The sequence below is a fragment of the Ranitomeya variabilis genome, chromosome 5, assembly GCF_051348905.1.
Source record: "Ranitomeya variabilis isolate aRanVar5 chromosome 5, aRanVar5.hap1, whole genome shotgun sequence".
NCBI classification, from domain to species: domain Eukaryota; kingdom Metazoa; phylum Chordata; class Amphibia; order Anura; family Dendrobatidae; genus Ranitomeya; species Ranitomeya variabilis.
In genome coordinates, this window is record NC_135236.1 from 133,703,059 (window position 1) to 133,847,237 (window position 144,179).

A 144,179-nucleotide genomic window follows, 5' to 3' on the forward strand; every position below is an offset into this window, starting at 1 on the left:
CGAAGGAATTTTTGAAGAGGGGGACCTTGTCAAGCTTGGTAGAAGTTTGAGGTTCAGGGTTGATCTTACTTTTCGGTCACAATTTTGGAACCAAGATCCCTTAGATCTAGACCGTCCTGGACAACTGATCCACTACTGGTTGAGTCTATAGGAAATTAAAATAGTTAAGGTCTCTGACCAAGAGACCATTGCTCTAGCAACACATGCGGTGGCTAAGGAAGGGTAGAGCGCTGAACTGGAGGCCGCAAGACGGAACAAACTAGATTTGCTATCTGACAGTCCGTTGTATTTTTAATTGATGACCCATCGGGTAGAGATATTGGTAGGTATACCACAGGAGATTCTACCCGGTTAATATGCCAAGTGGCAGAATGCGCGGCTGCATGCAGGTTAGGAAAAACCATCTTTTACTATCGCCGCTCTCTTTTGACGGTGCGGAGATAAAATGATGAACCCTCAATTCAACGTCCTCTTAACAGGGAAGTGGAGAGGCATCGTCCGCCTTTTTGCATCATCTGCTAAATAGTGGAGATGCAGAGCGTGTGTTTGGATGCCAAAAGAGGGAGCCTGTGTACATCCACAGAGATAAGGTCCCTGGGTGGACAGGACTGGTTGTTCGGTGTTAGGCCTGGCTGTAGAAGAGGATACATGGGAGGCGACACTCCATGTGCTCGTCTATCGATGGTGTGGGGAGATCAGTACTCTTTAAAGGGACCCGTCGCCTTTAAGAATCAGACCAGGCATGGCATCTCACGTCTTAGGTGGGTATACGTGGAGTGGACACCCCGTGTGTTTGCATATTGGCTGATAAAGGATACCGCGCTTGCAGAGGTTACGGTCCAGTGGATTGCTTATCTGGACGCTCCCTGTCCGGGTGAATGGCAAATGCTTTGCGAGGGAGTTGTTTCCTCATGAGGGACACTGCGTGATCTAGATTAGAACCGAAGTCCTCGTCAATCTACAGAGATTGGTTGATGATATAAATAGGCAAATCCATCCTTTTCTGAAGTTCTGGGGAGTCCAGAACCAAGGCAATATCCGATCCATATTGAGAGACTTGTTCTCAGCAAATCATTGGTGAGGGATCAGGAAATGAAGCTTCCGTTTTCTAGCCGCGTGTACGTTTCTAGACGCCTGTACGTTTCTAGAAAACTTGCGGCTCCTGCTAGCTGGCGGCTCCTGCTAGCTGACGGCTCGCATGAAGGAAAGGGACCATCTATATTGGTCCTGCGAGCACTCCGAGCCACAGAGGGATTCAATCTCGTCAGAGAATCCTTGGGTTGTGGCAGTGACGAAGCCCACTCAGGGAACTAGGTACTCTGGGAAAAGCTGGGATCGGCGGTGGAGGGCTCCTGATCTCATTTAGGATGACCGGCTTCAGACTGGTCATGTGCCTTTAAGACAAGGGAATATTGGTCATGTCTCAAGACCAGGGAACACTGGTCATGTGCCCTTAAAACCAGGGAATACTGGTCACGTGCTCTTAAGACCAGGGAATACTGGTCATGTGCCCTTAAAACTAGGGAGTACTGGTCATGTGCCCTTAAAACTAGGGAGTACTGGTCATGTGCCCTTAAGACCAGGGAATATTGGTCTTAAGCCCCTAAGAAAAAGAAATTCTGGTCATGTGCCTTTAAGACTAGGGAATACTGGTCATGTGCATTTAAGACCAGGAACACTGGTCCTGTGCCTTTAAAGGGAACCTATCACCCCGTTTTTTAAAGATTAGATAAAAATAGTGTGAAATAGGGGCAGAGCTGGGCTTTACATTACTGCCTTTTTGGTGCCTTTACACCCCCGTTAGGCTGCCGAAATACCTTTGTGAAGTGTCCGTTTTGTCCTGTCACTCAAGTTGGTCAGGTCGGATGGGCGTGGTCACAGCGCTGTTTCTCCCCCAGATCAGGCTCATCATTACGTTGGTGGCGTAGCGGTGTGCGCATGTCCAAGGTCCCGAATCCTGCACAGGGGTGTGAAAACAGCAGCGATGTCCGTTATTTCATTGGTGGTCGGTGGGCGCGGCCATCTTGCTTTGGCCGCGCGTGCGCAGAAGCGGCGCTCTGCTGGCCGCGGCTTCAGGAAAATGGCCGCGGGCATCCGCGCGTGCGCAGATGGCTATCGCGGCGGCCATTTTCGTGAAGCAGAGTTTGCATCTCGGCTTCACGAAAATGGCCGCCGCGATAGCCATCTGCGCACGCGCGGATGCCCGCGGCCATTTTCCTGAAGCCGCGGCCAGCAGAGCGCCGCTTCTGCGCACGCGCGGCCAAAGCAAGATGGCCGCGCCCACCGACCACCAATGAAATAACGGACATCGCTGCTATTTTCACTCCCCTGTGCAGGATTCGGGACCTTGGACATGCGCACACCACTACGCCACCAACGTAATGATGAGCCTGATCTGGGGGAGAAACAGCGCTGTGACCACGCCCATCCGACCTGACCAACTTGAGTGACAGGACAAAACGGACACTTCACAAAGGTATTTCGGCAGCCTAACGGGGGTGTAAAGGCACCAATGTAAAGCCCAGCTCTGCCCCTATTTCACACTATTTTTATCTAATCTTTAAAAAACGGGGTGATAGGTTCCCTTTAAGACCAGGGAATATGGGTCATGTGCCTTTAAGACCAGGCAGGAGATACTGGTCGTGTTAAGTACAGGGGGAAGAGTGCAGTACTTCCTTACTTGGTTTACATCCGCTTTAACCGTGGTGGGACAGTGGGGGCAGCTCGGACGCCATAGAGAGGGGCCTCTATACATCCACGGAGTTCAGCCCCCGGGTGGACAGGACCAGTTGTCCGGCAATAGGCCTGGCTCCAGGAGAGGATACATGGAGGCGACACTCCATGTGCTCGCCTGCTGCTGGTGTGGGGAGATCGGGACCGTGAAGGAACTGTCACCCCTGAAGTGAGCTCAGGCATGGCTTCCCATGTCGCAGGAGAAGGTACGGGGAGGTATACTCGGCGTTCTCTCCTGTTGATGATTCGGGTAAGATCGGAACCTTGAAAGGATCCATCGCCCCCTTCACTCCGTTTATTAAGAAATAAAAATTTACAGAAAAGTAAAAAAATAACATAAAACCGTTGGGGTCTACCCAAGTGCCTCCTACAGACACTAAGCAAGAACTGGTTAGCGGAGAGCCAGCAGGAGGGTGTATACTGCAGGGGAGGAGCTGAGAGCCAGCAGGAGGGTGTATCCTGCAGGGGAGGAGCGAACTTTCTTTGTATCACTTAGTGTCAGCCTCCTAGTGGCAGCAGCAGCATACACCACAGGCTGTGTCCCCCGATGAGGCGAAATGTTTTTTTTAAGTATCAATAAACAAAAGAAAACAAAAATCAGTAATGTGGCTATTAATGCCTTTATTTTCCCCACATTTTAAATATATTAAGCAATTTGCCCCCCCTCCCCTCCCCCCCCAAAAAAAAATCTGTAGTTGGTCAAGACAGTGATTCAACATGAATACTTACATAAAACATTGCAAGTTAGATATGAATAGAAAAAAAGCTCCATTCATATTTTTCTCCGGCCCATATTATATCAAATGTATATTGCACTCTTTAGCCCCATCTCCAATAATGCACTAAAGGGTAAATGTGTTTTGATACAGGACGGACCATACTGAATAATTTTGTGTTTTTGCTTTGATGGTCAGGCTTTTTTTTTTTGTCTGGGGCACGTGGTATTTGGCTACCTTATGGTAACTACTAGGGATGAGCGAATGCATGGACAGCCTGTGTATGGTGACTGTCACACAGCCGCCACACATGCAGCTGCGGCGCCGAACAGCAGATGATCGGGAGCGCTGCAGTTATTCGGGACGCGCTATAGCTATTCAGAAAAAGAGTTATCCAAAAGCTATTCGCTCATCCCTAGTAACTACCAATCTTAGTATTGGCGATTGCATCTATACATATACTCTTTAATGCAGCCAGCCACTACAAAATGCTTCTTCCTGTGCTAAATTATTCTCCCAAAAGGAAAATTCTCAGCTTTCTTCCCTCTGGGAAAACTAATTTGCATATGTTTTCCCACAAAGCATTGCCAATAAGGCTCTACACAACTGGTTTGCTCAATAAGAGCCAGCACCTTTCCCTACCCCTTCCAAAAGAAAGATCACAAAAGTAATCTGTAACATTCTGCCAGTAAAAGCGCACGTAGACAGGCTGACCGTCGCCGTTATACGACCATCGATCAGCTCCATGTAAGCCTATTGTTTGATGGCCTGCTTAGACAGGGAGATCGCACTTGGCATGAACAGAGAACAATTCTTGTGTGCATAAATCATAATTCTCGGCAGCAGAGGACAATGTGCTGTTGAGAATGAATATATATTTTTAATGGTGTTGTCTGGCCTTAGGCTACACATATGCAGTCACTGACTGCAGACTAATGAATCTTCTCACTGCGCATACACTGGCGGTGGGTGCGGGTGGTCACATGACTGTAAGTATGCAATTTCTGTAATTAAATTTGCATACTTCCAGCCACATTCAGACTAGTCTTGTATTAAGAGAGACTGCACCTGTCTACTTGGCATATAACCACAAATGTATTCATATCACATTCTTGTACCCACCGCTCCCAAAGGAGAATCTTCATAGCACGCATTTTACGCGATGTGAGGACTCACAAGTCTGCAGCGAGTGTGACCTAAGGCCAGACGATTCCTTTAAGCCTGTCTAAATCAGCCTTGAAGGGATGAATGTTACTAATGTAGCAAAGCTTCTATGGACAGGTAGATTACACCATAACTACATTATTTCCATACACATCATCTGGAAATATCCATTGAGTAAATAAGGCAAAGACAACAGAACATATCTTTTACAGATAATGATTTGACAAAGTGTCTGAGGCACTGCTCTCTGGGACGACATCTGCAGGAGGGAATCTTCTTTGGTATGCTTGTAATGGCTTCACCCGATTTGTCTGCAACAGCCTTCCTAATAAAGTGACAGTCGTGTACCGCTCCCTTTGTTTAAAACGGACTTTTGTTCTTTGTTGTACAAAGCTAAGTAAAAATTGGTTAAAGTATAAAAATAATTTAGGTTATTAAAGTTTGGTATATATACAGTTGAAACCAGAAGTTTACATACACTATATAAAAAGACACATATGCACATGTGACATGAAATCAGAATAAACCTTTCCCGTTGAGGTCTATTAGGATTACCATAATTATTAATACTTGCCAAACGCCAGAATAATGAGAATGATTTAAGGCATTTTTATTTCTTACTGCTAAGTCAAATGTTTACATACATTTCATTAGTATTTGGTACCATTGCCCTTAAACTGAAGGACCCATCAGACCATGTGGGGTCATCACAACAGAGACCCTAATCACAGGACAATAAAACAATCCTTATCTAAGAATTGGCCCAATATTTATGGACATAACTGTTTATCACCCATGGTAATTCTGCTTCATGTCACCTGGTTTATCCATGGTTTTTTCCCCCTTTTGTTTTTTTTTTTTTTTCTATACCATGTTGTGCATAAATGTGATTCTTCAGAATTTGTTTTAGTCTTTGCCTGATGAAGAGACGTATGTAGTCTGGAAAGCTTGCAATTTGTTACCTTTTAATGGCTAACTGAAAAGATGGTATCAACCACTGAGGACTCTCAATTCTAAATATTTTTCTGGACTTGGGTCAGACATTTGGGATATCCTTCCACAAACTTCTCACATTAGTTGGTCAGAATTTGGGCCCATTCCTCCTGACAAAGCTAGTGAAACTGATCCAGGTTTGTAGGTCGCGCCTTGCTCGCACCGGCCTTTTCAGCTTTGCCCATAAATGTTCAATAGGATTGAGATCAGGGCTTTGTGATGGCCACTCCAAAACATTGACTTTGTTATCCTTAACCCCTTAGTGACTGAGCCAAATTTGTGAAATATGACCAGTGTCACTTTGTGGTAATAACTCTGGAACGCTTCAACAAATCCCATTGATTTTGAGAATGTTTTTTTCTTGACACATTATACTTTATGATAATGGTAAATTTAGGTCGATATGTTTTGTGTTTATTTATTAAAAAATATCAGAAATTTGAAAAAAAATGCAAAAAAAATAACAATTTTCAAACTTTTAATGATTATCCCTTTAATCCAGTCATTCCACAGCAAAACATTAATAATCTTTATTTTTATATAGCGCTAACATTCTGCAGCGCTTTATAGTTTGCACACATTATCATCGCTGTCCCCAATGGGCTATCAGTATATCTTTGGAATGTGGGAGGAAACCGGAGTACCCAGAGGAAACCCACACAAACACGGGGAGAACATACAAACTCTTTGCAGATGTTGTCCTTGGTGGGGTTTGAACCCAGGACTCCAGCGCTGCAGTGCTAACCACTGAGCCACTGTGCCACCCAAACATTTAATAAATTACATTTCCCACAGGTCTGCTTTACATCAGCACCATTTGTAAAATGTTCTTATATTTTAAATGTAGCAGTAATTTTTAATTTTTTCAAGGAAATTTACAAAGTTTATTTTTTTACGGACCTATCCATGTTTGAAGTGTTTTTTAGGGGTCCCATATATTGGGGAAACCCCCCAAATTATACCATTTTAAAAACAGCACCCCCTGACATATTGAAATCTGCAGTCAGGAAGTTTATTAACCCTTCGGGTGATTTTCAGGAATTAAAGGGAACCTGTCACCCCCAAAATCGAAGGTGAGCTAAGCCCACCAGCAACAGGCGCTTATCTAAAGCAATGATGTAGATAAGACCCCGATGTATCCTGAAAGATGGGAAAAGGAGGTTAGATTGTACTCACCTCAGAAGATGGGAGGCCCCGGACCGGACCGGACCGCCCCTAGGTGAGTATAATCTAACCTCTTTTTCTCATCTTTCAGGATACATTGAGGGCTTATCTACAGCATTACAGAATGCTGAAGATAAGCCCCTGATGCCGGTGGGCTTAGCTCACCTTCGATTTTGGGGGTGACAGGTTCCCTTTAATTCAAAGTGGCATGACAGAAATGAAAATGTGTGTTTTTACCACCTAAATGCCTCTAAATTCTGAACAAGTTACAACAGCTGTCAGACTCTGAGGCCGCTATTTGGCCGTGAATTCCCATGGCAAATATCAGTCACACAATCATGATCTGAGGGCACCAATGGGGACAAACAGGAAGCCCCCACACTGTTAACCATTTATAATGATGTAGTCACTATTGACAGCCGCATCTAAGGGGTTACACAGATTTGGACGGTGCAAACACTGATCGTGGCTGATGCAGCAAGTTGTCAGCTATAGTGTACAGCCGACAGCTGCTGGATTGTCTCCTGTATGGGCAGGCTAGTCTCTTATATCTCAGGTCAGTTAAAAGACGTATTGGCGGTCATTAAGGGGTTAAGCCACTTTGTTACCATTTTGGCAGTATGCTGCGGGTCATTGTCCATTTGGAAGACCCATTTTCACCTAAGCTGTAACTTCCTGGCTGATGTCTTGAGATGTTGCTGCAGTATTGCCACAATCTTCTGTTCTCCTGATGTCATCAATTTTGTGAAGTGCACCAGTCCCTCCTGCAGCAAAACAACCCACAACATGATACTGCTACCCCCCGTGTTTCAGGCTGTGTGCACACGTTGCGGATTTTTTTTCACTATAAAAACGCATACATTATGCATCCCATCATTTAGAATGCATTCGTTAATTTTTGTTCACATGATGCGTTTTTTTCCGCGAAAAAAACTCATTGCGGTAAAAAATGCAGCATGTTCATTAATTTTGCCGATTTTTCACGTTTTTCCCGCTATTTAATGCATTGGGAAGCTCCAGAAAAACACACGTCAAAAACGTGCAAAAAACGCGAAAAAAAACGCATGCGGATTTCCTGCAGAAAAAGTCCGGTTTTGTTCAGGAAAATTATGCAAAAAATCCTGAACGTGTGCACATAGCCTCACAGTAGGGATGGTGTTCTTAGGCTTCCAAGCTTCTCCCTATTTCCTCCAAACGTAGCGATGGTCATTATGCCCAAAAGTTAATTTTCAGTTTCATCAGACCACAGGACATGTCTCCAGAAATTAAGTGTTTTGTGTTCCTGTGTGCATTTGCAAACATTAATCTGGCTTTATGTTTCTTTTGGGGTAATGGCTTCTTCCTGGCAAAGTGGCCTTTCAGCCCATGTTGATACAGTTCTCGTTTCACTGTGAATATTGACACAATCTTACCAGCTTCCGCCATTATCTTCACAAGCTCTTTTGCTTTTGTCCTTGGATTAATATGCACATGTTGGACCAAAGCACGTTCATCTCTGAAACACAGAACCTGTCTCCTCCCTGAGCGGTATGATGGCTGAACATTCCCATATTGTTTGTACTTGCATATAATTGTTTGCGCAGAAGAACAAGGCACCTTCAGGCATCTTGAGATTGTACCCAACGATGAACCAGACTTGTGCAAGTCCACAATTCTCTTCTTGATATCTTGGCTGATTTCTTGAGACTTTCCCATGATGCTACACAAAGAAGCATTGTGTTTCAGGTGTGCATTAAAATACATCCACAGGTGTGTCTCTAACTTAGGTGTTGCCAAAGAAAAACCCACTATCACAAGCTTTCAAATACATGACATCACCATATGGGCAGTCCAGAATTGTTTAAAGGCATAGTAGTCTTAGTGTATGTAAACTTTTTACTTTGCAGTAATTAAAAAAAATGGCTAAAAACACTCATTATTCTGGCATTTGGCAAATATTAATAATTATGGTAATCCTAATAGACCTAAAAAGGGAAAAGTTTATTCTGATTTCATGTCAGATAATATGTAGGTATCTATCTATCTTTATATATTCCACTACCATCCAAAGAGATATTCAAGAGCTTTAGATACTAATGTGTTATCCTTTTTGGGGGTCTGTCTGTTCATGAATACCTGCAAGAAAAAAAAAAAAAAAAGGTTTCTGTTTTAGCAGGCTTTCTTTTTTTAGAACCATTTTTTTAATTCATTTTAGTATTATTTTGTACAGATGTCGTACACCTGGCCTTTTTGACGTTCCATAGATAAAGCAAAGGCAGAGCTGAAGCAAGCATTTAACTTCAGAGCTCTACTGATCTCAAAATACTTTCTGTAGACATTCTGATTTTCCACATTATACCCCCTCCCCACCATAAAAAAACCCATAAATGCTATTCAGGATACAGAAGTGATGTGATCAGTGATGGTGGAAAAGAGCCTAATTCCATTTCAATACAGCAAAAACAATCAAACATTGAGAAAAATATTACATATAACCCAAATACATATTCCTATCAGAAAATGACCTATTTAAATCAGGTTTCTGCACACACTCAGGCTTCAATACTAATGATGGGGTTAGAGTCTGATCATTGTTGATAATTTACATGTGTTGTTTCCTGAAACAGGAAATTAAGAGTTCTAAAATAACCTCAGTGTGAAAATTGCAAGGTTACTAATTTTTTTTAAATAAAGATTGTAATTAGTGATGAGCGAATGTGCTCGACATGGTCTAATCCGAGCACGCTTGCGTGCTATCAGAGTGTCTTCGGCGTGCTCGAAAAATATTATATTTCCCGTTTGTTAGACAATCCCTGCCTGTGTTGCAGCTGTCTAATAGCCGTGAGACATGCAGCCACGGAGACTCGAACCTATTTTTCAAACACACCGAAGACACTCGGTTCGCACCCGAGCATGTTCTGATGACACCTTATCCTATCACATTCGCTCATCACCAATTCTAAACAAAAGAGACCTACCAACAATGTAAAAAGAAACAACAACAACAAAAAACATTTAGTCACAAAAGTCTGATTTCAATAATAGGTCATTTTCTGAAGATACAGAAAAAAAGCAGCTTCCTTTCAAGATCTACTTTGTTGTTTTCAAAGGCCAAGTAATCCTCTGTGCAAGTGTATTGGGGTACACAATGTGCGGGGTCAGCATAGCTTTATCAGAAAAGAGGAAGAGAAGAGAAAGGTTAAGGCTATGTGCACACATAGCGGTTTTTACCGCGAAACCGCAGCGTTTCTGCAGCTGCGGGTCAGCAGCAGTTTCCATTGCGTTTACAGTTACATGTAAACCCTATGGAAACCGCAATCCGCTGTGCACATGCTGCGGGAAAAACCGCGCAGAAACGCAGCGGTTTACATTGCGCAGCATGTCACTTCTTTTGTGCAGAATCGCTGCGATTCTGCACACATAGGAATGCATTGAACCGCTTACTTCCCGCATGGGGCTATGCCCACGATGCGGGAAGTAAGCGGATAATGTGCAGATGGTACCCGGGGTGGAAGAGAGGAGACTCTCCTCCAGGCCCTGGGAACCATATTTGTGTAAAAAAAAAAAAAGAATTAAAATAAAAAATAATGATATACTCACCTCTCAGCGCTGCACGCAGCCGTCCGGTCTCAGGGTTGCTGTGCGAGCAGGACCTGCGATGACGTCGCAGTCACATGACTGTGACGTCACGAAGGTCCTTCTCGCACAGCATCTTTGGAACCGGACCGCCGCGTGCAGCGCCGAGGAGATCGGGACATCAGAGGGTGAGTATATAACCATTTTTTATTATTACTATTGATGCTGCATATGCAGTATCAATAGTATAGGAGTAAACCCGCAGCGGAAACCGCAAAACAAACCGTGATAAATCTGCAGGGATAACCGCAGCGGTTTTGCCCTGCAGATTTATCAAATCCGCTGCGGGAGAACCCGCAGAGGACCCCGCAAGGTGTGCACATAGCCTAAAGAAACCTTGGATGCATCAGTAAAGACTTTTCCACAATTCCATTATAATGGGATATAAGCATCCTCCACCTACTCATTGTATTGGTAAGCTGTGTGTCGCAGGAGAAAAACACTAATTCTAAGTGCTCGGAGGCAGGAAATACTATGGTGGTCCTCACTGGTAAAGTTATGCCCCTTGGCTGGGCTGGTCAGTAGGTGGAAACAGTGTACAGCACACCATCAAAGATGAAGAGCCTGGTCGGTGGAAAAAAAATACCTTGTAGGGACTAGTTGAGGCCCTGTAAGCTGCAGCAAGAGGTCTCATTCCTGATCGAGGGGAGCTTATGGATTTTACCCGAGGCGTGACGCATGAATACACTGAGGACACAGGCGCCTTCTCAGTACTTTCCATTAAACTCTGAAAGTAAGATCGCAATAGATTAATCTAAAGTCCAGACTGTTAAGAATACCAGTAATGAAATGATGATACACATTCTAGACAAACATCCCTTTATTAAAAGATTATTCCTATCTCAGCCTTTTATGGCCGAGATCAAAATAGCGGCATCCGAGCCCTGGAAGTGGAGATACAGAAAGACTACAGATGTAGAAATAAATGGCTACTGTTCAAACCAAGCACAGGCATTGGCGTCACTGCGCAGTTCACTGCACATTCCCAGCTAATGGTTCTCCACTAGTGATGAGTGAAGGACAGCTGTTCAACAGCCATAACACACGCAAGGACTGTGTCTGGTAGGCAATCCCTGCCTGTGTTGTGGCTGTGGAATAAGTGCGACACATGCAGGCGAGGGGGCTCGAACATATTGTTCAACACACCGAAGACACTAGGTTAGCACCCGAGCATGCTCACTCGTCACTATTTTTCACCTATCTCCATCCAGTACTTCACTTGTTTTATATAGATCAGGATCTATGTGTGAAAATTATTTTGAGAAGAAAACACTTCCAGTGGCTGGAGCCTAGACAGTTACTTTCATCTCAGACACAAAAGGCTGATATAGGAAAGACCCTTTAAATCTAGTGACTTATGGAATTGGGGTTATATTCAACATGTCATTCACAGCCCTCATGTGTTTACTTTGCTGCAGTTACCAAGATTGTTTCTCAGTAACCCTACAGATCAATATTTAAAGACTTAAAAAGGGTTTTCTGTGATTTTACAAAATCCTTAAATTGGGGGGCCCAACAGCAGGACAAAAGGGCATGAGAGATTGCTGGAGCACAGCGGCCGATTCCCTGCAGTAACTTACCCAGCAAGTCTATATGTGGCCATGTCTGGGGCTGCACCTCAGTCTTCTGAACTTAAAAAAGGAGTTTGTCAGGATAAAATGACTGATCAAACCAAGCACAGGTGCTCGGTGCACCCTTGGTGTGCCTAAGCAGTGCACTGTCTGACCTACTTGTTTTCCATCCATTTCCACCCTCCATTGCTGCACCTGTTTTATATAGATCTGTAGCTGTGTGTGAAAACTCGAAGAAGGACGAATACCTTATCTATACAAGGTTTTACACCGATCATAATGCAATCGCCAAATATCTTGCCATCTTTACTTAGAGCCTTCCTTGCCTGCAGCTTGGACTGGTATTGTAAGTGCATCCAGTTTCCAGCATTTGACATCTAACAAACAGAAAAAAAATATATATATATTTTGATATATCAGTTTAAGCTTATTTTTCAGACTATAAGACGCACCTGACCATAAGACGCATCTAGGTTTTAGAGGAGGAAAATAGAATACAAAATTGAAGCACAAAAATGTGGTCATGACACTGTTGTGGGGTGGCTGCTGCTGACACTGCTAGTAGTAATATCCCCCATCCTGGTATATGTCACCATCCAGGTATACAAGGCCCCATCCTCCCCACCGTGGAATACACGGCCCCTTCGTCCCCACCCTGGTATAAACGGCCCCTTCGCCCCCACCCTCGTGTACTTGCCCCTTCGTCCCCACCCTCGTGTACACGGTCCCTTCGCCCCATCCTCTTATATGCCCATGGGAGTGGAGAGCAGTAAATATTCATTCTCTTTAATAGTGGGCACACATGACTGTGCCAGCCGCAGCTGGAAGCCAGCGGCTGAAGTCAACACTGTGCCCGCTATTAACCCCCTCACACCGCAGCCCATTTTCATTTTTGCATTTGTTTTTTGCTCCTCTGCTTCCCAGAGCCATAACTTTTTATTATTTTTTCGCCAATATGGCCATGTGAGGGCTTGTTTTTTGTGAGAAGAGTTGTACTTTTGAACGACACCATTGGATTTACCATATCGTGCACTTGAAGTCGGGGAAAAAATTCCAAGTGCGGTGAAATAGCAAAAAAAAAGTGCAGTCCTACAACTGTTTTTTGTGTTTGTTTTTTTTTACCATGTTCACCAAATGCTAAAACTTACAGCACGCTGGCTCAGTGGATAGCACTGTAGCCTTGCAGCGCTGGAGTCCTGGGTTCTAATCCCACCTTGGACAACATCTGCAAGGAGTTTGTATGTTCTCCCGTGTTTGTGTGGGTTTCCTCTGGGTTCTCCGGTTTCCTCCCACATTCCAAAGACATACTGATAGGGAATTTAGATTGTGAGCCCCATCGGGGACAGCAATGATAATGTGTGCAAAACTGTAAAGCGCTGCGGAATAGGTTAGCGCTATATAAAAATAAAGATTATTATTATTACCTGCCATTATGATTCTCCAGGTCATTACAAGTTCGTAGACACTAAATGTGTGTATGTTCTTTTTTATTTAAGTAGTGAAAAAAAATTCCAAAGTTAGTTAAAAAAATAAATAAAAATACTCGTCATCGTCCGAGACCTGTAGCATCTCCATTTTTTGTTATCTGGGGCTGGGTGAAGGCTTATTTTTTGCGCACCGAGCTGACATTTTTAATTGTAACATTATAGTGTAGATACAATCTTTCGATCACCCGTTATTGCATATTAAAACAATGTTGTGGCAACCAAAAAAAACGAAAACGTATTTCTGTCATTTTGACTTTTTTTCGCTACGCCGTTTACCGATTAAGTCTTTATTTCTCATGTACAGCGCCATGGAATTAATGGTGCTATATAAATATTATTATTATTATCTTGATAGATCTGGCGATTCTGAACGCAGCAATACTAAATATGTGGAGGGGGGTATGGTTTTATTTTGAATGGGGCAAAAGGGAGGAGATTTTATATTTTTATCTTTCTCAATTTTTTTTTTTTTAAACTTTTTACTTGCTTTAACCCCTTAAGCCCCGATGGTGGTTTGCACGTTAATGACCGGGCCAATTTTTACAATTCTGACCACTGTCCCTTTATGAGGTTATAACTCTGGAACGCTTCAACGGATCTTGGTGATTCTGACTTTGTTTTCTCGTGACATATTGTACTTCATGATAGTGGTAAAATTTATTCGATATAACTTGCGTTTATTTGTGAAAAAAATGGAAATTTGGCGAAAATTTTGAAAATTTCGCAATTTTCCAACTTTGAATTTTTATGCCCTTAAATCACAGAGATATGTCACACAAAATACTTAATAAGTAACATTTCCCACATGTCTACTTTACATCAGCACAATTTTGGAACCAAAATTTTTTTTTGTTAGGGAGTTATAAGGGTTAAAGTTGACCAGCAATTCCTCATTTTTACAACACCATTTTTTTTTTAGGGACCACATCTCATTTGAAGTCATTTTGAGGGGTCTATATGATAGAAAATACCCAAGTGTGACGCCATTCTAAAAACTGCACCCCTCAAGGTGCTCAAAACCACATTCAAGAAGTTTATTAACCCTTCAGGTGTTTCACATGAATTTTTGGAATGTTTAAATAAAAATGAACATTTAACTTTTATTTTTTTTTCACAAAAAATTTATTTCAGCTCCAATTTGTCTTATTTTACCAAGGGTAACAGCAGAAAATGGACCCCAAAAGTTGTTGTACAATTTGTCCTGAGTACGCTGATACCCCATATGTGGGGGTAAACCACTGTTTGGGCGCATGGCAGAGCTCGGAAGGAAAGGAGCGCCATTTTACTTTTCAATGCAAAATTGACTGGAATTGAGATGGGACGCCATGTTGCGTTTGGAGAGCCCCTGATGTGCCTAAACATTGAAACCCCCCACAAGTGACACCATTTTGGAAAGTAGACCCCTTAAGAAACTTATATATAGATGTGTGGTGAGCACTTTGACCCAACAAGTGCTTCACAGAAATTTATAATGCAGAGCCGTAAAAATAAAAAATCATTTTTTCACAAAAATGATCTTTTCGCCCCCAATTTTTTATTTTCCCAAGGGTAAGAGAAGAAATTGGACCCCAAGAGTTGTTGTGCAATTTGTCCTGAGTACGCTGATACCCCATATGTGGGGGTAAACGACTGTTTGGGCGCATGGCAGAGCTCGGAAGGGAAGGAGCGCCGATTGACTTTTCAATGTAAAATTGACTGGAATTGAGATGGGACACCATGTCGCGTTTGGAGAGCCCCTGATGTGCCCAAACATTAAAACCCCCCAAAAGTGACACCATTTTGGAAAGTAGACCCCCTAAGGAACTTATCTAGATGTGTTTTGAGAGCTTTGAACCCCCAAGTGTTTCACTACAGTTTATAACGTAGAGCCGTGAAAATAATTTTTTTTTTTTTTTTCACAAAAATGATTTTTTAGCCCCCAGTTTTGTATTTTCACAAGGGTAACAGGAGAAATTGGACCCCAAAAGTTGTTGTCCAATTTGTCCTGAGTACGCTGATACCCCGTATGTGGGGGGGAACCACTGTTTGGGCGCATAGCAGAGCTCGAAAGGGAAGGAGCGCCATTTGGAATGCAGACTTAGATGGATTGGTCTGCAGGCGTCACGTTGCATTTCCAGAGCCCCTGATGTACCCAAACAGTAGAAACCCCCCACAAGTGACCCCATATTGGAAACTAGACCTCCCAAGGAACTTATCTAGATGTGAGAACTTTGAACCCCCAAGTGTTTCACTACAGTTTACAACGCAGAGCCGTGAAAATAAAACATCTTTTTTTTTCCCACAAAAATGATTTTTAGCCCCCCCAAATTTTTATTTTCCAAAGGATAACAAGAGAACTTGGACCCCAAATTTGTTGTCCAATTTGTCCCGAGTACACTGATACCCCATATGTTGGGGTAAACCCCTGTTTGGGCGCACGGGAGAGCTCGGAAGGGAAGGAGCACTGTTTTACTTTTTCAACGCAGAATTGGCTGGAATTGAGATCGGACGCCATGTCGCGTTTGGAGAGCCCGATGTGCCTAAACAGTGGAAACTCCCCAATTCTACCTGAAACCCTAATCCAAACACACCCCTAACCACACCCCTAACCCTGACACACCCCTAACTCTAATCCCAACCCTAATCCCAACCGTAAATGTAATCCAAACCCTAACCCTAACTTTAGCCCCAACCCTAACTTTAGCCCCAACCCTAACCCTAGCCCTAGCGGGAAAATGGAAATAAATACATTTTTTAAATTTTTAAATTTTTCGCTAACTAAGGGGGTGATGAAGGGGGGTTTGATTTCCTTTTATAGCGTTTTTTTTAGCGGATTTTTATGATTGGCAGCCGTCACACACTGAAAGACGCTTTTTATTGCAAAAAATATTTTTTGCGTTACCACATTTTGAGAGCTATAATTTTTCCATATTTTGGTCCACAGAGTCATGTGAGGTCTTGTTTTTTGCGGGACGAGTTGACGTTTTTATTTGTAACATTTTCGGGCACGTGACATTTTTTGATCGCTTTTTATTCCGATTTTTGTGAGGCAGATTGACCAAAAACCAGCTATTCATGAATTTCTTTTGGGGGAGGCGTTTATACCGTTTGGTAAAATGGATGAGGCAGTTTTATTCTTCGGGTCAGTACGATTACAGCGATACCTCATTTATATCATTTTTTTATGTTTTGGTGCTTTTATAAAATAAAAACTTTTATAGAAAAAAATAATTATTTTTGCATCACTTTATTCTGAGGACTATAACTTTTTTATTTTTTCTTTGATGACGCTGCTCGTTTTTTGCGGGACAAGATGACCTTTTCAGCGGTACCATGGTTACTTATATCCGTCTTTTTGATCGTGTGTTATTCCACTTTTTATTTGGCGGTATGATAATAAAGCGTTGTTTTTTGCTTTTTTTTTTTTTTTTTTTTACGGTGTTCACTGAAGGGGTTAAATAGTGGGACAGTTTTATAGGTCGAGTCGCTACGGACGAGGCGATACTAAATATGTGTACTTTTATTGTTTTATTATTATTTAAAGAAATGTATTTATAGGAACAATATGTATTTTTTTTTTTTTTTTGCATTTTTTTGGGGAAGTTTCATTTATTTATTTTTTTTTACACATGTGAATTTTTTTATTTTTTTTATTTTTTTGTTTGTTACACACACTATAACATTGCCCCTGGGGGGGCATGATGTTATAGTGTAAGATCGCCGATCTGACACTTTGCTGTGCACTGTGTCAGATCGGTGATCTGACGTGCACAGCTCCTGGAGGCTTCCCGGCGCCTGCTCTGAGCAGGCGCAGTGAAGCCACCTCCCTGCAGGACCCAGATGCCGCAGCCATCTTGGATCCGGGCCTGCTGCTGGGAGGAGGAGGTAAGAGACCCTCGGAGCAACGCGATTACATCGCGTTGCTCCGGGGGTCTCAGGGAAGCACGCAGGGAGCACCCTCCCTGCGCGATGCTTCCCTATACTGCCGGCACACTGCGATCATGTTTGATCGCAGTGTGCCGGGGGTTAATGTGCCGGGGGCGGTCCGTGACCGCTCCTGGCACATAGTGCCGGATGTCAGCTGCGATAGTCAGCTGACACCCGGCCGCGATCGGCCGCGCTCCCCCCGTGAGCGGGGCCGATCGCATATGACGTACTATCCCGTCACTGGGAATTAAGTCCCAGGTCACCTTGACGGGATAGTACGTCATATGGGATTAAGGGGTTAATAGACTTCATGGGAGACTAGAAGCTGCAATCTTCTGATCGCCTCTGCTACACACAGGCGATAATCAGATCGCCTGTGTGTGGCAGAAATGCTCACTTGCTATGAGCACCGACAGATGGGTGGTGCTCATAGCAATCTGGCAATGACAACGACAGGGGTCTGCTGGAGACTTCTGGTTGTCATACCCACCCATCGGTGACTCGCGATCATGTGACATGGGCGGTTTTAGTGACACGCTTCCGGCGCAATCGCATTAAATGCCGCTGTCAGAGATCGCAATTCCACCCGCAGCTGTTAGGGGCACATGTCAGCTGTTCAAAGGGTAAGACACGACATGTGCCGTACAAGTACGGTGCATGTCGTGAAGGGGTTAAAGAAAATAAATATTCACTGCTCCACACGGCCATAGTCCCTCCCACCTCTTTGCATCAGCTTCAATGCATAGAGGTGGGAGGGACTATAGGCGTGGGGAGCAGTGAATATTCATTTTCTTTAAAAGCGGGGACAGTGTTAGCCGCAGCTGCCAACTCCTGCCTCCTGTGACCCGCTCCTCAGCCTCTGATCTACCATCTAGAGGGAATAGGTAGATATACATTATATTTAAATATTTATATTTATTACATTCGGATTATAAGATGCACCCCTCACTTTCCTCCAAAATTTTCGTGGGAAAAAAAGTGAGTCTTATGGTCTGAAAAATCCGGTAAATGGTTTAGGATTTTATCGACAAAATTACCTATGATTTAAGTCAAGTCCTAATATAGCTCATTAAATTTGGAAGCACAAGTGCTGTCTGAGTGCGGCCTAAGGCACAGGAAAACACAGATTACAGCCCAGTGTTCTCCATATATTAAAAAAATACACATTTTTCCTCTTAGATCGCAAAATATGCCCTCTAAAAGTTCTCGCCATTCTAAGCCATAGTAAGCAAAATGTTTCCCTTAAAACAGGGATTTTTGTGTACTCACCGTAAAATAATTTTCTCCGAGCCACAGGACCATGGGTGTATGCTGCTGTCGCTAGGAGGCTGAAACTAAGTGAATACAAAAAAAGATCAGCTCCTCCCCTGCAGTATACACCCACACACTGGTTCTAGCCAAACTAGTTCAGTGGCAAAGCAGGAGGAGAACATAAACATCAAATAAGCTTACAACATGTCAAATCAAAGAACAAAGCCAACCATCAGGCTAATAGGGTGGGTGCTGTGTCCCCCAGTGAATGGCTCGGAGAAAAGGATTTTCTGGTGAGTACACAAAAATCTCCGTTTCTCCTTCGCCTCACTGGGGGACACAGGACGTGAGACGTCCAAAAGCAGTACCTGGGTGGGAAACCGATGTAACAGATCAAACCTCAAGTACCAACTGTCTAGAGATGGACTACCGCAGCTTGCAATATCGTCTGCCCAAGCCCGCATCTGCAGAAGCCTGGGTGTGAATATTGTAGTGCTTTGAAAATGTATGCAGACTGGACCAAGTCACAGCCTTGCAAACTTGTAACGCCGACGTCTGGTGCTGAATGGCCTAAGATATGCCTACCGACCGAGTGGAGTGTACCTTAATCCCTGCTGGGATAGAATTGCCTCTGACACGGTAAGACTCCTGAATTGCCTAGCGAATCCACCTGGCTATTGTGGACTTTAAAGCGGCTAGTCCTTTCCTGTGACCCTCCGGGAGAACAAACAAAGCATCCGACTTACAGAAAAATGCCGTCCGAAACATGTATTTTCTGAGGGCTCTCACCAGATCCAGAGTGTGAAGGGCTCTCTCCACTCTGTGTACTGGCGCCGGGCAAAGTTAGGGCAGGACAATGGCCTTATTAAGGTGGAAGAAGAGACCACCTTGGGCAATAAGGATGGGGACGGCCTAAGAACCACCTTGTCCTGGTGGAAAATTAGGAAAGGAGCTCGACAGGACAGGGCAGCAAGCTCTGAGACCCACCTGATTGACGTCACCGCAACCAGAAAGGTGACCTTCCAGGAAAGGAAGGTCAGCGAGTCATCCTGCATTGGTTTGAAATGCGCCTCTTGCAGAACACCCAGGACCAAGTTAAGGTCCCAGGTTTCCAGCTGCATTTTATAGTGGGGAATCACATGGGAGACTCCCTGAATGAAAGTTCTCACTTGTAGATTGGAAGCAATTCTGCGCTAGAACAAAATGGATAAAGCCGAGATCTGGCCCTTGAGGGAATTAAGCGCCAGACCTGAATCCAAGCCGATCTGGAGAAATTCCAAAATGGTTGAATGAGAAAAAGGCATTCCATATGCGGTGATAAATGCGCACCGATGTAGGCTTCCGGGCACTAACCATGGTGGAAACCACCGATTGCGAGAAGCCAGCCCGGGTTAGGACCCAGGATTCAATGGCCAAGCGGTTAAACACAGGGCCCCTGAGATCTGGTGGCAAATCGGACCCTGGGAAAGAAGATCTGGTAGATCCGGCAGTCGCCAAGGCACGTCAGCGACGAGCTGCACCAACTCCGCGTACCACACCCTCTCGGGAGCAACGTAAGCGGGGGGGACACGTATAGAAGATGAAACTGACACCATGGAAGGACCAGTGTGTCCGCCCCGATGGCTTCTGGATCCCGAGACCGAGCTACAAACTCTGGCACATTGGCGTTTAATCTTGAAGCCATCAGATCCACATCTGGAGTCCCCCAAGGAAGACAAATCTGGTGGAAAACCTCCGGATGAAGAGCCCACTCCCCGGAGGAGAGACCCTGGCGGCTGAGGAAGTCTGCTGACCAGTTTTCCACGCCCGGAATGTGTACTGCTGAAATGACCGAATGGTTCTTTTCGGCCCAGCGGAGAATGTGAACTACCTACTGCCCCCAGCCGAGGAGTCTGGCGTCGGTAGTAGTGACCACCAGCCATTGAACCGGAAGAAAGGATTTCCCCTGGCTGAGGGAAGACCGCAACGTCCACCACCTGAGCGCTTGTCTGACCCACGGGGACAGATGGCACAATCGGCCGAGGGAGAACGGGTTCCTGTCCCAGGCCGCCAAAAGCGCATGCTGCAGAGGGCAAAGGTGTAGCTGGGAGAAAAGAACAGCTGCCATCGCTGCCACCATTTTCCCCAGGACAGTCATGCCCAAGCTCCCTGTTGAAGGGCTAAGACCTTGTCTCGAGGTAGAATCACCAACCCTCGGGAGGTGGTCAGGAGCATCCCTAAAAAGGATATCTGATGAGCTGGAACGGGAGAGGACTTGCTTAGATTTATAAGCCAGCCCAGACAAGAAAGAGTATCCAGAGTGATAAGCACGCACTCCGCACAGGCCTGGAAAGATGGTCCCTTGATCAGAAGGTCGATTAAGTATTGCAAAACGACCATGCCCCGAGAGTGCAGAATGGTCATGACGGCCGCCATGTCTTTCGTAAACATTCTGGGAGCGGTGGCGAGTCCGAATAGAAAGGCTGTGAACTGGAAATGCTCTTCGCCCACAGCATAGCGCAGGAACCTCTGGTAAGGGGGAAAGATCGGAATATGGAGGTATGCATCCCAGATGTCGAAGGATGCAAGGAACTCCCCCCTTCTCCATGGAGGAGATGACCGAACGGAGGGACTCCATCCTGAAGTGTCTGACCTTGACAAATTTGTTTAAGAGTTTCAGATCCAGGATGGGCTGCACTGTTCAGTCTTTCTTCAGAACCACAAATACATTCAAGTAGAACCTTTCGAACCTCTCGTTTTCTGGGACCTGAATAAGGACTGCGTCTTAGCGTAGCAAATCGATGGGTCGGTAAAAGGACTGTGCTCACACCTCTGTTTTGGGGGAACGAGAGGGGAAGAATCGTGTCGGGGGACAGGAAGAAATTCTATTCTGTATCCAGAAGACACCAGGTCCCTGACCCATTCGTCGTGAACGACGGAGAACCAAGCCTGACGAAACAGGAGTAGAGGTCCGCCTACCCTGCAGGTGCTGACCGGATGAAGCGATGAGTCATTGGGTCAAGAATCTACGGGACCTAGATCCCTTAGTTCTGGACTGTCCCTACGTGGTGAGGGTCCCGATCCGGAAGAGGCGGTCGTAGTTGACCAGCCAGGGCTGGTGCGTAAGGACCGGAAACGAGTTTGTTGCCGACGGCAAAAAGGTCATCTGGTCTTTGGCTGGGGAGGAATTAACTTTTTCCCCTGTAACATCAGAGATAAGCTGATCCAGCTTCTCTCCAAATAAACGACGGCTCTGATAAGGCAGAGAGGTTGCACGAGAGGGTTCGGGAGACGTACTATGGGTCAGTTTCCTAGCTGTCCATGAATTTTGTGCCAGAGTGCAGCCCCTGCTGGCCGACGGTTCCCTTGTAGAAGAGGAATCTTCTAAATCAGGCAGACGAATGCCCCGACCTGTGGAGGGGTCCTGGAGGAACTCAAAGGCTTTAGCCAGTGAGGCCATGGACTGCAACAGTGACGAGGCCCACTCAGGGGGACTAAATACGCTGGGTTCGGTAGCGGCGGAGGGCTCCTGAGAGCATTTGGGGGTCACAAGCTTTGCAGAGAGGATTACTCTGTCTAAGGGGGAAACGAAGACTGACAGATGGTACATGAGGAGAAAAACACTGTATGGGTTTTGGTAGCCCTCCTGGATGTCTTAGAAAATGACATGGTGTACCCCAGTATATCCTGACTCTGCTAAGTGCCCCAGTGAAGAGAAATGCCCAGGAATATACTACAGGGAAAGCCAATAGTGTCGCAGCACAGCTCTTACCCATGGTCCTGTGTGCCCAAAGCAGTCCTTTGCTAGGGACCCGGCTGGGATATGGAGGAGTCTGCAGTGCAGAGGAGCATCTGAAAGCAAAGTAATGGCTGCCGGAAGCAGGCACAGAAGCTTGCGTTGTGAAGAAGCACTAAAAGAGTGGGGGGAGCCGGCTGAACAAACAAGCGAATGGGCAGAGCTTCTGGCTTGTGGCCTAGCAAAGGCCGAAGCCGGGGAGTAAATGTCCAGCGCCGGACGGAAGGTACCTTGGCCTGGGGAAGTGCAGCGCAGTCAGGAGGCCCTCCTGCCGCACCTGACCCCGGCACTTACCGATCAGAGATCCGGAGGAACTCTGTGGGGAATCGTAGCTGCAGATTGGACGGTGCAGGGACCCTCCATCCCCTTGTTAGGGATGTGGAGAGGGATCGTCCACCTCCTTCCATCACCGCTGTTCTATCAGTGGTGATGCAGTGGTGGGCGCTCGGATGCCATCGATGCCTCTGTACATCCTAGGGGGTTAACTCCCCCAGGATGGGACAGGGCTGTTATCCGGCTCTAGCGAGCCTCGCTGCAGAAGTGGGTACATGGAGGTGACACTCCATGTTCCCGTCTTTGATGGTACGGGGAGAGTGGTGCCCTTAAGGGACCCGTCGTCCCTAGAATAGAGCGCAGGCACGGCTATAGACTGTGCAGGAGGCGGTACGTGGAAGCGACACTCCATGTTCCCGCCTGTTGGTTGTGGGAGATTGAAACCCTGAAGGGATCCGTCACCCCTATAATCCTTGAGAAAAATTGGTAAAAAGTAAAAAATAGAATAAAAAAATAAAAATTAAAATTTTTGGTCTAAATATCAGACCCATGTGCCTCCTATGGACACTAAGCATGAACTGGTTGAGCTGGAGCTAGTGTGTGGGTGTATACTGCAGAGGAGGCGCTAACTCTTGTATCAGCCTCCTAGTGGCAGCAGCATAACACGCATGGTTCTGTGTCCCCAATGAGGTGAAGGAGAAAAAAAAGTTTAACCTAGCAAAGAAGGGAAATGAAAAAGTACATTACAAATGAATTGCTAAATAATTGTAATAATCGACAATTTATAATAATGCATTGTTCCATTTATTGATTTTTTTTTTTTGCTTCATTAAAGGTGTTTTTCAGGAAAAAAATTCAAAGACAGGAAAATCATCCTTACCACATGTTTTATTATATTCCCATACTGAGCAAACTGTAGTAAGATGTAGGAAGAAGAGGCTTGAGGAAACCTATACATTAAGGGAATAAGGAGATGTAATGAAATGAAAAAAAACAAGAAAAACATTCAAGCTTTCTGCAGATGGCCATGATAATGTATGATGGCTTCCTACAAGAGTCATAATACAGTTTGCACATCTCAGTAATATAGAACCGCAGAAGTACCATATTCTCTCCCCAAAACCCAGAATGCCAACAACTCGCCCCAGCTTTGCAATATGCTTGAGGCATTGCGCATAATGTATTACATGTTTAAAGACTTTCCTAACACTTGGATGTAGATAACAGACCCGCTGCCATCTGAGTACATCATTTTTATTTATTTTTATAAGTTTCTCTGACATTCGGCTGCAGTTTACCTTCTCGCACAGGAATGTGATTAACATGCCCCTACAGAATATGCTTCTGTTGAATCTATCAACTTCATTACTACAGTGTATTGAAACTTGTAGTGATGGACAATAGATGACATCCTTAGATTCCCCAAACATATCTCACACTCATTGATTCTCTAGTCCTATAAGTTGGGAGGAAAAAAAAATACAGCATAGCTCACCCATATACCGTAACCCACGTATCATCCAGGTGGTCATTTGAGGTCAAAGCGTCACCTTGTGTGTGAAATGGGTCAAGCTGAGCAGGTGATAAGGCTTTTCTGCTCTGCATCGTGGTCGATGGACTGAATGCTCTTGAATCTGTATACATAAAGATTAATTTACTAATTAATTATAAAACCAGACTAAAATAGATAGCTATAGCCCCTTTATTAACTTGTATGAAAAACAGCTGCTGCAGATCTACCAAAGAGATCGTAAGCAAACTTGGAGATGAAAGTGGATGTAAAACCCACCCCTCTTGTTGGAAGAAGCTGCAAGGCGAAACGGCGCTCGTCGGGCGCGGGATGTGACTTTCCTTCTATACCCAGCATCATCTTCCCCGCTTTCTCAGGTAATAACCCACAGCTTATTGATCGGTTTCTTATGCCTTGTGCGGTGTTTTCCCTATGCACTAACTTTTCAGACCCTCTACCCTACTGCCACCTAGTGACCATCTCAAAATAGTCTGATATTTGCTTTTCCTTATGCAAGAAACACACACTATTTTTCACTTCAAGGCAACCTCTGATTCGATTAGGAGTATGACATTAGCTGTGTTACTAATATAGCTTTATATTCACCAATATACTCTGCTATCTATTACCCTTACCTTTTATTTGATATAGGACTGTAAATAAAAAAGGGAAGGCTTTTCTTGCCAAGAGACATTTTTTATGTCCACCCATATGCTAAGTCCATTCAAATCTTTTATAGGGATACTATACCTAATGCAGATATATTGCATATAACCACTTTAAAAAGATTTTTCTGCTACGTCACATCCTGATTGTTTTTTGTAGGTCCAATCCATTCCATCATCCTGTCTTTTAATGTTGTGTTTTTTATAAAAAAATATTGTTTCTATAAAGATCAATAATACTTTTATTCACTATTCTGTGTCACTTCGTACCTTGTTAGGTAACCATATATAAGCAAACTTGGAGATGAAAGTGGATGTAAAACCCGCCCTGCCGTGGATCCAATATTCAATAGAAGACATCTGATATGGATGCGGTTTTGTCAACGTGTTTTAGGCTGTGCGCACACGTCTGGAATTTCCGTGGCAATTCCGCAACTGTGCCGCGGGTAAAACGCATGCGGAATTGGCATGCGTTTTCCCGCTAAACACTAGCGTTTTCCAAGCGATCTGTATCATCGCTTGGAAAACTGACTGACAGGTTGGTCACACTTGTCAAACATAGTGTTTGACAAGTGTGACCAACTTTTTACTATTGATGCTGCCTATGCAGCATCAATAGTAAAAAGATCTAATGTTAAAAATAATTTAAAAAAAAATAAAATTGTGATATTCTCACCTTCCGGCGTCCCCTGCAGCCTTCCCGCTCCTCGCGATGCTCCTGTTCGCAGTCATGCCCTGCGGCAATGACCCCAGATGACGTAGCGAGACCACTACGTCATCACAGGTCATTGCCGCAAAGCATCCCAGGGAACAGAAGCATCGCGAGGGACGCCAGAAGGTGAGAATATCACGATTTTAATTCTGTTTTTTTTTTTTTCTTTCTTACAGGTATATGGTTCCCAGGGCCTGGAGGAGAGTCTCCTCTCCACCACCCTGGGTACCAACCGCAAATGATGCGCTTACTTCCCGCATGGTGGGCATAGCCCCATGCGGAAAGTAAGCGGATCAATGCATTTCTATGTGTACGGAATCCCCGCAATTCCACACAAAGAATGAACATGCTGCGTTTTTTTCCGGGAATGTGATTCCGCTGCGGAAAAAAACGCAACATGTGCATAAAAATTGCGGATTGCATTCTAATAATAGGATGCTTAATGTATGTGTTTTTTTCGCAGTTTTATTGTGTTTTTATAGCGAAAAACAGCTAAAAAAAAAATGTGAAAAATCTTAAACGTGTGCACACAGCCTTAAAGTGATACGTCTTCATCAGGACAAACTACAATAATAGGCATTATTGTGGTTTGTCCTGATGAAGAGGTATGATTGTTCTTTCCATTTGATAATGGATTTGATTGTGCTCTGGTGGATCATCAGAAATTCAGAATTTTTTTATTATTTTTGTTTATAATAACCCAACCCTGACTTGTACTGCTCAACAAATTTACCCGACTTGTTATGAGATCTCTTTGATCTTCATGATGTTTGGTTAGTGGTGCCTCTTGCTTAATGGTGTTGCAGCCTTTCAGAAAAGGTGTGTGTATGCAAGCGTGTGACAGGGGCTGCCATATGCCTCTTCCTCTCTAAACAATGTTTGTAGCAAGTTTATGGTTTTATTGTATTTTTGTGACTATTACTATGTGAATCTGCATAGTTTGATAGGCACTAATGTAATGAATTGTGATTAATGTGTAATGTTATTCATGTGTAGTGCATAGAGAAAGTCTAGGGTATATAAAGCATAGCATAGGACTTAAGGATTAAGTTAGAAAGAGGAAACATTTAGTTGGGGAAACATTATAGAAAGTTCAGTACGTAATGTTAGAAGGTAGTGACTGAAGTTAAATAGGTGAAAGGTGAAGTGTGCCCAGCAACCAACTGCTGGGGCAGACAGAGAAAAGATACAGTTGGTGATTGGTCCAGCCCAAAGTGGGAGGGGTTAGGGCAATTAAAAAGTAACAACTTCCTTGTTTAGTCAGTTAGTAAGGAAAATTTGTTGGTGATAGTTGCTAGGGCGAGTTCAAGTTGAAAAATACTGAAGCACAGCGTGGGCAAAGACGTTCCGGCGGTATGAAGTCATTCAAAGCTCCCTATGGACATTCCTGCAACATCTGGAGCCTAAAGGTACCTTCACACTAACCGACTTTGCAGCGATAACGATAGCGATCCGTGACGTTGCAGCGTCCTGGATAGCGATATCGTTGTGTTTGACACGCAGCAGCGATCAGGATCCTGCTGTGATATCGCTGGTCGTTGCTGAAAGTTCAGAACTTTATTTGGTCGTCAGATCACCGTGTATCGTTGTGTTTGACAGCAAAAGCAACGATGCCAGCGATGTTTTACAATGGTAACCAGGGTAAATATCGGGTTACTAAGCGCAGGGCCGCGCTTAGTAACCCGATGTTTACCCTGGTTACCATTGTAAAAGTAAAAAAAACAAACAGTACATACTCACCCTCTGCTGTCTGTCACACGTCCCTTGCCGTCTGCTTCCCGCACTGACTGTGAGCTCCGGCCGGCCGGAAAGTAAAAGCAGAGCACAGCGGTGACGTCGCCGCTGTGCTCTGCTTTTACTTTACGGCCGGCAATCACAGTCAGTGTGGGAAGCGGACGGCGAGGGACGTGTGACAGACAGCAGAGGGTGAGTATGTACTGTTTGTTTTTTTTACTTTTACAATGGTAACCAGGGTAAACATCGGGTTACTAAGCGCGGCCCTGCGCTTAGTAACCCGATGTTTACCCTGGTTACCCGGGGACCTCGGCATCGTTGGTCGCTGGAGAGCTGTCTGTGTGACAGCTCCCCAGCGACCACACAACGACTTACCAACGATCACGGCCAGGTCGTATCGCTGGTCGTGATCGTTGGTAAATCGTTTAGTGTGAAGGTACCTTTAGGCTCAAGTCGGGGGCTATGGAGAGCACTGACAACCCTTCCGTACAGAGGAAGATGGAATGTTGAGGATCTTGAGAATACTGCCGAACTGGATTGGAAAACCCTGGGGCCGACAAGAGGATCAAGCGTAGGGGTAATCCGGGCTGAACGTGAGAACAGAAGTGAGATGTACTGTATGTTGGAAGCACATGACACAGAGTGCTGTGCCCGATACTGAGTGTTAAAGATGGCTGTACTCGAGCTCTTCAGTAAAGACGAACTTTTAAAATGAACCGGGTGTTCCCTATTCAATGTGAGTCTCTTCCTAGGTCCGGGATCATGGAGACAGCAGAGGAACTGGGACACCATTTATTTGTGGGGTGCCAGGGTGAGGGACAACAACAACCCCTTGCCCACGACTTGCGCAGCTTACATGTGTACTGACGGATCACGTGACACTTAGTGAAAGTCCACCTGTGTGCAATCTAAGTATGTGACTTATGAAGGTAATTGCTTGCACCAGAAATTTTTAGGGGCTTCATAGCAAAAGGGGTGATAACATATGCGCATGCGAATTTTTTAGTTATTTGATCCCATAAATGTAATTTGTGCCTTTGTCTCACTTCAGCTGAGGGTATGTGCACACGTTGCGGATTCATTTGCGGATTTTTCCGCACGGATTCTGCAGAATCCGCAGGTAAAAAGACCTGCGTTTTACCTACGGATTCCCTGCGGATTTCGCCTGCGGTTTTACACCTGCGGATTCCAATTATGGAACAGGTGTAAAACGCTGCAGAATCCGCACAAAGAATTAACATGCTGCAGAAAACAACAATGTTTCCGCACAGAATTTTCCGCATGTGCACAGCGGATTTGGTTTTCCATAGGTTTACATGGTACTGTAAACTGCGAATCCGCAGCGTCAAATCCGCTGCAGATCTGCAGCAAAATCTTGAACGTGTGCACATACTTTTAGACTATTTAGTGCTAACGCATCACACACAAATCTGATCACAAAAATATTTACACACAGAATCATAGAATGGTAGAGTTGGAAGGGACACTCTTTATAGCGGATTTTCCTTCTGATAGAGACTCCTTTGGACAAAATTATAGTGGAAGCACTTGCACCCTGGCACCCAGGAATGATAAAAGTTTTTTTCGCCCATATGAAAAACCTAGTACTATTAAGACCCCTGATAGCATGCAGCGAGGCCAGCTTCCACTGATCAACTGTACTCGCGAAAGACACAAGTACTGTAGAACCATAGAATCACAGAATGTTAGAGTTGGAAGGGACCTCCTGGGTCATCTGGTCCAACCCCCTGCTCCAAGCAGGATTCACTAAATCATCCCAGACAGATGTCTGTCCAGCCTCTGTTTGAAGACTTCCATGGAAGAAGAACTCACCACCTCTCGTGGCAGCCTGTTCCACTCACTGGTCACCCTCACTGTCAAAAAGTTTTTTCTAATATCTAATCTGTGTCTCCTCCCATTCAGTTTCATCCCATTGCTTCTAGTCAGGTTGTAATGTAACAAAATAGGTAAAAATCCAAGGGAGATATATTCATTCACAAGCCACCATACATACTGGAGGAGATCTGAATAAGGGCCGAACATACAATTCCCTAATAGACCAGCAATGGGTCAGAAGCGTGGAGCTTCATGAATCCAGTAGAAGTACTCAGTACACAAAACACTTATCACTTGTGTGTTGGGACAGTATCTTACTTACAGGCATATGGAGTTGATGGGCTTGATGGCATTTCTGCATTAAAATTTGTCTGCAATTAAAAACAAATGTAAAACATTAATAGACATGCTAACATGATTTGTTCCAGAGTCACTTGAAGATGCCGCAGGCCGGAGAATACGTTCTCGGGCCTCAGAGACAATGTTTGGAGGGTAAGTATTTGTGGTATGGGCACTGCAATTTTTCACTAAGGGTACCGTCACACAGTGCCATTTTGATCGCTACGACGGTACGATTCGTGACGTTCTAGCGATATCGTTACGATATCGCAGTGTCTGACACGCAGCAGCGATCAGGGACCCTGCTGAGAATCGTACGTCGTAGCAGATCGTATGGAACTTTCTTTCGTCGCTTGATCACCCGCTGACATCGCTGGATCGTTGTGTGTGACAGCGATCCAGCGATGTGTTCGCTTGTAACCAGGGTAAACATCGGGTAACTAAGCGCAGGGCCGCGCTTAGTAACCCGATGTTTACCGTGGTTACCAGCGTAAACGTAAAAAAACCAAACAGTACATACTTACATTCCGGTGTCTGTCCTCCGGCGTCTCAGCTTCTCTGCAGTGTGAGCGCCGGCCAGCCAGAAAGCGAGCACAGCGGTGACGTCTGACGTCACCGCTCTGCTTTCCGGCCGCTGTGCTTACACAGTGCAGAGAAGCTGAGACGCCGGGGGACAGACACCGGAATGTGAGTATGTACTGTTTGGTTTTTTTACGTTTACGCTGGTAACCAGGGTAAACATCGGGTTACTAAGCGCGGCCCTGCGCTTAGTAACCCGATGTTTACCCTGGTTACCCGGGGACTTCGGCATCGCTCCAGCGCCGTGATTGCAACGTGTGACCGCAGTCTACGACGCTGGAGCGATAATCATACGATCGCTGCGACGTCACGGATCGTGCCGTCGTAGCGATCAAAATGGCACTGTGACGGTACCCTAAAGCAGCTCCACCTATAAGACTGCTAGCAAGTTATTTCCCAGGATAACATGTCTTATTTTACATACAATAAAGATACGGACATGCTTGGAAAGCTCACTTTAAAATTATATTAATTCTGATAACGGAAAAAAATCTAGTCCCTTTAAATCAAGTGTCTAAACCCACACCACACAAAAAGGAAAAGACGACTGACCAGTATCGCCAGTTAGGTCCAGAAACATTTGAACAGTGGCCAAATCTCCGTGATTGCGGCTCTACAAGACACTATTTTAATTTAAAATTAAACAAGTGAGATGCAATTCAAGAGTAGAATTTTAGGTTTAAGGGGGTTGAACAAAAAATATCCTGTGAAACCTTTAGGGGCTCAAAAGTAATTGGACAAACAAAATGTTCATTTTTAATACTTTTAGAGAATCCTTTGCAGACAATGACTGAAGTTTAGAAGCCATGGATGTCACAGAATGCAGGGTTTCCTCCTTTGTGATGATTTGCCGGCTTTTACTGCAGCTGACTTCAGTTGTTGCTTGTTTGTGGTTCTTTAGGCTTTAAGTTTTGTCTTATGTATGTGAAATGGTAATCAACGGGGTCGAGAGCTGGTGATTGACTCGGCCATTGCATATTATTTCACTTGTTTACTGCAAAAGCAACCCAGTATTTTAAGGCAATGTTTTGGCTCACTGCGCGGCTTTACTGGGGAGCACCATCCAATCGACCTTGCTGCATTTGGTTGAATCTGAGCAGAAAGTATCGCCCTGTACACGTCAGAATTTATCCGCATGCTTCTCTCTCCAGTCACATCATCAATAAACAGTAGTGACCCAGTGCCATTAGAAGCCATGCATGCCCAAGCCATCACACTGCCCCCACCATGCTATACACAGGATGTGGTGTGCTCTGGATCATGAGCCGTTCCAAGTCTTCTCTATTCTTTCTTCTTCCATCATTCTGGTAAAGGTTCATCCAGCTTCATTAGATGTTTTTTGGGCAAAGTCTAATCTGGCCTATTTTTAACCCCTTTCTGACCTCAGACGGAATAGTACATCTGAGGTCAGATCCCCTGCTTTGATGTGTGCTCCGGCGGCGAGCCTGCATCAAAGCCGGAACATGTCACCTGTTTTGTACAGCTGACATGTGCCCGCAATAGTGGCGGGTGGAATCGCGATTCACCCGCCGCTATTAACTAGTTAAATGCCGCTGTCAAATGCTGACAGCGGCATTCAACTAGCACTTCCGGCCATCTGGCCGGAAATGAGTGCATCGCTGACCCAAGTCACGTGATCGGGGGTCAGCGATGCGTCGGCATGACCAGGGCCGGCTCCAGGTTTTTGAGGGCCCCGGGCGAAAGAGTCTCATTGGGCTCCCCCTTTAACACAGCCCGCGCAGTATATAACACAGCCCGCGCAGTATATAACACAGCCCGCGCAGTATATAACACAGCCCGCGCAGTATATAACACAGCCCGCGCAGTATATAACACAGCCCGCGCAGTATATAACACAGCCCGCGCAGTATATAACACAGCCCGCGCAGTATATAACACAGCCCGCGCAGTATATAACACAGCCCGCGCAGTATATAACACAGCCCGCGCAGTATATAACACAGCCCGCGCAGTATATAACACAGCCCGCGCAGTATATAACACAGCCCGCGCAGTATATAACACAGCCCGCGCAGTATATAACACAGCCCGCGCAGTATATAACACAGCCCGCGCAGTATATAACACAGCCCGCGCAGTATATAACACAGCCCGCGCAGTATATAACACAGCCCGCGCAGTATATAACACAGCCCGCGCAGTATATAACACAGCCCGCGCAGTATATAACACAGCCCGCGCAGTATATAACACAGCCCGCGCAGTATATAACACAGCCCGCGCAGTATATAACACAGCCCGCGCAGTATATAACACAGCCCGCGCAGTATATAACACAGCCCGCGCAGTATATAACACAGCCCGCGCAGTATATAACACAGCCCGCGCAGTATATAACACAGCCCGCGCAGTATATAACACAGCCCGCGCAGTATATAACACAAACACAGCCCACGTAGTATACAGCACAGCGCACGTAGTATAGCACAGCCCCGTGATAAGGTTCACAAACTCTGAATGAAGCAATACAGCTTGGCAGGATGCACGCAGCAGGCCCAGGCAGGCAGTCAGCAGGATGCATACCATTCCCCCCCCCCCCGCAATGCGCAGCGTTGGGACCGTCATCGAAGACGAGTCACTCACTCACTGCTTCACTCGGCGCCGTCCATCGCCCTCGTTGTGGACACAGGGAGAGGGTGCACCGTCCGTGCACCTGACTGCAGCTGCTGCTCTTCTCCTGCTTGAAGCTGCCGCTGCTGGACCTGTGGCTGTGGTGGACTTGGAATGGAACTAAACAAATGCAGGAAGATCTTCTGCTGTGACTGTGTGAGGAACTCTTCTTGCCGGCTCTTAGGATGACGTGGGCGGCGACCGGAAGTGACAGGACAGATGACCCGGCGTCGCCCGGAAGTGACTCTCTGTATTGTATATCCATGGTGACCGGCCGGTGGAGGTGACTGGTGAGTATTGCAGGCAGCTGCGCAGCGCCAGCAAAACCCCAGTCGGAGCTCTGTGCTGTGCTGCCGAGGCGCCGCCGCCTGCTGGGTGCCGGCATGAGGGATTTGATTGACTGAGTCAGAGTCAGTCACACACAGCAGGGTCCAGGATATAGTTACACTACCATAAATGGGCCCCCCCGTCTCGCCAGGGCCTCGGCACTTGCCCGGGTGCTGACGTCGGCCCTGGGCATGACAACCAAAGGTCTCCTCCTTGAGACCTCTATGGTTGTTGACGCCGTATTGCTGTGAGCACCACCCTGTGGTCAGCGCTCATAGCAATGCAGGAATTCAGCTACATAGGAGCGATCTGATGATGGCTCCTATGTAGCAGAGCCGATCGAGTTGTGCCAGCTTCTAGCCTCCCATGGAGGCTATTGAAGCATGGCAAAAGTAAAAAAAAAAAATGTTTTAAAAAATATGAAAAAAATTAAAAAAAAAAAAAAAACCCTTTCGCTCCATTCAAAATCAAATAAAAAAAATCAAATATACACATATTTAGTATCGCCGCATTCAGAATCACGTGATCAATAAAAAAATTTTTTAAAAAAGTAACTTGATTGATAAAAGGTGTAGCAAGAAAAAAATTCAAAACGCCAGAATTACGTTTTTTGGTTGCTGCGACGTTGCATTAAAATGCAATAACGGGCGAGCAAAAGAACGTATCTGCACCAAAATGGCATCACTAAAAGCGTCAGCTCAGCACACCAAAAATAAGCCCTCACCCGACCCCAGATGACAAAAAATGGAGAAGCTACGGGTATCGGAAAATGGCACTTTTTTTTTTTTTTTTTTAAAGCAAAGTTTGGATTTTTTTTTTCACCACTTAGATAAAAAAGAACCTAGTCAAGTTTGGTGTCTATGAACTCGTAATCACCTGGAGAATCATAATGACAGATCAGTTTTAGCATTTAGTGAACCTAGCAAAAAAGCCAAACAAAAACCAAGTGTGGGATTGCACTTTTTTTGCAATTTCACCGTGCAATTTCACCGCACTTGGAATATTTTTCCCATTTTCTAGTACACGACATGGTAAAACCAATGATGTCGTTCAGAAGAACAACTCGTTCCGCAAAAAAAAAGCCCTCACATGGCCATATTGACAGAAAAATAAAAAAGTTATGGCTCTGGGAAGGAGGGGGAGCGAAAAACGAAAATGCAAAACCGAAAAAAGCTCCAGGGGTGAAGGGGTTAAAGACAGGCAACTACATATTAAAGACTTGTAATCCTTAAACCCTTACTCCAAAAAAGATGTGAATAACCTCAAATTAAAGCTGCCCTTTAGGCCCATATTGATCATATAATTATCTTGAATATGTCTTGTTTAAAAACTAAAATGCCTAAACTTGTGTCACGATCCAAATATTTCTGGACCTAACTGCATTACTATTCACTAAGCAGTAAATAATGAAACTCCATAATGAGTAAGAAAAAATAACAGTGAGAAAATAGGGGGAAGGAGGAAGGGGAATGAAACTAATTACATAGGATATAGGAATGCGATTACGGTATGTCCTGAAAAGTGGTCAAACTAAACACAGTAAAGTAGAAAACAATACTTTACCAGCCTTCTGGAACTCAAAGGGGTAGTGTTAAGACCTGGAAGTAAAATGTCATCGTATATGCTTCCAACAGGGGGCGCACCACTCTTCTCTTTATGAGAAGGAACCACTGGCTGAGGAGGAGAACCACCTAAAGTTGCATGAAAAAAGAATTGTTAGTTAAGGGTTTGCTCCCTATGGGTCCCACACCTGAGTCTCCCGGCACCGGCTGTGATGGCTGTATGGTCTCATTGACTAGAATAGAGCTGTGCTGCACTCTTCTAAACACTTTTCTTCTCCTTCTCTAGATCAGTATGGATATAAGAAACTAAGCTATAAAAAATTACTGGTGCTCATTTAGAACTTTTTGTGTAATAAATGTATTCTGCTGATGTACAGATATGACGGCTCATTAGCTGAAATACAAGGCATAATTTGGGGGTACACAAAAGAATTCTGGCTTTTTTTAAGCCAATAACTGTGGTTGCACTGATACTAAATATGTATTTTTCCCTTAAAGGAGTTCTCCCAAGAACCAAGTTCATTTTAATCAATAGATCTTGGATTAATACTAACTTCCACAATTGGACCTGTTTAAATAAAATGTTCCTGTGCTGAGATAATCTTATAGGTGCCACACAAAATTTTATAGCATGGGAGATGTGGAAATATTAGATTTTAGTGGTAAAAATGTAATTTTTGTATTTGCTACAAAATCTGTCAGGTGCACAAGGGTTAATAGATGAAACTAGACCCCGCAATTTCTCGTGAACACGGTGCTGCCCCATGTGCTGTAAGAAATTACTGTTCGGCCGCACGTCATGGCTGAGAAGGCAGGAGCGCCATTTGGCTTATGCAGCACAGATTTTGCTAGAATACTTTACAGGCGACATTTGCGGAGCCCTGAAGGTGCCAGAACAGCAGAAAACCCCTCAAGTGACCCCACTGTAGAAACTGCACCTCTCAATAAATTCATCTACGGCTGCAGGGACTATTTTGTAATATCCACACCATGCTTTTTTTTCAGAATTGCAAATCTGCCAGTCTAGTACCCATACATTGTGCCCACATACAGTGTAACGCCACATTGAGCCCAGCTTGTGCTCATGGCGTTGCGCACCGGTAAATTAAGTGCCTTCTCTCCATTACATTAATGCCAAACATGTGGCTGCATACTGTGGTTTAGGCACAGTGGGGCTCAGAAGGAGGGGTGCATTTAGATTTGGAGCGCAGAATTCACAGGATTTTATTTGAGGGGTGGTGAGCCATGTCACTTTTCCAGCATCATTGTTCTAGCAGTAACGTGGGAACCCCCTATAATTCCAGTAACAGATGACGGACCTGAGTGGGGGCTGGTTTTGTGCCGGATAAATAGGGTTTTTATTGATAACATTTTGGGGTACGAAATATTTTTCTATCGCTTCCAGAATAAGGCCGAATCACATTCTTGTGTTCTACTCTAAGCACTTACCTTGGGGCTTCCATGTAACTCCCACAAAAATGGGATTCAGACGAAACTCTGTTTGACGTCTGCTCCAGTGGTATCCATTTTTTTTAGGCGTGCACAGATCTGTAGTCGCCCACACTTGTGTGCTAAAAAGGCACCTAAAATGATGAGGCACCGCCAAAACAAATACCATCTGCCTCATAAGTGAGCGTTTCCGTCCAGGGTTTGGTCTGAATCGCGGTTTTGGGGAATTTACATGGAAACTACGACGTAAGAGCACAGGATAAATGTGAGCCGAGCCTTATTCCGAATTTTGGGAGGTAGAATGAACAAAGAGTACAACAAGAATAGTTCTTATTTTTATTTTAGCGTGGTTCACCATGCAGTATTAAGTGATGAGGCGGATTTATTCTTTGGGTCGGGGGCAATTACAGCGATACCAGATTTATATAGTTGGGAGTTTTTTTTAGGTTTTGCTGCCATCACGGTAAAAATGCTTTTTTTTTTTTTAATAAAAAGTGGGGGGTTTTGTCGCCATATTCTGAGAGATGTAACTTATTTTTTTGCCGAACAGAGCTGTATGAGGACTTATTTTTTGCAGAATGAGTTGAAAATTTTTTTGGGTCCATTTTGGGGTATTATTATTATTATTATTATTTATTGTTATAGCGCCATTTATTCCATGGCGCTTTACAAGTGAGGAGGGGTATACATAATAAAAACAAGTACAATAATCTTGAACAATACAAGTCATAACTGGTACAGGAGGAGTGAGGACCCTGCCCGCGAGGGCTCACAATCTACAAGGGATGGGTGAGAATACAGTAGGTGAGGATAGAGCTGATCGTGCAGCGGTTGGTTGATCGGTGGTTACTGCAGGTTGTAGGCTTGTCGGAAGAGGTGGGTCTTCAGATTCTTTTTGAAGGTTTCGATGGTGGGCGAGAGTCTGATGTGTTGTGGTAGAGGGTTCCAGAGTAGGGGTGATACGCGAGAGAAATCTTGTATACGATTGTGGGAAGAGGAGATAAGAGGGGAGTAGAGAAGCAGATCTTGTGAGGATCGGAGGTTGCGTGTAGGAAAGTACCGGGAGATGAGGTCACAGATGTAAAGGAGGAGACAGGTTGTGGATGGCTTTGTACGTCATGGTTAGGGTTTTGTACTGGAGTCTCTGGGCAATGGGGAGCCAGTGAAGGGATTGACAGAGGGGAGAGGCCGGAGAATAGCGGGGGGACAGGTGGATTAGTCGGGCAGCAGAGTTTAGAATAGATTGGAGGGGTGCGAGAGTGTTTGAGGGGAGGCCACAGAGCAGGAGGTTGCAGTAGTCAAGACGAGAGATGATGAGGGCATGGACTAGGGTTTTTGCAGATTCTTGGTTGAGGAATGAACGGATTCGTGCAATATTTTTGAGTTGAAGTCGGCAGGAAGTGGAAAGGGCTTGGATATGTGGTTTGAAGGAGAGATCAGCGTCAAGGATAACCCCGAGGCAGCGAGCTTGTGGGACTGGGGAGAGTGGGCAGCCATTTACTGTAATGGATAGGTTCGTTGGGGGGGTCACGTGAGATGGGGGAAAGATGATGAATTCTGTTTTGTCCATGTTAAGTTTCAGAAATTTAGCGGAGAAGAAGGATGAAATAGTGGACAGACATTGAGGGATTCTGGTTAGTAGGGAGGTGATATCTGGTCCAGAGATGTAGATCTGTGTGTCATCAGCATAGAGGTGATACTGAAAGCCATGAGATTCTATGAGCTGTCCCAGGCCAAAGGTGTAAATGGAGAAGAGCAGGGGCCCAAGGACTGAACCTTGTGGGACTCCGACAGAGAGGGGGCGAGGTGAGGAGGTGGTGTGTGAGTGGGAGACGCTGAATGTCCGGTCTGTTAGGTATGATGAGATCCAGGATAGGGCCAAGTCTGTGATGCCAAGGGATGAGAGGGTCTGTAATAATAGGGAATGGTCCACTGTGTCAAAGGCAGCCGACAGGTCGAGGAGGAGGAGAACAGAGTAGTGTCGCTTGCTCTTGGCGGTTAAAAGGTCAGTGGTGACCTTAGTTAGGGCAGTTTCAGTGGAATGGTGTGACCGGAAGCCAGATTGTAAGCGGTCAAAGAGGGAGCAAGAAGAGAGATGGGAGGACAGTTCAAGGTAGACGTGTTGTTCCAGTAGTTTTGAGGCATAGGGGAGACGTGATATAGGGCGATAGCTAGATACAGAGGATGGGTCAAGAGAGGGCTTTTTGAGGATAGGTGTGATGGAGGCATGTTTAAAGCTTGAGGGGAAAACACCATTTGTTAGTGATAGGTTGAAGAGATGGGTTAGGGTTGGGATGAAGATTGTGGTGAGGTTTGGGATGAGGTGGGATGGGAGCGGGTCAAGTGCACAGGTGGTGAGATGCGATCTTGAGAGTAGAGTGGCGAGTTGATCTTCTGTAATGGTGGAGTAGTTGGTTTTGGAGGTGGAGGGTAGGGAAGTTGGGAGGAAGGGCTCTGGGGCTTGTTGACCAAAACTGTCTCTGATGTTATCAATCTTCTGCTTGAAGAATGAGGCAAAGTCTTCAGCAGAGATAAGTGAGGAGGGAGGTGTTGTGAATTTGCTTTTTGCTCCCTCTAGTGGTTACTAGTTTTTTGACTCTGGTTTTTCTGTCATTCCTTTTATCCGCACCTGGGTCGTTAGTTAGGGGTGTTGCTATATTAGCTCCCTGGACCTTCAGTTCAATGCCTGGCAACGTAGTTATCAGAGCTAGTCTGCTGTGCTCTTGTCTACTGATCCTGGTTCCAGTTATATCAGCTAAGTCTGCCTTTTGCTTTTTGCTATTTGTTTTGGTTTTGTATTTTTGTCCAGCTTGTTCCAAATCTATATCCTGACCTTTGCTGGAAGCTCTAGGGGGCTGGTGTTCTCCCCCCGGACCGTTAGACGGTTCGGGGGTTCTTGAATTTCCAGTGTGGATTTTGATAGGGTTTTTGTTGACCATATAAGTTACCTTTCTTTATTCTGCTATCAGTAAGCGGGCCTCTCTGTGCTATACCTGGTTCATTTCTGTGTTTGTCATTTCCTCTTACCTCACCGTCATTATTTGTGGGGGGCTTCTATCCAGCTTTGGGGTCCCCTTCTCTGGAGGCAAGAAAGGTCTTTGTTTTCCTCTACTAGGGGTAGCTAGATTCTCCGGCTGGCGCGTGTCATCTAGAATCAACGTAGGAATGATCCCCGGCTACTTCTAGTGTTGGCGTTAGGAGTAGATATATGGTCAACCCAGTTACCACTGCCCTATGAGCTGGATTTTTGTATTCTGCAGACTTCCACGTTCCTCTGAGACCCTCGCCATTGGGGTCATAACAGTTTGCCAGGCCAGTATTAAATGTTTAATGCATTGCAGAAGAGGGATTATAAGAAAGAAGATTCTGAGTTTTTTTTTTCTCCTTCCCCTTTACCTCAGAGTGGCTATGCTTGCTGCAGACATGAATGTCCAGACCTTGATTACAAGTGTGGACCAGCTGGCTACTCGTGTGCAGGGCATACAAGACTATGTTATCAGAAATCCTAGGTCAGAACCTAAAATACCGATTCCTGAACTGTTTTCCGGAGACAGGTTTAAGTTTAGGAATTTCGTGAATAATTGTAAATTGTTTTTGTCCCTGAGACCCTGTTCATCAGGAGATTCTGCTCAGCAAGTAAAAATTGTTATTTCGTTCTTACGGGGCGACCCTCAGGATTGGGCTTTTTCGCTGGCGCCAGGAGATCCGGCATTGGCTGATCTTGATGCGTTTTTTCTGGCGCTCGGTTTACTTTATGAGGAACCCAATCTTGAGATTCAGGCAGAAAAGGCCTTGCTGGCTATGTCTCAGGGGCAGGACGAGGCTGAAGTGTATTGCCAAAAATTTCGGAAATGGTCCGTGCTGACACATTGGAACGAGTGTGCACTGGCCGCTAATTTTAGAAATGGCCTTTCTGAAGCCATTAAGAATGTTATGGTGGGTTTTCCCATTCCCACAGGTCTGAATGATACTATGGCACTGGCTATTCAAATTGACCGGCGGTTGCGGGAGCGCAAAACCGCAAATTCCCTCATGGTGTTGTCTGAACAGACACCTAATTCGGTGCAATGTGATAGAAAAACCGCAAATTCCCTCATGGTGTTGTCTGAACAGACACCTGATTTAATGCAATGTGATAGAATCCTGACTAGAAATGAGCGGAAAATTCATAGACGCCGGAATGGCTTGTGCTACTACTGTGGTGATTCTACACATGTTATCTCAGCATGCTCTAAACGTATAGCTAAGGTTGTTAGTCCTGTCACCGTTGGTAATTTGCAACCTAAATTTATTCTGTCTGTAACTTTGATTTGCTCACTGTCATCTTATCCTGTCATGGCGTTTGTAGATTCAGGTGCTGCCCTGAGTCTCATGGATCTCTCATTTGCTAAGCACTGTGGTTTTACTCTTGAACCATTAGAAAATCCTATTCCTCTTAGGGGTATTGATGCTACACCATTGGCAGCAAATAAACCGCAGTATTGGACTCAGGTTACCATGTGCATGACTCCTGAACACCGCGAGGTGATACGTTTCCTGGTTTTACATAAAATGCATGATTTGGTCGTTTTAGGGCTGCCATGGTTACAGACCCATAATCCAGTCCTGGACTGGAAGGCTATGTCAGTCTCAAGTTGGGGCTGTCGTGGTATTCATGAGGATTCCCTGCCTGTGTCTATTGCTTCTTCTACGCCTTCGGAAGTTCCGGAGTATTTGTCTGATTATCAGGATGTCTTCAGTGAGTCTGAGTCCAGTGCACTGCCTCCTCATAGGGACTGTGACTGTGCTATAGATTTGATCCCAGGCAGTAAATTTCCTAAGGGAAGACTGTTTAATCTGTCGGTACCTGAACATACCGCTATGCGTTCATATATCAAGGAGTCTCTGGAAAAAGGACATATTCGTCCGTCTTCTTCCCCTCTTGGTGCGGGATTCTTTTTTGTGGCAAAAAAGGACGGATCTTTGAGACCTTGTATTGATTATCGGCTTTTAAATAAGATCACTGTCAAATTTCAGTATCCTTTACCGCTGTTGTCTGACTTGTTTGCCCGGATTAAGGGTGCCAAGTGGTTCACCAAGATAGACCTTCGTGGTGCGTACAACCTTGTGCGCATTAAGCAAGGTGATGAATGGAAAACCGCATTCAATACGCCCGAAGGTCATTTTGAGTACTTGGTGATGCCTTTTGGGCTCTCCAATGCGCCTTCAGTTTTTCAGTCCTTTATGCATGACATTTTCCGGAAGTATCTGGATAAATTTTTGATTGTTTATCTGGATGATATTTTGGTTTTTTCTGATAATTGGGATTCGCATGTGGAGCAGGTCAGGTTGGTCTTTAAAATTTTGCGTGAAAATTCTTTGTTTGTCAAGGGCTCAAAGTGTCTCTTTGGTGTACAGAAGGTTCCCTTTTTGGGGTTCATTTTTTCCCCTTCTGCTGTGGAGATGGACCCAGTCAAGGTCCGAGCTATTCTTGATTGGACTCAGCCCTCGTCAGTTAAGAGTCTTCAGAAGTTCTTGGGCTTCGCTAACTTCTACCGTCGTTTTATCGCTAATTTTTCTAGCATTGTGAAACCTTTGACGGATATGACCAAGAAGGGCTCCGATGTAGCTAACTGGGCTCCTGCTGCCGTGGAGGCTTTCCAGGAGTTGAAACGCCGGTTTACTTCGGCGCCTGTTTTGTGCCAGCCTGACGTCTCACTTCCCTTTCAGGTTGAGGTGGATGCTTCGGAGATTGGGGCAGGGGCCGTTTTGTCGCAGAGAGGCCCTGGTTGCTCTGTTATGAAGCCTTGTGCCTTTTTCTCTAGGAAATTTTCGCCTGCCGAGCGAAATTATGATGTGGGCAATCGGGAGTTGTTGGCCATGAAATGGGCATTTGAGGAGTGGCGTCATTGGCTCGAGGGTGCTAAGCATCGTGTGGTGGTCTTGACTGATCACAAAAATCTGATGTATCTCGAGTCTGCTAAACGCCTTAATCCGAGACAGGCCCGCTGGTCATTGTTTTTCTCCCGCTTTGATTTTGTTGTCTCGTATTTACCAGGTTCAAAGAATGTGAAGGCCGATGCTCTTTCTAGGAGCTTTGTGCCTGATGCTCCTGGAGTCGCTGATCCTGTTGGTATTCTTAAAGATGGAGTTATCTTGTCAGCTATTTCTCCGGATCTGCGACGTGTGTTGCAGAGATTTCAGGCTGATAGGCCTGAGTCTTGTCCACCTGACAGACTGTTTGTCCCGGATAAGTGGACCAGCAGAGTCATTTCCGAGGTTCATTCCTCGGTGTTGGCAGGTCACCCGGGAATTTTTGGCACCAGAGATCTGGTGGCCAGGTCCTTTTGGTGGCCTTCCTTGTCAAGGGATGTGCGGTCATTTGTGCAGTCCTGTGGGACTTGTGCTCGAGCTAAGCCTTGCTGTTCTCGTGCCAGCGGTTTGCTCTTGCCCTTGCCTGTCCCGAAGAGACCTTGGACACATATCTCCATGGATTTCATTTCTGATCTTCCGCTATCTCAGGGCATGTCCGTTATCTGGGTGATATGTGATCGCTTCTCCAAGATGGTCCATTTGGTTCCTTTGCCTAAGCTGCCTTCCTCTTCCGATCTGGTTCCTGTGTTTTTCCAGAACGTGGTTCGTTTGCACGGCATCCCTGAGAATATTGTGTCAGACAGAGGATCCCAGTTCGTTTCCAGGTTCTGGCGATCCTTTTGTAGTAGGATGGGCATTGATTTGTCGTTTTCGTCTGCTTTCCATCCTCAGACTAATGGACAGACGGAGCGAACCAATCAGACTTTGGAGGCTTATTTGAGGTGTTTTGTCTCTGCTGATCAGGACGATTGGGTGACATTCTTGCCGTTGGCTGAGTTTGCCCTTAATAATCGGGCTAGTTCCGCCACCTTGGTTTCGCCTTTTTTCTGCAACTCTGGTTTCCATCCTCGCTTTTCTTCGGGTCATGTGGAGCCTTCTGACTGTCCTGGGGTGGATTCTGTGGTGGATAGGTTGCAGCAGATCTGGAATCATGTGGTGGACAACTTGAAGTTGTCACAGGAGAAGGCTCAGCGCTTTGCCAACCGCCGCCGCGGTGTGGGTCCCCGACTACGCGTTGGGGATTTGGTGTGGCTTTCTTCCCGCTTTGTTCCTATGAAGGTCTCCTCTCCCAAATTTAAACCTCGTTTTATTGGGCCTTACAAGATATTGGAAATCCTTAATCCTGTATCTTTTCGTCTGGATCTTCCTGTGTCGTTTGCTATTCACAATGTATTTCATAGGTCCTTGTTGCGGCGGTACATTGTGCCTGTAGTTCCTTCTGCTGAGCCTCCTGCTCCGGTGTTGGTTGAGGGCGAGTTGGAGTACGTGGTGGAGAAGATCTTGGATTCTCGCCTCTCCAGGCGGAGGCTTCAGTACCTGGTCAAGTGGAAGGGCTATGGTCAGGAGGATAATTCCTGGGTGGTCGCCTCTGATGTTCATGCGGCCGATTTAGTTCGTGCCTTTCATGCCGCTCATCCTGATCGCCCTGGTGGTCGTGGTGAGGGTTCGGTGACCCCTCACTAAGGGGGGGGTACTGTTGTGAATTTGCTTTTTGCTCCCTCTAGTGGTTACTAGTTTTTTGACTCTGGTTTTTCTGTCATTCCTTTTATCCGCACCTGGGTCGTTAGTTAGGGGTGTTGCTATATTAGCTCCCTGGACCTTCAGTTCAATGCCTGGCAACGTAGTTATCAGAGCTAGTCTGCTGTGCTCTTGTCTACTGATCCTGGTTCCAGTTATATCAGCTAAGTCTGCCTTTTGCTTTTTGCTATTTGTTTTGGTTTTGTATTTTTGTCCAGCTTGTTCCAAATCTATATCCTGACCTTTGCTGGAAGCTCTAGGGGGCTGGTGTTCTCCCCCCGGACCGTTAGACGGTTCGGGGGTTCTTGAATTTCCAGTGTGGATTTTGATAGGGTTTTTGTTGACCATATAAGTTACCTTTCTTTATTCTGCTATCAGTAAGCGGGCCTCTCTGTGCTATACCTGGTTCATTTCTGTGTTTGTCATTTCCTCTTACCTCACCGTCATTATTTGTGGGGGGCTTCTATCCAGCTTTGGGGTCCCCTTCTCTGGAGGCAAGAAAGGTCTTTGTTTTCCTCTACTAGGGGTAGCTAGATTCTCCGGCTGGCGCGTGTCATCTAGAATCAACGTAGGAATGATCCCCGGCTACTTCTAGTGTTGGCGTTAGGAGTAGATATATGGTCAACCCAGTTACCACTGCCCTATGAGCTGGATTTTTGTATTCTGCAGACTTCCACGTTCCTCTGAGACCCTCGCCATTGGGGTCATAACAGGAGGAGGTGCTGGGGACGGAGGAGAGAATTGAAGGTGTTGAATAACTGTTTAGGGTTGTGAGACAGGGAGGATATGAGAGATGAGAAGTAGGTTTGTTTAGCTGTGGCGAGTGCGGTCTTGAAAGTAGTGAGGGACTGTTTGAATGCGATTAAGTGGTCGTTGGAGTGGGATCTTTTCCATCTGTGCTCAGCAGCCCTGGAAGCTTGCCTCAGTTCTTTGGTCAGGCTGGTGTGCCAGGGCTGTCTGTTGATTTTGCGAGCTTTGGTATGTGTAAGTGGTACATAAAAAGCAATCCAAAAATATTATTCAGATTTTTAAGAGACAGAATGAACAAAATCCAGCAATTCAGTTATTGATTTTATTTTTTTTTGCGCCGTTGACCATGCGGTAAAAGTGATAAGACCGATTTGTTCGTCAGGTCTGTGCGATTGCAGCGATACCAGATTTATATATTTTTTGTGATTTGCTATTTTTACACACTAAAAACAATACTTTAGTAAAATGAATTTGTTTTTGCATTATCAAATTCTGAGAGTGGTAACTTTTTTATGTTTTTGCTGAATGGGCCATGTTAGGGCTTGTTTTTTGAGGGACGATTTAGCGTTTTCATTTGTACCATTATTTATTTAATTTTTTTTACATATATATATTTTTTTTTTAACTGTGGGACATGTATAATTTTTGCTTTAATCACCAGTCTTATACATTCTGTACTCTTGTACAGCAGTGTATGAGACTGTCAGTGTGTCACTGAGACTCGCTGACTCAGCCTGTGAGTCCCAGCTTATTCCTGGATCTCACAGGTCACCATACCCAGGGGTCATCACATGACCTCAGGGTACCGTGGTAATCATCGGAACCTGAGATTCTCATTGCGGAGATCCGATGATTACTAAAGGTGTCTTGTGACCCCCTTGTAACAACTTAAATACCGCGGTTGCAATTGACAGCGGTATTTAAGGGGTTAATCAGCCTTGATCAGTCATAAAACTGGTCGGGTCCGATACTGCAGGGTGTCAGCTGTCATGTACAGATGACACCCGCAGGAATTGCCGCCGCGGGGAGGCGGTATTCTTCTTCCCAATCGCCGTTTTAAAACTGCAATGAGGGAATAAGTACCCTTAACGAGCGCCATTTTAATGCGTATTGAAGGTCTTTAAAGGGTTACATTCATATCTGTCACTGCATACATTACCTCCCAATAGCGGTGATCGTGACTCCATAAATGACAATGATGGTCGTGGCTGTGGTGCTATGGGAGCAGGAAGATCACCCATTAGAAAACCAGGTAGAAATTGTGCATTGACACCTGGTTTTGGAGATGTTGGTGAACCCATTGTCATAGATTCTCCACCTGAAAAAATAAGTAAAGTATCAAAACCCAAGTGTATGCTGTATACCAATTCTCAGGAAGCAAGACATACCGTTTAGCCTCACAATAATTACAAAGTCAGTAATCTGCATTACATACAAGTTTGGAAGATTGACTTGGTAAGGCTCGTCTTATAGCCCCTTGATTATGACGAAATGTTTTTTCTTTGTCATTGCCTATTCCTACTAACTGATCATCCACCCATCAGCACCATGAGGGTTGCAATATTAATAATAAAAACCAGATAAAACTAACAACCTCGGATAACTCTGTAGCTGTGCTGTCTTCCACAATCATGTGGGTGAATATGGCAGAAGCTACTGGGGAGTGCTGGGCAGTGCTGGGGGTCATGGGACAGACAGGTCGTGGCAGGGTGTAACGGGCAGTACCGGGGGTTATGGGTCAGACAAGTCGTGGCTAGGTGTGTGGGGCAGTGCCAGGGATCATGGGTCGGACAGGTCGTGGCTGGGTGTGCTGGCAGTGGCGGGGGTCATAGGTCGGACAGGTAGTGGCTGCGTGTGCTGGGCAGTGGTCATAGGTCGGACAGGTTGTGGCTCGGTGTGCTGGGCAGTGGCGGGGGTCATAGGTCGGACAGGTTGTGGCTCGGTGTGCTGGGCAGTGGTGGGGGTCATAGGTCGGACAGGTTGTGGCTCGGTGTGCTGGGCAGTGGCGGGGGTCATAGGTCGGACAGGTTGTGGCTCGGTGTGCTGGGCAGTGGCGGGGGTCATAGGTCGGACAGGTTGTGGCTCGGTGTGCTGGGGGTCATAGGTCGGACAGGTTGTGGCTCGGTGTGCTGGGCAGTGGTGGGGGTCATAGGTCGGACAGGTTGTGGCTGGCAGTGCCGGGGGTCATAGGTCGGACAGGTTGTGGCTGGCAGTGCCGGGGGTCATAGGTCGGACAGGTTGTGGCTGGCAGTGCCGGGGGTCATAGGTCAGACAGGTTGTGGCTGGCAGTGCCGGGGGTCATAGGTCAGACAGGTTGTGGCTGGCAGTGCCGGGGGTCATGGCCACTCACACCGATACACAACCCCACGGCTCCGCTCCTGTCACCGCCCAATCTCACCAATAACGATAGTGGAAGTAAATAAAGCCACTCTATAATCCACAGTCGGCGCTGACAGCTCAGGTCACTGCACGGACCTGGCCGATGGGGGGCGTTAGCGTACAAATACAGAGCAGCCAACCAAGAGAAAACTCCACTCACCCACAGACTCCAAGAGGAAAGCCGCCATGTCTCCGGGAGCCGTACACCGCGCGCCTCACAGGGGCCGGACACTTCCGCCCAGAGCCCGGCGGGCGTCACTGCTCAGCGAGTCACAGCCGCGCCTCATCCTCACAGCGAGGTCTGCACCGCAGGGCGCGTCTACAATGGAGTTGCTCCTGTGATGGGGAAAATGTCCCAGGAAAACGCGGGGCCTCCTCCTACGGCGCAGACTAGCGGACAGCAGGGGAAAGAAATGTGGCTCAGCTCCTCCCAGTGGTGAGCCGGCCCCCGGTGTCCACACATCACAGAGCCGGCTACACGGCCCCCGGTGTCCACAACGATGCTGAAGTTGGTTTCTTATTCAGCAGTTTCTTATTCGGCTATTTTTTATTTTCTGTTTTTTTCAGGTTTTTGTATAAAAATAAACCATTCTGAGTATATAATAATATGCGGTCATGTGTCCTTTTGTGAATACACTTAAAAACAGATACAAAATTTAGAAGGCTGGCACAAAAATGGGCATCAAAGTGGGCACTGAGGTATGGTATTAAAGGTGTTAAATGGCTTTGTGCCACTAATCTGACACCTGACTTGCATACCTTGTGATGCCACACATCAAGTTCCTGTCAATCCAGCCTGGCACAAATGGGTTCTGGGCATCAGAACTGGCATCAAAGTGGGCAGAGAACCAATTTTCACACATGCGAATAAGTAACAGCTATTTTTAAGGGGTTAAATGCCTTTGTGCCACTGATCTAACACCTGATTTACATACCTACCGATGCCCCACATGAAATCCATGTCACTCCAGCCTGGCACAAATGGGTTCTGGGCATCAAAACTAGCATCAAGTGGGGCAAATCGCCCATTTTCACAGATTTGAATAAGTAACAGCAATTTTTAAGTGGTTAAATGCCTTTGTGCCACTGATCTAACACCTGATTTACATACCTACTGATGCCCCACATGAAATCCATGTCACACCAGCCTGGCACAAATGGGTTCTGGGCATCAGAACTGGCATCAAAGGGGGCAAATAGCACATTTTCACAGATTTGAATAAGTAACAGCAATTTTTAAGGGGTTAAATGCCTTTGTGCCACTGATCTGACACCTGACTTGCATACCTTGTGATGCCACACATCAAGTTCCTGTCAATCCAGCCTGGCACAAATGGGTTCTGGGCATCAGAACTGGCATCAAAGTGGGCAGAGAACCAATTTTCACACATGCGAATAAGTAACAGCAATTTTTAAGGGGTTAAATGCCTTTGTGCCACTTATTAAACACCTGATTTACATACCTACTGATGCCCCACATGAAATCCATGTCACTCCAGCCTGGCACAAATGTGTTCTGGGCATCAAAACTGGCATCAAATGGGGCAAATCGCCCATTTTCACTGATTTGAATAAGTAACAGCTATTTTTAAGGGGTTAAATGCCTTTGTGCCACTGATCTAACACCTGATTTACATACCTACTGATGCCCCACATGAAATCCAAGTCAATCCAGCCTGGCACAAATGGGTTCTGGGCATCAGAACTGGCATCAAAGGGGGCAAATAGCACATTTTCACAGATTTGAATAAGTAACAGCAATTTTTAAGGGGTTAAATGCCTTTGTGCCACTAATCTAACACCTGATTTACATACCTAGTGATGCCCCACATCAAAGTCAAATCACTTCAGCCTGGCACAAATGGGTTCTGGGCATCAAAACTGGCATCAAAGGGGGCAAATCGCCCATTTTCACAGATTTGAATAAGTAACAGCTATTTTTAAGGGGTTAAATAGCTTTGTGCCACTGATCTAACACCTGATTTACATAACTACTGATGCCCCACATGAAATCCAAGTCACTGCAGCCTGGCACAAAATCGGTTCGGGGCATCAAAACTGGCATCAAAGTGGGCAAATCACCCATTTTCACAGATTTGAATAAGTAACAGCTATTTTTAAGGGGTTAAATGCCTTTGTGCCACTAATCTAACACCTGATTTACATACCTAATGATGCCCCACATGAAATCCATGTCACTCCAGCCTGGCACAAATGGGTTCTGGGCATCAGAACTGGCATCAAAGTGTGCAAATTGCACATTTTCACAGATTTGAATAAGTATTTTTAAGGGGTTAAATGCCTTTGTGCCACTGATTTAACACCTGATTTACATATTTACTGATGCCCCACATGAAATCCATGTCACTCCAGCCTGGCACAAATGGGTTCTGGGCAACAGAACTGGCATCAAAGTGGGCAAATCGCCCATTTTCACGTATTTGAATAAGTAACAGCTATTTTTAAGGGGTTAAATGCCTTTGTGCCACTAATCTAACACCTGATTTACATACCTACTGATGCCCCACATGAAATCCATGTCACTCCAGCCTGGCACAAATGAGTTCTGGGCATCAGAACTGGCATCAAAGTGGACAAATCACCCATTTTCACGTATTTGAATAAGTAACAGCTATTTTTAAGGGGTTAAATGCCTTTGTGCCACTAATCTAACACCTGATTTACATACCTACTGATGCCCCACATGAAATCCATGTCAATCCAGCCTGGCACAAATGGGTTCTGGGCAACAGAACTGGCATCAAAGGGGGCAAATAGCACATTTTCACAGATTTGAATAAGTAACAGCAATTTTTAAGGGGTTAAATGCCTTTGTGCCACTAATCTAACACCTGATTTACATACCTAGTGATGCCCCACATCAAAGTCAAATCACTTCAGCCTGGCACAAATGGGTTCTGGGCATCACAACTGGCATCAAAGGGGGCAAATCGCCCATTTTCACAGATTTGAATAAGTAACTGATGTTTTTAAGGGGTTAAATGCCTTTGAGCCACTGATCTGACACTTAAAATACACAGAAAGTGATGCCCTGCATCAAACTCAGGTCCCTTTAGCCTGGCCCAAATGGGTTCTGGGCACCAGAACTGGCATCAAAGTGGGCAAACAGCCCATTTTCACAGATTTGAATAAGTAACTGATGTTTTTAAGGGGTTAAATGCCTTTGGGCCACTGATCTGACATTTAAAATACACAGACAGTGATGCCCTGCATCAAACCCAGGACCCTTCAGCCTGGCCCAAATGGGTTCTGGGCACCAGAACTGGCATCAAAGTGGACAAACAGCCCATTTTCACAGATTTGAATAAGTTGTGATTGTGAGTTGTGAGTTTTTACCTGAAGCGACCAGACTGAGAGTGCAAATGCACTGGGATAGATGGAAAGCTATCATAGCCTGTTGCCTGCAATGCAATGATCTGAGAATATGTGAGTGTTACCTTTTCTTCATTTAATCCTTTTATTTTTATAATTACCTTGTACATATTTGCAATTGTCTCATTTGTAACATCTTTGTAAAATATTTTATAAACACTGCCTAAAAATCATTTATGGGGTATAATATTTAATACTAGTTCGTTCTTCCTGCCCTAAACCGTACCCTGTCTCTGAAGGGAATTACGCTACTGTTTTGGGGTTGGCTCCAGACCCGTTCAATTGGAGCTGGTGGCAGCGACCGTGTGCCGGCTTTTGGGGGTCACTGTAGCGACTGCGGCTTGATAATTATTGTTCCTGCCTGAGTGGGAGTAGTTATCGCATCGCTGCAGCGCACCCAATAGCCAGTACATAGCAGGCAGCGTTTCTGGCGACTAATCACCCTAGGTGCAGTACCTAATCTGACCTGACAGTAAGGGGGGCGCCAGAGAGCTGCAAGGTTTAAGTGGAACTGTAAGCGGGATATACACAAATCCCTGCAGTTCATGGTATACTGAAGAGCAGTGGGATACCTAAAATAAGCCCCTGCTGGAAACAAGAGGTCAATAGCCTCGTGTGTGTTTTTTTTCATCACATTGTGGCAGTGGAGGGATAACTAAGATAAGCCCCCTGCACATGTGATAGCCGTCTGCTGGTCTAAAGTCACCCCAATCCGTGACATATTGTGGGCAGCGGCTAAGGGATCTTGACAATTGGTGACAGTCACGGTGTGAATCGTGACATATTCATCACATGGCTCCCCATTGCCCAGAGACTCCAGTACAAAACCCTAACCATGACGTACAAAGCCATCCACAACCTGTCTCCTCCTTACATCTGTGACCTCATCTCCCGGTATTTTCCTACACGCAACCTCCGATCCTCACAAGATCTCCTTCTCTACTCCCCTCTTATCTCCTCTTCCCACAATCGTATACAAGATTTCTCTCGCGTATCACCCCTACTCTGGAACCCTCTACCACAACACATCAGACTCTCGCCCACCATCGAAACCTTCAAAAAGAGTCTGAAGACCCACCTCTTCCGACAAGCCTACAACCTGCAGTAACCACCGATCAACCAACCGCTGCACGATCAGCTCTATCCTCACCTACTGTATTCTCACCCATCCCTTGTAGATTGTGAGCCCTCGCGGGCAGGGTCCTCACTCCGCCTGTACCAGTTATGACTTGTATTGTTTAAGATTATTGTACTTGTTTTTATTATGTATACCCCTCCTCACTTGTAAAGCGCCATGGAATAAATGGCGCTATAACAATAAATAATAATAATAATAATAATAATAAAAGTAACTGATGTTTTTAAGGGCTAAATGACTTTGGGCCACTGATGTCACTCCACCCTTACATCCCAATGGCTTTGTGGTCCATCGCCATTGGCATTATGCCACTTTTATTAGTGTTAAAATGTAGCAGCAATTTTTCATAAATAAGGAAATTTGCAAAACCTACTTTTTACAGACAAACCCTTTTTAACGGTCTTTGAAGGGTTGAGATATTTGGAAAGCGGTAGAATTATACCTTTTTAACTGCACCACCTGTCAGGAAATAGGAAGAAGTTCTGATTACTTCAATTACCTATACAGAGCTCTCAGCTGCGGTTTCCTCTGCCTGCCTGCACAAGGATGGAATTCAAAGCCTCTCTTCCTCCCTCCCCCCTGCTATATGGCTGTAATGTAAGACCAGCATGCAAGCTCCACTGAGAAATTTTCATGGCTTTGTGCTGTGAAAGCCAGTCCTCTCCCTAAACCCCTCATCCCGCCTCCCGCCTGATACTATCTATAACTGGTACAGTTACTTTCAAACCACATGGGACTCTTTTGTTCTTGAAAATTTTTGTACAAGGACACAGATCAGGGATAGGGATATAAGGGTTACATATTTTGAATGTCCACCCGAGAAATTTATAACTCACTGAAATCGGTATTATCTACACCCAAAAAAATGCAAGGCACTGATTTGTCATTAAGCGGGTCAAATATCTATGCCGTGTTTATACTTAAAAGAACCCCTATGACATGGTGAGCATCATGATCATTGTCGTTCGTCTCCGAGGTTCAGACAGCGAGTTATGTATAGAAATGGCTTGTCATAACTCGAAGAAAGGGGAGTATTCAGCCTCTGAGTGAGGTCACCACAGAGGGAGTGCCTTGGTTTTGGGCGTGGAGATAAGTGAGTTAGACATCAGTCTTCACTAGTCCTTTGTCTACGGTCCAACTGCGAGACCCATCTGTAATGCATCTTGATGTATGCTCATCCCCCACAGCACATGGTCTGCCATGAGATGAAATGACATAATGAACTGTAAGTTTTTTTTCAACTTTAATCCCATTTTAGATGTAATTATACTGTACATACGATACTTGTCTACTTTTATAATATCTTTTTATAATTCTGTTAACACTGCCTACCTTTTTGGAGTTAAATATATAAAATTACTCAAAAGAAGAAACACACTGGCGCTCCTAAGATAAATGAGATGGAAAGCTGCTGGTGCCTAGACAGCCACTGTGCTAAATCTGTCACGTAATATGGAAAACTGTAAAATGGATAAAGACACCGCGCTAACCAGCTGAAAACGTGCAATAGAATCAAAGTACCTGAAGAATGAGAAACCTGAGAATGAATACAAAAGAGCTGCTAATAGGCAGCTAACAACAATGAGGAAAGGCTCCGTCCCTCCAACAACACCGCTAGTCACAACTCCACTGTTAATAGAAATACATATAAATGAAAATAAGAATAAGCCAATACCAGACAGCCGTTGCCAGCAGTCACCGGCCGCCCAATGTCTTATTGCCTGCGGTAGGTGCAATATATATGTGAGTGTATAACGGATGGATTACAGTTAATACACTTACTATTAAGTTGCAGGTGCTAGCGTTGTGCTGGTGTAGATAGGAGCAGGGGCAGCTGCCAGCTGTGTGTCCGGAGCAGGAAGGTCCAGACGGCGATGAAGGGCGGCAGAAGCACTCACTGATTCGGGAGCGTCCTCCCTAGCTAGTGCTCTGCTTACACACGCCTGGAGCGCTGTTTAGCCGGCACACGTGGGCTGCGAGAACACCGCTAGAGCGGTGGAGTAAGGGGGCGTGTGGTAAGGGTGACGTCACCAGGATGGGAAAGGGGGAAAGAGCAGAGGACGGGTGCCGATAGGGATCACAGTGCCTACGCGTTTCGAAGGTCTCCGGACCTTCTTCGTCAGGGCTGTAGGTCCCGGCTGTCTCCTGCTCTTAATATAACCACTACTGCTCCAAAAAAATGTGTGGAAAAACCACACCCGCTAGCAGCACTGATCTGAGATACAGTTTAAGTGAATAAATAAATAAAGAAGATGAGTGTGCGCCACTAAGAGCGCTATATGTCCCTATATGTGTTAAAAAACTTTATATGTGTAAAAAACTTTATTGCATAAATTACATTAGAAAACATATTAAAAATACATTAAAAATCCATATATACTGGTGGTATCTTAAAAGACAAAAAACGTACAAAAACATTCAAAAAACCACCTTATGGTATAATGAGTATAATCCACCCCCCAAGAACAATATGCAAATGGTGGGGCAGAGAGTAGATAAAACCACAAACAACAGTCAGGGTAACAAATGGTTTAAAATAGGTTAAAATGGGTGCGTAAGGAAAAGGGAGGGAAGTTCCCCAGGAATTAAAATGGAATAAGGGGCATCTTCATTCATGAGAAGGCATATAGTTCAACCTCATGATTCAAGCCTCTAGGGGCTAGGCTGTCTAATGTGAAGATCCACTTGGATTCTGTGCGTGACATTAGTTTAATATAGTCACCCCCCCTCCAATTTTTTTGTACCCCCTGAATACCACAGAAGGTGAGTCCCCTTGTGGATCTTCCATGGTACTCCTTAAAATGTCTTGACAGAGGATGGCCTTCAAAACCTCTATCTATATTATTAAAGTGCTCCTTCAGCCTATCCATCAGTCTACGTTTGGTGCGGCCTACATATATTTTTTCGCAAGGGCACTTAATTAAATAAATGACTCCCGATGACCAGCACGATATGTCATCCTTAATTAAAAATTCCCGGGTTCCATCCGAATTATAGAATTTCAGTTGTTTAGTTTTCCTGAAATTGGTGCGCACACAACAGGAACAAGTACCACATGGTGTGAAACCTGGATTTTTTGAAAGTGTTCTTGTAATGGGACCCTTTGTAGTTGTAGGAGCTATAATATTACCAATAGTTTGAGATTTCCTAAAGATGAATCTTGTCTTGGTTGTTGTGGTAATAACTCACCTATCACTCTATCTAGTTGGAGAGTTGGCCAGTGTTTGCGTACGATTTTGGTGAAATGTTTATACCCATAGTGATATTGCGTAATGATGGGTAGTTGTTGGATTTGTTCTGGAATGCCCTCTAGGGTACTTGTATCCCTCCTTGTATTGTGTATGAGGGTGTCCCTAGAGGTTTCGTGTACCTCCTTGTTGGCTGCCTCAACCAAATCCTTCGGATAACCTTTTTCGAGGAATTGCCCTGCCAGGTGTTCTGCCTCAATTTCATAATCCTGTAGTTTAGTGCAATTTCGTCTTATTCGGGTGAATTGGCTTTTAGGAATATTGTTCAGCCAGATTGGTAGGTGACAACTATTTATGTCGATGAAACCATTGCAGTCCACCGCCTTACGGTGGCATTTGGTTAGCACCTGATTGTCCTCGATATAGATACTCAAATCTAGGAAATTAATTTCCGTTTTGCTGGTAGTTGCCGTGAATTCTAGCCCGAAGTCATTCGAATTAAGGGTAGCAATAAATGCATCCAATTTATGTTGGGGGCCATTCCAAATAAATAGTACATCATCTATAAAACGTTTCCACATAACTAACCCAGTATAAGGGCTGTCGGTGAGTTTTATGTGTAGCTCCTCCCATTTGGCTACGTACAGGTTCGCATAACTGGGAGCGAAGCGGGTGCCCATGGCCGTTCCCCATGTCTGAAGGTAGAACTGGCCATCATAGACAAAATAGTTATGTTCTAAAATGAATAAAATGCTCTCAATAATAAACCTGATCTGTGTATCCTTGTAAATGTCCAAATTTTTCAAATAGTATTCGGCCGCTTCGCATCCTTTTGAATGGCTTATCACCGTATAAAGTGACTAATATTATAGCTCCTACAACTACAAAGGGTCCCATTACAAGAACACTTTCAAAAAATCCAGGTTTCACACCATGTGGTACTTGTTCCTGTTGTGTGCGCACCAATTTCAGGAAAACTAAACAACTGAAATTCTATAATTCGGATGGAACCCGGGAATTTTTAATTAAGGATGACATATCGTGCTGGTCATCGGGAGTCATTTATTTAATTAAGTGCCCTTGCGAAAAAATATATGTAGGCCGCACCAAACGTAGACTGATGGATAGGCTGAAGGAGCACTTTAATAATATAGATAGAGGTTTTGAAGGCCATCCTCTGTCAAGACATTTTAAGGAGTACCATGGAAGATCCACAAGGGGACTCACCTTCTGTGGTATTCAGGGGGTACAAAAAAATTGGAGGGGGGGTGACTATATTAAACTAATGTCACGCACAGAATCCAAGTGGATCTTCACATTAGACAGCCTAGCCCCTAGAGGCTTGAATCATGAGGTTGAACTATATGCCTTCTCATGAATGAAGATGCCCCTTATTCCATTTTAATTCCTGGGGAACTTCCCTCCCTTTTCCTTACGCACCCATTTTAACCTATTTTAAACCATTTGTTACCCTGACTGTTGTTTGTGGTTTTATCTACTCTCTGCCCCACCATTTGCATATTGTTCTTGGGGGGTGGATTATACTCATTATACCATAAGGTGGTTTTTTGAATGTTTTTGTACGTTTTTTGTCTTTTAAGATACCACCAGTATATATGGATTTTTAATGTATTTTTAATATGTTTTCTAATGTAATTTATGCAATAAAGTTTTTTACACATATAAAGTTTTTTAACACATATAGGGACATATAGCGCTCTTAGTGGCGCACACTCATCTTCTTTATTTATTTATTCACTTAAACTGTATCTCAGATCAGTGCTGCTAGCGGGTGTGGTTTTTCCACACATTTTTTTGGAGCAGTAGTGGTTATATTAAGAGCAGGAGACAGCCGGGACCTACAGCCCTGACGAAGAAGGTCCGGAGACCTTCGAAACGCGTAGGCACTGTGATCCCTATCGGCACCCGTCCTCTGCTCTTTCCCCCTTTCCCATCCTGGTGACGTCACCCTTACCACACGCCCCCTTACTCCACCGCTCTAGCGGTGTTCTCGCAGCCCACGTGTGCCGGCTAAACAGCGCTCCAGGCGTGTGTAAGCAGAGCACTAGCTAGGGAGGACGCTCCCGAATCAGTGAGTGCTTCTGCCGCCCTTCATCGCCGTCTGGACCTTCCTGCTCCGGACACACAGCTGGCAGCTGCCCCTGCTCCTATCTACACCAGCACAACGCTAGCACCTGCAACTTAATAGTAAGTGTATTAACTCTAATCCATCCGTTATACACTCACATATATATTGCACCTACCGCAGGCAATAAGACATTGGGCGGCCGGTGACTGCTGGCAACCGCTGTCTGGTATTGGCTTATTCTTATTTATATGTATTTCTATTAACAGTGGAGTTGTGACTAGCGGTGTTGTTGGAGGGACGGAGCCGTTTCCTCATTGTTGTTAGCTGCCTATTAGCAGCTCTTTTGTATTCATTCTCAGGTTTCTCATTCTTCAGGTACTTTGATTCTATTGCACGTTTTCAGCTGGTTAGCGCGGTGTCTTTATCCATTTTACAGTTTTCCATATAAAATTACTACCTTTGTTCCTCCTTGCTCTACAACGTACTGTCCTGTCCTCTGAAGTGAATTACTTTACTAATTTGGGTTGCCTCCTGACACATTATGAGTTAAAAAATCGGAGCTGGTGGCAGCGGATATGTCCTGTGTGTTTAGGAGACTTTGTGTCAGGACTCTGAACATTTTTTACCTTTGTGCACTACTGCCCTTTTCCAAGATGGCGTCTTTGGTCTCATGTGCACTGTGTCTTCCTGCTATAAAACTCCACCCCAGCCTTCAGTCTGTGCTAGAGTTTTGCTTTGCATCCAGCTCCTGATTACTCCCTGGCCTTGCACCTGCACCTGCTCCTGTGAACCTGAGTTGGAGATCCTGCCACTCTGCTCTGAGTTCCTGCTGCATACACCAGTGTTCAGTAATCCTCCTTCATCTGCTGCTCGTGTTACTTCCATCTGCATTTGCTGGACATGTAAGCTGTTTGCTGCTCTGCAAAACCTGAGACTATTAACCAGGCCTCCCTGGTTGAGCTAAGATATGATTTGAACTGCCTAATAGCATATCTATCTGTGTCTGGACTAAGTCAAGGATCTATTCGTGTAAAGTTTCCTCAAGAATAACTGTGCTTCATAGACTTTCTGTTTGTTTGCATCTACCTCTGAGGTTTCCTATTGACTGCTAAGCTGCGTTTATTATTTGCACCAAGTGTTGTGGACTTGAGATTCTCTCTGCACCTGCTTGAATCACCGTGTGATAATATAGACTTTACCACTTATAAAACTGTGTCCTGTTGTCTTGTTCCACGCAAAGAGTCTCCTGAGTTATCCCCTATAATTATTACAGCCAGACCTCATGTAGCTGGAGTGTGTCAGCAGTTCCTGAAAGATGAAGGCATTGAAGCTATGAACTGGCCCACCCTTTTCCCGAGACCTGAATCCGATTGATCACATCTGGGACATCATGTCTCTCACCATCCACCAATGTCACGTTGCACCAGACTGTCCAGGAGTTGGCGGATGATTTAGTACAGGTCTGGGAGGAGATCCCTCAGGAGACCATCCACCACCTCATCAGGAGCATGCCCAGGTGTTGTAGGGAGTTCATACAGGCACATGGAGGCCACACAGACTACTGAGCATCATTTCCTTGTCATGAGGCATTTCCACAGAAGTTGGATCAGCCTTTAATTTGATTTTCGAGTTTGATTTAGAGCATCATTCCAAATCCAGACCTCCGTGGGACATTAGTTGTGATTTACGTAGATCATTTTTAGGTTTTATTGTTCTGAACACATTCCACTATGAAATGAATAAAGATTTACAACTGGAATATTTCATTCAGTGATATCTTGGATGTGGGATTTTAGTGATCCCTTTATTCTCTATTCTATCTATTGTAATCTAATCTGTCACTCTGTGATTAAAATGTACGCGGCTGATCATTTGCCGGCTTTTACTCTATCTCTCTATCTAGAATACATATATGTTTTAAAGAATATTTTGTTTTAAAACTTTGTATAAATGATATAGAACATTTCTCTATGTAAAATCTCATCTTAAAATCGCATTGCAGTCTGAAGCCAATCGCAAAGCATTTGGATGTAAATCGGATGATAGGTGTGAAAACTGGGATTGTACTCACAAAAAAAACGCGTGACACTCACAAGACAGTGGTATTACACTCGACAGACTCTCCAAAATCAAAATGAGACCGATTTTTAATTCACTAGTGTGTGTATAGCCTTACTGTTTATGTAAAAGTGGTGTGAGATCAGTGGCCCAAGCTCATTTAACCCCTTAAAAACATCAGTTACTTATTCAAATCTGTGAAAATGGGCTGTTTGCCCACTTTGATGCCAGTTCTGGTGCCCAGAACCCATTTGGGCCAGGCTGGCGGGACCTGGCTTTGATGCAGGGCATCACTTTCTGTGTATTTTAAGTGTCAGATCAGTGGCCCAAAGGCATTTAACCCCTTAAAAACATCAGTTACTTATTCAAATCTGTGAAAATGGGCTGTTTGTCCACTTTGATGCCAGTTCTGGTGCCCAGAACCCATTTGTGCCAGGCTGAAGTGATTTGACTTTGATGTGGGGCATCACTAGGTATGTAAATCAGGTGTTAGATTAGTGGCACAAAGGCATTTAACCCCTTAAAAATTGCTGTTACTTATTCAAATCTGTGAAAATGTACGATTTGCCCACTTTGATGCCAGTTCTGATGCCCAGAACCCATTTGTGCCAGGCTGCAGTGACATGGATTTCATGTGGGGCATCAGTAGGTATGTAAATCAGGTGTTAGATCAGTGGCACAAAGGCATTTAACCCCTCAAAAATAGCTGTTACTTATTCAAATCTGTGAAAATGGGCGATTTGACCATTTTGATGCCAGTTCTGATGCCCAGAACCCATTTGTGCCAGGCTGAAGTGATTTGACTTTGATGTGGGGCATCACTAGGTATGTAAATCAGGTGTTAGATTAGTGGCACAAAGGCATTTAACCCCTTAAAAATTGCTGTTACTTATTCAAATCTGTGAAAATGGGCGATTTGACCATTTTGATGCCAGTTTTGATGCCCAGAACCCATTTGTGCCAGGCTGGATTGACATGCATTTAATGAGGGGCATCAGTAGGTATGTAAATCAGGTGTTAAATCAGTGGCAAAAAGGCATTTAACCCCTTAAAAATAGCTGTTACTTATTCAAATCTGTGAAAATGGGCAATTTGCCCCCTATGATGCCAGTTCTGATGCCCAGAACCCATTTGTGCCAGGCTGGAGTGACATGGATTTCATGTGGGGCATCAGTAGGTATGTAAATCAGGTGTTAGATTAGTGGCACAAAGGCATTTAACCCCTTAAAAATTGCTGTTACTTATTCAAATCTGTGAAAATGTACGATTTGCCCACTTTGATGCCAGTTTTGATGCCCAGAACCCATTTGTGCCAGGCTGCAGTGACATGGATTTCATGTGGGGCATCAGTAGGTATGTAAATCAGGTGTTAGATCAGTGGCACAAAGGCATTTAACCCCTCAAAAATAGCTGTTACTTATTCAAATCTGTGAAAATGGGCGATTTGACCATTTTGATGCCAGTTCTGATGCCCAGAACCCATTTGTGCCAGGCTGAAGTGATTTGACTTTGATGTGGGGCATCACTAGGTATGTAAATCAGGTGTTAGATTAGTGGCACAAAGGCATTTAACCCCTTAAAAATTGCTGTTACTTATTCAAATCTGTGAAAATGGGCGATTTGACCATTTTGATGCCAGTTTTGATGCCCAGAACCCATTTGTGCCAGGCTGGATTGACATGCATTTAATGAGGGGCATCAGTAGGTATGTAAATCAGGTGTTAAATCAGTGGCAAAAAGGCATTTAACCCCTTAAAAATAGCTGTTACTTATTCAAATCTGTGAAAATGGGCAATTTGCCCCCTATGATGCCAGTTCTGATGCCCAGAACCCATTTGTGCCAGGCTGGAGTGACATGGATTTCATGTGGGGCATCAGTAGGTATGTAAATCAGGTGTTAGATTAGTGGCACAAAGGCATTTAACCCCTTAAAAATAGCTGTTACTTATTCAAATCTGTGAAAATGGGCAATTTGCCCCCTATGATGCCAGTTCTGATGCCCAGAACCCATTTGTGCCAGGCTGGTGTGACATGGATTTCATGTGGGGCATCAGTAGGTATGTAAATCAGGTGTTAGATCAGTGGCACAAAGCTATTTAACCCCTTAAAAATAGCTGTTACTTATTCAAATCTGTGAAAATGGGTGATTTGCCCACTTTGATGCCAGTTTTGATGCCCCGAACCGATTTGTGCCAGGCTGCAGTGACTTGGATTTCATGTGGGGCATCAGTAGGTATGTAAATCAGGTGTTAGATCAGTGGCACAAAGCTATTTAACCCCTTAAAAATAGCTGTTACTTATTCAAATCTGTGAAAATGGGCGATTTGCCCCCTTTGATGCCAGTTTTGATGCCCAGAACCCATTTGTGCCAGGCTGAAGTGATTTGACTTTGATGTGGGGCATCAGTAGGTATGTAAATCAGGTGTTAGATTAGTGGCACAAAGGCATTTAACCCCTTAAAAATTGCTGTTACTTATTGAAATCTGTGAAAATGTGCTATTTGCCCCCTTTGATGCCAGTTCTGATGCCCAGAACCCATTTGTGCCAGGCTGGATTGACTTGGATTTCATGTGGGGCATCAGTAGGTATGTAAATCAGGTGTTAGATCAGTGGCACAAAGGCATTTAACCCCTTAAAAATAGCTGTTACTTATTCAAATCAGTGAAAATGGGCGATTTGCCCCATTTGATGCCAGTTTTGATGTCCAGAACACATTTGTGCCAGGCTGGAGTGACATGGATTTCATGTGGGGCATCAGTAGGTATGTAAATCAGGTGTTTAATAAGTGGCACAAAGGCATTTAACCCCTTAAAAATAGCTGTTACTTATTCGCATGTGTGAAAATTGGTTCTCTGCCCACTTTGATGCCAGTTCTGATGCCCAGAACCCATTTGTGCCAGGCTGGATTGACAGGAACTTGATGTGTGGCATCACAAGGTATGCAAGTCAGGTGTCAGATCAGTGGCTCAAAGGCATTTAACCCCTTCAATACCATACCTCAGTGCCCACTTTGATGCCCATTTTTGTGCCAGCCTTCTAAATTTTGTATCTGTTTTTAAGTGTATTCACAAAAGGACACATGACCGCATATTATTATATACTCAGAATGGTTTATTTTTATACAAAAACCTGAAAAAAACAGAAAATAAAAAATAGCCGAATAAGAAACTGCTGAATAAGAAACCAACTTCAGCCCGAATAAGAAACTGAACGAATAAGAAACCAACTTCAGCATCGTGTGTCCACACATCACAGAGCCGGCTACACGGCCCCCGGTGTTCACACATCACAGAGCCGGCTACACGGCCCCCGGTGTTCACACATCACAGAGCCGGCTATTCGTGTCCGACAGTTCACGAACGACACATCACTAAATTTGGAGCACTTATATGTGGGGCCATTATACTGTATGGAAGGCAATGCAGGGCCCTGCGATACTGTATGGAGCACTCTGTGGCAGATGACCCTACTTTAGGTGTCTCTCTTATAGCGCTCCGTTATATCTCGGTCTCTCTCACTCGCAGTCACTCTTTCCCGCCTCCATGTCTCTCGTGGACTCGGACTCCTCCGCTCACATGAAGAGCCGCAGCCCCGGACCCGACTCGCCGGATTCCCACAGGAAAAAAACGCAGCTCTGTCACCGAGACTCCCGACGACACCGAGCCGCTACTACCGCGGAGCTCCGGCAGACCCCCCCCCGCGGCAAGACCGCCCCCCCCCCGCGGCATAGCCCCCCCCCCGCGGCAGACCCCCCCCCCCCCCCCGCGGCAGACCCCGCCCCCGCCTATGCTCTTACCCTACCTGACGGATAGGCATGCCATAGGGCTCCTGGCAGGGTAGGTTTTGGTAGGCTGTGCGGTTGTTGAGACCCACGCGTATCGACGCCTATAGCGTCTTCCTCGAGGTCGATAATATCGCACAGCCTACCAAAACACACAAAACCTACCCTGCCAGGAGCCCTATGGCATGCCTATCCGTTAGGTAGGGTAAGAGCGTAGGACTGGGATATTAGATTCCGGGGATCCGAATGGTGCTTAAAGGGAACCTGTCACCCCATTTTTTGAAGATGAGCTAAAAATAGCGTTAAATAGGGGCAGAGCTGGGCGTTACATTAGTGTCTTTGTGTGCCTTTATAACCTACCTAAGCTGCCGAAATACCTTTGTAAAGTCGCCGTTTTCTGCTGTCACGCTGGTCTGGTCCTATGGGCGTGGTGACAGCGCTGTTTCTCCCCCAGAATCCTGCTCATCATTACGTTGGTGGCGTAGTGGTGTGCGCATGTCCAACAGAGAATATCCACTGCCCAGGAGATGCAAAAGAGCGCGATCTGCGCTATTCAGCCGTTTACCGGTGGGCGCGGCCATCTTTCCTGTGGCCGTGCGTGCGCAGATGGAGCGCTCTGCTGCCCGGGGCTTCAGGAAAATGGCCGCCGCGATCTCCATCTGCGCACGCGCGGCCACAGGAAAGATGGCCGCGCCCACCGGTAAACGGCTGAATAGTGCAGATCGCGCTCTTTTTCATCTCCTGGGCAGTGGATATTCTCTGTTGGACATGCGCACACCACTACGCCACCAACGTAATGATGAGCAGGATTCTGGGGGAGAAACAGCGCTGTCACCACGCCCATAGGACCAGACCAGCGTGAGTGACAGCAGAAAACGGCGACTTTACAAAGGTATTTCGGCAGCTTAGGTAGGTTATAAAGGCACACAAAGACACTAATGTAACGCCCAGCTCTGCCCCTATTTAACGCTATTTTTTCCTCATCTTCAAAAAACGGGGTGACAGGTTCCCTTTAACACCTTTTAAGCATACCAATTTTTTTCTTGGAGCCTTTCCCATAGGGTATAGTATTGAGTGTCTGGCTGCTCACAGGAGTATTTAATCTGGGTTGAGGTTTGTGGGCTACATTACATTATATCACCTTTATATGTGATGGATATTGGTTTTGTGATGTATTTTCTATGCATATTGGCTGTACAGTGTTGTATGCTTTGTTATGGTATTTACCTGTAATTTGTATGGACCCGTTACCCCAGGTCTAATTGTGGGGTTTTTAAATGTTTTTATGTTTTTTTTGTGTGGTGTTCCCTTAATAAAGATGTTTTTGTACATTTTCTAAATTGATGTGGTGATCCCAATTTGTATGCATACGCTTTGCTCTCCTTTGTTCTTTAGCTCTGCTCATATTGTGACAGGGAACAAACCCTGCATCCTGCCCCTCCTGCCAGGTCAGTAGCCCCCTGTACAGACATATATGGGGGTGTAATAAATGTCCGCCCCGGGGGCCGCTAACAGCACCGTCTAACCATCGTCATTGTCGATAAAGTTGTCTAATGTCGTCCTGTGACCTTCGCCAATAATTCAGATGCAGGTCGTCGGCGATGTGGCGTCATGGCAACTGCTATTTTTAGTCCCTCGGTCACGTGACCCCGTCCGAAAACTCCGACCTGCGAGAATAGAAATCTCCAGATTTGACGCTTTTGGTCGCCGCACCTTTTCACAAAACTGCAATAAAAAGCCACCGAAACCTCGTCTGCAACACAGACCGGTAACCATGGCAACGTCAGAGCGCCGCGCAAAAAACAAGACGTCACGGGTGCATCGCCGGAAAAATACAATCGTAACCGGTGTCAGAAAACCACAACACGATTATTTATATATTTTTTAAATTTGGGATTTTTATTCCCACTTATTAGATAAAAATAAAAATATAAAAATTAAAAATAAAAGATTCCGACCCGGAGAATCCCATCATCGGCCCGGTGTTACCGCACAATGACCATCGGAACATAAAAAGGCAATGGCGGAGTTGTGTGTTGTTTTATTTTTTTTAAAAACACCATTTCTCCTCACTTTTATTTTTCCCCATTTTTCAGTCCATTTTGTAAAGTGACACTACAAGAAAACAAGGGCTCAAAAAACCCCTCCAATGGCGCTGCTTGGGTGAAGGGGGTGCGGGGGAGAGGACGCAGCAGGAAGGGGTTAAACTCGCGGCTCTAATGTGACGTCATTCATTGATGAGGTCGTTATGGAGGATGCGCAGCACGAACACCCGACCCGTTATGTGCAGCCACAATGTAGCGCCTCCTGTGAACACCGGGCAATTGTTCATTTTTGCTCTCTTGCTTTTTCTCCCGTTTTTTTTTTTCTCTCTAAGATTCATGTTTTTTCTTTATTTTTTAAAAATTTTCACCTCCAATTTTCTGGGTGTAAAAATGTCCTGGTAATGATAACGTGGTTCTCCTGGTTACAGTTACATATATTTATATATATTATTTATTTTAATTTAGGGCCCCCATGTCCTGGCCCCCGTGTGTACGATAGTGTTTTGTAATAGTGCACAATGCCTTTTAATATTTTCATCATGGAGTGTGCAGAGGTTGTCCAACGTTGGGGGACAATGTTTTTTTGTTTTTTTCTTCTTGTATTTTTTTTTAACCAAAAATCAGTTTTGCTACAGGATTTCAGAAGTTTTGTGCCCTTGTTGTCGTGTGTAGATTCTGGGCTGCATTCTCTATTGTTGGCTGTAGAATGAGTTAACTGAGAATCATCGGTGAGCTCGTTCAGATGGGAGAGTTTTGTCTTTTTCTGAGCTCCTTTCCCTACAGACAGCAGAAAATTGGAGTAATATTATGTACCATTTATAACTTGCTCACATATTCGAGCGGTCGCTTTGAGCAGCTGCACAGTTTTTGTTTAGTGATCAGGCAGAGCGCTTTGTGAATGCTCTGCCTGATCATAAAGAAAGTGGTAAGTCAGATTCAGCTGTAAGAGTCAAGTGTGTATATAGAAGCCTTTTGTCGCCCGGGTTATGTCCTCTGCCGGCCGTCTATGAAACAGGAGGGCCTGTACAAGCGGCCAAAGCTTTTGATGGCGGTGAAGGAGTGCGGCTTTGACAACCCCCTTCCCTGACTCCTGAAAAGGTAGTGCAGAAGGAAAGAGAAAAAGCCCCGGAGTCACAATTTTGCAGAAATGGATGCTCACTTACTGCACTGCCAGTTGCATTGCATGCAGTGGAATTTGCTAGTACCCGCTCCTAATGTGCTGTAGTCCTCCCCCCTAAAGGGTTATTCCCATCTTCATAGATGGATTCATACAAGCTTTTTTGCAATTTTCTGCTTAGTAAAATTTGCAGCAGTTCATTAGATATGAAAACTTTTTACAATTCGTTGCCTTGGAAACCGACCGTCGCTGTTGTGTACCTTGGAAACGCTGCACTGAAGCTGGCCAGGATTTAGGAGGTAACTGCATGCACCAGCGATGCTGCCCCAGCTTCTATGCACTGCACCTGTTCTGCTGTCTAGCAGCAGTGGTCGGTCACCCAGGCAACAGTTTGTAAAAAAAGAAGAGTTAATATGTCAAGAACAGCAGCAAATTGCCCTCTGCCTGATCAAGGGGAAGTGGTCGGGGGTAGGGTTGAGCGAAACGGATCGGACATTTTCAAAAATCGCCGACTTTCGGCAAAGTCGGGTTTCGTGAAACCCGACCCGATCCCAGTGTGGGATCGGCCATGCGGTCGGCGATCTTCGCGCCAAAGTCGCATTTCGTATGACGCGTTCAGTGCCATTTCTCAGCCAATGAAGGTGGACGCAGAGTGTGGGCAGCGTGATGACATAGGTCCTGGTCCCCACCATCTTAGAGAAGGGCATGACAGTGATTGGCTTGCTGTCTGCGGCGTCACAGGGGCTATAAAGGGGCGTGCACGCCAACCGCCATCTTACTTCTGCCGATCTGAGCATAGGGAGAGGTTGCTGCAGCTTCATCTGAAGAAGGGATATTGTTAGGGAGGAAATATTAACCCCCAAACCGCTTGTGCTGTAGCGATTTCCACTGTCCAACACCACCTTTTCTTTGCAGGGACAGTGGAGGCTAGATTTCTGTGCATCAGCTCTGTAGCTTATAAGGCTCCCTGATAGCTGCATTGCTGTTTGTACGCCGCTGTGCAAACCAACTGCTTTTTTAAAAGCAAAAGTCCTGTTGCTCCTTTCTGCACTGTTCTATTGTTTATTTGTCCACACTTTTGTGTGCAGCAGTCCTTTTTATTGCTGGCTGCCATACTTGTCCTGAGATCATTGTAGGGAGATTGTTATTGTAGTACAGTCCCTTTTTTTTTTTAATATATATATATATATATATATATATATATATATATATATCTTCCAGCCATTTTCTGCCACTAAAACTGTGTAGTGTAATACAGTGGGCCTGATTTTTCCAGCAGTCTCCCACACATAAAAAGGGAGATTTATATTGCCACTAAGTGCATCTGCGGCAGTTCTCTTTTTTTATATATCTGCCAGCCACTTTCAGCCACGTATACTGTTTAGTGTAATACAGTGGGCCTGTTTTTTGCAGCAGTCTCACACACATAAAAAGGGAGATTTAAATTCACAAGTTTATATACACCTTCTAACTTGTTTTACAGTACCATATAACGGTTGTTACTTTGGTTACATTTTCCCAAAAATGAGGAAGTCTGGTGGAAGAGGCCATGGGCGGTCATTGCCAGCTGGTAATGATGGTGGTGGTGGTGGTGGTGGAGCATCTGGTGGTAGTGGGAAAAGCAAAATAGCACCTAAGGCTCGAGTTGTTGAGCCAGCGTCATCGTCTGCCTACACAAGGCCTCGAAGGCCCCTTATCTTGGAGTAGGAAAACCGCTTTTACAGCCGAAGCAGCAGGAAAAAGTTTTGGCTTTCCTTGCTGACTCAGCCTTTAGCTCTTTCGCCTCCTCTTCCGAAAGTTCCAAATTTAAATGCAGCGAGTCGTCAGTGGATGCTCCCGGGCAGGAACAAGTCGCTTCCTTGTGTCCTTCACCCAAACCAAAAGTGAAGGATGCGGCAGGCGACACTACAGTTTACTCCATGGAGCTCTTTACACATACCGTGCCTGGGTTAGAAAGGGAAATAGTTCACAGCCCATTACAAGATGAATCGGACATGGAGTGCACAGATGCACAGCCACAGCTAGATTATTACTACAAAAGAGACACTAGAAGGAGTAATTACCAATAATGCAAATTTTATTAAATCTTAAATAGTACTGACATAGAATATAAATCATCTAAAGATAATCACAAAGAGTACAGAACAGGTGGTGCAACCACCTATAAACCGGTGACAGCAAAATGAGAAATGCAGCATAACGACAGGACCGAGAAAGGTCCAGATCACACCATGAAATAGCAATATACACAGGGTGCAATACCACAGGGGAGGGACCTGAATAGATCCCTAATATAGGGTGAATAATAGAAATATGAGTGAACAATAGTAGTGAGCCCTATAAGGGTTAGTCTACACTCATGTGCTGGAGCGGCTGAGAAAGTAATGCCACGACCCTATTATTGCACAAATCCCACTGGCCCAAATACTACCAATAGTGGTCCCAAAGATATGGTAAACACATGATACCTGCGGTCATGGTGGCCTGGATCTGGTCCCGTCGTAAGGAACACCTCGACGCACGTTTCACCACAACGGTGGCTTCATCAGGAGGTAAGTAAGCGTCGCCCGGGATTGCCTTTAAGTACTAAAGCGAAGGTGATTTGATTTCCAACAGCCTTGTCCGGCGCGCTGCCGCCATGATGCGACGCGCCGTGGAGGGCGGCGCTCAAGGTGCGCGTCACCATGTCACGTGGCCAGGTCAGATGACCAGACTTGCAACCATGGCAACGCGTCACCAGGATAGAGCGCTCCCCCCACCGCGCGGGGCAGCGCATGCGCGGTGCGCGCTCCGGCCGGGAAGATGAATAGAAAGGTAAAAAGAAGAAAATAAGACACACCACAGAACGGGAAGGGCTAAAGGGTGAGCGGACCAACAATGGTGATGTGCAGGTTCCCACCGGTTGGACCTACAAGGTGCGGGGATATATCATGTGCAGGCCCTAAGGCTAGAAAAAAGATATATCTAAAGGCCATAAATTACGGTCACCACGACCTATTATAAAAGGTCTAATTGATTATAGCCAGTAACACGGGATAGACCCGATATAAACAGATTGCAACTCCCAGTGGAGTAAGATGGTCACCCAAATATTGTTAGATCCATAGCAAATACATTACCAAAAAGGATCTGTACTCAAGCTGGGCCATAATATAAAGCAAATACACTACACAATACATACTCATGACGCATGCAACAATATTATATAGGCAGTAATAGAAAAGTTACAGAAAATCATCTGTCCTTATACTGGGTCAGAAACGTTCCGCTGCCATTGGTCCAAAGTCTTCTCTTGTGATGAGTCACGGGTCCATCCGATAATTCTAAACAGAAACCGCCTTGGATGCATGGATTACACCAGAGGATCCGAACAATATATAAGCCCCAATACATAGTCATGCGGTGTGACTGGAAACAGAATAAAAAACCAAGTTAAAATCAAACACACAACACAACAAATTAAAATTCGCGCCTACTAAACAAAGGATTTGAAGCTCAATGCCTCGTTAAGGCCTTTGGGGGCCACCGTATCAAGGCAAACCATCCATTTGGTTTCCCTTTTAAGGAGTTCCTTCTTATAGTTGCCCCCTCGGATGCCCAATTGTACCCTATCTATGCCCTTAACCTTGAACATTTTAGGATTGCTGTTGTGGTGGACACGGAAATGTTTGGGTATAGTTTTCAAAATGGACAGATCATGGGCCCCTGCTGCATTCCTTATATCCCTAGCGTGTTCCAAAGTCCTGACCCTGAGTTGGCGGGTGGTCATGCCGACGTATATAAGTTTACACGGGCAGAAAGCATAATACACCACCATGTCCGTAGTACAGGATATGTGATGTGTAATCCGATAAGATCTGGAGGCATCACTGTTGTCAAATGTGAAAGATCTCTCAATGTACTGACATGCAGAGCAGTCACCACACTGAAAAGACCCCCAGACCGGACCAGCACGTGCAGAGAAGTAGGACTTCTGTACCGCCACATAGTGGCTACGTGTAAGTAGGTCCCTAAGATTTCTGGACCGTCTCCACGTCACAGAGGGATAGGTAGGCAGACAGCTGTTAAGATCCTCGTCAGCTCGCAAAATGGGCCAATATTTACGTAAGATGTCCACAACATTAGTCCATCTTGAATTGAATGTGGTGATCAGTCTAACAGCTAGATTATTATGCTGTTCCATTGACTCAGCTCTCTACATTGCCCTCACAGTGTACTGAGCCAGAATCTGACCCTGATGAGACTATGGTGCCCCGTCCCAAACGCTATAGCACCTTACACGGTGACACAGAGGAAGGTGCACATGACATCGAAGAGGAGGTGATAGATGACCCAGTTGTTGACCCAAATTGGCAGCCATTGGGGGAACAGGGTGCTGCTGGCAGTAGCTCTGAAGCGGAGGAGGATGAGCTGCAGCAGGCATCAACATCGCAACAGCTTTCATCTGGTAGGCCCGTATCAGGCCAAAAACGTGTGTCAAAAACAAAACCAGTTTTAGGACAGCGTGGCCATCCGGTGAAAGTAGCACAGCGTGCAATGCCTCAAAAGGTATTTGATAGTAGGAAGAGTGCAGGGTGGCAATTTTTTAACCAAGACCCGAATGATCAGTGCAAAGTTATCTGTAAGAAATGCTCAAAGACCTTTAGCAGAGGGAAGAATCCCCTAAATTTAAATACAACGTGCATGCGTAGACATTTAACCAGCATGCACTTGCAGGCCTGGACTAACTACCAAACGTCCCGTTATGTTGGTGCACCCGCTCAGAATGAAGGTAGTCAGCAACGCTACATTGCTTCCCTCACTGTAAGCCCACCGTTTAGGACACCACTTGCAGCAAATGCGGAGGTAGGCCAAAGCAGTCAGGGAATCACCAGGTTCTTGGTAGGAAACACTGTATGTAGGCCAACATCAAGAATACCATCACCAACCCTCTCTCAATCCGCCATGTCCACCACCACCGCCGCTTGTTCCACCATATGCAGCTCTCCAGTCCAGCTCACCCTACAAGAGACTCTCATTAGGAAAAGGAAGTTCTCATCCTCACATCCGCATACACAGGGTTTGAACGCCCACATTGCTATACTAATCTCGTTAGAGATGATGCCCTACCAGTTGGTTGAAAGCGAAGCTTTCAAACCCCTGATGGCCTACGCAGTACCACGCTATGACCTACCCAGTCGACACTTCTTTGCGAGAAAAGCCATCCCAGCCCTCCACCAGCATGTCAAAGACCGCATTGTCCATGCACTCAGGCAATCAGTCAGTAGAAAGGTGCACCTCACAACAGATGCATGGACCAGTAGGCATGGCCAGGGATGTTACGTGTCCATCACGGCACACTGGGTTAATGTGGTGGATGCAGGGTCCACAGGGGACAGCCATAGTGGGACAGTTCTGCCTAGCCCACGGTCTAGGAAACAGTTGGCTGTAGGCGTTCGCCACCCCTCCTCCTCCTCCTCCTCCTCCTCCTACAGCAGAAGCAAAAGCTCGTCCACAGAGCGCAGTCGCACGACCACTCCATCCGCAGCTGCCAGTGTTGCACACGAGGTGTCCCATTATCGAACAGCTAGTGGTAAGCGTCAGCAGGCTGTGTTGGAAATGAAGTGTTTGGGCGACAACAGACACATCGTGGAAGTTCTGGCCGAGTTCTTGCAGCAAGAAACTCAGTCATGGCTGGGCAGTGTACATCTTGAGGCAGGCAAGGTAGTCAGTGATAACGGAAGGAATTTTGTGGCTGCCATAGCCCTTTCAGAACTGAAACACATTCCTTGCTTGTCTCACACCTTGAACCTGGTGGTGTAGTGCTTCCTGAAAAGTTATCCGGGGTTACCAGCCCTGCTCCTGAAGGTGCGAAGACTTTGCTCGCACATCCGCCGGTCGCCCGTACACTCCAGTCGTATGCAGAACCATCAGCGATCGTTGAAGCTTCCCGAGCACCGCCTAATAATCGACGTTGCAACAAGGTGGAACTCCACACTGCACATGCTTCAGAGGCTGTGCGAACAGAGGCGTGCTGTAATGTATTTGTGGGAGGATACACATACACGGGCAGGCAGTTGGATGGCAGACATGGAGTTGTCAGGTGTGCAGTGGTTGAAGCCTCTGTCAAGTCCTTCAATGTTTTGAGGAATGCACACGGCTGGTAAGTGCAGACGATGCCATCCTAAGCATGAGCATCCCACTAATGCGTCTGCTGATGCAAAGTTTGACGCACATTAAGGAGCAGGCGTCTGCAGCTGAGGAGGAGGGAAGCCTTGATGACAGTCAGCCATTGTCTGCTCAGGGAACTCTCCTGGACGAGGTGGCGGACGTAGAGGAGGAGAAGGAGGATGATGGGGATGAATTTTTATGGGAGGAGGAAGCTTCTCAGGCGGCAATAGAAACTGGTGGCGTTGCAAGGTCAGGTACAGGGTTTTTGCGGGAGACAAGTGATGTTGATTTGCCAGAAAGTGCTCCTCAACCCAGCACAAGCAGTGATTTGACACCTGGAACATTGGCCCACATGGCTGATTATGCCTTGCGTATCCTAAAAAGGGACCCCTGCATTATAAAAATGATGACCGATGACGATTACTGGTTGGCCTGGCTCCTGGATCCACGCTATAAAGGGAAATTGCAAATTATCATGCCACATGAGAACCTTGAGAAAATATTGGCTACCAAACAAACAACTCTTGCAGAACGTTTGGTTCAGGCATTCCTAGCACACAGCGGCGGTGATGGTTCTCACACAAGCTGCAGGGGGCAACATGGCAGAGGTGTTAGAGGTGCACAAATCAGAAGTGGCGTTGTACAGAGGGGTTTTATGACCAGGTTGTGGAGTGATTTCGCAATGACCGCAGACATGACAGGTACTGCTGCATCAATTCAAAGTGACAGGAGACAACATTTGTCCAGTATGGTTACGAACTATTTTTCCTCCCTTATCGATGTTCTCCCTCACACGTCATTCCCCTTTGATTACTGGGCATCTAAAATAGACACCTGGCCTGAATTGGCAGAATATGCATTACAGAAGCTTGCTTGCCCAGTTGCTAGTGTGCTATCAGAAAGAGTATTCAGTGCTGCTGGTTCAATACTGACCGAAAAAAGGACACGTCTGGCTAGCCAAAATGTTGATGATCTAACCTTCATTAAAATGAACCAATCATAGATTTCTAATTATTTAGCCCCACCTTCCCCTGCTGACACGTAGCTTTCCTGTAAAAAGGTCTTGCTTTTGGACTCCTCTTACTGACTGCTCCAATTCCTCCATTTGCAGCTGCTGAATGTCCACCATAGGCCATATTTACACCTCCCTAAATGGGCTGACTCCCCCCACGGGGCCGTGGTCACCACTTGGCGCAAGCACCCTTGCGAGTGCCGTTTGCCTGGACAGGTGGGTGTGCCGACTTTTGGCCGACGGCACTGGCACAGGGTCCCTCATAGTACAATGAAGTGTCTCTGGCGGTGGTGGTGCACAACCAACGTCAGACACACCGTCGTAATATGAGTGGCCCTGGGCCAGTACCGCCGCCCACGAGAGAGTGTTCCCCCCCCCAGCTCAAACAGTGCTCTACCACTTGCAAAACTTACATCTCACTGCTCCACCACTGTTTAGTCTGTGCTGTTAAATCCTTCAATGGCACTGCCAATACAAAATTGTTGAAATGATAGATGATAGTAAAAATATACAGGTGCCCTGCCCTCCATTTAGACCTGTGAATACTGTGCGCGAACTACCACTGTCTGCTACTCAGCAGAGGAACCCACCCCTGTACCTAGCTTTGCCACCTGTTTATTTAGGAACATTTTTTTTGCAGACATTTAGCCCACTTTACTATTTTGGCCAATCGACTGTGTCAGCCACTTCTTCCAGTTGTCCTCCACCGAACAAAGCAGTGCCGCCAGTTTACTCATGTTACCAGTTTAGAACAGCATAGAGCCTACTTTTTTATTTTAGGCCTAGTAAGTCTGCGCCACTCCTTGCAATCGTCCTCCGCTGACCAAACCAATGCTGCCTGTGTACGCCTGTAACCCATTTTAAACTGCATAGAGCCTACTTTTTTATTTTAGGCCTAGTAAGTCTGTCTGCACTACTCCTTGCAATCGTCCTCCGCTGACCAAACCAATGCTGCCTGTGTACCCCTGTAACCTATTTTAAACTGCATTGAGCCTACTTTTTTTATTTTAGGCCTACTACCTGTGTCTGTCTGCGCCACTCAATACAGCTGTCCTCCACTGAACAAAGCTGATCTTCAATCTTCAGGCTTTCGGCCTATATTTAGAATATGAAAATGCATTTGGCCTACTAGTTTGGTTGGGCCCTACTAACGGTGTCTGCCGCTGCTTGCTTTTCTCCTCCACTGAATAAAGATGAGCTTCAATTTCCAGCATATATCAGATATTAAACTGATATTTGGCCTACTTGTTTGGTTGGGCCTACTAACGGTGTCTGCCGCTCCTTGGTGTTCTCCTCCACTGAACAAAGCTGAGCTTCAATCTTCAGGCTTTCGGCCTATATTTAGAATATGAAAATGCATTTGGCCTACTAGTTTGGTTGGGCCCTACTAACGGTGTCTGCCGCTCCTTGCTTTTCTCCTCCACTGAACAAAGCTGAGCTTCAATCTTCAGGCTTTCGGCCTATATTTAGAATATGAAAATGCATTTGGCCTACTAGTTTGGTTGGGCCCTACTAATGGTGTCTGCCGCTCCTTGGTGTTCTCCTCCACTGAACAAAGCTGAGCTTCAATCTTCAGGCTTTCGGCCTATATTTAGAATATGAAAATGCATTTGGCCTACTAGTTTGGTTGGGCCCTACTAACGGTGTCTGCCGCTCCTTGCTTTTCTCCTCCACTGAACAAAGCAGTGCCGCCTGTTTACTCCTGTTACCAATTTTGAACTTCATTTGGCCCACTTTATTATTTGGGCCTACTAACTGTGTCTGACACTCATTACAGTTGTCCTCCACTGAACAAAGCAATGCCACCTGGTTAGTCTTGTTACCAATTTTGAACTGCATTTAGCTTAGTTACTTATTTGGGCCTACTCACTGTGTCAGCCTCTCATTACAGTTGTCCTCCACTGAACAAAGCAATGCCACCTGGTTAGTCCTGTTACCAATTTTGAACTGCATTTAGCCTAGTTACTTATTTGGGCCTACTCACTGTGTCAGCCTCTCATTACAGTTGTCCTCCACTGAACAAAGCAATGCCGCCTGGTTAGTCCTGTTACCAATTGTGAACTGCATTTAGCCTACTTTATTATTTGGGCCTATATCTGTGTTTCCTCCTCATCCTGCCCATTGTCCAGCCAGTGCTAGATGAGTCTGCTGGTACATTGACACAGACCACTACATTCCCCTTGCACTCTACACAGCCAGAATCTGACCCTGCTGAAAGTCAGGTTCCCCTTCCCGCATACTATACCACCTTACACAGGGACAAAGAGGAAGGTTCAGATGAAAGTGCAGGTTCCTTCATCAGGTGGGGGGGGCATACTCGTTGGCGACGTCACTGGCACAGGGCCCCTCATAGTACGCAAAAGTGTCTCTGCCAGTGGGAGGCGCCCCCGCTGTCAAACACACCGCCGTACTTTGAGGGGCCCTGTGCCAATGCGAACGAGTGTGCCCCCCCTGCTTGTTCAGGATCACAGCACTTGCAAAGTTGAAATACTTACCTCTCCCTGCTCCACCGCCGTGACGTAGTCCGCGTTTCCTGGGCCCACGAAAAGCTTGAACCAGCCCTACCCCCCCACAACTTTAGCCAAATGACCCCCAATTTTCAATGCCTAACTATTATTATAAGGTAAATTTAAGATTGACAAGCTTAAGTAACAAGAATGGATGTTTTTGGCATTAAAATGGGCACTGTAGGTGTTTTCCTGTCCTCCACTCACTGCCGACTTTGCTTCCCCATTGACTTGCATTAGGTTTTGTGTTTCAGTCGGATCCCCGACTTTTCGCAATAATCGGCCGATTTCACCCGACCCGACTTTTGACAAAGTCAGGTTTCGCGAAACCCGACTCGATCCTAAAAAAGTAAAAGTCGCTCAACTCTAGTCGGGAGGGTTTGCGGCTCCTCTGATGCAGTTTTTAGCAAGATCTGGTTTCTACATACAAGCCTATAATTTTCCAAACTCAATCCCGGGGATCAGCTGATGTTCTTTAGGTGACTGCCATGAGGGGGAGCTCATCTGTAGTCGTGTGGTTGTCGTAATTGGGGGCCGCATCCATTATAGGGAGTAGTGGAGCATTATTTTTGCAAGGATGGGAATATTTTTGCTGTATACCTGATGGTAACCGTGCAGAGCATTGTCCTCGCTGGGTGTGTGACTGTCAGTGATGTAATGTGACTAATAGCCTCTTATGTTTATTCTTACTAGGAGATGACATGTGCGGATACCTCATATCCAGCGGCTGCTTCCTGGGGGGAGAACGTATAGCAGCCGTATACCTGTATGATGCATAAATACAAGCCAAGGTATGGAAAGGGGCAGAAACCTGACCCACCTCCCTGACCCACCCACAGGATCCACCATTCTCAATAGGACATATCACAGCTCACCTCCTCCTGTACAATGACTGATAACACCTCTATATACAGTAGATAACACAGCATCCACCATTCACAATAGGTGATGTCACAGCTCACCTCCTCCTTCTGTACAATCACTGATAACACCTCTATATACAGTAGATAACACAGCATCCACCATTCACAATAGGTGGTGTCACAGCTCACCTCCTCCTTCTGTACTAGGACTGATAACACCTCTATATACAGTAGATAACACAGGATCCACCATTCACAATAGGTGGTGTCACAGCTCACCTCCTCCTCCTGTACAATCACTGATAACACCTCTATATACAGTAGATAACACAGCATCCACCATTCACAATAGGTGATGTCACAGCTCACCTCCTCCTCCTCCTGTACAAGGACTGATAACACCTCTCTATACAGTAGATAGCACAGGATCCACCATTCACAATAGGTGGTGTCACAGCTCACCTCCTCCTCCTGTACAAGGACTGATAACACCTCTCTATACAGTAGATAGCACAGGATCCACCATTCACAATAGGTGGTGTCACAGCTCACCTCCTCCTTCTGTACTAGGACTGATAACACCTCTCTATACAGTAGATAACACAGGATCCACCATTCACAATAGGTGATGTCACAGCTCACCTCCTCTTCCTGTACCGTGACTGATAGCACCTCTATATAAATAATTTTTTGAAGAGAAAGATACGGAGCATCGGTGAACATACTATCAAAAATGTTTATTCCATAAATCGTTCATATACAAAACGTGAAGTTCAATACCAATTAACATTTATACAGTAACATAGAATGAATGCCTAAAACATGCTGAGAAAACCCCCCATCCCCAAACCCACAAATAAATGCTCCCACAATGGGAAGCATAAAGAAGCCCCCCCAATGATCACACGTAATGAAGCGCTGTATGCACAAAAAGCCACAATGGGCCTAGCCCAAAAGGAAGCATCAATCTACCAAATAAGTGTCCATAAATAGGACTCCATAAAATCACTATTAAATACGGTGGTAGGTATAGGTGCAGGGCTTACCAATAACCGGGGCAGGTTGGGAGACAGCCGGGAGGGGGACCCCGACGCGCGTTTCGCGGAAACACGGTACCGCTTCCTCAAGGGGATAATCACTTTGTGCCGAAAAGGACCTTGAAATAGCTCCTGACCCCGGTCACATGGTACTCGGCGGCCAATCACGGTGGCGCTTTCGGCGCATGTGCGCTGTGTCTGACAGGTCCTGGCCGTGGAACTCGGCATCAAGACCAGCGCGCACGCGCGGGGAGCTGTACAGCGCCCAGAGCGTGCGAACGAGCCCGAAAGATGCCGATCCACACCAGGACACAGCGGACCGCAGCGCGACACGCACGGCCACCAATGAAAAGTATGTTCAAATCAAAAAAAAAAAAAAAAAAACATTTTATATAACGTGCCAGCCACCCCACCGCAAATCAGAGACCCGATGTATACATCTCTGCATTACAATGTCATGAAACAGAACGCATGTTAAATAAATAATCATGTCACAGTGCAACAAGCCCACATTTTAAGGAGAAATTCCTCCATCCAAGAGAACAGTGTCCATCATGGTCAGCAGCAGAAAAGGTCGTACTTCTTTGAAAATTTTAGCATCAGGTCCCCCCAGGGTTGAGGTGGCATCAATCACAAATATTAGCAGGGCCAGAAGCACATTCATAGGAGAAACCTTAGGCAACAAATCTATCCAAATGACTAATAATGCAAAAAAGAAAGAAGAGAAACGTTAAAATCACATACGGAGAAATAAAAAAATGTTAAAAACAACATCCCGACTGAAACAAAAGGGATGGAGAACAAAAAAGGGGGGGGGTTATTTTATTTGATGGGGAGCAGAAGGTTCATTTTACATGGAGCACACCAAGAGTAATCATAGAGCACAAAAATAGTAAAACTACTTATAAATGGGAGGCAAAACTCAGTGCTTCATTTAGGCCATTTGGTGACATAGTGCCAAGTTGCACTATCCTTTTTATTATCCCCACCCCGAATCCCCAGATGTAAAACATCAATTCCCCTCACCTTAAGAAGTTTTGCGTCGCATTTATGATGCGATTTAAAGTGACGGGGAATTGATTTGAGATCAGATAAGTCGGACACTGTCCTGGCCGCACCAATGTCCCGCACATGCTCCCGAACTCGGACTCTAAGTTCCCGAGTAGTTAGCCCTACATACACCATGGGGCAAGGACATGTAGCGTAATAAATTACGTTGGTTGTGCTACAGAAAATCTGTTGTCTAATGTGGAATTCTTTCATTCCATAAGTAGAGGTAAAATTAGAGCAGCGCAGGACATTGGTGCAGGCAAGACAGTGCCCGCACGGAAAACATCCCCAATTGGGACCCTTAGTACCAAATGGGTTGTTCGGAGTGGGGACATAATGGCTACGCACCAATAAATCATGTAGGTTTTTACACCTCCTAGAGGTCATCTGTGGGAATGAGCATAGGGAAGCCACCAGGGAGGGCGCTGTCCTGAGGACGGACCAATGTTTGATAAGGATGAAGAGCATATTGTACCACTCATGATTGTAAGTAAAATTAAACGGATGGAACCGGCTCCATCCCCATCTGTCCGTCCGCTGGGCAGGTGTAATAGAGTCTCACGTGGGGTTTTTCTGGCTCGGTCATAACCATGCTTAACAGATCTCCGACTATATCCCCGGGCCAGAAAATGATTTTTCAAATTCGATTTTTCAATAGGTGATATCACAGCTCACCACCTCCTCCTCCTGTACAAGGCCTGATAACACCTCTATATACAGTAGATAACACAGGATCCACCATTCACAATAGGTGGTGTCACAGCTCACCTCCTCCTCCTGTACAATCACTGATAACACCTCTATATACAGTAGATAACACAGGATCACAATAGGTGATGTCACAGCTCACCACCTCCTCCTGTACAATCACTGATAACACCTCTATATACAGTAGATACACAGTATCCACCATTCACAATAGGGGATGTCACAGCTCATCTTCTCCCTCTCCTGTACAATGACCCATAACACCTCTATATACAGTAGATAACACAGGATCCACCATTCACAATAGGTGATGTCACAGCTCACCTCCTCCCTCTGTACAATGACTGATAATACCTCTATATACAGTAGATAACACAGGATCCACCATTCACAATAAGTGATGTCACAGCTCACCTCCTCCTCCTCCTGTACAATGACTGATAACACCTCTATATACAGTAACTAACACAGTATCCACCATTCACAATAGGGGATGTTACAGCTCACCTCCTCCTCCTGTACAATGACTGATAACATCTCTATATACAGTAGATAACACAGGATCTACCATTCACAATAGGTGATGTCACAGCTCACCTCCTCCTCCTGTTCAATGACTTATACCACCTCTATATACAGTAGATAACATAGGATCCACCATTCACAATAGGTGATGTCACAGCTCACCTCCTCCTCCTCCTGTACAATGACTGATAACACCTCTATATACAGTAGATAACTGTTATAATGACCTGGTGGTTAGGAGCACTAGGAATGACCTGATGAGCAAACTAGTAATACAGGACAAGCTCTGGGAACTGGGAGCTCTGCTGACCGCAACCCCTAATCCTATCACAACAAGTAGAAATAGCCGTGGAGCGTACCTGACTCTGCCTAGACGCCTCTTCACAGCCTAAGAGCTAACTACCCCTAAAGATAGAAAATAAGGCCTAACTTGCCTCAGAGAAATTCCCCAAAGAAAAAGGCAGCCCCCACACATATTGACTGTGAGTTAAGATGGAAGTCACAAACACAGGAATGAAATAGGTTTCAGCAAAGGAGGCCAGACTTAACTAAACAGACTTGAGGATAGAAAAGGTATCTTTGCGGTCAGCATAAAAAAACTACCAAAAAAACACGCAGAGTGTGCAAAAGAGACCCCGCACCGACTCACGGCGTGGAGGTGCCACTCTGCATCCCAGAGCTTCCAGCTAGCAAGGCAGAATCATGATAGCAAGCTGGACAAGAAAAACAGTGGTAAACAAATTAGCTAGCAGGGACTTAGCTTTTGCTGGAGTAGACAGGTCATCTGAAAGATCCAAGAGAAAACTGAACCAGTACTAGGACATTGACAGCTGGCATCAAGTAACGATCTAAGTGGAGTTAAATAGAGCAGCCAGCCTAGGACTAAACGAGGTCAGCTGAGGAAAGAACCTCAGAACCAGCAGCTCCACTCACAGCCACAAGAGGGAGTCCATGGACAGAACTCGCCGAAGTACCATTCATAACCACCGGAGGGAGTTCGAGAACAGAATTCACAACAGTACCCCCCCCTTGAGGAGGGGTCACCGAACCCTCACCAGAGCCCCCAGGCCGATCAGGACGAGCCAAATGAATGGCACGAACAAGATCGGCAGCATGAACATCAGAGGCAACCACCCAGGAATTATCCTCCTGACCATAACCTTTCCACTTGACTAGGTACTGAAGTTTCCGTCTCGAAATACGAGAATTCAAAATCTTCTCCACCACATACTCCAACTCCCCCTCAACCAACACCGGGTCAGGAGGGTCGACGGAGGGAACCGTAGGAGCCACATATCTCCGCAATAACGACCTATGGAACACATTATGGATGGCGAAAGAAGCTGGAAGGTCCAATCGAAATGACACAGGATTAAGAATTTCAGAAATCTTATAAGGACCAATGAAACGAGGCTTAAACTTAGGAGACGAAACCTTCATAGGAACATAACGAGACGATAACCAAACCAAATCCCCAACACGAAGTCAGGGACCAACACAGCGACGGCGGTTAGCGAAACGTTGAGCCTTCTCCTGGGACAATGTCAAATTGTCCACCACGTGAGTCCAAATCTGCTGCAACCTGTCCACCACAGAATCCACACCAGGACAGTCCGAAGGCTCAACCTGTCCTGAAGAAAAACGAGGGTGGAAACCAGAATTACAGAAAAAAGGCGAAACCAAAGTGGCCGAGCTGGCCTGATTATTAAGGGCGAACTCAGCCAAAGGCAAGAAGGACACCCAATCATCCTGATCAGCAGAAACAAAGCATCTCAGATATGTCTCCAAAGTCTGATTGGTTCGTTCGGTTTGGCCATTTGTCTGAGGATGGAAAGCCAAAGAAAAAGACAAATCAATGCCCATCTTAGCACAAAAGGACCGCCAGAACCTCGAAACAAACTGGGAACCTCTGTCCGACACGATGTTCTCTGGAATGCCATGTAAACGAACCACGTGCTGGAAAAATAATGGAACCAAATCAGAGGAGGAAGGCAATTTAGGCAAAGGTACCAAATGGACCATCTTAGAGAAGCAATCACAAACCACCCAGATAACCGACATCCTTTGAGAGACAGGGAGATCTGAAATAAAATCCATGGAAATATGCGTCCAGGGCCTTTTCGGGACCGGCAAGGGCAAAAGCAACCCACTGGCACGAGAACAGCAGGGCTTAGCCCGAGCACAAGTCCCACAGGACTGCACAAAAGAACGCACATCCTGTGACAAGGAAGGCCACCAAAAGGATCTAGCCACCAAATCCCTGGTACCAAAGATTCCAGGATGACCAGCCAACACCGAACAATGAACCTCAGAGATAACTCTACTAGTCCATCTATCAGGGACAAACAGTTTCTCCGCTGGGCAACGGTCAGGTCTATCAGCCTGAAACTCCTGCAGCACCCGCCGCAAATCAGGGGAGATGGCAGACAAAATTACCCCCTCTTTGAGAATACCAGCCGGCTCAGGAACTCCCGGAGAATCAGGCACAAAACTCCTTGAAAGGGCATCAGCCTTCACATTCTTAGAACCCGGAAGGTACGAAACCACAAAATCGAAGCGGGAGAAAAACAGCGACCATCGAGCCTGTCTAGGATTCAACCGCTTGGCAGACTCGAGATAAGTCAGATTCTTGTGATCCGTCAAGACCACCACGCGATGCTTGGCTCCTTCAAGCCAATGTCGCCACTCCTCGAACGCCCACTTCGTAGCCAACAACTCTCGAATGCCCACATCATAATTGCGCTCAGCAGGCGAAAACTTTCTAGAAAAGAAAGCACATGGTTTCATCACCGAGCCATCAGAACTTCTTTGAGATAGAACAGCCCCTGCTCCAATCTCAGAAGCATCCACCTCGACCTGAAACGGGAGCGCAACATCTGGCTGACACAACACAGGGGCAGAAGAAAAACGACGCTTCAACTCCTGAAAAGCCTCAACGGCCGCAGAGGACCAATTGACCACATCCGCACCTTTCTTGGTTAAATCAGTCAATGGTTTAACAACACTAGAAAAATTAGCGATGAAGCGACGGTAAAAATTAGCAAAGCCCAGGAATTTCTGAAGGCTCTTCACAGAAGTAGGCTGAGTCCAATCATAAATGGCCTGAACTTTAACAGGGTCCATCTCGATAGTAGAAGGGGAAAAAATGAAGCCCAAAAATGAAACCTTCTGAACTCCAAAGAGACATTTAGACCCCTTCACAAACAAGGAATTAGCACGAAGGACCTGGAACACCATTCTGACCTGCTTCACATGAGACTCCCAATCGTCCGAAAAGACCAAAATATCATCCAAATATACAATCATGAATCTATCCAGGTACTTTCGGAAGATGTCATGCATAAAGGACTGAAACACAGATGGAGCATTAGAAAGCCCGAATGGCATCACCAGGTACTCAAAATGGCCCTCGGGCGTATTAAATGCTGTTTTCCATTCGTCACCCTGTTTAATACGCACAAGATTATACGCCCCTCTAAGATCTATCTTGGTGAACCAGCTAGCCCCCTTAATCCGAGCAAACAAATCAGACAGTAGCGGCAAAGGGTACTGAAATTTGACGGTGATTTTATTGAGAAGGCGGTAATCTATACAAGGTCTCAGAGAACCATCCTTCTTGGCCACAAAAAAGAACCCTGCTCCCAACGGTGACGACGACGGGCGAATATGCCCTTTCTCCAAGGACTCCTTTACATAACTCCGCATAGCGCCGTGTTCTGGCACAGATAAATTGAAAAGTCGGCCCTCAGGAAACTTACTACCAGGAATCAAATTAATAGCACAATCGCAATCCCTATGAGGAGGTAGGGCACTGGACTTGGGCTCATCAAATACATCCCGGTAATCTGACAAGAACTCAGGGACTTCAGAAGGATGGGAAGATGAAATTGACAACAATGGGACATCCCCATGTACCCCTTGACAACCCCAACTGGATACAGACATTGATTTCCAATCCAATACTGGATTATGGACCTGTAGCCATGGCAAACCCAAAACGACCACATCATGCAGATTATGCAACACCAAAAAGCGAATATCCTCCTGATGTGCAGGAGCCATGCACATGGTCAATTGAGTCCAGTACTGAGGCTTATTCTTGGCCAAAGGCGTAGCATCAATTCCTCTCAATGGAATAGGATACTGTAAGGGCTCCAAGAAAGAACCACAGCGCCTGGCAAACTCCAAGTCCATCAAATTCAGGGCAGCGCCTGAATCCACAAATGCCATAACAGAATAGGACGACAAAGAGCAAATCAGAGTAACGGACAAAAGAAATTTTGGCTGTACCGTACCAATGGTGGCAGACCTAGCGAACCGCTTAGTGCGTTTAGGACAATCAGAGATAGCATGAGTGGAGTCACCACAGTAAAAACACAGCCCATTCTGACGTCTGTATTCTTGCCGTTCAGCTCTGGTCAAGGTCCTATCACATTGCATAGGCTCAGGCCTCTGCTCAGAAGATACCGCCAAATGGTGCACAGTTTTGCGCTCACGTAAGCGTCGATCGATCTGAATGGCCAAGGACATAGACTCCTTCAGACCAGCAGGCGTGGGGAATCCCACCATAACATCCTTAAGGGCTTCAGAAAGACCCTTTCTGAAAATTGCCGCCAGGGCACACTCATTCCACTGAGTAAGCACAGACCACTTTCTAAACTTCTGACAATATACCTCCGCTTCATCCTGACCCTGACACAAAGCTAGCAAGATTTTCTCTGCCTGATCCACTGAATCTGGTTCATCATAAAGCAACCCAAGCGCCAGAAAAAACGCATCTACATTACGCAATGCAGGATCTCCTGGCGCAAGGGAAAATGCCCAGTCTTGAGGGTCGCCACGTAGCAAAGAAATAATGATTTTTACTTGCTGAATGGGGTCACCAGAGGAGCAGGGTTTCAAAGCAAAAAACAGTCTACAATTATTTTTGAAATTCAGGAACTTAGATCTATCCCCAGAAAACAAATCAGGAATTGGAATTCTGGGTTCTAACATCGGGTTCTGAACTACATAATCTTGAATGCCTTGTACCCTTGCAGTGAGTTGATCCACACAAGAGGATAGACCTTGAAAGTCCATATCTACACCCGTGTCCTGAACCACCCAGAGATTTAGGGGAAAAGAAAAACAAAACACACTGCAGAGGAAAGAAAAAAAAAATGGTCTCAGAACTTCCTTTATCCCTCTATTGAGATGCATTAACACTTTACGGGCCAGCTGTACTGTTATGATGACCTGGTGGTTAGGAGCACTAGGAATGACCTGATGAGCAAACTAGTAATACAGGACAAGCTCTGGGAAGTGGGAGCTCTGCTGACCGCAACCCCTAATCCTATCACAACAACTAGAAATAGCCGTGGAGCGTACCTGACTCTGCCTAGACGCCTCTTCACAGCCTAAGAGCTAACTACCCCTAAAGATAGAAAATAAGGCCTAACTTGCCTCAGAGAAATTCCCCAAAGAAAAAGGCAGCCCCCACACATATTGACTGTGAGTTAAGATGGAAGTCACAAACACAGGAATGAAATAGGTTTCAGCAAAGGAGGCCAGACTTAACTAAACAGACTTGAGGATAGAAAAGGTATCTTTGCGGTCAGCATAAAAAAACTACCAAAAAACCACGCAGAGTGTGCAAAAGAGACTCCGCACCGACTCACGGCGTGGAGGTGCCACTCTGCATCCCAGAGCTTCCAGCTAGCAAGGCAGAATCATGATAGCAAGCTGGACAAGAAAAACAGTGGTAAACAAATTAGCTAGCAGGGAGTTAGCTTTTGCTGGAGTAGACAGGTCATCTGAAAGATCCAAGAGAAAACTGAACCAGTACTAGGACATTGACAGCTGGCATCAAGTAACGATCTAAGTGGAGTTAAATAGAGCAGCCAGCCTAGGACTAAACGAGGTCAGCTGAGGAAAGAACCTCAGAACCAGCAGCTCCACTCACAGCCACCAGAGGGAGTCCATGGACAGAACTCGCCGAAGTACCATTCATAACCACCGGAGGGAGTTCGAGAACAGAATTCACAACAGATAACACAGGATCTACCATTCACAATAGGTGATGTCACAGCTCACCTCCTCCTCCTGTTCAATGACTTATAACACATCTATATACAGTAGATAACACAGGATCCACCATTCACAATAGGTGATGTCACAGCTCACCTCCTCCTGTACAATGACTGATAACACCTCTAAATACAGTAGATAACACAGGATCCACCATTCACAATAGGTGATGTCACAGCTCACTTCCTACTCCTCCCTTCACAATGACCTTTGCACACGTTCATTAGATGCTTTAATACAAAACATAGTGTGTGTGTGTGTCTATTCATTACAGCTAATTTACATGTGCATTTTTTGAATGAACAGGAAGTTATACTCTAGAATACCCCAAGTGGCCAATGTCAAAATTGCAAGTTTTCTACTTTTTTATTTTTAATTTAAAAAAAAATGTGACATGAAAAAATATTGCCATTGGTTTTTTTTTAATCCACAAGGAACACAAAAACTTGATTTAAATAGAAGGCCATTTTTCTTACGTATTGAGTGGTCGATTAAACAATCACAGCTTCAAGGAGTACACATTAAAAATGTAAAAAATCTTAAAACTACAGTGGGCACGGAAAGTATTCAGACCCTTTAAATTTGTCACCGCAGCCATTTGGTAAATTTAAAAAAGTTAATTTTTCCTCATTAATGTGCACTCTGCACCCCATCTTGACTGAAAAAAAAATAACAGAAATGTAGAAATGTTTGCAAAATTATTAAAAAAGAAAAACTGAAATATCACATGGTCATAAGTATTCAGACCCTTTGCTCAGTATTGAGGAGAAGCACCTTTTGAGCTAGTACAGCCATGAGTCTTCTTGGGAATGATGCCACAAGTTTTTCACCCCTGGATTTGGGGATCCTCGGCCATTCTTCCTTGCAGATCCTCTCCAGTTCCGTCAGGTTGTATGGTGAACGTTGGTGGACGCCATTTTCAGGTCTCTCCAGAGATGCTTAGTTGGGTTTAGGTCAGGGCTCTTGCTGGGCCAGTCAGGAATGGTCACAGAGGTGTTCTGAAGTTGCTCCTTTGTTATTTTAGCTGTGTGCTTAGGGTCATTGTCTTGTTGGAAGGTGAACCTTCGGCCAAGTCTGAGGTCCAGAGCACTCTGGAAGAGGTTTTCATCCATGATATGTCTGTACTTGGCCGCATTCATGTTTCCTTCAATGACAACCAGTCGTCCTGTCCCTGCAGCTGAAAAACACCCCATAGCATGATGCTGCCACCACCATGTTTCACTGTTGGGATTGTATTGAGCAGGTGATGAGCAGTGCCTGGTTTTCTCCACACATACTGCTTAGAATTATCACCAAAAAGGTCTATCTTCGCCTTATCAGACCAGAGAATCTTATTTCTCATAGTCTGGGAGTCCTTCATGTGTTTTTTAGCAAACTCTATTCGGGATTTCATATGTCTTGCACTGAGGAGAGGCTTCCATCGGGCCACTCAGCCATAAAGGCCCAATTGGTGGAGGGCTGCAGTGATAGTTGACTTTGTGGAACTTTCTCCCTTCTCCCTACTGCATCTCTGGAGCTCAGCCACAGTGATCTTGGGGTTCTTCTTTACCTCTCTCACCAAGGCTCTTCTCCAACAATTGTGCACTTTGTCTGGACGGCCAGGTCTAGGGAGACTAGAATTATGGAGGCCATTGGGCTCTTAGGAACCTTGAGTACTGCAGAAATTCTGTTGTAACCTTGGCTAGATCTGTGCCTTGTCACAATTCTGTCTCTGAGCTCCTTGGCCAGTTCCTTTGACCTCATGATTCTTATTTGGTCTGACATGCACTGTGAGCGGTGAGGTCGTATATAGACAGGTGTGTGCCTTCCCAAATCAAGTCCTATCAGTTTAGTTACACACAGCTGGACTCCAATGAAGGAGTAGAACCATCCAAAGGAGGATCACAAGGAAATGGACAGCAGGTGACTTAAATATGAGTGTCTGAGCAAAGGGTCTGAATACTTATGACCATGTGATGTTTCAGTTTTTCTTTTTTATTAAATTTGCAAAAATTCTACATTTCCGTTTTTTTCAGTCTAGATGGGGGCAGAGTGTACATTAATGAGAAAAAAAACTAACTTTTTTGACTTTACCAAATGGCTGCAATGAAACAAAGAGTGAAAAATTTAAAGGGGTCTAAATACTTTCCGTACCCACTGTATATTACAAATATATATAAATTATTAGTAAAATATATATAAAAAATATTAAAATCCTCCCCCCATTCTAAAAAAAAGAATACCGTACGTATGCAAAATATAGAATAAAAAAAACATTTTGTTATTGGCAGATGCATAACTGTTCAAACTTATAAAATAGAATTTTTTCGAGCCCATAAGGTGAACGCTGAAAGGCTCCTTTTTTTAAAAATTACTTTTTTTTTTACTTTTTGCAGTCACCACTAGAGGGAGCTTATGAGCTTACAGAATACTAAGTCATAATTCTAGTGTCCTCTAACACTCTGGATCACACATGGAGTACCATCGCTTCCATCACGATAAACACTGATGTACATGACTGTTTGCCTTCGCAGTCCTTACAGCAGTATTTACGGCTCATATAGTCCCATCGTTGTCCCCATCATAGACTTAAGACGTGCTCCAAATATCAGTGCTGTAATTTAATTTCATTCATTTTGTTTAGTTTCTAGGGAAAAGAGAAACATGCAAACACCTGAGTAAGTGTCTTCTCTATGTCTCCTCGTCACATTATACTACTCGCCTCACTGTAGCTTGTCACGCCTCACCCACCCGCTCCTCCATGTTTCTCATCCACATCCAGTCCTCTCTTTATTTTGGTGAACGCTGCTTGTAGATTACGTAGGTTCAATAGGTGCCTGGTGAAGAAGAAAAGTCAGTCACGACCCTGTCAATGTGCGCATATTATGAAAATAGTGCTTTCCTCTCGATGTGGTCTAGGATATAAAGAGAAGAAATGCAAAAAGTCTAGGAATTGAAAATATTTATTATTTATTTGATACATTTAAGATTGTTTCCTTTGTAATTTGTAAATATTTTTTTATTTGCTACATTTAAATTTGTTTTCTTCTTGATTTAATGGAAATCTGTTTCTACCTTGTCTGCAATCACTAATCCACTGGGAATAATGTTATTTTGAAATCTTCCAAGGGTGGGCAGACAAGCCATGGGCGTCAGTGCTGCAGGAAAATTGAGGCACTTAGGAAATGCAGACAGGTAGCAGAAGTACTGCATGCCACAGACAGAAGATGTCCTGGAGACTGCATGGAGGTAGCAGAAGTACTGCATGCCACTGGCAGACATGAGATGTCCTGGAGACTGCAGACAGGTAGCAGAAGTACTGCATGCCACTGGCAGACATGAGATGTCCTGGCGGCTGCAGACAGGTAGCAGAAGTACTGCATGCCACTGGCAGACATGAGATGTCCTGGTGACTGCAGACAGGTAGGAGAAGTACTGCATGCCACAGACAGAAAGGAGATGTCCTGGCGACTGCAGACAGGTAGAAGAGGTCCTGGAAGACCAAGAACAAGTAGCAGAGGTACTGGATGGCACAGGCAGACAGGAGATGTCTTGGAGACACTAACAGGTAGCAGAAGTTCTGGGAGACCGGGAATAAGTAGCAGAGGTCTTGAAAGCCATACGCAGACACGAGACATCGGGGAGACCATAGATAGGTAGCAGAGGTTTTGAAAACAGTAGGAAGACATGTAGCATAGGTTCTGTAAGACAATGAACAAGTAGCAGAGGTAGTGGAAGTCGCATGCAGAAAGGTGATCGCAGACAGGGAGCTGTGCACAGACAAACTAAAAGTCTTTTATATCAAGACCCAGATATGTGTCTTGGGAGGCCTTATATAGGACTAGGAAATTCAACACATGGGAGCAGCCTGCAAAGCGCGACGTAGAGCACAAGAAACTATAGCAGACTGGGGTGAAGGGAGCAAAGCTGAGACCTGGGATTGGTGTGTAACAAAATATAAAGTTTGGGGAATTCTGCTCATCCATGAACTAATTTATGGAATAGATGTAAGGAGGTTGCTTTCCCTGCTCCTTACCTGGAACCACTTAGACAGCTGGGTTGTCGGGGGGAAGACTTTTTGCCCTGGACAGAAGGGACCATGTGACTGCTGGCGGCAGAGAGGAAGAGAGGGGGTGTGGTCAGAAAAGAGCGGGAGAGCAGAGCGTGCGAGACAGAGGGGACAGCGAGACAGAGGGGACAGCGCACCAGAGAGAGAGCAGGCTGCAGCTCCGCGCTCCCCTAAAGAGCGTGCTCCCCGTGAGGGCACTGAAGCTGAGATACCAGCCGTAGTGAAGGCTGGATGTGAGAGTGTGGACTTGGAAGCCTCCGTAATCAGAGAAGACGTATCCCCTGACAGTGACCTGAGCGCGCAGCCCCAGTGATCGCAGTGACAAGCCAGGACCCCTGAGTGTGACAAGTAAACTCCTCAGTGTGTGTGTAGCATTGCTGCTGCAGAGAGAGAGACTGCAAGCCTAATATACAGAGACTCACAGCAGAGTGGTTGTGTTACTTCCTGCTTCCAGCTTCACTGGGAGAAAACACTGCAAAGACTTAACCCCGGAGTCTCCAGTTCCCAGGAGACAGAGGAGAGACATCAGGATCTTCAAGCGCTGCTGGTGACTGTACCCACGTTGGAGTAAGGACCCTCCAGTCAGGACCTCCCTGGATTGATAAGTTACAAGAACACTGGTTAACCATTTCGATTCCTCTTAACTGTTTACTGTTTGCATTATCTCTATTAACCCCCTGTTTACTCCCTGCGAGGAATCTTACTCCTGTTAATAAATTCCCCTCAACAGTTGGTCTGTCTGTTCCGTGGTGACATACTCAACCCTGCACCCAATTACACTTGGCGTAGTCGGCAGGATGTTGTTAATTCTGTCACACTAGGGTGCGACCCGTCTTAATTGTCTGCTGCCAAATTGAATGTGAGATGTTACGGCCGGAGGAATCAGGACACAAATGCAAGCAATTGTCTCGAAAGATTTCCTGATCTTTATTTCGTGGACAGCTCTTTTTATAAGAGAAATCGGGCGGTCTCAGCACATTACATCATGGGTTTTTCCAACTTGTCAATTATCACAAAACTCTTTTGATCTTACATGTTCTATGTTATTATCTTTATTACTATAATATCATTATTCTAATGACTATTGCTTTAAGACTAATTCTGTACCGTTATCGCCCTAATGGCTGTCTTGGGTCAAGCTGACATCTGTCTATGCACGCATTCTACTTATCTTTGGTTTATTGGGGATCAATTCACCTAGGTGGAGGTACATTTACTCTCGATAAGACTAGGGGATTTACATGGATCTTGGTACATCCTGGTACAGAGTAACAAACAGAATTTAGTCTTATAACAGTGAATTAGAAAACCTTAAAGCGACATGAATCTAATATTCAGCAAAGCGTCCATATAAGTTTGATTCAAGTATATCTTCATATGCCATACATTCTCCCCTTAACAGTCCCCCCTTTGGAGATATGCAAAATCAAACTCTGATCTCGTCGAGCCTATCGATCTGTCCTCCTGGCCTACCTGACTCAAAATGCTGGACCCTAACTAACTAACCTTCACCGTATAGACGAGACGACCCATCTCTTGTAGATGGACCCCCTCCTAACGGACTTTGCACAGGAGGAAGTCAGATCCTGGTCTTTCCCTCATCGGTGTGCTTCAGGCAGACATATTCCTGGGGATGTGGATATGACATTCCTCTCATGGTTTCACAGTAGCATCTTTCATCTAGGGGATCTTTGAAATCAGCATGTATGGTCATCATCACTTTCTTAAGGCATGTAGTTATGCTGGTAAAGAATTAAGGCTAATACAGTTAAAACAGATAGAATAGTTATTGAAAACTTAATGGGTCAATAAGTGCCTTTATGGCATCACCAGGGTATTCTATAAACCGTTGTTGGTTATAGTATAGGTAGTTTATCCACTGTATGTTCTTACTTATGGGAATGATAGGTTTAAGCCCAACTCTTGGGGTGGAGATATTATACCAAAATGTCACTATACCCTCTTCATGAGTGACTACCCCTTGGTGACTGGCTACCCCTTGGACTAGGTAAAGGATAAGTGTCAGATGGATGAAGAGTGGCAGCCGCCACTGGACTCTGGATCTGGCATCTCCTTGCAGTGGGAGGCGTGGACCCATGGACTGCTGTGGTAGTAGGCAGGACTTGGAATGGGCTGTCATCTCTAGGTTTGAGGGTACGTCTGTTGAACCTCTTGGTGATGAGGAATCAGTCATCGGCCAGGATCTGGTGGGCACCTTCTAGGTCCTCAGGATCTGGGATGGATGGAACTTGAGAACAAATTTAGTCACATGCCTTATTTAACAATAAACTTAGTCTGCATATAGACAGCTGTAGTTAGAAAAGGTATAACCCTAAACTGGGAATATTAGTAGGATCCTATAGTGCTGAGTTTGTAGGACCTGCTATCGTGTGTGTGTGTGTACATGCGTATGTGAGACCCAAGGGAAAAACTAAAACTCCTTATGCTATAGCTCCACTGTTTCCTGTCTAGCATTAAGTATGTAGGGTCTTTTGTTCAAGGCCTTCAATTTCCCTTGTTCATCCATAGGCGTGTTTTTCTTCGGTGTGGCTCCATCTTGGTTCCTTTTTTCTTCTCTTCTTTGGATGCTTGCTTCTGGAATGTTGGGACATCTTTTTCCAGGGTTAGTCCTTCTGTTTCTGGATCCATATTAGCGTACAGATGAGATGTTTCTGTGTCAAATAGTATCATTGCTGCTTCTTTTGCTGTTGCTTCAGTTAGTCTGCTGCCCACTGCTTCCCTTGAGGTGTCTCCAGTGTGTGTGTGTCTTCACCTTTTACCACCGCAACTCTTCCTGGCATCAACAAGGACTCCATTAACTCTTGTATGGCTTTGAGGGGTCGTCTGACCGGCATTCCTTTAGCCATGATGAAGTCTCTTTCCCTCCAGATTGGTCATAGCTTTGGGTTGAGTGGACCTCTTGCATGCTTCTGTCAAGGCCCGCAGTCCTGCCTTTTGGGTGGAGGCAGCGGTTTTGCTGGCAGCAGGTATCTTCTGTAGCTACTGCTATACCAGTGTGCGAACGGCCTTCTGGGTCTGCATACCTTGGTCAAACCACAAAGAGCATCAGGTCAGGATCTTCCAGAGGTTTTCTTGTCTCATGACAGTGAGACAATCGCAATGAGCCATTTCAGAGTCGACTACCTCTTCCACTGATGTGTAAGAGATGTGATCTTCACCCTCTCCCCCCTTGGCAGAGGTAGGAGAGTAGCTAGGTTATGGACAGCACATCTGGAGATGGTGACGTTGTCCGGGAGCAGAATAGGGCATTGCAGACATAGGACAGCAGAATAGGGCTTTGGGCCAGGATCTTCAACTTGTGACTGGCTCTCATGAAGGTTTGGACTCCCCGGGCGACTGGTTTAATAGTAGTACCTGTGGCTTGGCTGTCAGAGGTATGCTGCTTTCCTGTTTTCCTGTCTGAAGAGTGGCAGTGGGATGTGTCATCTTTCCGGTGACGGCTGCAGTTTCTATGGCAGCAGGGCTCCTGACTCCAGTTCCATCTTCATAGACTGGACTTTGAGCCTGCCAATTTCTTCTGGGCCTCGTGCCCGCAGTGAGTCTGGGATCAATGCCATCAGTTCAAAGTCCACATGATCTACAGGTGTGTCCTGTAGAAAAAAGAGACCGTACACTTCTGCAGACTGCTCCTGTGAAAGTGACAGTTCCGTCCTTATGAAACAGAATGCTGGCTTGGAATTTTGGTAGGTAGATGAGACATCTAATTGAGACAGCATACTCTGTAGGTTGTAGGCCTTTGTGTAGGGGTCGGATCCTTGGAGTGTACCGTGTGTTACCATTCACCCCTTCAAAAGGCACTACTTCATCCGTGAGAAAGTCTGGGTCAGGTAAGTCAATGTTCCTGATTACGCTTCTAGCTGCTTCAGGTCCTCACCTGGAAATTGGATGGTATACCCTCAACCTCTATATGGGTGAGAGGTGTTGCTTCTCTCGGGTATTTTTGTGGACTGTAAGAGTATACGTACTTTCATGGGTTGCAGAATCAGTATGCCAATACCCTATTAGGGTCTGGAGCTCGGGAGTGGTGGGTGTCAAAGTGTCTTCTAATTGACTAACTTGCATTTCAAATCTGAGATTCTGAAACTTTTGATTACATCGATGGAAGAAACTATCCACAGGTTCTCCTTTCCCCTGCATGACATCTTGGAGAGTAGGGGTCTGGGTTGGCAGGCGGTTCTTAGCCCAGACGTAAAGCTTACGGAGGAAATACTCTCCGGATACACATGACTCAAGCCATTCTACATGGAAGTTATCAGGCTCAAGGGCTAGTCGCATCCTTGGCCAAAGGGAATATCCTGCTGTAATTTGTGTGAGCCTTTCTAAATCTGCCCATGAGGCAGAGTGTGCCTTCTGTATTTGACGCATCCTTTTATAAAATGGCATGGGATGTTGCACTGGGTCTGGCAAGCTGCTCACTAGGGTGTCTGTCTCCTGGTATTTCCAGGGGTCCTTGTGTGGAGTAGGCTGTGTGCGAGAGTGTAAGCTTTGAGGTTTAGAAGATGATGATGTACTCCCACCATATATTGGTGGATTATCAGTCTGAGCTGTTGATTCCTGTCTTCCCTCTTCTGCTTGACTATGTATCTCCATGTCATTTTCATCTTCTCCTTCATTATTCTTTTTATAGACTGCATTAATTAATGGAGCTATAGTGGATGCTGGACAAGATGTAGCATAAGGTATTCCATCTACATATATAGTTGGATAGAAAGTAGGGCTATTTGGGTTGGTCATCTGAAAGTCAGAACAAGTCTCACGGTATTCTGCATTCTGTGTCTGACAGATGGTACATGTCCAGTTGTCGGGAATGTATATGGGCGGTATCAATGACTGTAATGCAGATGTTGTAACTGACACATTTTCCGTAGGTGCCTGTTTGGCATAAAATTCAGTATCCTTGTCATATTCCTCTCTCCATACCTGTCTTCTAACTTCCTTTACCATCTTATAACATTCTTCAGGGCTCTGTAGGATTTCATAATACCTAAGCCTAAGACCCTGCTCTCTACTCATTAACACGTTCTTCCATACCTTCTTATCTAATCCTCCCCCCTTTGGGGTCGGAGGGTTCTTCTTAACATGCGTTTCCTTTCCCTGCTCCCCTATGGGTCGTATCTGTCTTATGTGTGTTGACTGACTACTCCCACCCATTCTATCATCTGAATTCTGAGTGCGTCTGAGGGACATGTGTGTCTATCTCTTGAGACAAGTTCCCACGAGGTTTTGAACAGTTGGATATATGCGACTGTGAAAGCTGTATGTACTCCTTATGTCAAAGGAAAGGGGTCTTTAGTGATATTGTGATGTCTAGTATTTTGAACACAGTGATATAGGAAGTTAGCTAACAATTACCACCAGGGTATTTAACAATTCTTGTATACCCAGAACCTGCGTAGTCTAAAAACACCAGATAAACTGCTAGAATATCTGCTTCCACAACACTTTCACTTCAACATTATTTCACAGAAAAATGCAGTGACGTTAGTCAAACATTAACTAAAGAGTAACAATGGACTTTGGATCTCACACTACCAGAGATATCTGTACAAGTGAAAGCAATTACCATTTAAGGAATTCTCTTCCTACATGAACACATTGTAACACCTAACTTTACAATTCTAAAGTATGCAAAACAAAACCGGTTAACTAATTCTCTAATCTCACAACATATACATATACAGAATGAATTCAAAACTTTAACCATATGCTAGTACGCCTCCTGCAGGCAAACCATACACTATACAAACAGACAAAAGACAGCTTAAACTGGCACTGATGTCAGATACTGTGAATCCCTGACAACAAAACACTTCACAATCTACCAATCTATATGCCAGCCTGATCTGTAGAGATAAAAAGTCTGTACCTGGGCAAAACACACTTTAGGTAGACAGGGAGAGAGCAATCACTCAGTCACATCAATACGGTAATTGTAATTACCCTTCCACCCTTATAGAATAAAACCTATGAACTTACGCTGCAGCCAAAACATCATCACCATAGCCAGGTGATCTCCGGTGGGCATCCGCAAGAAGTCACCAACCACTTAGAGGTTGTAAAATCACTCAGAGTAATCAAGCCGTTACTCCCACTTCACTGGTCCACTGGGAGAGACACAGTTCAGACTTCTGCGACCATCGGTCAAGCCTGAGAGCAGAACCGGAACCAGAGTGACAGTGAAATTGCTCAGTACTTCTCCCTATCTTTTTCAGGCTGGCTGAGGTAGCACTACATATGCAAACAAAAATGCAAACAACCAAAACAGCAAAGCAGAGAGGCAAAAGCAAAAACAGATAAGGCAGACAATTAAGGAAATCGTGACCAGGGTGGGTTTTTGGTGCTAGGACTTGTCAGAACGGTCACTATGTCCGAGTCTGACAGCCGACTGACCTTTATCTCAGCACGGAAACACTGGAGGGTTATAGGTAAGATGAATGATTTTCTTACCTAGTAGGAGGTGCACTTCTCCACCCTCGAGTGGTCCGGTCCAAGATAGGAGGTCCTCCTTGCGGCTGGTCAGGTTCGAACTTTTCGTCCTAGCCCCACGTTGGGCGCCAACTGTTAATTCTGTCACACTAGGGTGCGACCCGTCTTAATTGTCTGCTGCCAAATTGAATGTGAGATGTTACGGCCGGAGGAATCAGGACACAAATGCAAGCAATTGTCTCGAAAGATTTCCTGATCTTTATTTCGTGGACCGCTCTTTTTATAAGAGAAATCGGGCGGTCTCAGCACATTACATCATGGGTTTTTCCAACTTGTCAATTATCACAAAACTCTTTTGATCTTACATGTTCTATGTTATTATCTTTATTACTATAATATCATTATTCTAATGACTATTGCTTTAAGACTAATTCTGTACCGTTATCGCCCTAATGGCTGTCTTGGGTCAAGCTGACATCTGTCTATGCACGCATTCTACTTATCTTTGGTTTATTGGGGATCAATTCACCTAGGTGGAGGTACATTTACTCTCGATAAGACTAGGGGATTTACATGGATCTTGGTACATCCTGGTACAGAGTAACAAACAGAATTTAGTCTTATAACAGTGAATTAGAAAACCTTAAAGCGACATGAATCTAATATTCAGCAAAGCGTCCATATAAGTTTGATTCAAGTATATCTTCATATGCCATACATTCTCCCCTTAACAATGTCACATGGTAGAGCGGAAAAGGCAGACCAAGCAGTTGGGGGAGGCCCTAGGTCTAGCATCTCCCTGGGAGCCATGTTGGTTAATCTGCCAAAATTCTCGGGGAGCGATGTCATGTTGTGGAGTTGGATGGAGAGCATCCAGGGGATGATGCGGATGCATCCTATGACACCGGCTCTGCAGGCGGAAATAGCTGTGATGGCCCTAGAGGGGGATGCATGGGACTCTGTTATGCTCAGACCCCCCCAGGCGAGAGATACCCTGGACAAAGTATTACTTATACTTGAGGAGACGCATGGGGACCCCACTGACGTAGGGGAGCTGCGCATGCGACTGTTTCGCCGGGTACAAGGAGAGGGGGAGACCGCGACGCAATATATGAATGCCCTGCAGGAGCTTCATACTGACATCATACGGAAGGACGGCGTAGGTGTGGGGGCAATTGACGTTGTGCTGCGAGACCAACTGGTGACAGGCTTGCGAGATGTGTTGCTGAAACAGGCCCTGCGAGAGCGCATGCGCGTAAAGCCAGATATGACTTTCTCTGAGGTCGGGAGTGAGGTACGCACGAGCAAGAGCAAGGGGTGGTAGTGCCAGTGCGGAAGGTATGGAGCGGGGAGGTAACAGCCCCTCAATGGGTAGAAGACTTGAAGAAGGAGGTTAAGCGGGTCCGTGAGGAAGTGTCTGAATATAAGAAGACCCCTGCTGCAGAGTACAGCCCTCCGGTGCGAGAAAGAGAGACCGCCCCCCAAAGTGAGACTAGTGCCGCTCGGCGAAGAAGACTGCCGACATGCTACAATTGAGGAGCACCCAGTCAGAATGAAGAGGAGATGACATGGACCCGGGATTCCTGGTTGAAGATAAGAAGAATCTGGGAAGAGATTAAGAGTCTGGGGAAAGCCCTGACTGCCGTTTTGGGGACCAGCGGCATACCCCGAGGTAACGTGCGGAAGCAGCCAGAAAGAGATAGCGGAGAGGTGCATAGAATGAAGAAGGCTTCAGTGGTGGCCCCAGAGTGTAACTCCGTATCCTGGGGCGAAGAGCAACTGCAGATGAAAGATGTCTCCTGCCGAGGTCGATGATCCAGACTAAAGCACCCTCCAGACAGACGCAGACGTATGTGCTGGACGTGCAGAAGGGTGGGACACATGTCCAGAAATTGCCCTACCCGAGAAGAGCAGTGGCAGAGATCCGCTCACCCCTCTGAGGGTCCTGCTAACTGGAGGGAACGTCGCCCCTGGAGAGAGTGGTACGGCAGGAAGAGGAGAGCTCCACCTAGAGCAAGACAGTACCACAATGTCGGACGCCAAGGAGAGGTGGAGAAGGTGTCAAGCATCTCTTGTGGAATGACTGCGCTGTCCCGACATGTGAATACGAGCCTGGTGGAACTCCAGCTTGGGTCTAAAGGTTTTGTTTGTGAGACTCCGCCCAGAGGAAAGAATGGGACGTCCACTCAAGAAGACCACCGAAGTGCTTTACTACCTTGCCCAGCACGAGTTCCCGAAGAAGGAGAGGAAGTGCCAAGTGTTCCTGCAACGTTCGTTTTCGAGGTCCTCGTCGATGAGAAGGAGGAACCACTAATATCATCCCCTGAGATTAAGAGTATGCTGGCTGTCAGCTCACAAGATCCTGATCGGACAGAGGAAATGGAACAGCTGTGTGAGATGGGGCGTGTGGCTGAGAAGCCCTGGGAAGTGATGCCCGCAGAACCCGGCGCAGATGACGAAGAATCCGGCTTGCATGGTCTTAATTCATCTGAATCTACTTTGGACAAGAATGCTCCTGTCAAAGAGAGGGGGAGTTATGGAGAAGAATTACTTGTACTAGGCCCCCAGACTGAGGAACCCGGGCAAGAAGTCCCTAAAGTTTCCGATAATGACAAGGAAAAGGACGAATCGTCTATGCAAGCATCTGCTAGTGGCAAAGCCAAAAAGAAGAAGAGGACAGTGGATGCCGTTGGAAAATCTAATGAGACAACACAAAATTCGTCTGAGGAATTTTCTTCTATGGCTGCCAACGAGGTAGAATATCTCAACCTGACTGATGAACAACTCCTAGACCATTTAGTTTGGCAGTATGTGAAAGAAGAAAGGCAGAAGGAGATGCGAGAATTGCAGGAATCTGACTCCCCTCAAAAGAACAAAGAGAAGCACGAAGAGTAATGTTGAGCGATACCTTCCGATATTTGAAAGTATCGGTATCGGATTGGATCGGCCGATATCCAAAAAATATCGGATATCGCCGATACCGATACCCGATACCAATACAAGTCAATGGGACACAAATATCGGAACGTAATAGGGAGCAATCCTGGATGGTTCCCACGGTCTGAAGGAGAGGAAACTCTACTTCAGGCCCTGGGATCCATATTCATGTAAAGAATAAAAATAAATAATATGGATATACTCACCCCTCTGACGAACCCTGGCTGTCACCGCTGCAAGCGTCTGCCTCCGTTCCTAAGAATGCAGAGAGTGAAGGACCTTCGATGACATCACGGTCACGTGAGCGGTCACATGAGCGGTCACGCGACCAATCACAAGACCGCGACGTCATCGCAGGTCCTACACTCACTGTATTCTTAGGAACGGAGGCTGCCGGTTGCACCGCTGAGAGCCAGGGGCCGTCGGTGGGTGAGTATATCCATATTTTTTATTCTTTATTTTTTACATGAATATGGATCCCGATTCCGATTTCCGATAACGCAAAAATATCGGAACTCGGTATCGGAATTCCGATACAGCGAATATCGGCCGATACCCGATATTTGCAGTATCGGAATGCTCAACACTAACGAGGAGTCCTCGCCCGTGGAATGGCGAGCTTCAAGAGGGGGAATGTAAGGAGGTTGCTTTCCCTGCTCCTTACCTGGAACCACTTAGATAGCTGGGTTGTTGGGGGGAAGACTTTCTGCCCTGGACAGAAGGAACCATGTGACTGCTGGGGGCAGAGAGGAAGAGAGAGGGGTGTGGTCAGAAAAGAGTGGGAGAGCAGAGCGTGCGAGACAGAGGGGACAGAGGCGCGCCAGAGAGAGAGCAGGCTGCAGCGCCACGCTCCCCAAAAGAGAGTGCTCCCCGTGAGGGCACTGAGGCTGAGATACCAGCCGTAGTGAAGGCTGGATGTGAGAGTGTGGACTCGGAAGCCTCCGTAATCAGAGAAGACGTATCCCCTGACAGTTACCTGAGCATGCAGCCCCGGTGACCGCAGTGACAAGCCAGGACCCCTGAGTGTGACAAGTAAACTGCTCAGTGTGTGTGTAGCATTGCTATTGCAGAAAGACTGCCAGTCTAATATAGGCTACGTTCACATTTGCGTTGTTGTGTGTTGCGTCGGCGACGCAACGCACAACGCATGCAAACGCATTGTTTTGTGATGCATGCGTCCTTTTTTTGCTTGATTTGGACGCACAAAAAATGCAACTTGCTGCGTCCTCTGCGCCCTGACGCGTGCGCCGCAGTGACGCATGCGTCACAAAACGCAAGTGCAACGCATGTCCATGCGCCCCCATGTTAAATATAGGGGCGCATGACGCATGCGTCGCCGCAGCGGCGCCCAACGCTGCGTCGCACAACGCTAATGTGAACGTAGCCATACAGAGACTCACAGCAGAGTGCCTGTGTTACTTCCTGCTTCCAGCTTCACTGGGAGAAAACACTGCAAAGACTTAACCCTGGAGTCTCCAGTTCCCAGGAGACAGAGGAGAGACTTCAGGATCTTCAAGCGCTCCTGGTGACTGTACCCACGTTGGAATAAGGACCCTCCAGTCAGGACCTCCCTGGACTGATAAGTTACAAGATCACTGGTTAACCATTTTGATTCCGCTTAACTGTTTGCATTATCTCTATTAACCCCCTGTTTACTCCCTGCGAGGAGAATCTTAGGGTACTGTCACACTCTGCAACTTTCCAACGATCACGGCCAGCGATACGACCTGGCCGTGATCGTTGGAAAGTCGTTGTGTGGTCGCTGGGGAGCTGTCACACAGACAGCTCTCCAGCGACCAACGATGCCGAAGGCCCCGGGTAACCAGGGTAAACATCGGGTTACTAAGCGCAGGGCCGCGCTTAGTAACCCGATGTTTACCGTGGTTACCAGCGTAAAAGTAAAAAAAAAAGTACATACTCACATTCCGGTGTCCGTCAGGTCCCTTGCCGTCTGCTTCCCGCACTGACTGAGTGCCGCCGTAAAGTGAAAGCAGATCACAGCGGTGACGTCACCGCTGTGCTCTGTACTGCCTTACGGCCGGGAGTCAGTCAGAGCGGGAAGCAGACGGCAAGGGACCTGACGGACACCGGAATGTGAGTATGTACTGTTTTTTTTTTTTTACTTTTACGCTGGTAACCACGGTAAACATCGGGTTACTAAGCGCGGCCCTGCGCTTAGTAACCCGATGTTTACCCTGGTTACAAGCGAACGCGTCGCTGGATCGCTGTCACACACAACGATCCAGCGATGACAGCGGGAGATCCAGCGACGAAATAAAGTTCCAAACGATCTGCTACGACGTACGATTCTCAGCAGGGTCCCTGATCGCTGCTGCGTGTCAGACACTGCGATATCGTATGGATATCGCTGGAACGTCACAGATCGTACCGTCGTAGCGACAAAAGTGCCACTGTGAGACAGTACCCTTACTCCTGTTAATAAATTCCCCTCAACAGTTGGTCTGTCTGTTCCGTGGTGACATACTCAACCCTGCACCCTATTACATAGACAGACGCAGTAATAGTCTCTGTGGTTGTGAGTTACACGCACTATTTGGGCAGGCTGTGTTGTGCCTATATAAGACATGCTACTCTACAGTCATTATGAGCAGTGCCAGTCATGCTGGCGCTTGGTACATCAGAAGCTTGGGATTGAACAGTCTACAACCCTAAGGCTATGTTCACACTATGTTTTTGCAGTGTTTATTTTATGTGTTTTGTTATGCAAGTTTTAAAAGTTGCGATTTACAGCACCAGCAAAAGCTCTGAGATTTCAGAAATCTCAAGCACATGATTGCTTTTTTCCTGACTGAATTGGAAAACTGGTGCTTTATGGAAAACTGGTGCATGTCACTTCTTTTAGCATTTTTGCAATGTTTTTGCAGCCTTTGTTTTTTACCATAGAAACGAATGTGTGGAAAAATGTTGCAAAAAAATGCAACCATGCATTTTTGCTGTACTTTTGCAGTATTTTTGGTGAATTAAATTAACTTTATTAAAGGTATTTTGTAGGTCAAATGACACATAGACTACAGAAAAAAAATCAGCAAAAACGCAGGAAAACCTGCTTTTATGTTTTAAATGTCAAAACAGCAGGTTTTGGCTGCAGAGAAAAATCAACGTGTGAACATAGCCAATGAGCCTTGAAAATCGGCTTAAAAGGATTGTCCAGTTAAAACAATTCATCACCTATTCCCAGGGTAGCTGAGAACTTAATGATCGGTGAACGTCTTAGGCCGGGGACACACTTAACGTATAAAAAAACGGTCCGTTTTTCACGGCCGAGAATCGCACAAATGTTTCAAAAACAGTGATCCGTGTGCAGTGCGAGGATGCGATTTCCTCGCATCAAATGATCCGTGTGACATCCGTGTGACATCCGTATGGCATCCGTATGCCGAGATTTTCTCGCAAGCTTGCAAAATGGACATATAACGGTTTTTCCACCTGGAAAAATTTAAATCATCACCCAGAACATTATTTAAGGGCCAGAAAACAGGTGGCAGCCACCAATCAAGGCAGCAGAGTCCCTGCTTGTGTTGGTGCACTTCTGCTTGATGAGCAACATGTCGGATCTACTGACTTTTAACACCACAGAGCGTGTGCTTTACAACTGGGTACTTTCCCAACGTTTTGGAGAGCCATACCCAGTAATTGTTGATCCGAGGAGGCGTAGACGGATGTGGGTACATCCACTTATGAAACAACGGATCAAGAAAGGACATTTCAAACGTCTGTATGCTGCTCTGAGGACCAATCCAGACAAGTTCTTCAACTATTGTCGGATGCGGATACAAACGTTTGATATTTTGTTGGAGATTTTGCGACCGGGGATTACCAAGAAGGACACCAGGATGCGAAAATCCATTTCCGCAGAGGAGCGCCTTATCCTTACTTTACGGTATGTATCAATCCTCTGTTTCAAAAAAAAGATTTGTGTGTAATGCTATTACCCATTGTGAAAAGTAGCTATTTAAAGGGTTCCTAAACTTCAACATACCCGTATTTTCCGGCGGATAAGACGACCCCCGATTTTTCCAAAGATTTTCATGGGTTAAAAATTTGTCTGATACTCATGAAAATACAGTAATTTATGATAAAGTTGGACTATTTAAGCAAATCTAACCTCAAAGCCATCGCTTGTCCTTAATGTTTGAGGAATCATGCCATATTATTTAGATAATTGTAGTTTTGGCCCAGAGACCACTGTAATGTTTTAAATTTGTATTGTAAACAAATTCTCTTGTTTCTTTTAGCTTCCTTGCCACTGGACTATCATATGCGGCCCTGCATTTAGAGTTTTTACTCGGGAAATCTACAATTTCTGGAATTGTGCGGGATACATGCACGGAAATATGGAGAAGACTCCATCAAGAGGTGATGCCTGAGCCGAAAAGGTCCGATTGGTTACGGATTGCCCAAGGATTTCAGGACACCTGCCAGTTTCCGCACTGTATTGGGGCTCTGGACGGAAAGCACATCCGTGTGCGTAAGCCGCCGGGCTCAGGGACCCAATTCTATAATTATAAACAGTTTTTCTCTGTAGTGCTGTTGGCCCTGGTCGACAGCAACTACAGGTTTATAATTGTCGATATTGGGGCCTATGGGAGAACTGGAGACTCTAGAGTCTTCAGTTCTTCCTTAATGGGTCGGCGGCTGCGCACCAATGATTTGGATCTCCCACCCCCAAGTAACCTACCAGGGGCGAATTTAGATGCGGTGCCTTACATGATGGTAGCAGATGAGGCGTTTCAATTATCCAGGAACGTCATGAGGCCATATCCACGGAGAGGCCTGGACTACCGGCGTCGAATTTTTAATTTGCGCCTTTCACGTGCCCGCCGTCTGGTAGAGTGTTCATTTGGCATTCTCACTGCTAAATGGCAGGTACTTCAGTCCGCAATACAACTGAGTGAAGGCAATGTCAATGGTGTCATCAAAGCATGTGTTGTTCTTCACAACTTTACTAGATACCATGATTGCCCATCATCTGCTGCTGGTGAAATTGATTATGCTAATACTGTATTGCCTACTCCACGTGTTCTTCCTTCTCGTCGTCAGCCCTCAGGCCTCAAAGTTCGTGATGTGTTAACAAATTATTTTGTGTCACCAGAGGGAGCGACTGATTGGCAAGACAATGCTGTTGTGCTTTAAAATTTCATGATATTGTTAGTTAATAAATAGCTTAATGTTCATGTGTGAATTGTATATTATGTTTCTACTTTTCCTTTCCCAAAAAGTTTGGAAGTTGCCACATCATCTTTGTAGTCCTAAGAAGACACAACACTTATATTTTGACCAACATTTTTACTGATCAAAGCATATATATCTTTGCCCAAAACATATTAACATCATATGTAATTTTCGGCCTAATAACCAGAGTCAACCAGAACAAAGAACAGGCCAATGGCGCCAAAAACAAAAAGAAATAACATAAATGACTTCCCGAAACTTTTGGAACCGAACTTACAGGTTCTGGGAGGTTGGGGGTGGCGATGGTGATGGCGGGTGTCCAGCATGTGCTGAACTTGGCCTAGGTGGTGGACCAACCAGACTGTCAACCTGTGGTATGGCAGATATATATGAAGGGTGTTGGTGCAAGTTTCGATCCTGAGTGTGCGGTACAACTGGATGTTGAGGATAGAACGGCATAAAGTCCTGTGTACTGTATTGACCCATTTGGTCATACCCCCCAATATGGCCATGTCGAGCAGACACATGTTGGGACCAGCCTCCAAACATGTGTCTGTTCAAGTGGTCAGATTGGGCAGTGGATGGATAATCATTAATTGGCCTGTTTGGTTGTTGTTGTGTGTTTTGGGCAGGCTGTTGTTGTGGAGCTATACGTGGCAAGGGGGGTGCTGCAACTGTTGGGTTGGGTTCCTCTGGAAGGTCTTGCACCGCCAGAACATTTGTAGGTCACATTTGCCACTGTTCTAGGTAGTTGAACAAACGAATGGGGTTGTTTGGGGGTGTGGCCGCATCAAGAACAATTTGGATACAACCTCTGGTCCGCAGCCTGAGCGAGCGTGGAATGGGCCGTAAATAGCGGGCAAGACTGCGGAAGTACGCTTCCTCCCCATCGTCATGTGCAGCCCTTGACAAATAGTCCAACACCCCTGTATCCACTTGCCTCCTGGTGCCAGTGTTAGAAGCCACCCTTCTGCGCCGCCCACGGTTTGGTCTGGTAGTAGGCTGTGGTGATGTATCCAGAGCCAAGGTTGGACTGCTGCTCTGGCCTCCTTCCTCAACCTCTGGATTGGCCTCCTGTGTGGCAGAAGACGCTGCTGCTGGTTGTGGTTGGTTGCTGCTTGGTGCTTGCCCTGATGGTCCAGCCATTTCAGAATCTTCACCAATGGGGTCAATCACCACCTCCGAGTCAGATGCAGTCTTTCTTTCTGTCAGATTGGACTCTGTTCTGTATTTCACAAATGATTAGAGAGGAAAAAATTAGAAACATATTCACGTTAGAAGATGTGTATAATTTTTTGGGACATGCATCCACTTACGGTCTGAGCTCCATCACCGGGGCAAGAAAATTCAGCCTATCAAAATACAGATATTTTCTTTTTTTCGGTGCTGCATCACCACTCCGCCCAGAAACTTGACGTTCCCTCCGGTATTGATCCCGGCAACTCCGCCAGCGTCTAGTGACATCATTCACTGCAAAGAAGCAAAAGTTGTTTGTGGAATACCAAATAATAATAAAGAATCTTTAGTTTTACATAACGATTACATATTCTGCAGTTTTAAAAAAAACATTATCATTGCTGTCACCCAATATAAATTCCCGATGAGTTTGTCTTTGGATTGTGGGAGGAAAGCGGAGTGCCCAGAGGAAACCCACGCAAACACGGAGAGAACATCCAAACTCTTTGCATATTTTGTCCTTGTTGGAATTTGAACCCAGGACTCATATCCACTGAGCCACCATGCTGGCCAAGCACATAACTACAACATGTCCAGGGTTTGCAAGCACACACAGGCCCTGGAGCCTAAGAGGACATAAAACTCCCTTGGTAAGATCTGAAAGGACTCTAGCTACTATATTGGAACCATATTGGTGTGTCTTGTTAATGTTTTTGTATCCTCAACCAAGAGCTTGGAACATTTACATCACTCCTAAACACACCACATATGATGTGTTCATGCCTATTTTTATCAAGACAAAAATGTTACAGCACATTTTTGGGTAAAGGATGGTACTTACAAATTTCTTGCTGAGCCGCTTGAGGTCGCTCATCAAAATCAGGGAACATGTGGCGACAGATTGCCCTCCATGCTGCGTCTTTTCGTGCGCGGTCAGCATAATGTGCGTCGCGTTGGTCCCATAACTCTGGTCTATCATGGACCAGAGCAATCAGCATCTCAACATTAATATGCCTGGCCATGCTGCTACACAGTACACTCCGTGGAGGCGTGCTTCCTGCTTTGCAATCCAGCGTGGGCCATAAATTAGCATGCCAAAGCTTCCTGATGATGGATGATTCAATTTCCTGTCACCTGGAGAAGTCTTCCGTATTTCTCGCAATGCACACGCATGGTCCGTGTGTAATCCGATTTTTTCTCGCACCCATAGACTTGCATTGACGAGTCTCGGCCGAGATACGCTGACAATCGCAGCCTGCTGCGAGTTCCCTCTGATCCGAAATACGGAGGAGAAAATATCGGATGATGGGAGCTGCACCATAGATTAACATTGGGCCGAGTGCTATGCGATTTTTTTATCGCATAGCACTCGTCCGTATTACGGTCTAGTGTGACCCCGGCCTTACTGTTAGTATCCACACTGATCGGCTGATCGGAGACTCTATAGCGCTGACACAGAATGTTAATCCTCATTATAAAAAGTCACGGACGATGCTTATTCATTCTCTACGGGACTGCCTTAAAAAAGATGAATTCAATGCCGAAAGACCCATAGGGACTGAATGGAGCATTGGTCGAGCATGTGCACAACCACTCCATCCTAACAGGGATAAAAGTTCCCATTTTTCCAGAACGGTGCAGCTCCCGGCAGTCGGACATCCACCAATCACCTTTGCCTGAAGATAGGTGATAACTTGTTTTCACTGGATAGCCCCTTTAGGTGCGATGTTCAGCGCTCCTTGTATTGTAAAGTCGGTTCCACTTTGCAACATTCCTCCTTGTTTGGGTCCATTGACAATAATCTAATCCTTTTGTAGAAACCCCAGTAATTAGCTGTTGGGAAATTTGATAGTAAGGCTTCTTTCACACTTCTGTTGTTTGGCATCAGTCACTTCCGACATAGTGACGGATCGACGGATCCGTCACAATTGTTGAGAAAACGGTTCCAACGGATCCGTTTTTTTTACGGATCCGTTACTTGGGGGTTGTCTGGGAAAAGTATCTACTTTTTGGAGCATGCGCAATTGAAAAAGCGGATTGGGGCGACGGATTCTATGGAATGACGGACGCGACGGATCCGCCGCGAACCGTCATTTCGGCGTTGACAAAAAAACGTTTCAATGTCCGTCTATGTCTAGACAACGTCCGCCAAATTTCGACGGATCCGTCGCATGACGGATGGAACGGACGACCATCCGTCACAATCCGTCGCCAATGCAAGTCTATGGGAAAATAACGGATCCGCCAAAAAAAAATGATGGATCCATTATTTGAGGAAACTGGCGGTTTTAGACTGACGCCAAACAACTGAAGTGTGAAAGAGGCCTAAGTGTTCAACTTCTCTGCAGTGCCTCCAGAGGTCAAATGAAGTATTACACATTTCCTAATAAAAATCAATATGTTGTAATGCAGAATACAACTCAACTCTCACACTCCTATTGATCTACTGACAAATTATACACAGTATAATGGGCCAACGACTCCCCTATACACAGTATGATGCACCCACAGCTCTCCTATACACAGTATAATGGGCCAACTGCTCCCCTATGCACAGTATAATGGGCCCACAGCTTCCCTATACAAAGTATAATGGGCCTACAGCTCCTCTATACACAGTATAATGGGCCAGCGACTCCCCTATACACATTATGATGTGCCCACAGCTCTCCTATACACAGTATAATGGGCCAGAGACTCCCCTATACAAAGTATAATGGGCCCACGGCTCCCCTACACACAGTATAATGGGCCCGCGGCTCCACTACACACAGTATAATGGGCCCACGGCTCTCCTATACACAGTATAATGGGCCCACAGCTCTCCTATACACAGTATAATGAGCCCACAGCTCTCCTATACACAGTATAATGGGCCAAGAGCTCCCCTACACACAGTAAAATGGGCCAACGGCTCTCCTATACACAGTATAATGGGCCCACAGCTCTCCTATACACAGTATAATGCGCCCACAGCTCCCCTATACACAGTATAATGGGCCAAGAGTTCCCCTATACACAGTATAATGGGCCCACAGCTGTCCTATACACAGTATAATGGACCCACAGCTCCCCTATACATAGTATAATGGACCCACAGCTCTCCTATACACAGTATAATGAGCCCACTGCTCCCCTATACACAGTATAATGGGCCAGCGACTCCCCTTTACACAGTATAATGAGCCCACAGCTCCCCTATACACAGTATAATGGGCCAAGAGCTCCCCTATACACAGTATAATGGGCCCACAGCTGTCCTATACACAGTATAATGAGCCCACAGCTCCCCTATACACAGTATAATGGACCCACAGCTCTCCTATACACAGTATAATGAGCCCACTGCTCCCCTATACACAGTATAATGGGCCAAGAGCTCCCCTATACACAGTATGATAGGTCCACAGCTCCCCTATACACAGCATGATGGGCCCACAGTCCCAACATGTTAAAGACCCTCACAGTGGTCACCACACTAGCTTCCACCCTGTATGAAAGCTCCCCATAATAGTCTCCATACTTTGAGGGCCCCCCCAAATAGTCCCCACACTGTATGATGGGCCCCACATTAGGCCGCATACTGTATGAGGGCTCCTCACAGTATTCCCCAAAATGTATAATGGCACCCACATTAGCTTCCACACTGTATAATGGCCCCACACTTGCTCTCACAATCTATGACGGCCACCAACACTGTATAATGCCCCCACAGAAACACCAATAAAAAACATCATGTACTCACCTAATCCAGGATCACGACGAGTCCACCTGGCGGACCAACGCATTGATGCCGGGATTCTGACATCATGTGCGTGCGTCCGTGGCTCAGTCACTGCATCATCCTGCCATTCTGTAGACCACAAGCTTAAAGCGACCTGTGGTCTACAGAACGGAGAGTGGTACTGCGGGGAGATCATGTCTCCTTGATCTACCGCAGGGCTCCTTAGTGCTGCGGCAACATGTGCCATCGCTTCTTCACCAGTGCCATATGGTGAAGAACATGGAGTACCATGCTGCATTTTATTTTGTCTTTTTAACAGTACCATTAGGATCAGATATGATATAATAGTGTTTTTTAGTGCACAAATAATAGAACTAAATTATAGTACCTTACAGAGCATATAGATTTGTTATACCTTGAATATATTGTGACGTGCCCCACTCTGGACTTCCTAATTTGCCTTCTTCAAGGCCCTCAACCACTTGAAGGTTAAATTGTAATCGTCCTGTTTGGTTACATCATATGAGATGATCACTGTTCGAAAGGCTTATCAATATATGGAAGGTTTATATACACAGTGATCAGTCCCCAAAAGTTTATCCAAGACATAGCTCTATTGAATGGAAAGGGGCCCAGCAGCAATACTACACGAGCTGTTGATGACGAGGTGGCGCTGTGTTGGAATAAAGCAGCCATGTTTTTCTACTCCTGCATGTGTCTATGTGTTAAAGGAATTTCTTTTATTCTTTTTTTTCTTGGCTCCTCGTGGGCGGTACTTGAGAACTTCTACTTCAATGTTTTTATGTAAAGCCGACTGTGTTAGTGGTTCATAAATGATTCATGGAACAGAGACACAAAGTTTGAAAATGTTAAAATGATGAGTAACGGATTGATTGATCTTTTTACTCACCACACTGAACACCAGCTGTAGTTTATATGTGTAATACATGACAAAGGAATCTTCTTGTTAATTTGTATTAAAATTTTAATAACACATATTTTATGTTATTTATTATTTTTTATGCAGCATCCAGCTTGTTCACCACAACTCAATCCAGAAATCAACAAAAGCTCCGAGAAATGTCTAAACACAGATAAATTGCCTGGCCCCTGTCCACACTTCGAGTTTTCCATCCAGGAACAGGGAAAATGGTTCCCCCTCTGCATGCGGACACTTACGATAACACCAACATGCCCCTGATGCAGACGCAACAGTGAGTATCTTGAAAAAGTGAACTCTATACAATATCTACATGTGAAGGATGTAACTCGCAAATTCTAGATGCTACTGAGCCGTGTTATTCCAGGATGTAAGTGTCTATGTGGTGGGAAAATTCTTATTATTCGTTTTTGTTCTTTTTTTTGTTCCGAGTGGGTGGTGCTTAGATGGGATTCATTTACATATGCAATATTGATTGTAAGAGTCATGTCGGTCTGGTAGTCGGGGGCAGGTATATCTCGCCCAGGTATTTATCCTATGTGAATTAGGACGCTCAGTATCTTCAGGATACCGAGGGGTTAATAAGTGCAGGAATAAAGGCTGACCAGCTGGAGGTTTCAGGTGTCAGCCTGGGGCACACAGAATGCCTGTCTGTGTGAGACACACGTGAGTGAGAGCTGTGCTCATGATCTATGTAATGTTAGCTGGGAGGGAGAAGCCCCCCTAGTTGTTAGATAGCAACGTATTTGTTTAGTTAGCACCGGACAGGCCAGGATTTATTTTTATGTTTTGTTTTCTGTATTTGCTTCCACTTTAATAAACCTGACCTGAGGTCAGTCAACTTGGAAACCTGCTGTCGCCTCAGAGTTCAATGCACAAACCACGTGACCTTTGACCCCAGCAAAGGCGATCCCGGAGTGTTTTGTCACATTGTGGTGGAGAATGCGGGCAACACGTGGCACAGGCGACAGTATGGAAGACGTGGTGAAAGCCCTAGTGCAGGCCACTGCCACACAGCAGGAAGCTAACCGCTTGATGGCCGCACAGCTGAAGGAGTTACTGGACATGACGGCTGCGGACCGCCAGCTTCTCCAACAGGTGGCGCAACGCTTGGTGAGCATGCCTGAGGTTGACCCGGAAGCAGAGTCCAGGAGGATCCATGTGAGTCGATACTGGCAAAAGCTGACCGCGGAAGATGACGTCGAGGCGTACCTGACAACGTTTGAGCGGACGGCGTTGAGGGAGAAGTGTCCGAAGGCACAATGGGCCGATTTGATTGCTCCGTTTCTCTCCGGCGAGGCCCAAAAAGCTTACCATGACTTAGACCCGGAAGTCGCACAGGACTTTGAGAAGCTGAAAGTTGAGATCCTGGCCCGGCTGGGTGTGACGACGGCTGTCCGTGCACAGAGGGTACATCAGTGGACCTATCAGCAAGATAAACCGCCGCGATCGCAGATGTTCGACCTGATCTACTTGATAAAGAAATGGCTGCAACCCGAGGTACTGACAACTCCGGAGATAATCCAGCGGGTCGTTCTGGACAAGTACCTGAGAGTACTACCACCGGCGCTGAAAAAATGGGTGAGCCAAGGAAATCCCGCGACAGCGGATCAACTGGTGGACTTGGTGGAGCGTTATTCCGTGGCGGAAGGACTTCCTGATGATACCGCTACTACCCGAACTGTACCTCCTCCTTGTGGAACCGGTAAGACTGTTCCAGGGACTGCGGGGGAAGGAAAATTGCCAAAAACTGTGGGGGAGGAACACGGGACTGCTCGCACCCCGAGATCAAGGGTGTTGGACTCTGGTTTCAATAGGGGGCTTGTTAGGTGTTTCCGTTGCCATGAGAAGGGCCATGTTTCTGCGAACTGTCCTGTTACCACTGAACCCATGCAGTGCGACGTTACGGACTCTAAGAAACGCATGTCTTTGGTTACACGGCTAGCAAGTGTGAATGCGGGTCAAAATGATACAGTAAAACATCTGTGTGAATTGTCTGTAGATGGGAAAAATGTTGTGGCATTACTGTTATGATCCCAATGGCAGGGGACCTCAAAGATTACAGCAAAGTCTGCAAAACATAAATACCAGCTCATAGGGAAGTGGTAACTAGGCTGACCATATACCTGATCCTAGCGCAAACACTAACAGCAGCCGGGGAACGTGCCTACGTTGGTCCTAGACGTCTCGCGCCAGCCGGAGAACTAACTACCCCTATCAGGGAAAATAAGACCTCTCTTGCCTCCAGAGAAAAGACCCCAAAGTAATACAAGCCCCCAACAAATAATAACGGTGAGGTAAGAAGAAAAGACAAACGTAAGAATTAACTAGATTTAGCAAAGAGAGGCCCACTGACTAATAGCAGAATATAGTAAGAAGACTTATATGGTCAGCAAAAAACCCTGCAAAATATCCACGCTGAATATCCAAGAACCCCCAAACCGACTGACGGTGTGGGGGGAGAATATCAGCCCCCCTAGAGCTTCCAGCAATAACAGGAATCACATATTGTACAAGCTGGACAAAAAATATGAACAATGCAAATGATCAAGTACGAAAGCAGGACTTAGCTTATCTTGCAAAGAACCAGGACCTGAAGACAGGAGCAAACAGAAGTGAACTGATTACAACGATGCCAGGCACTGGACTGAGAATCCAGGAAGTTTAAATAGCAACACCCCAGGCCTAACGAAGCAGGTGAGCACCAACCTGGTAAAAGACAATCCAAGTGCCAAATCACTAGTGACCACAAGAGGGAGCCAAAAAGTATAGTTCACAACACATTACTAGACTCTGGAAGTGTGGTGACTCTAGTGAAAGCCAGTCTGATAGCACGTCCAACTAGTCCGTCTGACAAGTTTTCTGTAACGTGTGTGCATGGTGACACCTACTCATATCCTACAGCGGTCATATGTATCTCCACTCCCTATGGGTCTGTGCAACACAAAGTGTTACAGGATATAATCTTGGGCAGGGATTTTCCTCTTTTCTGGCAGTTGGGGGAGAATCAGTTGCTCCTTCACGGTAGCTGTGACCGTGAATCTTCTCCCATGCTACCTGGAGGTCCCGAGCTCCTGGAGGAGACCCCACAGGAAGATGCTGCTGGGGAGATTAGTGAATCTAACCTTCAGTACCCCTTCTCAGTTATGGCGGGGGAAACTGAGGAAACTGAGGAAACTCAGCGAGAGGCGGAGGCAGACAGCCATCCCGCACCCTGCCTACCAGATTTGGGAGTCCAGTTGGATGACTTCCACAGCGAACAAATGAAAGATCCTACCCTGACTCAGGCTAGGAAAAATGTAAAAATGGTAGATAGCGTACCCGTAGAACCTGACACTAGGCTAGCGTACCCGTACATGGTTCTTGAAAATGATTTACTCTACCAGGTAGAAAAAAAGGGGAAGACACTGTGCAGCAGTTAGTGGTACCCAAACCTTATCGGCGGAAGGTACTGGACCTGGCCCACGGACATATAATGGGGGGACATCTGGGGGTACAAAAAACCACAGAAAGAATATTGCATTGTTTTGTGTGGCCTGGAATACACAATGATGTGCGTAACTATTGTGAGTCCTGTCCAGAGTGCCAAATCTCGGCACCTAAACCTCGGTACTGTAGCCCTTTGGTACCCCTCCCTATCATTGGGGTCCCTTTTGAGAGAATTGGGATGGATTTGGTTGGGCCCCTTCCCCGGTCCGCACGTGGGCACCAACATATCCTCGTCATCATGGACTATGCCACTCGCTACCCGGAAGCCATCCCTTTGCGTAACACTGCTACCAAAACGATCACCAAAGAATTGGTGCAAGTGTTTAGTCGGGTGGGAATTCCAAAACAGATACTCACCGACCAGGGGACTCCCTTTATGTCGAGGGTAATGAAGGAGCTCTGCAGACTCTTACAAATAGATCCGTTGCGTACAACTGTCTATCACCCTCAAACAGATGGGTTGGTTGAGCGGTTCAATAAAACCTTAAAACAGAGCTCCGGAAGGCGATAGACAAAGATGGGAAGAACTGGGATTACTTGTTACCCTATTTGCTGTTTGCCATTAGGGAAGTTCCCCAGTCTTCCACAGGGTTCTCGCCTTTCGAACTGTTATACGCCCGTCGTCCCCGTGGACTGTTGGACGTCGCAAAAGAAACCTGGGAAGGTCAAGTCACTCCCTTTAAAACGGTGATAGACCATGTAACGCAAATGCAGGACCGTATTGCTGCTGTCATGCCCATTGTTAGGGAACATATGTTACAGGCCCAGGGAGCCCAGAGGCTAAGTTATGATAGAGGCGCCAAGGTCCGTATGTTTGCACCCGGGGATAGGGTGTTGATCCTAATCCCTACGGTGGATAGTAAATTTCTGGCGAAATGGCAGGGCCCCTTTGAGGTCATGGCCCAAGTTGGAGAAGTGAACTATAAAGTGCACCAGCCTGGTAAGAGAAAACCAGAACAGATTTATCATGTGAATCTGATAAAACCCTGGAAAGACCGCGCTGCCCTAACAGCGGATCTGCCCCGTCCGGTTTGCTCACCTACCGTACCGGAGGTGCAGATTGCCGAGACTCTCTCTGAACGACAAAAATCTGAGGTTAAGCAGTTTTTGTTACAGAACCAACAGTTTTTCTCGGAAAAACCTGGCCAGACTAGGCTAGTGAAACATGAGATTGTCACAGAGCCTGGTGTCACAGTTCATGTGAAGCCGTACCGGATTCCGGAAGCACGCCGTGAAGCCGTCTCCCGGGAGGTGAAGGCAATGTTGGACTTAGGAGTCATTGAAGAGTCGCACAGCGCCTGGTCCAGTCCAATCGTGTTGATACCTAAGCCGGATGGCTCTATACGGTTTTGCAATGACTTTAGGAAACTGAATGCGGTTTCTAAATTTGATGCCTACCCTATGCCCCGGGTCGATGAGTTGATCGATCGGCTGGGTAAAGCCCGATACATTACGACCCTGGATCTAACAAAGGGGTACTGGCAGATCCCTCTGGCCGAGGCGGCCAGAGAGAAGACGGCATTTGCTACACCGGAAGGGCTGTTCCAGTATATCTACATGCCGTTTGGACTTCACGGAGCCCCAGCAACGTTCCAGAGATTGATGGATCGAGTCTTGAGGCCCCACAGGCAGTACGCCTCTGCCTACCTAGACGACATCATAATTTACAGCGTGGACTGGGAAGCTCACCTCCGGAAGGTACAGGCGGTGATTGATGACCTGAGAGACGCAGGCTTAACGGCGAATCCCAAGAAATGTCACATCGGCCTTGAAGAAGCCCGATACTTGGGCTACGTGATTGGCAGAGGAGTGGTTAAACCCCAGATCGACAAAATACAGGCAATTCAGGGCTGGCCGCAACCAGTGAACAAGAAACAAGTTCAAGCTTTCCTGGGCATTGCCGGCTATTATCGCCGGTTCATACCCAACTTTGCGGCCATGGCTACCCCCTTGACGGATCTTACCAAAGGGACGGATTCCGTCATGGTAAAATGGACCTCAGCGGCTGAAGAGGCCTTCCACAGTCTGAAACGGGCTTTGTGCTCTCAGCCCGTACTAGTGACTCCTGATTTCAGCAGCGAGTTTGTGGTGCAAACTGATGCTTCTGATACTGGTGTCGGAGCTGTACTTTCCCAGGTAAGGGACGGAGTCGAACACCCGGTCCTCTACCTCAGTCGGAAACTGAATGTACATGAGCAGAGGTATGCCGTGATTGAAAAAGAGTGCCTAGCCATCAAATGGGCTCTCGACTCCCTCAAATATTACCTGGCAGGTAGGAAGTTTAGGCTGGTCACGGACCATGCCCCTCTCAAGTGGATGCATCTCCACAAGGACCGTAATAGTCGGGTAACCCGGTGGTTCCTTGCCCTGCAGGCTTACTCTTTCACGGTGGAGCACCGCCCCGGGGTGCAGATGGGGAACGCTGATGCCCTGTCCCGAGTACACTGTTTCGAGAGTATTCTTGCTCGACCTGAGTGGTCTGAGCAGGGGGGGGGGAGGATATGTAAGAGTCATGTCGGTCTGGTAGTCGGGGGCAGGTATATCTCGCCCAGGTATTTGTCCTATGTGAATTAGGACGCTCAGTATCTTCAGGATACCGAGGGGTTAATAAGTGCAGGAATAAAGGCTGACCAGCTGGAGGTTTCAGGTGTCTGCCTGGGGCACACAGAATGCCTGTCTGTGTGAGACACACGTGAGTGAGAGCTGTGCTCATGATCTATGTAATGTTAGCTGGGAGGGAGAAGCCCCCCCAGTTGTTAGATAGCAACGTATTTGTTTAGTTAGCGCCGGACAGGCCAGGATTTATTTTTATGTTTTGTTTTCTGTATTTGCTTTCACTTTAATAAACCTGACCTGAGGTCAGTCAACTTGGAAACCTGCTGTCGCCTCAGAGTTCAATGCACAAACCACGTGACCTTTGACCCCAGCAAAGGCGATCCCGGAGTGTTTTGTCACATGATGTTCTATTTAAAGTCCAGCAACCTGATGATATAATGGCCAATAAATCCTAGTGGTCCAGCTGAAGAAAGCTAAGTCTACTGACCAAATGGTATAGGAATTTAATAGTTCTGAAGAACAGAGACAACAAGTATAGATGGTAGATAACTATGAAGGTGAATTAAAAAAAATTAATTAGCACCTAATATTTTATTCAGAAGTGGACATTATTTAGTTTTCTTTGGAAAAGGAGGATGCATTGATGCTCTTTCAAGAAGGTGTATTTTCAAGTCTAGTGATCTGCTGTTACAACGGCCAATATATCCTGGTGGTTCTGTGGTAGAGAGAAAAGTCCCTACTGACCTATGGGCATAGGAATTTAGTTAGTTTTGGGCAATGCCAACTGGTATTTATGGTGGCTTATTATAATGATGGATTTAAAAATTAAAGATTAGCTATTTCTAATGGATGGACATTATTTAGCTCCGCGTGGGCGGAGCTTTGATAAGAATGCATTTGGAATACTGAAGATTGCGTTACCGTATCTGTTGAAGTCTACTAGGGCCACAGTATGTGACTATAAATGTGGTATAGTCTCTTTTATTATGAAATAATACCTATAAATTAGCATTTAGAGCTAGATATAGGTGTCTTTTGAAATCTAGTGATCTGGTGATATAGCTGCCAATAAATTCAAGGGTAGAGAAATAAGTCGTGACTATAGTATGGGTTTTTTTTGTTTGTGCAGTGTCAACTATTATGGATAGTACCGGAGTATAAAAATGTATTAAATAAGTTAATAAGCATTGAATATTTTATTCAAGAGGCATTATTTAGTTTCTCATGGGTGGTGTTTGCATAAGAAGGATGCATTGAGATGCTCTAAATTAAAGTGTAATAAGACCACAGTATGTGGCTATACAGGTGATATAACCACTTTTATTGTGGAATAATATACAGTACAGACCAAAGTTTGGACACACCTTCACATTTAAAGATTTTTCTGTATTTTCATGACTATGAAAATTGTACATTCACACTGAATGTTAGGTTAGGGCTAGCGGAACGCACCAAATGAATATATGATTGTATTATGATAGATGCGTTCGCAGCCCGGGGTCCACCGTGCAGGAGAACCTGCTGCTAGCAAATAGCGGAACTAAATGACGGTGTTAGTTAACTCTGTTACTTCACAGAGCAGCCGTTAACTCAAAGCACTGCACCCTGTTAGACTCCACAGAGGCACAGGCTACTGCCTAAACAAGAGCAGTCAGTGGTCATGCATGCACACGAAACTCCTCGCCGGAGGTGCCAGCATTCTAAGGGCTTATTTCGGCCAGGTCCCTGAATACCCAAGCATACAAACTCCTCGCTGGAGGTGCCAGCATTCTAAGGGCTTATTTCGGCCTGGTCCCTGAATACCCAAGCATACAAACTCTTCGCTGGAGGTGCCAGCATTCTAGGGGCTTATTTCAGCCGGGTCCCTGAACACACTTATACAAGACCACACTGGCGCAAAGTACATGAATAAAGAGCAATACTAGCGCATGGCCGTGCGGCCATGCGAGCCTAAAATAGTTGCAGCACGTACAGGACCTTCCTGGAAGGACCAATGAGAGGCTGCCACAGAGCGTGAGCACCTACAGGACCTTAGCCGCAGTGTCTGATCATGTGACCCTCGATCTCCACTGAGAGATCTTACACTGGGCATGCTCAGAACGAGAAAAGCAGGACTACGTCCCAGAAGCGTCTGGTCGCCGCTGCCCAGCACTGACTTCAATTGCAGAAGCAGGAAAAGCAGCAGCAACTCTTTGTACAGAGTCAGACTGAGCGAGACGCTGGGACCGACGTCTCCGCTGAGCAGACTCCACTGCGGCAGGAGAAGAATGGCAGACCGCAGCGCAGATGGCCCGAGATTCCCCCTGTGCAGAGATGGGAACTCGACCCCTAACACTGAAGGCATCAAAACTATGAAATAACACATGTAGAATTATATACTTATAATTCTTTAAGTATAAGTACTTATAATTATATACAACAAAAAAGTGTGAAACAACTGAAATTATGTCTTATATTCTAGGTTCTTCAAAGTAGCCACCTTTTGCTTTGATGACTACTTTGCACACTCTTGGCATTCTCTTGATGAGCTTCAAGAGGTAGTCACCGGAAATGGTTTTCACTTCACAGGTGTGCCCTGTCAGGTTTAATAAGTGGGATTTCTTGCCTTATAAATGGGGTTGGGACCATCAGTTGTGTTGTGCAGAAGTCTGGTGGATACAGAGCTGATAGTCCTACTGAATAGACTGTTAGAATTTGTATTATGGCAAGAACAAAGCAGCTAAGTAAAGAAAAACAAGTGGCCATCATTACTTTAAGAAATGAAGGTCAGTCAGTCACATCAGTCCGAAAAATTGGGCAAACTTTGAAAGTGTCCCCAAGTGCAGTGGCAAAAACCATCAAGCGCAACAAAGAAACTGGCTCACATGAGGACCGCCCCAGGAAAGGAAGACCAAGAGTCACCTCTGCTTCTGAGGATAAGTTTATCCGAGTCACCAGCCTCAGAAATCGCAGGTTAACAGCAGCTCAGATTAGAGACCAGGTCAATGCCACACAGAGTTCTAGCAGCAGACAGATCTCTACAACAACTGTTAAGAGGATACTTTGTGCAGCAGGCCTTCATGGTAAAATAGCTCCTAGAAAACCACTGCTAAGGACAGGCAACAAGCAGAAGAAACTTGTTTGGGCTAAAGAATACAAGGAATGGACATTAGACCAGTGGAAATCTGTGCTTTGGTCTGATGAGTCCAAATTTGAGATCTTTGGTTCCAACCACCGTGTCTTTGTGCGACGCAGAAAAGGTGAACGCATGGACTCTACATGCCTGGTTCCCGCCGTGAAGCATGGAGGAGGAGGTGTGATGGTGTGGGGGTGCTTTGCTGGTGACACTTTTGGGGATTTTTTCAAAATTGAAGGCATACTGAACCAGCATGGCTACCACAGAATCTTACAGCGGCATGCTACTCCATCCGGTTTGCATTTCGTTGGACCATCATTTATTTTTCAACAGAACAGTGACCACAAACACACCGCCAGGCTGTGTAAGGGCTATTTGACCAAGAAGGAGAGTGATGGGGTGCTACGCCAGATGACCTGGCCTCCACAGTCACCAGACCTGAACCCAATCGAGATGGTTGGGGGTGAGCTGGACTGTAGAGTGAAGGCAAAAGGGCCAACAAGTGCTATGCATCTCTGGGAACTCCTTCAAGATTGTTGGAAGACCATTCCCGGTGACTACTTCTTGAAGCCCATCAAGAGAATGCCAAGAGTGTGCAAAGCAGTCATCAAAGCAAAAGGTGGCTACTGTGAAGAACCTAGAATATAACACATAATAAAAAAGTGTGAAACAACTGAAATTAACTATATAATTCCACATGTTAATTCATAGTTTTGATGCCTTCAGTGTGAATGTACAATTTTCATAGTCATGAAAATACAGAAAAATCTTTAAATGAGAAGGTGTGTCCAAACTTTTGGTCTGTACTGTATATATGTATAAGGGATTCACTCACACATTAGGTAGCGTTCACACAGGCAATGCAGTTTTATTGCAAAACTTCAAGGGATTCAAAACTAAATACAGTGTCTTCTGGGCACAAAGTTATCACAGGAAATAAACAGTTCATTCATCAGGCACATATATGTCAGTGCAGGATCACCTGAACAGGTAACAGTTCTTTCTCCTGGAGCAATCCCACCATTCTCGGTATTCCCTGCAGCCCAAGCTCCAGCAACTTCCAGCACAAAACAAAAGGACTCAACTCACAGTTCACACTGATCAGGCTGCAGCTTTGACGCATTATTCTACTGCTTTAACACACAGACTGCTCAGCTTTTCTAACTGACCCATTGCTGATTCCATTCAGATAGAGATAGAGATACCAGCACGTTTCTCAGCTACAGCTCACATCTTGGCTGGTCACTCCCCAGCTCCAGCACACACAACTCTGCTTCATCCAGCAGACTGACACACCTAGTGAACACAGGCCCTCGTTCTAGTAAAAAGCTAGGTAGGTGCATCTAGTCAAATCCAGCAGTGCTAGGACTTAACCCGGCCCTTCCTTGCTTTGCTACGTAATATAAATATATTTTTTTATATGAATCCCTCCTATCTACTATAATTGTATCTACAAGGGAAATCAAGACTTACAACAAAGGTTAGACAATTAGTCCAAATTTATCTTCCATGTTAGGAAATCCATCAGAAGAACCTGATGCACTAAATCCTGGAAAATACACAAAGTGGGAAAGCAAGATATGCAAGAAAAAACTGGGTTATATATGTAAAAAAGGCAGCAGCAAACCCACTGAAGTGCCCCCTACTGGTAGGAAACTGTTATATTTGTTATAAGAAGTTATTGATTTCAGGGTTTCTGTCAGTAATGCCGCTGAACAACAGTCTCTTTCCAGAATAAATGTGTTCCTTACACAGAACAATAATTGGCATTTAACTTCATAAAACGTAGACAGAGCATTTTCTACAGTGAAAAAACATGAATACAAGGGTAGACGTTCCAGATCCTAAAACAAAATCTTTATTCTTCAGGGATTAAAACATGGTAATAGGCAGAATCCCCAAGGGATGTGACTGTGCACAGCAGGCAACGACAGTCCAGAGACGCGTTTCGATCCTACAGTGGATCTTTGTCAAAGCTAAACTACAAGTCACAGCATGGACATTTTATACGTGATACAAGCCAATCAAATAAATTTCAGACCTCATGTGATCGAGCACATCAAGGTCCTGACAGATCAATTGTTCGATAATTGATGCATTGTACCAATATGCTGCAGAAGTAACAGGATATAAAAATAAGCAAACACAATACGTAACATTTATCTTAAACACATCATCAGTGATGAATCATCATTTCATTCCTCTTGCTGAGACCAGTGGGATGTCTTGTTCCCAAGTTGTAAATCCAGAACCCTCTGGTGTTAACAGACGTCTTTTTCTATCCCCACCTCGCTTCACGTTTTTAAGGTGCTCTATGCCTGAGACTTAAAGATGAAGTATTCCTATTGTGATGCACAATGAAATGTTTGGCAGCCATAGATATATTCCGAATAACATCATTATTATTATTTATATCTCTGATGTGTTCTGAAGCACGAGCTTTTACTTTTTTCGTGGTGCATCCAATATATACGGTACTAAGTGACAAATAGTGCATTCTATTCTATATATCACATTTGTTGAGTTTCAGTTAATGAAATTGAATAATATTATAAATCTGTGTCTCCTTGTGATTATTAAACGTTTCTGTTTTTTGGAATATTTGCAAGTTTTACAGTTATTTGCTCCACATTTAAAGAAGCCCTTGAGAGTCAGTCAATTTTGCACAAGTGGTTTCCATGAAAATAATCCCGGTGAAACTATGTTTCCAATAGTGGGAGCTCTCCTAGCTACTACATTTCCTCCCAAATCAAGAATTGTAGCTAGAGTCTCATCTTCATATAATATTGGTAAACATTTCTAAATAACATTTTTAATATCATTGAATTGGGGGCTGTACCGTAAGCAAACAAAAGGATTTTTTTTTTTTTTTGCTTTTCTCACTGGATTATATTTTGGCTCCATTAAATCATCCCTATTTTTAGTGAGGGCTATGTTTCTGGCTCTTCTGAGCGACCAATCCGGACCCTTTTTTTTTTTTTACATTTTTTTATGCAGACTATCAAATTCTGTGTTCATATCTTTAACTTTAGAGCAATTTCTTTTTAGTCTAATATGTTCCCCTACTGGGATAGATTTATTGTGTGGCTACTGTGAGCAGGCGATATAGTGTTTCCTTTCAGTGGCTTGTGATAAGTTTTGCTCTCAATTATTTGCCCTGCATTTCCCTGAAGATCTAGATCCAAAGATGAGATAGAATAGCTATTATGTTTATATGTAAAACGAACATTAGAATTGTTTGAATTTATATAATCTATGAATTTTTAGGGGCTTCATCACAGAAGGGGTGAATACATATGTACATGACAATTTTAGATGATTTGATCCCATAAATATAATTTAGGCCTATATTTCTCTCACTTCACCAACTTAGACTATTTAGTGCTGACGCCTCACACACAAATCGGATTGCAAAAATATGTAAACACCAGTTGTACTATAAGAAAATAGGTAGAAAGCCAGGGGGTGAAGACTTTGGCAAGCCACTATAGAGCAGCTGTATAAGTAGCTCACAGGGTGGGATTTTGCTGGGGCACTACATACACACACTATTACATACACACACTATTACATACACACACTACTACATACACACACTATTACATACACACACTATTACATACACACACTACTACATACACACACTATTACATACACACACTATTACATACACGCACTACTACATACACGCACTATTACATACACGCACTATTACATACACACACTACTACATACACACACTATTACATACACACACTACTACATACACACACTACTACATACACACACTATTACATACACACACTATTACATACACACACTATTACATACACACACTATTACATACACACACTACTACATACACACACTATTACATACACACACTACTACATACACACACTACTACATACACACACTACTACATACACGCTATTTGTTACAGTGGAAGGGAAGGTGCACACAATACATTTATGCCGTGAATAGCTGAGAATTTTACTGTCGCAGCAAAGTGAATGACTTTTCTGAAATCTCGTGAACACTTTGCTTATTTTTTGCCTTGCAGATTTGAAACAGTCTGAATACGGCAGCATGACAATTTTTTTCTGCATTCTGACAGAGATCACTAGATAAAGCATCCCTTTTGGGTAAATAAAGGTATTTAGAAAAATGTTCTATTTTTTAATGTGTATTATTTATTTTATTCCGTCTCTCGGAGAACCCCTTTAAGGCCAAAGTCAGCTGTGTCCATGAGAGGATAGAAGCCCATTCCATGTATAGGGCACTGGCTGCAGGTGATTGTCGGTTATGAGGTCACGGAATGTTGTGACGGTAACTCGGCAACTGGGGAGCGGAATCCTCAGAGGGCTCCAGCTAGCGGAGGGTGAGGATCCTCATATTATCTGCTGATTTATGTCCTGTCCTATCCCTCCTGTCTGTGACTTCTGCTCCTCATTTCCCTCATTCTCGAATAATATCTGAACTTTTATTTCACTAATGAGCAAAATGTGTAATTTATGCAACCGGCCTTCTGTCTTTGTATCCACCATCCATACATGCAGAGCAATGTAGAGATTACTCATAATTAAGAATATCTCATAATTGCCATAAATCGCTATTTTCTACCAGTTACTTAATGTTTAGAGAGTGCAGGAGCTCAAGTTGTTCCTTGTGGAGGGGCCCAGTTGGTGTAAGGAGACTTATAGGCCAATGCTGCTCTGGGAATTATAAGATGCTAGTTGCCCGTTTAGATGAAGAGGACAGGAGCTCTAGTGCCCCCTATTGGCTGTAGGTTTGCACTGATAGGAAGCAAAAAGCCCGAAACACTTGTCTGTAAATGGAGCTTCTGGTTTGGCTTCCTATCCTGCGTCATGTGCCACGGCGCATTAAAGGGTCGATATTGACTTTTAGCATTGCCACCTCCAATGGGTGGCACTAGAGCTCCTGTCCTCCTCCTCTGTGATGTGAATGTTTGCTTGATGTTTGGATAATTACATTGATATCTTCGATATAAGGTTTCGGCTTAAGGTAAAGAATCTAAGAGGGTTGTACAAGATTTGAAAAATTCTGCTTTGTTTCTTCAAAAAACAGCGCCACACCTGTCTGTTGGCTGTGTCCGGTATTACAGTTCAGCTCTATTCACTGCTGTGAAGCAGATTTACAATGCCACACACAAGCCGTGGACAGGTCTGGCGCTGTGATTGGAAGAAAACAGTTATGTTTTTCTAATCCTGCACAATCCCTTAGATCACCATTTCCCGGATACGGGATTGGTTGCAGGTTTTTGTCACTTCCGACGGTTACTGTTGTTACTGGTGATCAATACACAGGTCTGCGACTAAAAAGCTGTTTGATTATTTTCATCTAATTTCCATGTATTTTGGTGTGCTGAAAACCCAAAAAAAAATATTGAAAAAAAATCCTGGACGTCAGGATTTGCCACAAAATGCATAATTCTCTTCAAATTTAGTATATTTTTCTCAATTTTTGGTTTTTTTAATCTTAGGGTTTTGAAAGTCAAAATTACTATTAATTAATTCACATCAATGCATTGAAGATATACAATGCCAAAAAAATATAACTGCCGAGGGTGCTCACAGTTGGTGAAAAAAAATGTCCTCCGAGAAACTTTGGTTCCTCACCATAAAGTTCTTCTACCACCTCTCCACATAAAATTGGGATTGATGAAGCAATTCGTAAAATCACTTCCAAAAGATGGAGAATGCTTCAAATACTTGGTCACCAAGTTTCCAGGCCTCTCGGAGGCAAAATTGATGGAAGGTGTGTTCGTCGGACCAGACATTAGAAGGCTTATAGCTGATCAAGAGTTTATCAATACCATGACGCATCCTCAAAAAGAAGGGTGGTTTGCATTTACAGAGGTCGTAGAGACATTTTTAGGCAATAACAAAGACCCTGACTACAAAAAAATCGTCGGACGAATGCTGAAAGCATTTCAAGCTTTAGGTTGCCTGAGGAGTTTGAAAGTGCATTTCCTCCATTCCCACCTTCACAACTTTCCTGAAAATTTGGGAGCTGTGAGTGAAGAGCAAGGTGAATGATCCCACCAGGACAATAAACAGATGGAAAGAAGATACCAGGGAAGATGGAGCATTACAATGATGGCAGACTACTGTTGGACGCTTCAGAGAGACATTGCAGATGCTCCTCACAAGCGTAAATGCACCAAGAGAAGCCTCACAGGGAAGAAGAATCGATTTTAGTGTGTGTTAGTGAGCTCATTGCAGTAAAAAAAATGATTTTCATGAAACATTTGTAATAAAAAATTAATTTTATGAGTCTATTTTCATTTATTTTGAGGTATTGTCTTATTTAACATAGTTATTATTATTTATTGTTATAGCGCCATTTATTCCATGGCGCTTTACATAGTTACTTAAATTGTCAGATGACAATGTCCTATGACAAAACGGAGGTCATTTTTGGATTCAGCGCACTTAAAAACATAAAGATTACGTGGAATAACCAAAACAGTTCTTGAAAAAAAATTTTTTGCAGACCTGCGTAATCCATGGTGAGTGATGATATCACACGGTGACACCATGGTAACTGCCGAGGGGACTTTCCTGCTATACTGTACTCCATTCTGGTCCTTTTTTTTGGTATAATGTCTCCCATCCTGGGCCCCTTCCAGTAATATATGTCCCCCCATCCTGGGCCCCTTCCAGTAATATATGTCCCCCATACTAGTATAATGTCCCCCTCCATCCTGGGCCCCTTCCAGTAATATATGTCCCCCATACTGGTATAATGTATACCATCCTGGGCCCCTTCCAGCAATATATGTCCCACATCCTGGTATAATGTACTCCATTCTGGTCCTTTTTTTTGGTATAATGTCTCCCATCCTGGGCCCCTTCTAGTAATATGTCCCCCATACTGGTATAATGTCCCCCCCATCCTGGGCCCCTTCCAGTAATATGTCCCCCATACTGGTATAATGTCCCCCCCATCCTGGGCCCCTTCCAGTAATATGTCCCCCATACTGGTATAATGTCCCCCCCCATCCTGGGCCCCTTCCAGTAATACATGTCCCCCATACTGGTATAATGTCCCCCCCCATCCTGGGCCCCTTCCAGTAATACATGTCCCCCATACTGGTATAATGTCCCCTCATCCTGGGCCCCTTCCAGTAATATATGTCCCACATCCTGGTATAATGTCCCCTCATCCTGGGCCCCTTCCAGTAATACATGGCCCCCATACTGGTATAATGTCCCCCCATCCTGGGCCCCTTTCAGTAATATATGTCCCACATACTGGTATAATGTCTCCCCCATCCTGGGCCCCTTCCAGTAATATATGTCCCACATACTGGTATAATGTCTCCCCATCCTGGGCCCCTTCCAGTAATATATAAACAAAAACACAGTGTGCACTGCTATTCTCAGGTGCAGAGACTAGGTACCCAAACCATATAGTGAACTAAAGAGAAGTCTCGCACTCAACTTAAGTATTTTTGATATGCAGATTTTATTAGTACTAAGGTAGCACTGGAAACGTTTCAGCCTATGTCAGGCTTTCATCAGTCACGTGCTGTGCCTTTCAGAGTGTGTAGATAGTACTCATAAATAGGACGCCGATCAAGCGTGATGCAGTGGGTAGCTGTCTTGTATAGAGTTGGAGTGATTAGTGTAGCTGAATACGAAGGAGCTTAGAAGCACATGTATGGGGCTCAGAGATAATCCCTCTAGTGGCCAGCAAAAGCTATAGGAACCGGGGCTGGAGGGAAGCCCTTCCGTTGCGCGACAACGCGTCGGAGAGGTAATCTCGCGCCCCTTCCAGTAATATCTGTCTCCCATACTGGTATAATGTCCCCCTCCATCCTGGGCCCCTTCCAGTAATATATGTCCCCCATACTGGTATAATGTATACCATCCTGGGCCCCTTCCAGCAATATATGTCCCCCATACTGGTATAATGTCCCCCTCATCCTGGGTCCCTTCCAGTACTATATGTTCCACATACTGGTATAATGTCCCCCCATCCTGGGCCCCTTCCAGTAATATATGTCCCACATACTGGTATAATGTCCCCCCATCCTGGGCCCCTTCCAGTAATACATGTCCCCGATACTGGTATAATGTCCCCCCCAATCCTGGGCACCTTCCAGGATTACATGTCCCCCATACTGGTATAATGTCCCCCCCAATCCTGGGCACCTTCCAGTAATACATGTCCTCCATACTGGTATAATGTCCCCCCATCCTGGGCCCCTTCCAGTAATATATGTCCCACATCCTGGTATAATGTCCCCCCCATCCTGGGCCCCTTCCAGTAATATATGTCCCACATCCTGGTATAATGTCCCCCCCATCCTGGGCCCCTTCCAGTAATACATGTCCCCCATACTGGTATAATGTCCCCCCCATCCTGGGCCCCTTCCAGTAATATATGTCCCACATCCTGGTATAATGTCCCCCCCATCCTGGGCCCCTTCCAGTAATACATGTCCTCCATACTGGTATAATGCCCCCCCCCCATCCCGGGTCCCTTCCAGAAATACATGTCCCTCCATACTGGTATAATGTCCCCCCCATCCTGGGCCCCTTCCAGTAATACATGGCCCCCATACTGGTATAATGTCCCCCCCCATCCTGGGTCCCTTCCAGTAATACATGGCCCCCATTCTGGTATAATGTCCCCCCCATCCGGGCCCCTTCCAGTAATACATGTCCCCCATACTGGTATAATGTCCCCCCATCCTGGGCCCCTTCCAGTAATATATGTCCCACATCCTGGTATAATGTCCCCCCCCATCCTGGGCCCCTTCCAGTAATACATGTCCCCCATACTGGTATAATGTCCCCCCCCCATCCCGGGCCCCTTCCAGTAATACATGACCCCCATAGTGGTATAATGTCCCCCCATCCTGGGCCCCTTCCAGTAATATATGTCCCCCATACTGGTATAATGTCCCCCCCATCCTGGGCCCCTTCCAGTAATATATGTCCCCCATACTGGTATAATGTCCCCCCCATCCTGGGCCCCTTCCAGTAATACATGACCCCCATAGTGGTATAATGTCCTCTATTCTGGACTCCTTCCATTAATAATGTTCCCGTGGCTCTTCTCCAATAAGTATAAAATAATAAATGATTTTTCTCACCTTTCCAGCCTCCCACGACTTGCGGGGACCTCTCCTATATCCATCCAGAAGCCGGTGACTGACTGCAGCAAGCGATGGGCAGCTTGTAACATTACAGCAATGCGTCGCCAGTTACTTTCTGGCCGACATCACCTGCCGACCTCTGATTGGCTGCGATGTGTGACCCGGTGATCTCTGCACCGCCATTCATTCCCGCTGAATGTGAGTCCTCGGATATCTGCCGCATATAGTGCAAGCGGTCAATTGATCACAGATTAGAGTGCCCTAAGGGGACAAGAAATAATGCAGAGCGTTTTTAAAATATGTTTAAAAAAAATATTAGAAAAACATAAAAATTTGAGCCTTGTGCTTTTTCACTGGTAAAAATTATGAAATGTAAAAATAGTTTTCAGGTCATTTTTACCTCACAATGAATGCAGTAAAACAATTTTTCACCATTTCATCCAGCCTGGTCTTTTGTTTTCCTGATTCTCACTATATTATATGTCATAATGAATGGTGTTAATAGAAACTACAAGTTGTGAATTACAAGCCCTCATATATCTATGCCGGCGGAAAAAGAAAGACGCTATGGATGTGGGAAGAAGGGGTTGGAAAAAATGAGGGAAGACCGAAAAATTCTCTGGTCATTACAGGGGTAATTAGAAGGGCATGATAATAATTGGCCGGAAGGCAGCACCCAAGGACATGGCCGCCCTGAGCACAGCAGCATTGTGCTTTAGTGGTTGAGGCCTTTCTACCTGGGAAAGTGGAGACTCTTCTACAAGCCCCTCGTCACTCGCATGGGCCACATAAACTATGGAGTGAGATGGATGGGAGGAAAACACACAAGTTCTTGATATCTGTCTTTTTTCCCTCTGCTTTGACGACTGGTGGACGACAGATTCCATCACTGGCGCTAACATCAGTTGCCTCCGATTCCGCCCTCCCCTGGTACCGAGCCAGGAGAAGAGTATAAGCGAGCTGCACGAGCGATCATTCACCTCAGGTAAGAACAAAAAATAGAATCAGAAGGGACACATGAGACATCTACACAAATCAATTTTTTTTTTTTAAGAAATACAAATGTTAATAATTTTTCCTATATTGTATTAGGGACTGAAGCCTTTGTATGGGCATTAATTCCGATCCTGAAAGCTGCCACTAGAGGGAGCAATCTTGTGTACACGTAATTGGCACAGAAAACGCTGAAAAATATGTCAAAACGCTGCAGGGCACGTTCTCTGTACCCGGCGTCTTTACTGCCAAGAGAACAGGTCTTGACTGCAGAAAAAAAAGCAAAAGTTCTTCATGGAAACAGAGTCTAAGCTTACACAGGAAACATTTTTATAAATTGAAAAAAGTTGTAACCCCCTTAAAGGGAATCTATGACCAGGTTTTTGCTGCCCATCTGAGAGCAGCATAATGTAGAGGCAGAGTCCCTGATTCCAGCGATGTATCACTTACTGGGCTGCTTGCTTTCTGTTTGATGAAATCACAGTTTTCTCTGAGTTTCTGCTGCTCCTCTGAGTAATTGTCATTTGTCTCATTTGGCCCAATGATGAGAAGGAGACAAGATCCGTAGAAATGTGGTTTATTTGTCAGTGCGTTCGGAAGTGACCCACTTCTTCATCAGGACAAACCACATGAACAAGTGTGTCATTTCACAACGCATTGACAAATAAAGCGCATTTCTTCGGATCTTGTCTCCTGCTCGTCATTGGGCCACCGGCAGATTTTAATCCACGTTCCTTCATTTTTACCTGTCTCTCCAGAGCGAAGATCTGCAGCAGCCGCTTTATAAACTTTTACGTAAGGAAAATGGGGGCAGGATGCTGAATGCCCATATTCTGCTGTGCCTGCTGAGATGCCCCTGCAGCGCACGGGCCCCCATCATCTGCACACCCCAGGGAAGAATTAGCCACTCTGTCCAGATCCTTTGAAGTAGGAGAAGCTCCGCCCCCATATTACCGCGAGGCGAAGGCCTAGCAGCCGCCGACGGACCCTGCCTGGCAGTAGGATTCCTCCCAGGCTGAAGCCTGCTGGCCACGTAACATACTGGCACCCGACCCGGAGGGTCCCTGGAGGGGCTTCAGCACCTGCGGGGGACAGAGGGAGCCGAATCCGGGAACAAACGCACGGTGGGCCTAGTCTGTCGAGAACACCATACCGGAGATGAAGATGGAGCCGTTGACACCGCACTCCCTCCGATGATGCCAGCCACCTGCTCCTCCAGCCAGCCTTGAGGGTGCGATGCCACCGCAGCCCTCAAGCTCTCCAGGATCCTGTCCTGTCCCTTTTTGGAAGTGCATCTGAACAGCAAGGTGGATTGCTTTTGAGGGGAGAGAGAGAGAAAAAAAAAAAATCTATAAATCTTCAGCACAGCGAGTGTGAGCGAGCTGAGTGTGACCTGAGCGTAAGTGTGAACGGTGGTGTGTGTGACTTGTGATTCAGTGACTTTGGAATCAGGGAGTTTCCAAGGGAGGAATTGCTTCTGTTTTTTTTTTTTTTTTTTTAAATTAATACTTTGTATTTATTTTTAATTAACGTTTCTGTGTGGTGCAATCCCCATTAGGAAATGTGCTCCACAATTGTTAATGCCATCCAGTGCACATCTTGCCACATGTATGCAGTCCTTGACCAGCCGGTCGAGGGTGCATACTGCTGTGCGAGATGTGAGCACATTGTGCATTTGGAAACCCAGATACTGGATCTAAATGTGCAGCTGGCAACACTGAGATCCATAGACAATATGGAGAGGAGTCTTCTGCTCACAGAGCAGACGCTCAATGGGATAGATGAGGAGGGGGATGGTAGAATGGAGCTGCAGGACAGTGTGGCAGTTAGCTGGGTGACAGATAGAAGGCGGGGTAGAGGGAAGAGTGCCAGGGAGGCTAGTCCTGATCTGGCACACCCCAATAAGTTTGCTAAGTTGGCAGATGAGGGGGGTGCCAGTACAGGGGTAGCACTGCTGCAGCCAGGCATGTCCTCTGAAAGCCGGAGGAGTGACTGCTCCAGTAAGGAGGGAAATAGGAGAGCAGGGCAGGCCAGACAGGTGCTGGTAGTGGGGGACTCAATTATTAGGGGAACAGATAGGGCAATCTGTCACAAAGACAGGGATCGTCGGACGGTGTGCTGCCTACCTGGCGCTCGAGTCCGACACATCGCTGATCGGGTGGACAGATTACTGGGAGGGGCTGGTGAGGACCCAGCGGTCATGGTGCACATTGGCACAAATGACAAAGTTAGAGGTAGGTGGAAGGTCCTTAAAGATGATTTCAGGGAATTAGGCTGCAAGCTGAAAGCAAGGACCTCCAACGTGGTATTTTCCGAAATACTGCCTGTACCACGTGCCACGCCAGAGAGGCAACGGGAGATTAGGGAGGTTAATAAGTGGCTCAAGAATTGGTGTAGGAAGGAGGGGTTTGGGTTCCTGCAGAACTGGGCCGACTTCTCAGTTGGCTACAGGCTCTACGCTAGGGACGGGCTGCACCTCAATGGGGAAGGTGCAGCTGTGCTGGGGGAGAAAATGGTTAGAAGGTTGGAGGAGTGTTTAAACTAGGGAATGGGGGGGAGGGTATTCATTTTATAGGTGGGGAAGATAGTGCAGATAGAGACCTGGGCACAAATAAGGAAGTTGGGGGTGGCGGAGGCATGGGGGGTGGGGTTAGAACAGTTAGTAATTTAAGAAAGAATAGAGGTACAGAGAGGAACATCAAGTGCATGTATACTAATGCCAGAAGCCTCGCCAACAAAATGGATGAATTAGAACTAATGTTGTTGGAGCATAATTATGACATGGTGGGGATATCTGAAACATGGCTGGATGAGAGCCATGACTGGGCTGTTAACTTGCAGGGCTATAGCCTGTTCAGAAATGACCGTACAGATAAGCGAGGGGGAGGGGTGTGTCTATATGTAAAATCTTCCTTAAAACCCATCCTGCGTGATAATATAGGTGAATTTAATGAAAATGTAGAGTCCCTGTGGGTGGAGATAAGGGGAGGGGGAAAAAATAATAAATTACTGATAGGGGTTTGTTATAAATCTCCGAAAATAATGGAAGCAATGGAGAATATCCTCGTAAAGCAAATAGATGAAGCTGCGACTCAAGGAGAAGTCATTATTATGGGGGACTTCAACTACCCTGAAATAGATTGGGGAACAGAAACCTGCAGTTCCAGCAAAGGTAATCGGTTTTTGACAACTATGGGAGACAATTACCTTTCACAACTGGTTCAGGACCCAACAAGGAGGGGGGCACTGCTAGACCTAATATTAACCAACAGGCCAGACCGCATATCAAATATAAGGGTTGGGGGTCACTTGGGGAATAGTGATCACAAAATAATAAGTTTTCATGTAACCTTTAATAAGATGGGTAGTAGAGGGGTGACAAGGACACTAAACTTCAGGAGGGCAAATTTCCAACGGATGAGAGAGGATCTTGGTGCAATTAACTGGGACGATATCCTGAGACACAAAAATACACAAAGAAAATGGGAGACATTTATTAGCATCCTGGATAGGACCTGTGCACAGTATATACCGTATGGGAATAAACATACTAGAAATAGGAGGAAACCAATATGGCTAAATAGAGCTGTAAGGGGCGCAATAAGGGACAAAAAGAAAGCATTTAGAGAATTAAAGGAAGTAGGTAGTGAGGAGGCATTAAATAAATACAGAAAATTAAATAAATTCTGTAAAAAGCAAATCAAGGCAGCAAAGATTGAGACAGAGAGACTCATTGCCAGAGAGAGTAAAAATAATCCCAAAATATTCTTTAACTATATAAATAGTAAGAAACTAAAAAATGACAGTGTTGGCCCCCTTAAAAATAGTCTGGGTGAAATGGTGGATGAGGATGAGGTAAAAGCCAATATGCTAAATGACTTTTTTTCATCAGTATTTACAAAAGAAAATCAGACAAAATGACTAGTGATAAAAATTCCCCATTAAATGTCGCCTGCTTAACCCAGCAGGAAGTACAGTGGCGTCTAAAAATAACTAAAATTGACAAATCTCCGGGCCCGGATGGGATACACCCCCGAGTACTGCAGGAACTAAGTACAGTCATTGATAGACCATTATTTTTAATCTTTAAAGACTCCATAATAACAGGGTCTGTACCACAGGACTGGCGTATAGCAAATGTGGTGCCAATATTCAAAAAAGAGGCAAAAACTGAACTCGGTAATTATAGGCCAGTAAGCTTAACCTCTACTGTGGGTAAAATCCTGGAGGGCATTCTAAGGGATGCTATACTGGAGTATCTGAAGAGGAATAACCTCATGACCCAGTATCAGCACGGGTTTACTAGGGACCGTTCATGTCAGACTAATTTGATCAGCTTCTATGAAGAGGTAAGTTCCGGACTGGACCAAGGGAACCCAGTGGACGTAGTATATATGGACTTTTCCAAAGCTTTTGATACGGTGCCACACAAAAGGTTGTTACATAAAATGAGAGTAATAGGGATAGGGGAAAATATGTGTAAGTGGGTTGAGAGCTGGCTCAGGGATAGGAAACAAATGGTGGTTATTAATGGAGCACACTCGGACTGGGTCACGGTTAGCAGTGGGGTACCACAGGGGTCAGTATTGGGCCCTCTTCTTTTTAACATATTTATTAATGACCTTGTAGGGGGCATTCAGAGTAGAATTTCAATATTTGCAGATGACACTAAACTCTGCAGGGTAATCAATACAGGGGAGGACAATTTTATATTACAGGATGATTTATGTAAACTAGAAGCTTGGGCTGATAAATGGCAAATGAGCTTTAATGGGGATAAATGTAAGGTCATGCACTTGGGTAGAAGTAATAAGATGTATAACTGTGCTTAATTCTAAAACTCTGGGCAAAACCGTCAATGAAAAAGACCTGGGTGTATGGGTGGATGACAAACTCATATTCAGTGGCCAGAGTCAGGCAGCTGCTACAAAGGCAAATAAAATAATGGGATGTATTAAAAGAAGCATAGATGCTCATGAGGAGAACATAATTCTACCTCTATACAAGTCCCTAGTTCGACCACACTTAGAATACTGTGCACAGTTCTGGTCTCCGGTGTATAAGAAAGACATAGCTGAACTGGAGCGGGTGCAGAGAAGAGCGACCAAGGTTATTAGAGGACTGGGGGGTCTGCAATACCAAGATAGGTTATTACACTTGGGGCTATTTAGTTTGGAAAAACGAAGACTAAGGGGTGATCTTATTTTAATGTATAAATATATGAGGGGACAGTACAAAGACCTTTCTGATGATCTTTTTAATCATAGACCTGAGACAGGGACAAGGGGGCATCCTCTACGTCTGGAGGAAAAAAGGTTTAAGCATAATAACAGACGCGGATTCTTTACAGTAAGAGCATTGAGACTATGGAACTCTCTGCCGTATGATGTTGTAATGAGTGATTCATTAATTAAATTTAAGAGGGGACTGGATACCTTTCTGGAAAAGTATAATGTTACAGGGTATATACACTAGATTCCTTGATAAGGCGTTGATCCAGGGAACTAGTCTGATTGCCGTATGTGGAGTCGGGAAGGAATTTTTTTCCCCATGGTGGAGTTACTCTTTGCCACATGGGGTTTTTTTGCCTTCCCCTGGATCAACATGTTAGGGCATGTTAGGTTAGGCTATGGGTTGAACTAGATGGACTTACAGTCTTCCTTCAACCTTAATAACTATGTAACTATGTAACAGCAGACATGGTGAGTTGAACAGTCTCTGCACCCAGAGAGCGGGAACTGAAGAGACCCCACCCCCAACTCTGCCCTAAGTACCATCCCTTCCAGGCCCCCCCTTCATCACCCTCACCCCACCCTCCATCCCATTGTCATGCTGTCCTCCGCCTACGCCGTGGGGGAGGGGCGCTCTGCTCCAGCCATTTCTTTTTCTTAATTGTATTTTTCCTTTCCTTGCCAAGTGCCATCTGAAATTTGGACTTAAGTGTTAGTGTCTGAGTCATCAAATATCCAAACATTTCACAATTTACCAAGTCTTTATCATATATATTTAATTGCAAGAATAGCAGCAGTGATACTAAATTATAATATACAGATTTCAGATAAGAAGGTAATTTTTGCACTCACCGTTACTAAAGTCTTAGGCCTCAATTCATTTGTGGTTTTTTTATCAGCTATTTTTCATTTTTTTCTTGTTTGCTGCTGTTTTTTTTTGCGAGTAACTCTTCAAAAACGTGCACTTGGTTTGTGAATATTGCACAAAGTGAAAAACAGTTTTTTTATTTTTGTCTTTAGCCCTTTAACGACCTTTGATGTTTAAAGATAGTTTGTACCACTGCGCTTCCCAAAAAAAGAGCAAAAGGACTATGACTTACTTGGTAAGGAATCAGTTATTGAGTATTAGAGCCACTTGTTCCTTTAGAAGAGGGGTAGAACCTAGTGGTAGTATATTACAAGAAGGGAATATCATAAAATCAATGAAGTAGATGTAAATACAATAGTACAAATAGACGGTAGGGGCTATTGCATGTGGGCACTTACTTATTAAGTGAAGCTGTTATATGCTATACTGTGAGGTATTCCTATGTAGATCCTGATTTTAATCCTTCCACAGGTTTTAGAAATGTTTCTGTGGAGAGATAGTATGTTGCGTATTATGGAACATAAATATACAACCTAAACCTAATGTTTAGTAACGATTAGAACTACTCACTGCTTGTGTACACTATAGCGGCTGTACACAAGCAGTGAGTAGTTCTAATCGTTACTAAACATTAACTATCTTTTTACTTCTTGGTTATTCTTTTTAACAGGGTTGGCACAGAACCTGTTGTAACCACTCGCAGCTCCCACAGCACCTTACTCTACCCTTCAGGTGAATAGGCGCCAGTGTACATAATCTATATTTGACCTTTGATGTTTATATGTGTCAAAGGTCATGTCCCCGCACTCCATTCGGGCTCCGGAGCTGAGCCCGCATGTTTTCCAGCATATATCAGCTGATTTTATGGGCTGCCATGTGCCCCTAACAGCAGCGGGTGGAATCGCGATCCACCCACGGCTGTTATCATGTTAAATGTCGTTGTCAATCTCTGACAGTGGCATTTAACATGCTTACGCCGGAAGTGCGTCACAAGCATCGGCGTCTGTGTCACACAACCATGGGTCGCCGACGGGTTTGCATGACAACCCGGGATCTGCAAGTGACCCCTGTGGTAGCCATATCGCTTTGCGTGCCACCAAGCAGGGGCGTAGCTAGAGCTTTTGCCGCCCGGGGCTGTTCCCGAGTTTGGCGCCCCCCCCCCCCCAAGAACGTATGCGATTTTCACACTTAGTCATGTACCGACGAGCTCCTCGCCCTTAAGCTCCCAATGTTCAGTGAAAAACTGAGAGAAGCAGAAGAGAAGCTCGTTGTTACAGGACCATGAGTATGAAAATCGCATATGAGTGACGTGTCCATGTGTCGACGACTGGAACCTGCAGAGCTGAATCCTGACATCGCAGCTTCTGAATTCTCACAACTAATGCACTGCACACTTTTAGGATTCTCCCTGGCCGGTGGACAGTCATGTCAGCACAAGCATGCGATTTGTATACTTCTGACCACATTCCGACTAGACGTGCCTGGCCTCGCTCAGTTCATTTTCATAGAGTGAGGCCACACGTGTCTAGTCAGCACGTGGCCGCATGTATGTAAATCGCCAGCACCAGAGAATCCTGACAGTGTGCAGGGCGCACTGTGAGAACTCAGAAGTCTGCAGTCACAAAGAATGACTGCAGACTCATCACAAACCAGGACATCCCCTTTAATGCTCCTAACATAAATAAAAACATGAGAGTTAGTCAGTATCACAAATAACATTTACATCCAGGTACCTGATAGATGACGTTGTCTCTGGAGTCGTTCTCCTCTTCTTGATCTTGTCCAGACCCCATGATGAGTTTTCTCATCCACAGCCGTCTCTGCAGACTTCCATCTTCTCTGTTCTTTTGCAGAAAATCTCCACATGACGCCCTTAAAGATACAAGTGTCATTATAATGCTCCTGAATGAAAAATTTCCCCTCACTATATTGTCTGCACAAAATATGACCCCCACACTGTCCCTCTTATGGTACATGCTCTTCACACTGACCTCTCCTTTCTATACCGGCCCCCTCTTCACACTGTCCTCTCACACTGTGTCCCCCCTATAGGGCCCAGTATTTATACTGTACTCTCATCACACTCCCCCTCCTTGGTATACTGTCCCCTCCTGGCTGTGCCCTTACACTGTCCCTCCATGCTACGCATGCACACATCCCAACACCCTCACTCCCCGTACTCTGTCCACATACGTTTTTCACATCGCTACTCATACTGTGTCTGCATACATTCCCCCGTTTGACCCCAAGCTGTCTGCACCCATCCCCCATACTGTTTCCTCATATATGCCCCTCATCTCCCCCTTTGCTCTTCATTTTGTGTCCTCAGATCTCCCCCACACATTAAATCCCCCCATTCCCATGACAAATCTCCCCCCACACACATTCAATCCCCCATCTCCACTCACATTAAATCTCCCCCCACAATAAATCCCCCCCATCTCCACTCACAGTAAATCCCCAATCCAATAATATATCCCATTATCCCCACTCACATTAAATCCCCCCCAGTCACAGTAAATCCCCCCCACAATATATCCCCCCATCCCCACTCACATTAAATCCCCCCCACAATATATGCCCCCATCCCCACTCACAGTAAATCCCCCCCACAATATATGCCCCCCATCCCCTCACAGTAAATCCCCCCCACAATATATGCCCCCCATCCCCTCACAGTAAATCCCCCCCACAATATATGCCCCCATCCCCACTCACAGTAAATCCCCCCCACAATATATGCCCCCATCCCCACTCACAGTAAATCCCCCCCACAATATATGCCCCCATCCCCACTCACAGTAAATCCCCCCCACAATATATGCCCCCATCCCCACTCACAGTAAATCCCCCCCACAATATATGCCCCCATCCCCACTCACAGTAAATCCCCCCCCCACAATATATGCCCCCCATCCACTCACAGTAAATCCTCCCCCCACAATATATGCCCCCCATCCACTCACAGTAAATCCCCCCCCCCACAATATATGCCCCCCATCCACTCACAGTAAATCCCCCCCCCACAATGTATGCCCCCCCATTCCCACTTACAGTAAATCCCCCCCTGCACCTTCGGTGTCTTCAGCTCCACTGGAGCACTTACCACCGCACTGTGTCTCCTGCTCTGCCGCGCAGGTGAGTGACGTCAGCAGCGTGATCACATGACCTGATCACGCTGCTGGTGTCGCTCTGACCCGGCAGTCAGAGCTTCAATTGTACTCGCATCTCAGATACGAGTACAATTGAACACTGGGAGGGAGCCGGCGCGCTGCAGCTTCTCTGTGCCGGCTGTCAGCTTGACAGTCGGCACAGAGAACAGCTGACTCCCAGTGCGGGGGGGGGTGGCAGAATGCAGCCGCCGGGGGAGACACTGCGGACCGCCGCTTTAGGCGGCCCGACTGCGCCCCCCTGCCGGCTGCTCCCCCCTAGATACGCCACTGACTCACCCCCACATTGTGCCGCCCCCCCGCACTGTGCCGCCCGGGGCGGCCCGCCCCCCCCGCACCCCCCTTCCTACGCCACTGCCACCAAGTGTCCGTTGCTTGTAGCAGGTGATCATTTTGACTACACACAGCAGGGCTGAAGCCCTGGAAACTATTGAAGCAAGTGAAAAGTAAAAAAAAATGTTTATTAAAGACTAAAAAAATAAATAAAAAATCTAAAAGTTGAAATCACCCTCCATTTGCCTCATTCAAAATAAAACAATAAAAAAAATCAAAAATACACATATTTGGTATTGCCGCTTTCAGAAACGCCCGATCTATCAAAATATAAATATAATTAATTTGGTTGGTAATCGGTGTATTGAGAAAAATAATCAAAACTCCAGAATTAAATTTTTTTGGTTGCCACAATATTGCAATAATATGCAACAACAGGTGATCAAATAATAGTATCTACACCAAAGTAGAATGAATAAAAACATCAGCATGATGCGCAAAAAATAAGCCATCACCCAGCCCCAGATCATGAAAAAAGGAGACGCTACGGGTCTCGGAACATGGCGCTTTTTTTTTTCAAACTTTGGAATTTTTTTTTTCACCACTTAAATAAAATAGAACCTAGACATGTTTGGAATCTGTGAACTCGTAAGGACCTGGAGAATCATAATGGCAGGTCAGTTTTAGCATTTAGTGAGCATGGTAAAAAAAAAAATCTCTAATGAGTCAGTCTGTTCTTCGCTGACACCTGGTTCCTATCAGTCTGTCTCTCCCATCTCTAATCTATATTTTCCTTTACAGAAGTGCAGTCCTTACGTGGTGCGGTCATCAGCGTGGTCAATCTTCTTGATACCATCAGCACCGCAGTTTTCTTTCCACGTAGGAGGAAAAGGATCCAGCCACAACCAGAAAATGGTTTCTCCAACAGCTGCCGGTGTCTAGACAGATTCAGTGCCTGTTCTGTCAGAGCGCAAGTGAGACCTTCTAGTGAGTAGAAAGACCCTGCGCTAAAGCTGTAACACAACTGATCCATGCTACCGGCACGTGTGAAGCAGATTCCCCAAGCACTTGACACAGTAGTGGTGTGCAGTAGGGTTGAGCGACTTTCATTTTTTTAAGATCGAGTAGGGTTTTGGGAAACCCGATTTTGTCCAGAGTCGAGTCGAGTGCAGTCGGCCGATTATCGCTAAAAGTCGGGGATCGACCGAAACACGAAACCCAATGCAAGTCAATGGGGAAGCATAGTCGGCAGTGAGTGGAGGCCAGGAAAACACCTACAGTGCCCATTTTAATGCCAAAAACATCCATTCTTGTTTCTGAAGCTTGCCAATCTTAATTAACTGTATAATAATAGTTGGGCATAGGGAATTGGGGGAAAGTTGTCGGGGTAGTAGGGCTGGCTCAAGTTTTTCGTGGGCCCAGGAAATGCGGACTACGTCACGGCGGTGTTGCAGGGAAAGGTAAGTATTTAAAAGTTGCAAGTGCTGTGATCCTGAGCAAGCAGGGGGGGGCCCACTCGTTCGCATTGCCACTGGCACAGGGCCCCTCAAAGTACGGCGGTGTGTTTGCATGGCGGGGGCGCCTCCCACCAGCAGCGACACTTTTGCGTACTCTGAGGGGCCCTGTGCCAGTGACGTCGCCAACGAGTATGCCCCCCCACCTGATGAAGGAACCTGCACTTTCATCTGCACCTTCCTCTTTGTCCCTGTGTAAGGTGGTATAACATGCGGGAAGGGGAACCTTACTTTCAGCAGGGTCAGATTCTGGCTGTGTAGAGTACAAGGGGAATGTAGTGGTCTAGGTCAATGTACCAGCAGACTCATTTAGCAGTGGCTGGGCAATGGGCAGGATGAGGAGGAAACAGATATAGGGCCAAAGAATAAAGTAGGCTACATGCAGTTCAAAATTGGTAACAGGACTAAACAGGCGGCATTGCTTTGTTCAGTGGAGTAGCAAACCCAAGAGCAGCAGACACTGTTTCAAGGGCCTAACCACACTAGTAGGCCAAATGCAGTTTAATATCTGATAGTATAGGGCGAAAGCCAGAATGTGGAAGCTCAGCTTTGTTCAGTTGAGGACAACACCAGGGAGGGGCAGACACCTTTAGTAGGCCGGAAAAGCCTATTGCATTTTTTAAAATGGTAATTTGGAGCAGAAGGTTGAAGCTCAGCTTTATTTAGTTGAGGACAACACCAGGCAGGGGCACACAGACAGACACCTTTAGTAGGCCGGAAAAGCCTATTGCATTTTTTAAAATGGTAATTTGGAGCAGAAGGTTGAAGCTCAGCTTTATTTAGTTGAGGACAACACCAGGCAGGGGCACACAGACAGACACCTTTAGTAGGCCGGAAAAGCCTATTGCATTTTTTAAAATGGTAATTTGGAGCAGAAGGTTGAAGCTCAGCTTTATTTAGTTGAGGACAACACCAGGCAGGGGCACACAGACAGACACCTTTAGTAGGCCGGAAAAGCCTATTGCATTTTTTAAAATGGTAATTTGGAGCAGAAGGTTGAAGCTCAGCTTTATTTAGTTGAGGACAACACCAGGGAGGGGCAGAAGCCGTTAGTAGGCCCTAACCACCATTTTTTTTTTTTAAACCACTTAATGAGAGCCGGAAGGTTGAAGCTCAGCTTTATTTAGTTGAGGACAACACCAGGCAGGGGCACACAGACAGACACCTTTAGTAGGCCGGAAAAGCCTATTGCATTTTTTAAAATGGTAATTTGGAGCAGAAGGTTGAAGCTCAGCTTTATTTAGTTGAGGACAACACCAGGCAGGGCACACAGACAGACACCTTTAGTAGGCCGGAAAAGCCTATTGCATTTTTTAAAATGGTAATTTGGAGCAGAAGGTTGAAGCTCAGCTTTATTTAGTTGAGGACAACACCAGGGAGGGGCAGAAGCCGTTAGCAGGCCCTAACCACCATTTTTTTTTTTTAAAACCACTTAATGAGAGCCGGAAGGTTGAAGCTCAGCTTTATTTAGTTGAGGACAACACCAGGCAGGGGCACACAGACAGACACCTTTAGTAGGCCGGAAAAGCCTATTGCATTTTTTAAAATGGTAATTTGGAGCAGAAGGTTGAAGCTCAGCTTTATTTAGTTGAGGGCAACACCAGGGAGGGGCAGAAGCCGTTAGTAGGCCCTAACCACCATTTTTTTTTTTTAAAACCACTTAATGAGAGCCGGAAGGTTGAAGCTCAGCTTTATTTAGTTGATGACAACACCAGGCAGGGGCACACAGACAGACACCTTTAGTAGGCCGGAAAAGCCTATTGCATTTTTTAAAATGGTAATTTGGAGCAGAAGGTTGAAGCTCAGCTTTATTTAGTTGAGGACAACACCAGGCAGGGGCACACAGACAGACACCTTTAGTAGGCCGGAAAAGCCTATTGCATTTTTTAAAATGGTAATTTGGAGCAGAAGGTTGAAGCTCAGCTTTATTTAGTTGAGGACAACACCAGGGAGGGGCAGAAGCCGTTAGTAGGCCCTAACCACCATTTTTTTTTTTTAAAACCACTTAATGAGAGCCGGAAGGTTGAAGCTCAGCTTTATTTAGTTGAGGACAACACCAGGCAGGGGCACACAGACAGACACCTTTAGTAGGCCGGAAAAGCCTATTGCATTTTTTAAAATGGTAATTTGGAGCAGAAGGTTGAAGCTCAGCTTTATTTAGTTGAGGGCAACACCAGGGAGGGGCAGAAGCCGTTAGTAGGCCCTAACCACCATTTTTTTTTTTTAAAACCACTTAATGAGAGCCGGAAGGTTGAAGCTCAGCTTTATTTAGTTGAGGACAACACCAGGCAGGGGCACACAGACAGACACCTTTAGTAGGCCGGAAAAGCCTATTGCATTTTTTAAAATGGTAATTTGGAGCAGAAGGTTGAAGCTCAGCTTTATTTAGTTGAGGGCAACACCAGGGAGGGGCAGAAGCCGTTAGTAGGCCCTAACCACCATTTTTTTTTTTTAAAACCACTTAATGAGAGCCGGAAGGTTGAAGCTCAGCTTTATTTAGTTGAGGACAACACCAGGCAGGGGCACACAGACAGACACCTTTAGTAGGCCGGAAAAGCCTATTGCATTTTTTAAAATGGTAATTTGGAGCAGAAGGTTGAAGCTCAGCTTTATTTAGTTGAGGGCAACACCAGGGAGGGGCAGAAGCCGTTAGTAGGCCCTAACCACCATTTTTTTTTTTAAAAACCACTTAATGAGAGCCGGAAGGTTGAAGCTCAGCTTTATTTAGTTGAGGACAACACCAGGCAGGGGCACACAGACAGACACCTTTAGTAGGCCGGAAAAGCCTATTGCATTTTTTAAAATGGTAATTTGGAGCAGAAGGTTGAAGCTCAGCTTTATTTAGTTGAGGACAACACCAGGCAGGGGCACACAGACAGACACCTTTAGTAGGCCGGAAAAGCCTATTGCATTTTTTAAAATGGTAATTTGGAGCAGAAGGTTGAAGCTCAGCTTTATTTAGTTGAGGGCAACACCAGGGAGGGGCAGAAGCCGTTAGTAGGCCCTAACCAAAGTTGAAGGCCAAATGCAGTTTAATTTCTGATACTATAGGCCGAAAGCCAGAAGGTGGAAGCTCCGATTTAGACAGTGGAGGACAATTTGAATTAGGGACTGCAGACAGACTTAGTAGGCTGTCCCCTGTGGACCATGCATCCATCACATTAACCCATTGCGCCGTAATGGACACGTAATCTTCCGTGGCCATGCCTACAGGTCCATGCGTCTGTTGTCAGGTGCACCTTTGTACTCACAGATTGCCAGAGTGCATGGACAATGCGGTCTTCTACATGCTGGTGGAGGGTTGGGATGGCTTTTCTCGCAAAAGAAGTGTCGACTGGTTAGCTTGTAGCGTGGTACAGCGTAGTCCATCATGGCCTTATTAATAGTAAATAAAATATATAACTAGGCTCTATGAACTTTTAAATAGGTTCCAGGGGTACACGGGCAGCATTGGTGTGGTCAGTGGAGGAGTATTGCAAGTAGGGGCTGCAGACAGGCTATCAAAGGCCTAAAATAACAAACAGTAGGCAGTCATGGCAGTTTTACATCGGTTACATGGATACACAGGCAGGCACTCCAGGCAGCATTGTGGTCAGTGGAGGAGTATTGCAAGTAGGGGCCGCAGACAGGCTATCAAAGGCCTAAAATAACAAACAATAGGCTCATTGCAGTTTTACAGCGGTTACATGGATAGACGGGCAGGCAGCTTGGTGGTGAGTGGAGGAGTATTTAAAGTAGGGACCGCAGACAGGCTATCAAAGGCCTAACATAACAAACAATAGGCTCATGGCAGTTTTACAGCGGTTACATGGATACACGGGCAGGCAGCTTGGTGGTCAGTGGAGGAGTATTTAAAGTAGGGACCGCAGACAGGCTTCAAAGGCCTAACATAAGAAAATGGGCTGGCTGTAGGCACTTTATAATTGGTTCCAGGGGT

General features: G+C 45.5%; 1 protein-coding gene and 1 long non-coding RNA gene across 9 annotated transcripts; one reads left to right on the top strand and one right to left on the bottom strand.

Annotated features, from left to right (window-relative positions):
- Positions 1-4,326: 4,326 nt before the first annotated feature.
- LOC143775334 (nucleoporin NUP35-like) lies at positions 4,327-62,438 on the bottom strand. 5 transcript variants are annotated; one of them, XM_077263341.1, is made up of 10 exons: positions 46,872-47,199; positions 45,492-45,650; positions 34,545-34,672; positions 29,428-29,476; positions 24,144-24,282; positions 23,529-23,598; positions 12,205-12,333; positions 10,972-11,112; positions 8,844-8,885; positions 4,327-5,006 (listed from the first exon to the last, which is right to left on the bottom strand). In XM_077263341.1, the coding sequence occupies exons 1-10, from the start codon at positions 46,897-46,899 to the stop codon at positions 4,974-4,976; spliced, it is 918 nt and encodes a 305-aa protein (XP_077119456.1). In that variant the 5' UTR covers positions 46,900-47,199; the 3' UTR covers positions 4,327-4,973. The 5 variants fall into 5 exon arrangements, with proteins under 5 accessions (XP_077119456.1, XP_077119459.1, XP_077119458.1 ...); XM_077263344.1 differs by lacking the exon at positions 8,844-8,885 and having other exon boundaries at positions 46,872-47,197; XM_077263343.1 differs by lacking the exons at positions 4,327-5,006; positions 46,872-47,199 and adding an exon at positions 62,379-62,438 and having other exon boundaries at positions 6,898-8,885.
- Positions 62,439-123,391: 60,953 nt separating this feature from the next.
- On the top strand, positions 123,392-136,018 carry LOC143775337 (uncharacterized). Of its 4 annotated transcripts, XR_013215626.1 has the most exons (6): positions 123,392-123,444; positions 128,199-128,391; positions 129,074-129,178; positions 129,945-130,493; positions 135,438-135,520; positions 135,956-135,996. It is a non-coding gene; the product is annotated as an uncharacterized LOC143775337 (long non-coding RNA). The 4 variants fall into 4 exon arrangements; XR_013215625.1 differs by lacking the exon at positions 135,438-135,520 and having other exon boundaries at positions 135,956-136,018; XR_013215624.1 differs by lacking the exons at positions 135,438-135,520; positions 135,956-135,996 and having other exon boundaries at positions 129,945-131,006.
- Positions 136,019-144,179: the final 8,161 nt, after the last annotated feature.

Coding starts and splice junctions, on each gene's coding strand:
- LOC143775334 (XM_077263340.1), bottom strand. CDS start 46,899: ATGGCGGCTTTCCTCTTGGAGTCTGTGG. Junction 12,334..23,528: donor GGAATATAATAAAACATGTG/GTAAGGATGATT, acceptor TCTGTTTGTTAG/ATGTCAAATGCTGGAAACTG. Junction 8,886..10,971: donor CCTCAACTAGTCCCTACAAG/GTATTTTTTTTC, acceptor TTTTTCTTGCAG/GTATTCATGAACAGACAGAC.